Raw genomic sequence first — 106,318 nt, 5'->3', positions numbered from 1 at the left:
AAAATAAGGTAAAAATAATACTTTGCTTTGGCAAAATAATAATAATAATAATTATTATTATTATCAAATTGACTATTATGAATACTCCCATCGTTTCATAAAGGTAGTTATTATCGAATTTGGCCGATTATCGTTAACAAACTAGCCAGGCCGTCATTTTTCCAATAAAGAGAGTATCGACATGGAAAATAATAGATTATCCAAGACAGCTATCCTGTACCTTTCCCTGCACCTAAATTGTCGTCCCCCCCCCCCCCCCACCAAAATCCTCCACTTGAGAGTGGTGAGGGGATGAACCGGAATTGGGTACTATATCCGGATTGGTTTTTCGTGCGGAATTCTAGAAATTACTTAAAAATTATGTGACATAAGTTGAACCAAAAGTTACGTTATTCTGCGTTAACAAAATCTTTTCGAAAGATGGCGCTAGTAGTAGTCGAGGGTTACGTTGAGAAGAGGTGTTTTGGAGAGACATGAACCAAGAATCTGAGGGGACTCACTGTTTAGACTTTAAAAAGCACGCGTGAATATTGGGAATAGGAAAATCACGGCCAATTTTTGGTCAATGTGGACAAACTCGGCGTCGCTGATGTCGATTTCCAACGAAGTTTCATAGATAACATTTTTGATAAACTGGTCCCGTTGTGGTCGGTTAAATGATTAGGCTTGGCAAGGTTTTGCTCATTTGTTTTTAAATTGGGCCATTTAAAAGTTTAAGTAATGGCAGGGTTGCCACAAAATTTTCAGATTAAAATTCTCTGACCATTACCTGTTTTCCCTGACCATTTTAAGAGATTTTCCCTGGCTTTTTAAGGTCAAAATATTTATTTTATATTTCACTTTTATCAGAAATCAATAAATTTAAATGGACTTATATTTCAGTAAAATTGTTATTGCAATGTTGAAAATATCAGCCAAACTTTCAACCTCTTGGAAATAGATGATAATCAAAGAATTTTTCATATATCTAAAGTAAAATTAACTTTCAAAAAGTGTCAAGAGAAAATCTAATTCCCTGACCTTTCCCTGACTTTTTGGGGCCATTTTTTAATTCCCTGTTTTCCCTAACGCGTGGCAACTCTGACTGGTAATAAACCATTGTGGTAAGTAAAAATAACCAGTAAGCCGCGTTTGGCGGAGAGTTTTTAATCAAATTTATTGGAAGCCATTTCATTTCTTAACTTAAAAAATTTAATGATCTAAGCCTAACCTAACTTTCTCGCACGTCCTGTAACCTAAACCTCGACTAAGCCTCTCGTGGTGATAGTTGAACAGAATTCTTCACAATTTGCGATTACGCAATAACTCCGCGACCGCCTATCATTAAAGATGATTAAACCGAAACCATTCACTGCCATACTTATTTGTATTATGTTACTTTTGATAATAAATAGCTATCTAACGCGAGTAAGCTATCCTGGGTTCGTTTCGGAAAATAGGTCTTCCGTTACGGAGATGTAACGAACGTCTAACTCGAAGTCGGGGGCAAGTGGATTTCGCCTTACGAACAGTTAAACCGAAAAATAAAAAAGAATTCTTCGCCGAAGCGCATTGGTCAAGAGGGGGAGGGTCCCGGGGTCTCGCCCTCGATAGTGGACACCGCCAAATTAGTGAAAAGCGAGAAAACGCCCATGTCCAGTCGTATGATGACCGTCTTCTCCACCCCCCCTTGAGTTTTATCTAGGTCCTTTTAATAGGAAAATAATAAAAAGTAATAAGAAAAGTTTCGGGGGGAAACAACGACGCGAAATCGTCAACTGAATTACAATAAAACGCGTGGGCTCAATTTTTGCCCTCCAAAAACGGACTTATTCGTCACCGGTTCCACACCACTCCCTTCTCAGTTACTGCGACAAAAATGGTCCCCTCCACCGCCTTTATTATTCTAATTATCCAGGTATTAATATGTACAGAGTATTTCAGACTGTTACCAAAAATTTCACTTCACAGTCAAACGTCCTATTACGCCTCGGCTACACAGATGAAACACTTTACTTCAGCTACTGAAGACAAGCTACTGGATTATTTATCTTTGTTGACAGAATTACTGACAAGTTACTTTGGGGGCGATAAATACCATTGAAAACGCGTTTTTTTTGTCTCAGATTTCGATATAAGTATTTTCAGAAACGAAAAGGGTTTAGATAATATTCAATCTTATGTTCCCATTCAATAATAAGTTGTCATTAATTCGACGAAGTAGGCGTTAGTTTTTATTATGAGGCCTTTTAGTTATCATTAGAGGTCGGCGTTTGAATAAGAAATTATCCAATTATTTATTTTTATTCATAACCGCAAAATATCCAAAAAATATACGAAATAACCGATTATTTTTGCATGTTAAATCGTTGTTTAATCGTATAAAATGTTAATAAAAAACAATTAACCCAACTTTTTATGGTTAATCGAAATTTTGCCTGTTAATTTATTCGTTCCGCCGACCTCTAGTTATCATTAGGGCCGGGAGTAGTGGCTCACTCCTGTAATCCCAGGCGTCCGGGAGGCAGAATTTGTGGAAGGCCGTGTGAGGACGACCACCAATCCCCCAACGGGTGGTTGTCATACTTCCGCCACGGGTGTCCCAACCCTATCCCCAAGTATCCCCCCGTTGGCCAGTGGCCGTAACACATATCTCGCACCTGATTAATCAAATGGACGAGCGGACTGTATTGTCCCACCCGTCACAATAATAAAAAAAAAAGTTATCATTAGGCCTTGGTCTCACGAAAAAAAATTCTCGTCAAGGGACACAAGGAGATTCCTTGCCTTCGTTATCTCATGGACCAAGAATCTAAGGGGACTCATTGTTCCTGATATTTTGACACGGTAGGCGGGGCCTAAATCGGAAGGCTTACTGAGGTACATCAGCCGCTTTGAAGCGCCTCAAGAATTATGTTTAACTATCACTACGAGAGGCTTAGTCGGGGCTTAGGCGACAGTACGTGCGAGAAAGTTAAGTTAGGCTTAGTTCATTAAATTTTTTAAGGGACTTCGAACAATGTTTTCTCTCATCTCCGGTAGGGGGACTAAGCGACCTTACCACACGTTGAAGTTACCTGAAAAATAATTTCCGGTGGATTAGTTTCTATGATTAGCGCTTTGCTTCCGAAGAAGTAATCAGCAGCTGCGTATGTTCAACCGGAAGAATTCAATTTTCCCGGTTTCGCGAATCGGCGCGTTCCATGGGGATGTTATAGAGTACGAGCGATTGACGCGCAGCGCCTCTAGGGGCGCTTGCGCGTAACTTGGTTAAAAATAAACAACAATGGACGCTTCAATAAAAGATACCCTGTTTTTACTCCCCTCTCCAAATTCATCTGGGAAGGAGCTATTTCCGGTCGGTCGGTTAAGCGGTTAGAATGGCTAGCCAAAAAGTCATATTTAAGCCAATTGGAGACGCGTTTTTGCCCTCATGAGAATTTTGCGTCAGATAAGAAACGCGTCGGCTCACGTTATAAGGAACATACTAATGTTTATTTTCGATAATATATTTTAAGTTAACATATATAATGTTTTTAAAACTAAGTATAAGGAGATAATAATATTATTATTATCATCCTCTTATGGTATAAATAATTAAAATTATATGTAATATTTTTATAATACAAGGCAATTTTAAAGCTTCTCATGGAGGCAGAGTTAATTCATTTCTAATAAAATTATCTTTGGGAAAAAGATGAAAACTCGTTCCTTTAGAACTAAACATATTACTTTTGCAGTACGGTATGCAACAAGTGTTTCCTTTTAACCAGGTTTTTTTTGGCATGTTAAGGCTTAGCAAAAAACTGATGTTACGTTCGAGAAAGTTTCCAGCTTTCTAATCATTCACCAAGCACTATATAAATAATAACTTATGAGTCCTGGCTGTCGGAAATATTACTTCTTGGCAATTTCTGGGAAGATGTTTTATTTAAGCGCCTATTCCCGTTGACGCTAATGTAAATCTAGGAGCAACAAACACAAGGAGAACGCAGCTAGCCTTTAAACACGCTAACGAAGGGTTGTGTACGCATTTCATTGGACGAGCGTCACGAGCCTTTACGCTGAACGTTTTACGGGCGGGGGGAAGACAATTTCCGAATTTTTCCCTTCCGACGGCAGCAGAATATTAGAATAGAATTTATTGAACTGGAATATATACAAGCGTGGACGCTTATTGGGCCAGCATCAGCGACAAAGAAATACATTTAAAGCAATGGTTACAATGAGGTACAATGAAAGAAGTACACCGTTAAGTTCAATCCCAACCCATATGTTTGTCTAATTTGCTTTTGAAAGCACCGACGGAGGAACGCGTTTTAACCAAAGTAGGGAGGGAATTCCAGTGGTTAACTATCCGCTGAGTGAAGAAATTTCGCCGAATTGTGGAAGCACATCGAGTCTTGAAAATTTTCGGAGCATTTCGGCCACTCCAAGTTGTACGAAAAAAAATGTCCGGGTTGATAGAGTAAAGGCCATGTACAAGTTTGAATGTCTCCACTAGATCCGCCCGTAGACGGTGCGATTGCAGTGACAGCGTGCCTAGGTTCCTCAAGCGATCTTCATATGAAAACCCGCGAAGACGTGAAACCATTTTTGTGGCTTTCCGTTGAACTCGTACTATAGCATCAGAGTCTTTTATTTAGGTATAGATTCCAACTACTTGAACAATATTCGAGGTGCGGCCTGACGTATGTCTCGAAGAGTATTTTAACCGATTTTTCGTCCAGGCGAGAGAAAGAGCGTTTAAGCAAAAATAGTAAACGCGTTGCCCTGGCGACCGCAGCTCGTACGTGGACGGTTGGACCTAAGAGACGTGATACTTGTATCCCCAAATCACGAACTTGAGCACTGGAGCTCAAAGGTTGCCCCATTGAGAAATAGGCGAACTGTGGGTTCGTTTTGCCGAGGTGCAAGATAGTGGATCTGAGAAGAAGCCGCGAGCATCGAGGTGAGAGACGAGAGCATCCCGCACTGGAACTTCCAAGGTTTTGCACGGAATACAGGTCAAGCTGATGGGCCGGAATTCTTCCACTCGTCGACTATTTGTTTTTTTTTAGGGGAATGACATCGGCTTGTTTCCAGATGGAAGGCAAGACACCCGTGGACAGCGACTGTTCATATATACAGAGTAGTGGACCGGCCAATATACAGGGTCTTTTTTTTTGCTCGGAAAAGTGTTTTTTTTCAAAAACTATTTATAGTACCGATTTCAAATTTGGAAGGTCAATTCTCTATACCGGGGGACATCAGTTTGAGAAATTTGAGCGTTTTCGGTAATGTTTTTCACCAATTTTGAAAAATTATTTTTCGACCACTAGGTGCGAGATAAAAAATTTATATTATAAAGTTGTAGGCCGTCATCGAAAACCCTTAAAAATTGTTCACTCGACGAAAAACAATTTATTTATCAGTGAAAATTCGAGCTTGAAAGATTTACAAGTTGGTGAAGCCAAATTACGATTGTTTGAAACGATAATTGAAACCGAATTACCTAATCCAGTTGAAACTTTGGTTAAAACAACGACCGGATTTAAAAAACACGAGGCTATAGGTCAATCCTAAACATGCATTGGGTATTTAAAGGAAAACTTTGGGAGATTATTATCAGTGTTTGATAATATTTCGAACAATGCCTCGTTATTCAGTAGCTGAGCGTACCGAGATAGTTGCCATTTACTTTGGAGAAGCAGCGCAAAACCTTAGAAGAGTGACTGAAATCTTCGCAGAAAGACATCCAAATGGAGCACCATCTGTAAATACAGTAAGACGAGCAATTCACGATTTCAATCAATTTGGTAACTTGCAACCTAGGTTTCGCGGATTGGGTCAACCGGATTTAGACTTCGAGAACAATGTACTCGCGTACTTTGTGGCATATCCTCGTCACAGTTGCGCTAACGCCGCTGCTGATTTGGGTTGTTCTGCAAATCGTGTGTGGAAAATTCTTCGTAAGAATCGCTATCACCCATACAGAGCTACGCTCCACCAAGGACTAATTGACGGAGACCATCAAAGACGTTATGAATTTAGCAACTGGTTACTAAATGCTGTCCAAGAAGATAGACAATTTTTGCGCCATGTTTTGTTCTCCGACGAAGCGTCATTTTCTAGAGATGGGCCCTTTAATCATCAAAACAGCCATCTTTGGTCTGACATCAACCCACATTGGGGTTTTGAATATCATCACCAGGTTCAATTTGAACGGGTCAATGTTTGGGTTGGACTTGTTGGAAACCGTTTGATTGGTCCCTTTTTCCTGCCGACGAACCTCAACGGCCAAAGGTATTTACATTTTCTACAGAACGAACTGAGTGACGCAATCGACGACCTTCCATTGGCTGAAAGACGTCAGTTGTGGTTTCAGCAAGATGGCGCCCCTCCGCATTTTTCCCGGCAAGTAACTGAGCACCTCAACAACGAGTTTCCTGAAAGGTGGATAGGGAGAAATGGTCCAGTGCATTGGCCAGCAAGGTCACCTGACCTAACACCGCTGGATTATTTTATCTGGGGATTCGTTAAAGCAAAGGTATACGCCACGCCCATTGAAACTAGGGAGGAACTCATTAGACGAATAATCAGTGCTTGCCGAGACGTCACACCAGAAATGGTAGAGAAAGCGTTTGAGAACTTAATTGTCCGCGCACAAACCTGTGTTGCAGCCAATGGTGATATTATTGAAAATGTTTTGTAAAAATTTATGTGAATAAAATATCTGCATTTAAAAACCAAACGTGTACATTTTTTCAAGTGTGAAAACTCTACTACGTTTGTATTAGACTTGTTCCCTTTTCAATTATCGTTTCAAACAATCGTAATTTGGCTTCACCAACTTGTAAATTTTTCAAGCTCGAATTTTCACTGATAAATAAATTGTTATTCGTCGAGTGAACAATTTTTAAGGGTTTTCGATGACGGCCTACAACTTTATAATAGAAATTTTTTATCTTGCACCTAGTGGTCGAAAAATAATTTTTCAAAATTGGTGAAAAACATTACCGAAAACGCTCAAATTTCTCAAACTGATGTCCCCCGGTATAGAGAATTGACCTTCCAAATTTGAAATCGGTACTATAAATAGTTTTTGAAAAAAAACACTTTTCCGAGCAAAAAAAAAGACCCTGTAGAAGTACCCTCCTTTAAAAGGCGAGCATGAATGTCATCCGGCCCGGGGGACTTGTCAACCTTGATGCGTGATAGGGATCGTTTGACTACTCCGTAAGTCAAGAGCAGTGGGTTGGCATCCGTGGAATCGTTAGCAAAGCCCGCGAAATCCCCCAAGAAAGCAACCTCTGGATGGGCCTCCCGTTGGAAAACTGATTGGAAAAAATCGCTCATAGCACCGCTGATAATATCCGGGTCAGCACTAACTTGACCATTAGAAAGTTCTAGAACTGCAGGAGGTGCTCGAAGTTTGGTAATGCGCCCAACATAGGAGAAAAGTGCCTTCGGGTTTGAACCAACTCGGTCAACTAAACGAGTTTCATAGCGAAATTTTGCTCGACGAATATGAGAAACTAAAGCGTTGCGATGAACTGAGTACAAATGCCGTGTGTATGATGTACGGTGGGAAATATATCTATGAAAAGCTCGACGTTTAGCCAAAATAAGACCTTGGGTTTCGCTGGACCACCATGGCTCGCGGCGAAGTTTATCCTGCTGGTTGGGCGCAGAGGTAGTGGTAGGTATGGATTCTGCTCGTGCGGTGAGAATGAAATGGGTAAAGAGCATATAATTTACTTCAATGAAAAACGTACGCAAGAAAATCCACGACTTTTCACGGGTTGCGTTCTCCTTGTGTGGGGTGTTGTGTTTGTTGCTCCTAGATGTAAATGTAGCTTTGATTTAAAGTAAATTAACAAATCGTTTTTCGAAAAATATTTGATTAACGTTTTTCCGTTATAAATGAATTTAAAAGAAACCCAAAAAAAGCCTTAAGATATATTTTATCGTTTTATTTTTGAAATAGGCGGGCTCAAAGTTCACGCGTATGTCTAGATAAACATCTAGGGTGAGAGCGGCGATTCCCGGTGAATTTGAATACTTCTATCTTGTACAACCTAGAGTAATATATTATAGAAATCATATGACAATTAAAATTAAATTACTTACATTAATTGTTATATCGTAGACTTTTTTAGTCACTGACGTCTCTCGTACGCATTACCCTTGAACTACTGAGCTGTCTTCGTTCACTGTTTCCCGAACGTTCAATATACGATTGCCTACCAAAAGAGCCTGACCTTTTCTATACGTAGATTCCCTAAAATATTTTTAACGACAAAAATCCCTCGTATTTCGTTATTTGATTCGTATTTCAATTAGCGTTCGCCATCATGTAACGATAGTAATGGTGTTTTCCGTTTCAAAATACGCGGTACATTAAACCGAGGCTTAAGACTGCGCAAGATTCACCACGTTACAATTTTCACCTACTTTAAAGATACATTGTGAACGAACCAATGGATGAAAAGTTATGAAACTACCTTTTAAATAAACCTGGAAACTTATTTCAAGTCATATTTATAATTCACTGATGACAAAATTCGCGAAAAGTATTAATATCGTTTCGAATTGACGGCTTTTAAAATTCATTTTGCGCGTGAAAATACCTCTACATGTTATGGTCAAAAAAGCACGCAAAGAAGGCTGTGTGCCCAAGACATGTACCTGTAGTGTCGCGCTAAAACGTCATTTCAAAATCCGTCAATTACAACCTACTTTCTAAAATCTTATTTTGCTTTCTAAAACGCGCGTTGACAACGCAAACTTTACCTAGACGAGCAGCTGTTCGATTATCTACATGACGCGTTAAAAATATTATTTTTGAATGTTATAAAGCGATAAACGATTTTTCAAGACGATTTTATACTACATTTAAGTTCATATAAACGGGAAAAATTGCCAGTGGAATATTTCTTATATCATTTGGTAGGTTAATTAACGTTTAATTATCGCCAACTTTACATTAATTTCAATGGGCCAGGGAAAAAACTTTTAACCAAGTTACGCACGAGCTCGCTACGAGAGGCGCTGCGTGTCATTTTCGTTTGAAACCGACAAAGCCTATTCAGAGCCTTTAACAAGTGACAAGTTTCTGGAAACAACGCTGTCTTTTGTGTTTTTGCGTCGTGTAAAGTGGTAATTTTGAAATTAGGAACACATTTATGCCATAATTACACCTTAAAGTGCCACCGAACATGGATTAAATAACCTTACCGAATCACTTGAGTAATTAAACCCGAATTTTAGGTAGATCCCACTAACAAGGAGACGACCCGAGGTGATTTTCACTGATTCTGTTTATATTCGGGGCATAAGTAGACCTTTATGTTACTTGAAAAGATTCGACGGGCTTTAGTTTTTGATAACTTCAAACCTACTTTTCCCTATGGAAATTAACATGGAGAAATCGCTGATTTTAATGGTCCCCTTGGAAAAATTTTAAAATATTAAAAAAAAATAATATTAAACAAATTGTATATTGGGTAATTTCAGGTTAATTTAGGTAAATGCGTGTACATTTGGGGGGAAATAAGCAAATTTGGGTTAAGCTTATATTATTTAAAATTTTGCCAATTTAATGGCATTTCCTAAATTTAGCCACTTTACTTGAGTTTACCCAAATTTGTCCAATTTAATGGAATTGACCAATTTTACTTACATAACCAAAATTTACCCATTTTACTAATATTTACCAAAATGTACATGCGATTTATCCATGTTAATTTCTATAGGTTTAAGAAGATTTTAAGTAATCAAAAACATTTTTGGTTGCCATGGCAAAACTAAAGCCCGTCGAAACTTTTCCTTTTGGGAAATTTCAAACAAAATCGGTGAAAATTATCTCGGGTCGTCTCCTTGTAAGTATTATGAGGAGTCAACAAGATTTCTTCGGAACTTGGCCATGCTATCATTGAATCTAATGAATGTCAAACTTCTTATTATGAAGCAGAAGTGATATGGCGCAATGTCTACCAATTTAGCGTGTATCGTAAACTGTGGGATCATTTTCTAACAGTTTTTCAAATTGAACAGTACAAAGCTATGGGTAAAAGGTATCCTGTGTGAAGAGTAAGTTTTATGAGGTTTCGTTTTAAACTTTTAATACACTATATACAGTAGACTAGTTTTGATTAAAATTATTTTTCAAAAAGACACTAGTTGCATCCAATAATGAATTAATGGAGTGTAATAGGGATTTGTCAGAATAAGTATTTTGTACCTTTTTCAAGGCATTTTTTATACGTGATTTTGATGGTTTAGCTGACAATTATTGAGGTGATTTGACGGATTTCCTGAAAGATTTCGAATTGTTTTATGAATGTGCTTGGTATGCTGACCAACTGTCACTACCATTCGCTAATGAAAAAGATTATATGTTAATTCATATAAGTGTAAAAATTTTAATGCACTAAATGACGTAATACTGATGTCACTTTGGGTGGTTTTGCAACTTCTTGTCTGTGATTTGACATTTTTACTACATTGCATGAAAACATTTCCATCGAGCATTTCCTTGTTAAAGTTTTTTGAATTTTTAGAGCACCGTGTACTTTGACTAGTTTTAAATTTAGTTGAATCGAATGACATAGCCGTTTCAGATAACGAGGCTGTGGAATTTGAATGATCAGAAAAATAAGGGATGTGGGCATAGGTATAATCTTCATTTATCCTGTTATGGCAGATAGCTTCGATACCATTAAGAGAATGAAAGTTTATGTTAGATGTACACTTATCATTATCACTTTGAACTGAATTCGAATTATTGTCTAACGCAACAGGTTTGGTTTTCTCTTCAGTCACTAAATTGTTTAACCCCAAAATATCAAGGTCGTCCAAGTCCAAAGTTGCAGAGGTGTTAAAAGGTCTCAATCCATTTAATAACTCATCAAGATCAATGTCAAGGGGAGAAATATTAGTTGAACAGGTTTCAGATTTGATTTTACACTTTTTGAATCAGGATTTTCTTTCAAATTCTGACTGATATGGCTTACATTTATCAACTAATACCATTCAATTTGTAAGTCGTTACACTAAAGCAGGAAAAAAATTATTGTCAAAAAGGACATTCCACAAGTATCCAATGATAAACTTATTTTAAAAGAGTAGACCAGCTTATAACAATAGCAAAGCTTTGTGAAATGAATGGAATTGTGAGTTAGATTTCATACAAGATATTAAAATTTTTAAATATCGATAGGAAAACCGAAAAATGAAATATAGCCGTTTGTCTCAACACTGACTACTATGTGACCAATAAGAGTTACTAGTCAACTATACTCTTAATGACAAGCAATGCAAGCAGCAAATTTGTTGTAAGGTTTTATTACACTGTCCCACCACCTTAACGAATGAAATTAAATAAGAATCCAAAATAGACCAGTAGTCATAAAAGCAACTTAAGTCAATTAGATTGGCTTACCTAATAATCACTGCATAAGATCGCAGCTTCTTCGTAATTGATCATAAAAGGTATCCTTTTGCTTTTCATGCCTTTGCTAATCCAAAATTTACAGTAGGCATCCATTTTACGCTATATGAAAAACTCATTATAGTTTTATCTCAAGTGGCGACATTATTTTCATGAATTAATTTAACATCATCATTATTGAAACGATTAAGTTAATAGCAAAGTTACCGGTTCGCCAAGGCTCAAAACTCAAGGAAACTTAAAAACCTAAATACCACAGTTGTGACAGTTGGGTCAAATTTAAAACTTAACACCCTTTAAAAATGAGTAAAAATCAAATTTAAAGTAAAATAGATTCCTTTCCTTTACTAAAATTTTCATTACTAAAATCAAAAGTAAATAGACATTGAATATTCAGCCACCACAACGTGCTTTTGAGTCAAACGCGGAAAATGGCGGGTACTAAGAATTCTACTTCAAGGGCAACGCAAGTGGCCATGGGGAGGAGGGGGGGGGGGGGGGGGCTCGATTTGGAACTATGTTTTCTTCTACAAGCCGTAAGTTGGTTTTCCAAGACGAGTTTTATATCGCGCGAAAACCATATTCCACTTGGTGTAGTCTAGTGGTACAATTTCGCTCTCATTCGCGTATTTTTCGATTTTCGTAGCTCACCACCAACGAACCCAGGAATTTAGGCTTAGCTCAATTTATTTATTATGGAGAAAAGAACTGATTTAGTTTCCGAGAGATTGACGTTGATATTTTCGATTTAAAAATGTTTTGGAAAAAATTATTTGCCAATTGAATATTTTCATTAGGCCTTGGACGCGGTATATCTCTGCCGCTATCTTGGCCCTATTTCCAGTCTCCCTTAACATAAGTATATGTATTTGTACCCCGCTGCTCCGCCTTAAGCACTACAGCGGCCACCTAAAACAACCAGCCCTGGACAAAAGTGCGCTTTGCGAAACAACGTTCGGCCAGTGAGACAGCCATTTTGACCGCCTCCCTTAACAGACAGAATATTGATCTTTGTTTTATTAATTTATTTTATATAAAGGATTCGATTGGTCGGTAACCTCGAAAACTTCACTTTCAACGGCCATTTACGCTAATAAAGAATGCGTGGATTTTGCTATAGCGTAAAAACCGCGAGAGGCGCATTTATACCAAATAAAATCGGCAAATATGTTCTGCTTTTTTACTGACGGAAAGGCTATGGCAGATAGCTCATGCGCAGTCGTTCTTTTTATCTATAAGATAATATACCCCCCTGCATGGCCACTTGCGTTGCCCTTAAATACTGTCTGTAAACCAAAATTATTGAAGAAGTCAGTTTTGGCGCGTTATTCCTTTGTGAATGCTCAACCACAGAAACTATAGTTTGAAGTTTGGTACCGCTCTTTCGAATACTGTGCATACAATCCCCACGATGTGTTAAGTACACAGATTATTAATGTTAAATATAAATAATTGTTTCAATCATTCTCTCCATTAAAAATCGCAGCCTAAGATTTACAATCACTACAATTAAAACATTCATTGAAACGCGTATTAACCAAACTATTCATTATAAATCTTGTAATGTAACTTACGATAGGATTTTTGTTAGGTCATTTTTGATACTACCATATTACTTGCAAATTTTATATAATAGTTGCCCAGTATGCCTGCAGATTAAATTAAGAAAAGACACGGATGTTAAAATCGATCACAATCGTATGCTTATAGATAACTTAGATTTTAAAATAATAATTTAGTGATTAAAGGTCTTCAGGACAGTGATCTAGAAGATAGAACTACACTAGTAACCAAGGTTAACGATGTATTTTCAAATTCTTTCTCTCTACATAATGTTGTTAAACCTAGTCAAGTCTATAGAAGAGGCCAATTTCAAATTCATAAGAATAGAGTTGTTATCTACAAAGCCGAATCATACGACATTAAAATAGACATACTGAAAAATAATGTGAAATTAAAACGGACAAACATCTATATTGAACATGATTATACGCAGATTCAATCTTTAGCCCGGTATAATCTAAGAGTATTCGCGAAAACTAAGTTACCATCTAGATGTAAATGGCTAAACACAAAATCGATTCAAATAGATAATTCAGAATATAAATACGATTTTCAACAAGCTAAAATTGTGAAATGTTAAAATAGTTTACAATAAGTTGGTTCTAACTAATTTTTTATGATTAATGTAATTTCACATAATATAAGAAGCTGTAATGCTAGTTTCTCTAACCTTAACGCTCACTGTTTAACTCACCTAAATAAAGAGATACAAATATTCGCTTTAGTTGAAACCTGGTTTGCGGACACTCATTATGATAATTTAAATGGTTACAATTTCTACGGTCAAGGGCGTATTACCCGAAGTGGTGGTGGTGTTGGATTTTACGTCAAAGACACATTTAATGTAACAGTTATAGATAAAGCGTGTTTTAATAATGACGCCTTACAAATTTTTGCTATAAAAATTAAAGATTTATATTTCTGTATAGTGTATAGACCACCGGACTCTTCAGTAAACGAATTTCAATTGCTGAACTTGGAAATGTAAATAGTCAAAAAATAATTTTGGGAGATATTAATTTTAATTTTTTAAAGGATGATAATTAAAAAAAACTTGTTGATTTAACAAAGTCCTATAATCTAGATCAATATGTTACCCTCCCAACATGGAAATCCGGCTCACTTGTTGATGTTTGTTTCTCAAATTTAACTAATTTTAGAAATGTACAGGTTGTTGATGATTGGGACATAACTGATCACTCGATAATATTTTTTGATATAAATCTTGAAACTCCAAAATTTAAAACTCAAACTCAAATTAGAAACTTGTCAGTTAAAAATATTGAATTCTTTGATAGTGAATTAAAAAAACTTGACTGGCATAATGTATACTGTGAAAAAGATATTGACGCAGCTTTTAATCAATTTTTTGGAAAAATTAATGAATTATACAAAAAATGTTTTCCTATTATTAATGTCTATCAAAAAGATTCGCACTGTTGGATGAATGGAGAGTTAAAAAAATCTATTAAACTTAAAAGTAAATATTATAAAAAATATAAGAAAAATCCATCACTAGAAAATGAAATACAATATAAAACTCACAGAAATAAGTTAAACAATGATATAAAAAATGCTAGAATAAAATATTTTAGGAAAAAAATATCAGATGCAAATAATCCTAAGGTACTGTGGAAGGAAATTAATAAACTATTAAACAGAACTAAAACTACTAAGATAAATACCACCATTTCACCGGATTGCTTCAACAACTTCTTTAGTGCTCCCAAAAGTTCTATGTTTCTACTAGGTTTAAATGAAACTGAATTACATCTCCTAAAATAATAAAAAAAATTGCGAATACTATTTTAAAACCACTACTTTATCTAGTTAATTTGTCGTTTGAAACGGGAAAATATCCCTTTATTCTTAAAAATGCAATAATAATTCCGCTTCACAAAAAAGGAGATATAAACGAACCTACAAATGATAGGTTAAGTTAGAAGAAACCACCTATGGACTGTGAGAAGGATGATAAAATACGCGAAAAAGTAGATTAGTCCATAATTAAAAGGGATAATATAGCTAAATCCTAAACAAATTTGAAGAAATTAAAAAACTTACTACTAACTCGTACCCAATAGGTCTTCGAGCAAAAAACGCGAAACTCGGATCAAATAGATCTTCGAGTAATAAACTAAATTAAAATTAAATAAAATAGCCAGAAATTCCAACGGTAGACCGGTTTCGTTCTATTTGGAACTCATCAGTACCGTGCGGGAAATCTGGCTGGCGACTGTCAAATCTAAAGGAGAAACTAAGCCTAAACATTTAAAATTTCAAAACGCGTTGCATATAGCAACGGAAAGCCGAAAAGGGGGGAGTGTGGTGGAGAATAGAATATACGATAAGTTAAGTTAGAAGAAACCACCTATGGACTGTGAGAAGGATGATAAAATACGCGAAAAAGTAGATTAGTCCATAATTAAAAGGGATAATATAGCTAAATCCTAAACAAATTTGAAGAAATTAAAAAACTTACTACTAACTCGTACCCAATAGGTCTTCGAGCAAAAAACGCGAAACTCGGATCAAATAGATCTTCGAGTAATAAACTAAATTTTATCGTATATTCTATTCTCCACCACACTCCCCCCTTTTCGGCTTGCCGTTGCTATATGCAACGCGTTTTGAAATTTTAAATGTTTAGGCTTAGTTTCTCCTTTAGATTTGACAGTCGCCAGCCAGATTTCCCGCACGGTACTGATGAGTTCCAAATAGAACGAAACCGGTCTACCGTTGGAATTTCTGGCTATTTTATTTAATTTTAATTTAGTTTATTACTCGAAGATCTATTTGATCCGAGTTTCGCGTTTTTTGCTCGAAGACCTATTGGGTACGAGTTAGTAGTAAGTTTTTTAATTTCTTCAAATTTGTTTAGGATTTAGCTATATTATCCCTTTTAATTATTAAAATGATAGGCCGATTTCGCTTTTATCTATCTTCGCTAAAATGTTTGAAAAAAGTTTTTTAATTCGGTTGGATAACTACGTAAAAAAATATAATCTAATATCTAATAAACAATTTGGATTCCGGGATACCTCTAGTGTAGACTTTGCGCTGGCCAAAGTGTGTAAAGAAGTTGTTGAGGCGATAGAGGACAAAAAATTCATTTTGGAGATTTTTATTGATCTTAGGAAAGCCTTTGATTACGTGGATCATAATATTTTAATTTATAAATTAAATATAATGGGAATACGAGGTATAGCTCTTAGTTGGATTAAGACCTATTTAAGCAAAAGGACAACGCAAACCAGAATTAATAATGAAACCTCATCCCAAAGCCACGTAACTAGCGGTGTTCCACAGGGGTCAATATTGTCCCCAATACTGTTTAATCTGTTTATTAATGACCTAGCCTACTTAGACAAAGAAAATAACTTAACGTTTTACGCCGATGATACTTTACACTTAGAAACAAATTTAAATGTTATAGATTTATTTGAAAACGCTAATAACAAAATTATGCTCTTAAATAATTGGTTTAAAGCTAATTTACTAGAAATCAATAAAGAAAAAACAGTTTTTATGATTATTAAAACAAGAAATAAACAGGTTATAGATAATTCTTTTAATATAATAATAGATGGTATAAACTTAAAAAGGGTTATAGAAGTCAAATACCTTGGTTTGTGGATAGATGAGTACCTTACTTGGAACTCGCATGTAAACTCTGTTGTTAAAAAAATATGTTATAGTACATATTTATTACAACGATACCGCGAAATATTAAACTTTAAAATAATGCGACAATTGTATTTCTCTTTTATATATTCCCATATATCTTATTGTATTTTTATTTGGGGAAATACTTCAATGTACAATATCAATAGACTACTCATAATGCAAAAAAGAGCAATTCGAATTATGGATAACGCCCCCTATCTTGCTCATACTGAACCTTTGTATAAAAAGTTTAATTTACTTAAAGTTGATCAAATATGTTACTACAGCATGTTGCTATTTATATATAAGTCTTTAGTAAATCCGTTATTAAGTATATTTCAATATCAACCCCAACCTAAATATAATGTACGTATGCAAAAAAATTTATATGTAAGTCCATCAACTAAAATTTTATTCTATCTTTCACAACGGTGTAAGAAAATTTAACTCTCTTGAATTGTGTAAACTACCAAATTTAGGTATATATAAACAAGTTGGCAAGCTTGCCAAAATATACCTCTCCTCGAAAGAATTGTCCCTAGTGGTATTAATTTCTCGAGATGACCATTAAAGATATATTTCCGCATTTCAGAGTTATTTACTAAAAACGTAATCCTGGTACTATATCCCTCTTGGTAGAAAATTGTAATTATGATTAAAATAATTGAGACGAAACAACTGATTTTAATTTATTCAGAATATTATAAATTAAGTAGTTACAACAGTGAGTTAGACGTACTAAAACAATGCACAATTGAATTTAACCCCTTTTTACAGTACAAGTTTATCAGTTGAATATAATACGAAGCAAATTTTAATGAAATAAATATCTACAGATGGTATTTGTATTTTTCTCGCTTACGAAATACTTGCCGCATCTTTAACGCTCATTTTATTTCAACACTCTTAGACTTCCAGTTGACGTTGTGACACATACCGCATGAAAAACACCAATACCATCCAATTTCCAATATCATATAATGACTCGCGCACCCAGGAAATCATTGACTGCGTTAGAAATCGTAGCTATCCAAATATCCACACCAAATATATTTACAAGAAGCAAAAACCTTACCATCAACAAAGCACAGAGAGGCACTTGACTAACCGACAGCTCTTAAAGCAATAAACGTTAAATTATTGGCTTTGCATTAACACAACTATATATAGGTCGATAATAAAACCCGTAAATAAATAACAAAAAACTAACAAAGTGGACCACCCACAGGGTCTACCCTTTAACCACGGACTGTAAATTTTAGAGGACCGGTATTCCCGAGTTATTTTACGCCCCGTTCACCGATCAGGCTGACGGAAGTCGCTCAAGGTCATAAACTAAAGCCCTTGTATTTCGGTCGGCCAGATTTCCAGATAACATGCGTGAGGGGGGGGGACTAGCTCTATGCCTGGTACAAATGACCTTGACGGACTCTCTCTCTCTATTTCGAAGTGATTGATGCACGGGGAAACCAAAATTCTACAGGGGAAGGCAACGCTTTACTCGTCCTCTAAAATTTACAGTCCGTGCTTTAACCCTCTTATCTCGGCTGACTGCGCTAAAACAAGATTTGACCTTTAAAATTGCATACGTCAAAAATGTAGACTTAAAAAACCATTAATATACTCTTCCGCTAAGCTGAGTTTATAATTTTCAAAGAATCGTAACAACTATCGGTGGTTCTGTGGTAGAACATTCGCCTGTCATGCAGAAGGGCTCGGGTTCGAAACCTGGGCGCCGCAATCGTTTTTAATCAACAGAGAATACGCTACATTAGAATTACTTCGATGCAATAATTTAAATGGAACACGAAAGATTAAATAAACATAACTTCATTCGTAAAAAAAACCAGATTAGGCCTTCATAAATTCATTCATAAAAAAATTCAAGACTTTATTACCTATTTTGCTTACGATGAGTGTCTTATTTTCAAGAAGCTAAGCAGCTATCAGTGGTTCTGTGGTAGAGCGCTTGACTGCCAAGCCGAATGGACTGGGTTCGAAACCTGGGTGGCGCGTTTGTTTTGAATCAATAGAGAAAACGCTAAATTAGTATTTCTTCGATGCAATAACTTCAATTTCAATTCTATTTCAATTAATCCAAAATTTCGTACTCTATTAAATACGCTTCCGATAAAGCTGAAGGTCTAATTTTCAACGAAGCGTAATGAGTGTCGGTGGTTCTGTGGTAGAACGTCCGCCTGTCAAGCAGGCCGTCTCGGGTTCGAAAACCGCCCGATGCGATCGCAAATTGATACTAAGACGAATACCGTGAACAATTGGTGGAAACCCTGAAATTGGACGTTGAGAGGTTGCCATAACACTCAGCAATCGGTCCCTCCCAAAAGTCAATAAGAAGGGGTTGGAGAATACGCACCCATAACAAACGTAGCGACGGTGGGCGTTAACGAAAAAAAAACTCAACGCAATTGCAAATTTATCCGTTAACGCTTACCGTTACACGGTGGTTTTGCCAACCTTTAAACTGCTAAAACGGTTGTTCGACTGCGTAAGCAGTGATTACCCTTTGCCCCGAAAATGCGAACGCGATCGCAGGCCACCCACAGACGGACACGCTGGTTGTCCCCTCGGAGAGGTAAAAATTGACGTCAATAACTTTATAACAGCGTAAAGGACTATCGCTTAGCTGTTTTTGAAAAACACCGAAGCTTAACAAGCGTCGGTGGCTGAGGTGTTAGAGTAAATCTCTCCACGCAGCAGACCCGGGTTCGATTCCCGGCCGGCGCCAATAAATCGAAAATAGACACTAAGACGAATACCGTGAACAATTGGTGGAAACCCTGCCATTGGAAGTTGAGAGGTTGTTAAACACTCAGCATTCGGTCCGTCCCAAAAGTCAACAAGAAAACGTTGGAGAGAAAATGCACGTACACACAACCAACACAAACATAACCAACACTAACATAACACCCACAACCGTCATAACACCAACTAAACATTCACACCATACACATAAACATTAAAATAACGTAATATCCAATCAAACTGCATCCACACTGTCGCGACGGTGAGCGTAAAACCATCAAGACCAAACCCAACCGCATTGTAATCCGTTAAAGCTCACCGTCAAACGGTGGTTTTGCCATCCGTTAGACTTCGCTCCCTAATTCCTAGCAACTGCGAACGCGGTGATTTCAACACAAAGCGTACGCAGTGATTACAGCCTGCCAAATGCGTACGCGTTCGCAGGACACACACACCCACACACACACCCACCCACAGACACGGTGATTGTATAACCCCTCCAGGGACAAAGTACCCTCGGAGAGGTAAAAAATTGTTCGAGAATCAATCTTAAAATAATATCAGTTCCAAACTAAATATAATGCACGTATGCAAAAAACTTTATATGTAAGCTCATCCGGCACTCAACTAAAATTTATTTATATTTTTCACAATGGTGTAAGAAAAAAAAGGAGAAAATATCTTCAAACTTAGGTATATATTAAAAATTGTTCGAGAATTAATCTTGAAATAATATATTTGTAAATACAAAAAAAAAGTAAACAAAATTTCTGTGCTGGGGCTTAAAAGTCATACCATGACTTAGCCCTTCACTCTTGTTGTAACTAATCAAATTATGCAAATAAAAAACTATTATTAAAATTATTATTATTATGTCACGGCTTTCAGAGATTCGTGAGCTTGTACGAGACAGAGAGGAGAAAACTAGCCTTGTTTTTTGATAGTCTATATCCAGTATATGGGTGGTTGGCAAAGGTGGGAACTGTACAGATTACCTATGCAGGTCTACTGATAACTGCAACCTGCACACGTCAGTTCAGATCGGATCACGATAGAATTTTTGTTTTAGCAGATTACAGGTTGGTCAGGTGAAAAGAGTCTCAGATACAGGTTGGGTAGATCATATTATTGCAGGTTTACTTGCAAATCTGCAATATATCGGAAAGATCCGCTTTACCGTAACATAAAAGAATTGAGATAACGAGTTTGTATACTATGCTTTGACGGACTGGTGTCTGTCCTCGCCAAAATAACCGTGGGGGAGAATGGAAATGTGTAGCTTCTCGCGAATCGTTTTGCTTAACTCTCTCCACTCCAGCAGTCTCCAACTCTCTCCACGCGGTGGCGTGCCTCGACTTAATTTTGAAAACCGTTTTTGTTTTAGTTTAGTTTTCGACACTCGATGGCCATAGCGGTAAAATCATAGACATATGAAATAAAATAGACCACCGGCGAATAGGCTAAGCCCAACAATAAACATGCAAGCAAGAACTAGCAGTCGTGAGGTAAATTCAGAAAAAAGCGCCATCTGAAATAACAATTCGAAATTATCAAAACTTATTTCGCGACATATCTACTGATGGCTAAAAACAACATACAAAAAGAACAATCAATACTTGTACCCACGGAATTCGACATGGTTCAAGGTCACGCAAATTTCCATTGTCAAGTTACCCCCTGCACGTTCTAAGTTTCCTGAAAATTTCTAATTCCTAGCTAAAACACATTTGAATTATTAGCACTGGATAGTTTTGTGGTTTACACTCATATAAGAGATTTTTCTAGGAACCTTGGTTTACACCCTGTATATGGCAGTAAACGCATTTCTCTTGTATAATTTTTTTTAAAATTACCAAAATTAACGTTTTCTAGCGTTACTTTTTCGTTTGTGGTATAGTAGGATACACGAAATTTTCCGTTTGTGGAATATTGGGTGGCGACAAATTATATTCTATTTTTTCTTGGTAAGATGTCCTTTAGGTCGCGATGCTAGACGGTCCACCGTGATTAGCACCGTGTGCCCCCAGCACGAGAGCCGTTAGGCGCCAACACTTACAAGGAGACTACCCGAGGTGTAACACACCGATTTGGTTCAAACTCGGGGGTTAAGTAGGCCTTAATGAATCATGAAAATTCCCAAAAGGAAAAGTTTCAATGGGCATTAGTTTTGCCATGGAAACCGAAAATGTTTTTGACAACACAAAATGGAAAATTCCTTACCGAAAAAAACATGTTAAAAGCTTCGGAATTTAATAAGAGAAAGTGGATCTATTTCGATATTTTTGATGGCCCTGTGAAGACAGGAAAAATTTACTAGTCAATTTCGCGTAAACATTATAATATTACAACGTCAGCTGAAATGGTTATCTACGATTTATTTCAAACTGCAGTACCCTTTACAGGGTCTTTCAAATTGATCGATACAAGCTTTTTTCTCAAAAAATATTTTCGGGGTGTACGTATGATCTAGGGAACATTGTAATTTCTATCTTTCAGAAAATATATTTTGTTGACCGGAAGGTAATAGACAGAAAATATAAATTAAATAAAAAGTCTTACTTACGCGTATTTTATTTATTTTTGCTATTCTATGAGCCTAAGGCGTTTCAACGATGTTTAGTCGTGAAAACCATCTATGAAAATGTTGTAGAGCATACTTACAAACGTACAAAAAATTATTTTTCATAAAGATGAGAGGTCATGAAAAATAACAAGTTGGTCATAGGAGGCAATAGCTCAAAAACAATTTTATTTACCATTCCAGTCATCGAAATGCCAAACGTAAATAGAATCCATTGTTGTAAAACTTGTCTAAACAAAACTAAAGTTTATTACAGTGGCGTAGGAAAAGGGGGTACAATGAACCCCTCATCGAAAGGAATGTGGAGCTAAAAGCTTATTTTTTATTTCGTTCCAGGGGGGCGCCAAATTCAATATTCAAACTGTACCCCTGTTAATCCAAAACATTTCGGATTAAGGGGGTATACAATAATCATTTTTTCGACTGATTGACAGGGGGTTACATTGTACCCCTGTTCCAACGCCACTACCTGAGGTAATATGACGTATTTGTCAGGAAAAATCATTTTCTCGTTTAATAAAAATCTTTTTTAGCTTAACCAAATCTTCCGGTGTGTCTTTGAGAAATTTAATAATAGTGTTGTAAGAATATGACCGAGGCCTTTTTTCCGTATTTTTCCGACAAAAATTAAAAAAAGTTTTCATTCCATGATTAGTCTAAAATATTGTTTGCAAATTTAAATAAAGTGGTATTTTCGCCTCATTTTTTCGAATCTAAGGCTTTCCAAATAACAACCACAACTCTTAAGCCCAGGGCTTCCACATTTGATATCTAAAATTTCCCTCTTGCAATAATTTCATCAAATGAAAAATCCCTTTTTCTCCCTTTTTGACATGGAAATTCCCATTTTTTATCCGTCGCTATATTTAGAAGCTTTTAATACTAATTTATATAGATATTCAGTTTAATTCTGAAAATAATTCCAAATATAAGGTTTTATTTAATACAAATTACTTACATTGGAATCATTTAGCAAAAATATAAACTCAAAAGTCGCAATTGGATATTTATATTATGAAAATATTTTTTTACATCTGTGACTCATAACATATCCATGGACTAAAAATATAATTAGAGTAGACTAGAACAGGCAATGTTATCAGAAAAGCTAAAAAATTCCTTTCTTTTCGTGCAAAGAACACTTTTCCCTCATTTAACCCCGCGAAAGGCCGTTTTCCCTCGCTTTTCCCGTTTTCCCTCTTGAATGGAATTATTCCCTTTTAGCGTTTAGGAAGGTTGAAAAATTCCCCGCATGTGGAATTAAGCCATAGATATAAGAAATGTATAAGGTCTAGATAAATTTCGGGGCGTCTAAGCCTAACATAAAATACGGAATTGACACCTAGCCGCTCGCACCTAGCAGACACCGAGGAAGGCACGTGACCAAGAGCGCGAGCTCTCTTAGCATTTTAGTACTAAGCATAGAGATATAAAGAAATAGAGGGAAGATTACCGCGTTAAGGCACCGCTGTTTTTGACCGGGAAAATTCATCCCCCCCAACGCATGTATGAAAGCGCAGATGGGCAGAATTTGCGAGGGGCTAACCACTCTCAGAAAATCTGTACACCGGATTACGCTTAGATTACCACTGCCAAAGGCAGGGACTTCAAAGATTACGCGTAGTCCCATTAGTACAGTCAAAGGTACGGCTCTGTACACCGATTACGAGGAGTGATCAGCCCCTCGAGAATTTGCAACGCCATCTATCCTTCCTCTGTTTACATCAAAAGACAGTTGATTTTCCAAAAGGCATAATGTATTTCATTTCACCGCGCGTCGATGGCGCCACGTAATCTGCCCATCTCATGGCTTCCTACATTGGCGAAAAGGGGGTCGGCACTAGCGGTCAACTTCGCCAGATACAGAGGTGGGCAAAAATAGTGAGCACTCGTTTTTGAAAATCCTGCAGTAATGAGCGAGCGCTTCAAATTCGAATTCCAGCTGCTCTTGTTCAGCGAGAGGGCTAAATTGAGCAGCCTCTGGGCGAGCGCCGAATAGTTCGTTCCGGCGTTGATGGCTGACGGCGCGCTGAGGGAGATTCCCCCCTCGACGGGTTAGTTCCCTCACTTTTAAGCGCTCACCGCGCGCTGAGCGAGATCTCCCGATCTTCGGAATAGCCCCCTCACTTTTAAGCGACGCGTTAGTACCCTCAGTAGAAAGCGCTGACGCAGCGTTGAGGGAAAATTACCGAGAGAAGGAATAGTTCGCTCAGATTTGTGCGCTAGCTACGCGCGGATTTTGATCACGGTGAGCGACGGTAAAGTTCGTTTACGCAAATCGCTCACAGCGCGGCGAGCAAAAATTTCAAAAATCAAACATTAAACTATTACTCGGCTATGGGTTTCTTATATACTTTTTTTATTAATAAAATGAAGGGTACTCTAAACGTCGGGAGTTAATGATATCTTCGATTGAATAAAATTCAAAGGTTCTTCCTAATTTATCCAACGATAAACTAGACCGCAAATATTCCGTTTAGTGTTAAAAGAGCTTTATTAAATATTAAAAGCCACAAATTATAACAATAGGCGCTAGTATACAATCTTTTGGTCTTGACAAACTTGGCAGGTGAAATGGGCTGCGCGGTACGCGTTTCTTCATTTTTAGGGGATTGTGGCTCGCGCTACTTTAATGGAAAATATTAATTAATGATCGGTACCATAAAAACAAGTGGACATTTACTAACCCCTAATCGAACTCATTTGTAAATCTCCAGAATTTAATAGACAGTTTTAGCAACTACCTACAGGGGCGGTGCCAGAAGATTCTTAGGTGTAGGCTAATAATGTTTATCATTTGTGGGCCCCCTGTTCCTCAATATTGGGCCCCTCTATGTATTGACTTAAAATTCAATTTTGCAAATTCAGGTAATTTATTTATTATTTGATATTAGTGCGGTTTTTAAAATTTTACAGTATTAACTATCATCACATATTTTATTTGAATTTAAAAATCGACTTGATGTGGCCCCGACAGATCGATTTGTGGGCCCCTATTTGAACACAAAAGTAGGTTATAGCTCTAGTTGCCTACCCCTATAACGCCGCTCCTGACTACCTACACCAGGATTTTAATCAGAGTGAACGACGACAGAGTTCGTTTACGGTAAATCGCGAAGAGCAAACATTTCAAAAATTAAACTTCACATTTGACGGTATGAATAAGTTAATAATAAGATTATTTTTAATGTATATGTAAAATATAATACAATATCTGTGCATATAACCATCTTCGATTTTGTCCATTGTTTATGACATCGACAAAAATAACCATATCATCAAATGATCAAGCTAATTGCGAAGACTCACGGTTTTTAAATAATAATTTTTTTCAGGAAAAAAGGGAGGGGTTGGAATTAATATAATGGCCAGCCTGTGCCAATATTAAAACTGTTTTAGTTCCAAATTGAGGTAACTCGATTTACGCGAATTTTCTTTTTTGCCGTTTTTCAAACTTCTTTTACACTAAAAATATAAATATTACAAATAGCGGCCAATGTATAGTTACAAAGTTATCGATTATTTTCCATTTTTAAAAAGAATTACGTTATAAATTTTTATCAAATTTAAATAATATTTTTAGATACCTGGTTTTGAAACTAATAGCGTTCTTTTCGTTTTTATTTCACACCGAATTTTAGTAATAATAAAATTGTTTGAATAATTCTAATGTCTAGTTTGTGCGTGTAACAAAAATCAACAGTGAAGAAGCTGTCAACGATCACCGTCAAGCTCAGCATGTGGGGAGTGGGGACCCGCTGGCTGCCGGTGAGTATGAACAAGGAGGGAGGGGTGGCATTACCAAGGTAACCTATTTAAAGTTACTATAGACAATAGGCTATAATCACTATGCTGTAAACATCTGTGTCGCGCGAAAGCGATCCAAATGTAACGACTGACGATTACGATAAAAATTACATCATTCTTCCGAACTTCAAAAGGGCGTTATTTTATTTCTGGGGGGGGGGGGGGGGGATTTCTATTTGAACTTGTAATAACTTACACACAAATATTTTCTTTACATTTTTCTGTTTTTATTGCTTACGATGTTACATTTTATATACAATATCGGAAATATTTCAATAATTATTTAAATCTTCGCTCTTGCTTGATACCTACAAAGATTCTCAAAAACATTGTGTGGAGCGTGTCATTTTCGCCTAATTTGGTTTGACAACAATGAAACGAAACCGAAATTAGTTACCGCCATACGCCAAACGAGGAGGCAATGAACACCGCTAATGCCCCACAATGGAACATTTTGAAAAAAAGGATCCGCCGTGGAACTTCGGATGTCATTAGAAAGTGTTCATCTTGTAAAATACGGAAGCGAACTTAAAGCCTGAAACTGAATAAAAAAACTCAAGCCACAGTCGAAGTACTATAACTCCAAAACTATGGACTCGAAAAAATTAAACTTCGGAGGCGAGAAAAATTATGAACAGCTAAAGCAAAAAACACGAAAAAATTAAACTAAGGAAGGACCGAAATACGAATCGAAAGACGCAGACTTGAGAAAAGTCGACAAGAAACTGTAACGAAATGAGAAAGGAACCTACTATTTATACTATTATTGTAGAAAGGATTACGAAGCGAGGTATAAGTATAGGAAACTTCGAAATTGCCCTAGCATTGGCTATCTTAAACGGCTAAGACCCAAGGGAGGGGCGACTCATTGGCGTCAGTTCGGAATTCTGGCGTTGACCCCGTCATATGACGTTAAGAAGTACACGCTATTGTTGAAATTGAAAACTGCGAGAATGAAGAAAATGGGTTCGATGCTAAATAGAAAAAAACCTCCATCGACTGTCCCCCTATTTTAATATTTTTGTCAGGTGCAGTAACGAGTAAGTGGCGCCCTTGCTGTCTGGAATGGGCAGTGTTGAAAAAAAAAGCCCAAAGTGGGAAAAAAGGTTTGCAGAGCCAAATAGGATTTTATGAATCGGGCCAAGCCGCCAATTCAATGCTTTTGAATTAACTAATATTATTCTAATGTCTGAATATGTCGGCTATAGATTCCAAGGTTCAATAATATCTAATCGGCCCGATTAGTCGCAACTTAGTAAATAGTAACACAGAATAAATAAACATTGTAAATAAATGTAGTAAAAATAGCTAATAATACCATTAGTTAATAATATTGTTACATAAGTATGACACGTCTTATTCTTTATATGCAAAACGTTTACTGATAACTAGCCACAAGAGACACTCTATATAGAGGGCTTCTCGTGTATGACGTGCCCTTTATCAGCATCTCGCTAGGGGTGATTTTTTACCGTGATGACGTCACTCTGTAAATAGGTTTTAGTGAATTATTTCCATTAAATTATGGATTTATGATATTACGTAGTATTTTTATTTTTATTGATTAACGTTTTCATGTTAGTCTATCCGTAGTCCAGAAAAATATACTTTGGAGCTAACGTTCCGTAGACGCGGCCCGAATATACATGGTTTTCTCCGTTTTAATATATGGTATTTTATTATAGAATACTTATTTCGGTTTCAGAAGGGCTAGTTTTGATCTAGTCTATGAAGCTATACGACTCATTTTTAGGGGGAGTTCAGTTTAGCGAAAAGTATATTTATATATGTATATTATAAGTCAAGCCTAAATTAGCGAGTGAATGCCTATTTCGGGGAAATATTTGGTTAGTAATGTCCCGCTGCGACGAAGAGACGTTTCCTATGAGTGGTCAACCTTTCCCTTTTCGTTAAGATGCCGAAAGAGACGCCTTCGTGTCTGGACTCCACCTGCGGGTCCCAAAATTGAAACGATTGGGATAGTTTGGAAAGGGGTTGAGGTTCCACCCCCCCCCCCCCCCTCTTTTCAAGCTTCAAGTTGAAAGCCGATCGCTAAAACGTAAATACAGCAAATTAGTTTTACCTATAGTTATTATTATTGTTACTAATTATTGATAATTTTTGTTTTTTTATTTCTTAGGACGATTTACAGAAAAATATTTTGATATTTTCTGTAACGAACAAGAACTCGACCAAAGGCCAGATGAGCTGATGAATGCCAAGTTAAAGAACGGGGCAATGGAATTTGAACTCCAGTTGTATAAGGAGCAGTTGGACAATGCCAACAAAGCCCCCGAAGTGGCTGTAGCTGGTTGTTCTTGCGTAAAGGTCTCAAAAATTCAAAAACCAGAAGAAGCCAAATAATTGGCTAAAACCAAAACGGTCCTTTTCAGGACCACCTTCATTTGGTCTAAAGGCCATTAGGCTGTGTGATTCTAAAATGCTGAACTATTGAAACTAAAATATATTCGCTGTTTTAATTGTTCCGTATTTTACAAGATGAACACTTTCTAATGACATCCGAAGTTCCACGGTGGATCCTTTTTTTCAAAATGTTCCATTGTGGGGCATTAGCGGTGTTCATTGCCTCCTCGTTTGGCGTATGGCGGTAACTAATTTTGGTTTCGTTTCATTGTTGTCAAACCAAATTAGGCGAAAATGACACGCTCCACACAATGTTTTTGAGAATCTTTGTAGGTATCAAGCAAGAGCGAAGATTTAAATAATTATTGAAATATTTCCGATATTGTATATAAAATGTAACATCGTAAGCAATAAAAACAGAAAAATGTAAAGAAAATATTTGTGTGTAAGTTATTACAAGTTCAAATAGAAATCCCCCCCCCAGAAATAAAATAACGCCCTTTTGAAGTTCGGAAGAATGATGTAATTTTTATCGTAATCGTCAGTCGTTACATTTGGATCGCTTTCGCGCGACACAGATGTTTACAGCATAGTGATTATAGCCTATTGTCTATAGTAACTTTAAATAGGTTACCTTGGTAATGCCACCCCCTCCCTCCTTGTTCATACTCACCGGCAGCCAGCGGGTCCCCACTCCCCACATGCTGAGCTTGACGGTGATCGTTGACAGCTTCTTCACTGTTGATTTTTGTTACATTGATTTTTTAAACATTATTAGCCTACACCTAAGAATCTTCTGGCACCGCCCCTGTAGGTAGTTGCTAAAACTGTCTATTAAATTCTGGAGATTTACAAATGAGTTGGATTAGGGGTTAGTAAATGTCCACTTGTTTTTATGGTACCGATCATTAATTAATATTTTCCATTAAAGTAGCGCGAGCCACAATCCCCTAAAAATGAAGAAACGCGTACCGCGCAGCCCATTTCACCTGCCAAGTTTGTCAAGACCAAAAGATTGTATACTAGCGCCTATTGTTATAATTTGTGGCTTTTAATATTTAATAAAGCTCTTTTAACACTAAACGGAATATTTGCGGTCTAGTTTATCGTTGGATAAATTAGGAAGAACCTTTGAATTTTATTCAATCGAAGATATCATTAACTCCCGACGTTTAGAGTACCCTTCATTTTATTAATAAAAAAAGTATATAAGAAACCCATAGCCGAGTAATAGTTTAATGTTTGATTTTTGAAATTTTTGCTCGCCGCGCTGTGAGCGATTTGCGTAAACGAACTTTACCGTCGCTCACCGTGATCAAAATCCGCGCGTAGCTAGCGCACAAATCTGAGCGAACTATTCCTTCTCTCGGTAATTTTCCCTCAACGCTGCGTCAGCGCTTTCTACTGAGGGTACTAACGCGTCGCTTAAAAGTGAGGGGGCTATTCCGAAGATCGGGAGATCTCGCTCAGCGCGCGGTGAGCGCTTAAAAGTGAGGGAACTAACCCGTCGAGGGGGGAATCTCCCTCAGCGCGCCGTCAGCCATCAACGCCGGAACGAACTATTCGGCGCTCGCCCAGAGGCTTCTCAATTAGAGATAGAGAAAATAAACTCGTTTGCCTTGAGTACTCGCTCACTTGAGCAAGCCGTGTTTAAAACTCTATATGCTCATTTTTCCGAACGCTCGCAATTTTTTGCCCACCTCTGGCCAGATACAATAGTGCCTCTATTTCTTTTCTATCTCTATGGTAGGCCGTAGTCTTTAGACACCATCTGTTGGTGACTTTTAGTATAATTTTTAAGCAGGCTCTAGCGACGAAAGCACGAGCTTTCTTACCGATAGATAGCGCCTTATAAGGATAGCCTGCAAAAATTACGCGTTTCTGCTAGCTGTCACCTCCGTATTCACTCCCTTGGAAATATTTTATCTAGACCTTTATATACGTTTCCTATATCTATGAATTAAGCACTGCTTAAGCCTACTACAGTAAATCTAGGATTAATAAAAAGGTTAAAATCTAACATAGTCCACCTTTTTAATGGTCTGTGGTGAAACAAACCGTTAGTGAAGATTTTTGAATGGAATAAAGGTACATCAGACTCTAGTATTTATATACCCCGTGCACCGCCTAAGCATTACAGGGGTTTTTCATCATTTGTCGAATTGTCCCGGCCGAGCCGTCGACCTGTATACAAATTAGGAAATGCTTCCTAAACGACGTACACAAAACAAATATACACCCGTATATTTGTATCACCTACTCACGACTCACTCGTGAGTTCGTCCAAGTTCACAACGATATAACGCATTACGCGTTCAAGATCGTTGATCGTTTCGTTATCCAGATTTTGAAGACCATCCACATGGAGTGTCTTCTTATCAAATGATTCGTTTTGGGACAATTACGAGCATAGTGCTCTGAGTCTGCTTCCAGAGCACCGCATATGCATTTGGGTGATGCAATATGCCCTAAGTTGAACAGGTAGAGTGGGAACTTACCGTGTCCACTTAGGATTTGCGTCAAATAGTAGTTCGTATTGAAGATACTTTTGACATGAGGAAAGGAATAAAGGTACAGTGGCATACTTATGAGTAATTATGTTACATATGCTACTAGTCTACTAGCAAGGACGTTAATACACTACTCAGTTCGGGGGTGCGAATGTCAGTGTCGAAAAAGGTTTGGAAAGAAAGTTGGCGTTAAAACCATAGGAAGTGTCATACCATATGTCTATAATATATACTATAAGTTTGTCACTTTGGGGAATGTTTTATTGAGAGCTAGTAACGGAGTGACGTCATCACAAGAAGAAAATCTCTCCTAGCGAGGCGCTGTCAAAGGCTACGTGTGACGCGTTAGCAAGCGGACGCAAAACGGCGATGAAGCCCGTAACGCAGTCTGCCTTGTGAATAGCTCTCAGTAAAACTTTTGCATGTGAAGAATATTAAGTGTCACACTTATGTAACAATATTCTACACTTACGGTCATACTTATGCTTCTTTACGCGTATTCTTCCGCGGAAGGAAAAGCTGTAAAATTCGGGAAAATGACACAGATGCCCACACTCCCATTGTTTACTCCTGGTGTTAATCATCCTTTGCAAGATACGGGTTTAAAGGGACTTTCAAGGGAGGTGTGAGCAGGGTGGGACATAAATATATTTTTTTAAGTAGTCAGCCTGACTAGTGAGCCTCCTATCTTAATTTGTTTAGTAGTCACTGACTAGTGGGGGTATAAAAACAAGAAGGACAGCCAACATTTTGCTTTACCCGTCAGAATTAAAATAGGAGATTATTATCAATTGAGTTACATGACTTTGGCCGATCACAATTTTTTCACGACTATTCATTTTGATTCGGATACTTTTGTCTAGATGGTCTAATGTAAGCCTTGATCGAGTAGAGCTCTTATTTATTTTTTTGAAATGCTAAAACCTCTTTCAGCTTCCGCTAACGATGGAGTGACTAAAGTTGGAATTTCAAGAATGGTAGATATCATAGGAAAACGTGGTAAATTTTTCACTAGTAAAATTGACTAGTGAGCCCCAGGTTTCGTTAATTTTAGTAGTCAGAGCAATTATTTTAGTAGTCGAATGCCGCGACTAGTGCTTTATGTCCAACCCTTGGTGTGAGGGGTCGGAAGTCGATTCAAAACACGTCACTGAAACGTCATCAGAGTGTAACTTTATAAATGCGACGAACGGTGATCGAATGACGTATTTTCAATGGATTTCAACCCCCCACAGCGCTCCCTTGAAAGTCCGTTTAATACTCGAAACCTAATAAATAGACCATTCTATAAAATACTACTTATTTACTTATTTACTTTTGTGTATAGAGAGGCAGAAGACTTGGCCCGATTTTTCATGAACCAGGGCGGCTCAAACAAGGATTTTCTGGCAAACCTGCCAACCTAGTTGTGTGGATAATATAATTGAATAATTAATTTAGTATGTCTCATTTTCTTTCTCAAATAATGAAAATTAAATAAATCATTGCGAATATTGATAAAGTAGAACGCAGTGAGGAGATAACATTTCACGAGGTGTAAGCATCTGGATAGCCTGAATTCGTGCGCTGCCCCTAATCCTAGAATGTGTTGTGTGAAAAAAGTTTAGTTAACATCTAAAAATATAAGAATGAACAGTGCCGGATTTACCATTAGGCACTTTAGGCACAGTGGCTAGGGCCTACGAGGCTACGAACGAGATTTTAGGGCCTTCGAAAGAGCTGAAAGAGTACTTTAAGAGCTTACGTTAGCGAATCTAGAGCTAAGTTCCTAGGGCCTACGAACACCTAAATCCGGCACTGAGAATGAAGCGCGTTTTTAGTCATTTGGGGTGTATTACTAATATTTATTTATTATCACATGTTGCGCCCACAAAGCCGAAATAGGCTTATATGCAGGCTTCCAATCTTTTACAGTTGAATTGGCACAAAACACAATGGGGCAAGGACAGTAACAATTACAAAATCAGAACAAGACGTAAAATAAGATAAGATAAGGGAGATAAAGATTAAATATCCAAATAAAAAAAATTTCTACTAGAGTTTTAAATTTAGAATAGTTTTTTTCAGTAACGATTTGAGTTGGGAGAGAGTTCCAATGATTAATTACACTATGGGAAAAATATTTATGTCTACATGCAGTTTTTGCTCTTGGTTTAATTAACTTAAGGGAATTAGCACGCGTCGTGGACCCCACATTTAAGGAAAAGAAATCATTTAAGGTACTATCAAGGCCGTTATAGAAAAATTTGTGGAGTAGACATAAATTATTAATTTTGTGCCGAATATGGATGGGCTGTATAGAAAGGGATTTTAAACGAGAAGGGGCAGTGAGCTTTTGGAATTGAGTGACGAGTTTGGAAAATTGGTTTTGCGCTTTTTGCAGAGTTACGAGATCAGTTGATAAATGTGGGGTCCAGATGAGGGAACAATAATCAATGATGGGAAGGGCAAGTGAATTATACACTTGTTTTACAAGATTGGGAGAACGATAATTAAAGGAAAAGTCCAGGTTGGGTAAAACTTGGATTTATTTGAAAGATCATGTTTAAATATACTCAAAAATATCAGTCGTAAAATTGTATCTTTTTTTAATAACGAGAAATTAATTTTTAAACGAGCCAAATTTACCCGCCAAGTGATCTGCCATTTTGTTTCGTGGTGACGTTTTAGGACTTTAATCACGCGCTGTTCGCGCTATAACAGCACTCTGTTCCCTGCGCGCGCTTGCTCCGCGTGCAGTCTGCGGAGGGAAGGCGAAAGAAAATGGCAGCTCGCTTGGCGGGTAAATTTCGCTCGTTTAAAAATTAATTTCTCGTCATTAAAAAAAGATACAATTTTACGACTGATATTTTTGAGTATATTTAAACATGATCTTTCAAATAGACCCAAGTTTTACCCAACCTGGACTTTTCCTTTAAGGTTGCGGTGAAGTAATCCAGCCACGGAACGGGCACGTTTGGCGACTTTATTACTGTGAGCAGAGAACTTAAGGCTGGGGTCTACAATAACTCCAAGGTCGCGCTCGGAGAGAGTGGATGCGAGTGGAGTGCCTTTAATGGTATCATAAGCCTATAACCTCTAAGTTTGAAACGCGCATAGCGCCCTTTGTACCACCACTGGACGGGCGAAAAAGAAGAAATCAGCGATAGTATCGGCACCTGGTAGAGATAAATTGAAGCTTCTTCCTTCTCCCTTTCTCTCTCTACGCACCTCTCTCTTACCAAAGCAGCTGGCATCATGCATTGCGGGACGCGTTACGTTTCTCTTTTCCGCCACCGGGTGGATTTAGCGCTGTACTTTCGACAGTCGTTTGCTTGAGCCAACACTGCCTTTCGATTCAAACTTAGGGTTGATAGGCTTATGATGGTATAAATAAAATTATTGTTGTGACGGCCTAAATGCGATACAGAACATTTACTGGTGTTGAAGGCCAACCCATGGGAATCCGCCCAGAGAACCACAGCATTCAAGTCAGCCTGAAGCGCGAGGTTGTCAGAGTGAACTTTAATTTTATAAAATAGTTTAGAATCGTCCGCAAATAGCAAAATCAGAGCAGTAAGAACAACGGTTGGCAGGGAATTAATAAAAATATTGAAAAGGAGGGGCCCCAAGACAGATCCCTGGAGGACCCCCTTATCTACGTTACTCCAGGCAGAAGCGTGGCCCTGAAAGACCACAATTTGCTGGCGGTCCTTTAAGTAACTCTCGAGCCACCGTAGCGCTTCCCCAGCAATACCGGCGCAGCGGAGAGACTCAAGGACAAGAGAATGTGGGATGTAATCGAAGGCCTTGGAAAAGTCCAAAAAAATTACATCCACATTGTAGCCCTCATCGAGCCACTTAGACCAAGCGTTCGTAGCCTGGAGCAAGTTAGTAAGACACGAACGTTTGGAAAAAAAACCATGCTGAGAAGGAGAAAAAAAAAATTGTGCTATGTAAGAAGGCCGTAATTTGGTCGTTGGCAATGATTTCGCTTACAAGGAGACTACCCGAGGTGGTTATAACCGATTTTGTTGAAAGTCGGGGGTTAGGTAGACCTTATGGTAGTATGAAAATTGCCAAAGGGAAAAGTTGCAATGGACTTTAGTTTTCCCATGGCAATCGAAAATGTTTTTGATCACTCAAAACAAAAAAATCTCCATTTAAGAAAGCATTGGATTTTCTCGGTTTCACAGGGTACTTACTTACATAAATTTTTTTTTAAATAAAATTTTCAAAACTTACCCAAAAAGATGAATTTTACCTATTTTGGGTAAAATTGATCAATTTTGGTAAAATTTTAACAGAATTTGGGTAACTGAAAAAATCCCATGCTTTTTTAAATGGAGAGGTCAAAAACATTTTCGGTTGCCATGGGAAAACTAAAGCCCATTGCAACATTTCCCTTTGCGAATTTCCATACTACCATAAGGTCTAAATAACCCCCGAGTTTCAACAAAATCGGTGATAACCACCTCGGGTAGTCTCCTTGTTAGTTTAGGGGCCTGATTTAAATTACTAATCGGTCGGTAGGTTGATGGGTCGCTCCGAGGACCTTTTTTTGTGAATGGGGGTAATATGAGCCTTCTTCCAGGAAGGGGGGAGCTCACAGAGAATAAAAGAACGAGAAATAAGGATATACAGTGGGAAGCAGTGATGGGCACTCTCCTCTCACCGTGAGATCAGTGAGAGCAATTGAGAGGAGGTGAGATGCTCTCAGCTTCCAATGGAGATTAGCGTGAGATGAGTTTCCAAGCTATGAATTTAAGCGAGAGGAGAGTGAGTGGAAATAAGATTTTTCAAAGAAAATGTTTGGAATGTGAGCGAGGTTAATTTAATTAGTGATATGTGATGAGAAGAGATCAGTTAAAAAGTTAGTTTGTGGTGGGGAGAGGAAGTGAGTTTGAGTTTAGATGTAAGAAAACCAAAACAAAGGAAATTTAAAAACATGACCTTCTTGGAAATAATTATGTAACTTTGGCCAATAACAAAGCCCAAACGCACAATAACATAATATGCTGACGTTAGAAGGCTATAAAGAAGTTAAAGACAGTAATTCTAATGTCGTTGTTCTACCCCTGTAAGAACAGTGTGAGAATCTGAGAGTAGGTAAGATGCGCAATATTTCAAAAGGAGAGGAGCGTGAGAGGAGTTTCAGAGAGAGGAGATTGAAAGGAGATATTTTTTGACTTCCACAAACGGAAAAGAGCGTGAGATGAGATCTGATTTTTCAACAAAACTAGCGAAATTCGATGAGAGGAGATGGGATAAAAAGTTAGTTTACGGTGGTTAGAGGAGATGAGTTTGAGTTTAAAAATTTAGAAACGGGAATGAGGTGGAGTGATAGTTATCACAATTTTTTTTTAAAATGCCCATCACTGGTGGGAAGGATAGGGCATTTGCTAGAGATTTAAGTAAATGAGGGTGAATACCGTCGGTACCAGGGGATTTAGAAGCTTTTAATTTACCCAATAAGATGACAATATCAGCAGGTTCACACGAGAATTTAGAAAGAGTAGGAGATTGCGCATTAACATTAGCACAATGAGCTAGCGGCGGAGCTAAAGGGCCACTAGTTCTAACAGTGGAGGCAAAAAAATCATTAAGCACTGAAGCTGCTTCAGATAAAGTAGTAGTTATAGAACCATCTGGCTTCTTAAGCTCGGAGATGGAATCTAGCATAATAACAATGATAATCTAAAAATTAAAATTGATAAAAATAGAGTGAAAAATATATATTGAAATTTTTTTACTGAGTCACCTTAATTTAAAAACACTCAAGGATTCTTATTTTGAATTTCTTTCAATAGTCACGTATCTCGACTTACTTGACTTTTGCTCTCAGGTAGCGAGGAACTCGTCCAAAAATTATCCCTGAAGTTCGTATATTAATGACAGTTGTAATAGGCGCTTGAATAAATCATCCTACCAGGAAATCGCCAAGAAGTAATATTTCCGAGAGCCAGGATCCGCAAGGTATTGTTTATATAGTTCTTGTGGGAATAATGGAAACTTTTCACCTGTAAACGGAACATCGTGTTTTTGCCAAGCCTTAATATGTCAAAAAAGCTACCTGGTTAAAAGGGAACGCTTGTTGCTGCCGTAAAGGTTAAAAATTTCCATTATTTTAAAAAGCACTATATAAACAGTGACTTGCGGGTCCTGGCTCTCGGAAATATTACTTCTTGGCGATGATTTATTGAAGCGTCTATTAAGTTAACAGCCCCTAAATTTGAAGAGATACCTGCTAAATGTAGAGAAAAATGCTTAAATCAACGGATAATTTTAAATCTGTTTAATAGGGAATAAACTATCCATCCTGTTCCTGCCCCTATTTCTATTATAGTAGAACTTACTAGGAGACATCCCGGGGTGTTTATCCCCAATTTTTTCTCGAACTCGGGGGTTGTGTAGACCTTTGTGTACCTTGAAAGCTCCTAAAGGGAAAAGTTTCAATTGCCATTCGTTTTGTCATGGCAACCAAAAATGTTTTTCACAACTCAAATTTCAACTTTCTACGTAAAATATCATAGGAAAATCACTGTTTGTATTTATTGTTTTTACCCAATTTTATCGATTTTATCCAATTTTATCGATTTTATCCAATTTTATCATTTTTTTCCAATTTTATCGATTTTATCCAATTTTATCGATTTTATCCAATTTTATCGGTTTTTTCCAATTTTATCGATTTTATCCAATTTTATCGATTTTATACAATTTTATCGATTTTATACAATTTTATCGATTTTATCCAATTTTATCGATTTTATCCAATTTTATCGATTTTATCCAATTTTATCGATTTTATCCAATTTTATCGATTTTATACAATTTTATCGATTTTATACAATTTTATCGATTTTATACAATTTTGTCGATTTTACCCAATTGTTTTGAAAATGGTGAGCGATAATGTTTTGGATTATTATTTAAAAGGGGGAAGGCTTTATTTGCTGCTCCTAATGTTAGAGGAACTAACCAGTTTCCAAAGCTTCAGGCTCCCCGCCAGCAATAGGCACAAGTAGGCACGTGCCTACGTTGAAAAAGTGTAGGCCTACTTGGGGCCCTCCAAATTTTTAAAAAGGTGCCTATGATTGGGCCTCCAAAATCGAAATAAACTTTCAATTCGTAAGATTTTTACATTTGGGCCTTCTAAAAATGCTTATTTAGAAAGCAGGTTTCTTTGCCAATTTCAAGAGGGTTAGAATGAATGACCGCGATTCCAGATTTTTCCCTTAAAAACTTGATCTTTTGAATCGACTGAAATACTACATGCTAGGCAGAAAGGTGCGCCTGACACCTGTTTGCCGTGGTGTCAGTGAGAAGCTACAACACACTGTGTTACACCGATAAGCAACAAACACAGCACCCCACAAAAGGATAACGCAACCCGTCAAAAGTCGCGCATTTCCTTTTTCAAGACTACTAAGCTATTACAAACAGTCTTTTTCAAGACACATTGGATTTTGAGGTGTTGAAGGATAAACCGGAATTTTTTGCCAAGATTCACTTTAGAGAGATCCTGTTGTAACTCGGCGTTAGATGTGTTTGTACTAAGAATTTTGATAAGTTTTGTGTCATCTGCAAAGAGACTGGGGAAAGAATGGTCGACAGCTGAAGGTAAACTATTGATGTATATTGCAAATAAGAATGGTTAACATTAGGAGCGCACAGCTATGATATTAGATATAAGAAAGGTATAAATCATTCTAACGCCGATGGACTAAGTCGTTTACCTTTATTATCAAAACCAATAACACCACCAATACCATCCGAGTATGTCTTCGCAATTAGCCAACTCAATCAAGGACCTCTCGACTCGATACAAGTAGCTGAAGAAACAGCAAAAGACCATATTTTGAAGCAAATCTACAAATTTGTTCAACAAGGGTGGCCAAACAAATTAGAAGAACATTTCAAGCCATACTGGAAGAGAAGATATGACTTGACTATTCATGAAGGAGTCTTATTAGCTACCGATCGGGTGTCATACCGTAAACTTGCCAAGAAGTTTTTCTGGATGAACTGCATAGTTCACACCAGGGAATGGTGCAAACAAAGCGATTAGCCAGGAGCAAAGTTTGGTGGCCAGATATGAACACCAACATTGAGGACAGAATTAGAGCACGTTCAAGTTGTCAGCAAAATGCAACCATGCCAAAGGCTGAATACTTGAAGTGGCCCGAGGAGATCCAACCGTGGACTCGTGTCCATATAGACTTTGCCGGACCGGTAAATGGGAAATATTTATTAATATTAGTGGACTCTACCTCGAAATGGATGGAAATCGGAGTCACTTCAACAACCAGTTCAGCTGTAGTCATCACATTCTTACGACAAAATTTGGCACGTTATGGAATTATGAAGACCCTGGTGAGTGATAATGCCACTTGTTTCACAAGTAACGAGTTCCAAATCTTCACGCAGAATAACGGCTTCAAGCATTTGACCATTGCACCGTATCACCCTGCTTCAAATGGGCAGGCTGAAAGGGTGGTGCGTACCGTGAAGACATCATTAAAAAAAATAGATGGTACTTGTAACTCTGCCATTGATATCATTGACGAAGGTTTAAAAAAATTCTCAAATGGATCTCTCGACGTAAGACTAGCAAGATTTCTCATAAACTATCGCCGCACTCCGCAAATTAGTGGTAAATCTCCAGCGGAAATCATGTTTGGAAGAGAAATCCGCACCAAACTTGACATGGTCCATCCAACGAACTTTAAAGAGGAGAGAGGTAATGAGAATATCAACATCGATAAACCTATAATTGAAATGCTAGAAGTAAATAATAGCGATAAAACCATTAGTAAAAATTAGTGATGTTATCTATAAGTTTCATCCAAAATCAAAAAGTCTTTGTAAAAAACTATGGTAAGGGAGAAAATTGGATAGAGGGAACTGTAAAAAATCTATCGGAAATATGATGTATGGGATTGATATTGGGAGAGGTATTATTAGAAAACAACAGAACCAATTGAGACTAAGGAGTGAGATTTATTAAAACCAACCGTGTCTGAGACATCAACAACTGGAGCCAGTAAAATGAATCCAAATCCAGATGCAGGGTACAGATCAGTATTACAACCACTGATCCAGAGTCATCAACAACCACCGATCCAGAATCATCAACAACCACCGATCCAGAGTCATCAGCAACCACCAATCCTGAGTCCTGACAATGAATCTCCAAGCTGGAGTAGCAAATCATCACCAAGTCGATCACCGAGTCACAATCCTATCTTATTACCACGACAAGACTCGAGACCAGAGCAACAAGCATCTCTATTCCTAGTGTAGCCACATCATCAGAAGGAGCCCGATCAAGGATACTTATTAGACAAGATTTTGACAAAGAGCCTCAGTCGAGTAGACACAGACCACACGTACGAAGATCCAGTCGAAGACGTAAATCAATTAAAAGACTTAATTTATGAACTGAAATGTTTAATCGTTAATGTAGTTAAAATACACTATAATCAGTCTATTTAAAAAAGAGGTGATGTTATGAACTATAATAGCCAGGGGGCGCCACTGGGTGGGGAAGCTGAGTGAGCTCTAGTTTTATGACCACCTAAACAGTGGTCTACCGGCTGCCGACATGTTCGGTACTCTTACTTAAAACTTCATATGTAAAAATCATCATCATCATGGAAATAAATCTTATAGCTTCAATAGAGAGTGTTTAATTAACAAGAACAAACACATCAGATTGATTAAATCTAGATTAGATTTTTTAATCTTGATTACCCTGATTTAATCACGATTACCCTGATTTAATCATTTTACTATGATTAAGACGCAGCCAAAATGGAAGTGACCTGCCCCTCGGAAAAATCTAATCGACGAATGTCATTCCTGGATTAAAATGCCTTTAAAAAAATCCATTGCAGGGGAAACTTTTAGAAATCATGTCAAAATTTAAAAACAATCGTTAAAAGTCAGGAAATTTTTGAAATAAACATTATAGATGGGGCCTCTAAATCAGGCTGGGTCTATGTGCAGAAAATTCTTGGCGGGGCTACTGCAAAGCTTCCTATTATAATTATGATAAAAGCATGGGATGCGACAAACACGTTATAAATTTGTTAATTTTCTATTAATGAACCTGGTTGTCCTAACTCAACACGAGTTAGGATTCTTAGGCATTATTTCAACTATATACACAGTAACTTGCAGGTCCTGGCTCTCGGAAATATTACTTATAGGTGATTTCCTTGAAGATGTTTTATTTAAGCGTCCATTGAAAGGTTAGAATACGAAAGACCAGGGCTGCGTCAAAATTCGAAGAATTCTTCCGTTGAGCTAGTGATGTCACCTCTTCTCACGAGTTTTCTTGAGAAGAGTGAGAATGCCTCTCACTCAGTGGCGTAGACAAGGGGGGGGTTCCGTGTCCTAACCCCCCCTTTGGTCTACCTTTGACTGTACTAAATTTCCACCCCCTTCTCGACCCCCTCTTAACATTCACATACTTCGACTCCCCCTTGAGGAATTTCTGGCTACGCCACTGCCTCTCACTTGGTCAAAAAGGGGTGGTAATTATAAATCAAAATGGCAGCTATTATTTTAGTCAGTTTACTTGATGCTGAAGAAAATAAACAGTATGATATTTTTGTGGATGAAAATGAATTTCCGAGAATATAGAATGGTAAGTTAATTTCCGATGAAATCTTCCTTTTAAATTATAAATAAAATGTTTTCTTCCTTCATATATTGTCGTGAAATTGTGTAAAAATAATATTTATTGTCAAAGGCTTAATTTACAATGTTCGTGGCATTCTTGTAAGCCGCCATCTTCAGAAGAGCTTTTTTCATTTGACGCTTTTAAGTGAGTTCTCACGGAGAGAAAAATTCTGATGAAGAACTTACTCTTCTCAAGTGAAGAATTCCTTCTTAGAATTTTGACGCACCCCAGACGTTGACTGTACACAGAGAGCCATGGAGCGACCAACGCGAGAAACTCATTAACTGCTGTACTTTCTGCTTAGCAGACGTTTTGTGTCTTATAATAAATATTAATTTATCGCATTTGTGGCTCTAAATAAACTGAATAGTCTAATTGGATAAATAAGTATTTATTTGGGACTTATTAATAAAGAGTCGTTTTGAGGCCACAAAACAGCGATTGCGAAGGTATTACAATGATCAGCCATATTTAAAAATCTGTAGACGCAAAAATACGGAATTTGAGATTTTTTATACATGACCCTCTTTCAGTTTCAGCAAAGATAATTTAAACTCGTACCCTAGATTCGAAATCACTCTCTCGCGCGTTGCCGATAGCGTTTACCCACTTCCCGCCGGAACTCAGAAAAAATTCGCTCCATGGTTTGCGCCTTACCGCAACCACGGCCAACTTCGATCACGCGCTGCCGCGCTAGCCCATGATCGAAGTTGGCCGTGCCGCAACCGATGGAGCCCGATTTTTCTGAGGTCACGTGCCGGAAAAGGGTAAACGCTTCATAACAAAACCGTCAATGGGAAAGCTCTCAGTATTCGAATCTAGGGTACGAGTTTAAATTATCTTTGGTTTCAGCCTCTTGGAGAAGCTAGCGCAGCTACGCTACCTAGACTATTTCCCGCCATAAAAACTTGTGCTAGCAACCAAATGATGGGGACTTCTGAGACTTAATATATATATAAATGACTTATACCGTTTCCATTTGACTGCTCTCGAACGCTCTGATCAACATTTTATGTTCCATTTGCGTGCTCGGATCTGTTCCGAAGTTTCATGTGCTCCATTTCCCGCTTTCGGCTGCTCCGAGATCGCCCAAAACCAAGCTGCCGATTTCATCAGATCAACGGTTCGAGATCGTGATCGGAGCAAATTTTTGCGTGTCACTTTTAGATTTTTTGGCAAAATGGCAGACAAAGACCCGAAAATTCAAATTACCAGCAGACGAAAAACCACAAAGCGCGGGAATATGTTAATGGAATGTTCCGTTTGCGGTTTTCCAGAAATCCTGCGCTTATAGAGATATGAAACTTCCAATACCCCAGGTGGTGCCCCTCGACGTCTGGGAGCGGTGGCACTGATGGTTGAATTTATCTTGACGCGTTTTCGTGAGCTTCATATCTCTATAAGCGCAGCTATTAGCGCAGAGATCTTTGACGTCAGAGACAGATTCCGAGCGAATCTCGAGCAATCAAATGGAAAAATCTATTAATGAAGTTGACTGCAAAAATTCAGCCTGGAACTTTTTAAATTTCAATTTAGTTCCTACTCCCTTTAATATTTCTTCGCATCTTTTAACACATTTTCAAATAGACTGTGTAACTTAAAACATAGTTTATTACGCCAAGTTTAATATACACAAAAAAGTAGTGGAACTAATATTTTGTTGTTTAATAATTAAACTACATTAAAACATTTTTTATCGTCATAATTTAATAATAGCATAGAAATTATAAATTTAAACACTAATAAAAGTTACACTCTTTCATGTTTCATAATGTAAATATTGTTGGCTAAATGTTTCTAATTCACTGCTTAGGTAGCCAGCCTTATTTCTAAGGAAATTTAAAAAAGATTAGTTAACAATGTTTGTGAATTATGTAAATAATTATTCAATACCTGAAAATTTTGGCAGTATTAGCCGAAATTTCTAACTTTTCAACTTCTTGATCCAAATTTTTAATATCCACTTGCATTTCTCCAATAACATCATCGACCAAATGGCACAAACGAGCATAGGTACTTGAAAGCTCCCTGTAGAACAAATTAAAATAATTAACCTTAAAAAATTACCATACCTAACCATTTCCAAAAATAAATTGTTTCTATATCCTTTCTTCAGAGCTATAACCAAAAATATTAAAATAGGGCCATATGGGTAACAACTTTGCTAACGACACTTCTAGGAATGTTTGTTTTAAACTTTTTACAATTGAGGGCAACGTTTAGTAAAACTTTAAATACTTTCAAAATTAACAATGAATTGATTAAAAAAAAACATTCATTTTTCCCTATATGTAAGTTTCCAACATCTACCTACATTTTCCAATTTCAATTTGTACGACCATAAGTGGATAATAAACATAAGTATGACACTTCCTATTCACCTAATGCTAATTTTATTATGATAGTCTGTTTTGCCAATGACAACGTAAACCATTACGTACTGACAACTCTCCGCGAACTGCTCCTAATATTTGTAGGATGCTGCTAAAATCACAGACAGACCAGCCAAGGCCTATTGAAAATTTAAATGCTTTCAAAAGTGTAAATAACCCTTACTTTTGGAAAATGATGGATTATTGAATTTGAAGATAAAAATAACTATTATAAACATTGGCTCCATTTCAGAAGTTAGTTATTTTCAATTTTCAAATCTAAACCCGTTTACCTTCGTATTTCTCAGCATCAAACTAACCAACTATTTTGCCAATGGAAAGAGTAGGAAGGGACGAGTTTCCAGTTCGGAAACTTCCTATCATTAACCTAATTCGTTATGTGCCATATTTATGTTTATTATCCACTTATGGTATGACCAATACAAAAAACCCACAAAGACTACTAAATCTCCGGATTATGCTTAACCTTCTTATAATTTGTCAGTAACCAAAAGAAAATCACGGTCAAGGCTACAAGTGTCATACTTATGGTAATTTTTACTCATTTTTAGTTACTTACTGTTGTACTTGATGGCTGCAATTTGCACTAGTCAAATCAACAATCAGTCTTAATTTACGAGTCGAATGATCAACGTATTGTTTCTTGAAAGCTCTTTCTTTTGCCTTGTTTGTCCAAGTTAGTCTCTCATAAACGTATAACAAACCGTAAAGACCAAATGTAATGGCTATAACTCTCCAACCAACTGTTCTCACCAACTATAAATTAAAAACCATTAGATTACGTTAAACGTAATACCCACAGCAACGTACAAATCCTCCTATAGCTAAACATCCAACTGCCGTTTGAGAAGATGGCGAAATCATTGACATTTTTTGTACAATAGCTAGATAATCGGCGGGTGGAAGAGAAATGGGTGCCATTTCATTGCTCGGTGTTTGCGGTGCGCTTTGCATGGGCCTTGGTACCTAGTAATCAACACCAATTAGCAATTACCAATAGATAAACTACACGTAAAAACTTACAGAATCAACTCCATTTCCAAGAATCATTTTAGAGCCTTTAGGTCCCAAAAACCTTTTTACGAGGGACATTAAGCCCAAAGAAAACCTAAATTCCAAATCTTCCTGAAAATCCGAACACAGAGATTCACATTGTAGTCGATAGAGAACTTCAAAATTGTGACGTGGAAGGATGTTTATCATATGTTGCGTATATTCGGCTGGTAGTAATGCCGACATACGTTCTGAAATTATTAAAACTACATCAAAGTATGTCTATGTAGTGATCATACAGGTGACATTTGAGTCGGGGTCAGGGAGAGAAAAAACCCGGAAAAACCGGGTTTTTTGGAAATTTTATTTTTAAGTGTTTTCTAACTACAAAAGTGACAAAAACCATTCAAAAATAGACTAGAGTAGTCGCTTCAACGGCCGACTATTTAAAAGTAAAAGTAAAACCAAAAACGAAATCAAAACAACCAACCAGAGTTGGGTCAGGGTTGAAAACCCGGGGATCCCGGACTTAACAGGTTGGGGCTATGTATACGCCTATAATTGGTGCGTATCTCGAAAACCATACGTACCTACCATATCCTTTTGAGCTCGTTCAACAGTTAAGGCTAGTGTACTGGATAATTTCATTCTTAAATTAGAACCTAAGCCTTGTTCAACGTGTGAATGTAGCTCCTAAAATTTTTATAAACATTATTTTTTAATGACTAATAGCATTTTATAACATGTATTACTTTCTTATAGACGCTCAAAACCAAGCTGTCAGGATGAAAAGGTCTTTCGAAATCATTGACTAAGGAGGCCAACCGACGAATCTCTTCACTAAGAGCCGAGGCTACTCTTGTCTCGACTTGCTCAACCAACTGCCCAATTTTTAATTTAACTTCTTCAGTAAGTAATTCTAATTGTTGTTGAGTGAATTCCTCTCTGTGCGACTGTTCTTTTCGTTGGTTTACTTTGTCTTGTCTAAAATAAGGTTTAATATTAGTGGGAAACAAAGAAAATAAGGAAAAAATTTACATGTTTAGTGTTTACCTTAAAGTAGACGCCGTGTTAAAAATGGAATTCATAAGAGTCCTTATATCGTTGATAATAGTTTTACCCCGTTGAGCGTGCTGCTCAAATTTAGTCTTGACTGCGGATTTTGATAGGCATTCCTCAAATTTGCGTTCAAAGTCTTGAAATTCAAAGTATCGGTTTTGAAAGCCCTCCGCTAAGGCTCCAGCTAGTTTAAAATAAGATTAATTATACAATATTCGCAACTTGAATTAGATCAATTTATAATTACAATGGGGAGGAAGCCCTTGTTGTTGTTTCAGTCGGGCTTGTAAAACTTCTTTTGCTGATACGAAAAACACCCTATCTTCCGCTTGCTGCCTCGAACAAACTTTCAATTCATCAGCTAAAAAGGCAATATTGCGGTCCATATGTTGTTTACGGACACCTTCTAGGTATTCCGGCTCAGAGGCTGAAGCGTCCCATCTGTTATTCAATATGAATATGTTGGGTTTGGATAATCTTTCATTGACTTTATGAAAAAAGTTCTTTTCCTAAAAAAAAAAGATGCAAACAATTCAACCACATTGGAAAATTACACGATTTGAAACAATTTTCAAATCTAAACATTGAGAGAATTAGTGAAAATATTTCATAAATTCATTTAAATTTGGATCCTTAAATTATGCTGTTATTTCATATTTTATCATAAACAGGATTGCCACAGTTTTTTCACAATCAAATTCCCCGACTTTTCCAGGTTTTCTCTAACCATCTCATGAGATTTTCCGACTTTTTTTGCGCCAAGATTTTGAATTTTTTAAATATATATTAGTAAATTTTTTTTTATTTTCAACCAAAATTAAATTCACTGACATTTTCCTGATTTTTAAAATTCCCTGATTTTTAGACTAATTTTTAAAATTCCCTGATTTTTAGACTAATTTTTAAATCTCCCAACTTTTCTCTAATTTTTATACCCATATTCAACTTCCCTGACTTTTCCAGGTACCATGGCAACCCTGATAAAGATAATTTATCATTTTTGGTTCTCATGGCTAAACTCAGTGTAGCATTTCCCTTTAGGAATTTTCCAAGGTATACAAACAGTACAGTAACAGGCGATAATTAGACCAAAAACACTCTTACTGTCTGCATAAGCGTTGATTCCGCATTTGCAACCAAGACAAATACGTCAGCGTCTAAACAATAACTATCAATCCATTCGTCCAAGTTGGGCGAGACATCAATTCCGGGGCTACAATTAAGAACATTTGTCAATTCCATAAAAGCAAAATTGGGACCAAGGGTGGGGTCAGTTTGATTAATTGGGTCACCCCCTCTTAAAAAGTAGGGCTGCAAAACAAGACAATACCATTATCACTTTCATTAATGAGTTTCAACAACTCAGGTCATCATTTTACAAACAACCCTCAAAACTAGACAACGTCATTAAGTTGAAACACGTAGGGTATAATGTGACTTACCTGTCAACTAGAACTACGTCGTCTCTTAGTAAAGAACATTTCTCTTTTGGCCACATTATTCTGACTAATTCACTCTCTCCCAAACTTTCTGCATTTAAGGCATGAGCTAATTGCGAGACGCTCTAAATAAAAAACATTGAAAACAACTTCATCTTAATTGTTTATAGAGGAATTGGGTTAATTAGTTTTGTTTAAAACCCTGACCTTAACATTTTTAGGTTCTTTTGAATCGCCTGTTAATAAATACGCTTCATTGGTATCAGAGCCTTCCACTTGCAAAAAACAGTTCGTTGTGTGACCCAAACCACTAGGAAGTATTTTGTCTTTCAGCAAGGCATTGACAACAGAGCTTTTGCCATTACTTGTTCTAAAATTAAATAATTTAATGGTTTGGTTAAATCTTCAACAAAATTGAAAATAATCAAGATTTCTTAAAACTGACCGGCCAAAGAATGCACATTTCATATGATCTCGCTTGAGAACTTCTTCAATACCGGCTATTTTCTTGGTATATTTTCTAAGAGCTTGTACTTGCTCTTCCGTCGCCACTTCATTTTCTTGGCCCAAATCTATAAGAATGCAATTAACTTGACTTTACTTAGCTAGGTATCTTATAAATTAGGCCTATCCCATCCACCCTACAATTTATTGATCCATTTGTGGGCTTGCTACTCTATTGGGTGACTGTCTACTTGTATGCAACTGCTTGTAGACATTAGAATGTAAATATAGTTCCAAAATTTCTCTTACCTTCCAAAAATTTATAGCTGTCACTGACATATTCCTTTATATCAAAGAATATGTCGTTGATTTTCTTCTTAGCTAGGACGAAAATCTTGAGGGGAGAAACGGATAAATCGGGAATACGGGACGAGTTATTTGTTTTCACGTACGCGGGCATAGAAGGCGGTGAGCCAGGAGCGACGCCTGGCGGGATTGAGCTGACGACCGCGTCTACTGGACTTAAACTAACGGAACGACTTAAAGAACCCGACATTATTAAAATTAAATTTAAATAATGTCGATGAGCCTGAAAATAAAATTAAAGCTATCTTAATCCAATGCATTCTTTCAATCAAACTTTAAGCCTCTAAAAACAAAATGGCCCCGACCGGAGAACGATACCCTAAGCCTAGGTCAATTTATCGAAAATATATCAAAAACAATTTATATGCGGTTCAATCACATTAATTACTTTAAAATTTTAAGTTAGAAAATGTTATTGACTAATTGAAAGCGTTGTTAAGGCGTTATTTCAGCTGTACATATATTTACTCACTCCTTATACAATCCCGATCTTTACGCAGTCTTTTGGGAACATAGAAATCGATTCATTGCGTCATTTAAGAAAGAACGTAAGAGACTGACATCTATGTTCGCTGCTTAAAACGTTTAGTAACAAAATCTAGAAAGATAGATGTCACTACCATTTCCGTATCGACATTTTTCAATTATTACGTAATAACTACATTATTATATTCCATGTTTATAATACTGGTAGTAGATGGCGTTACCTTTCCGCTGACTTGAAAAAAATCGAATGGTTTTTTTGTGCTTCCGGGGAAATTTTTCTTTTATATTCCAAAAAAATTATGGATAGATAAAAAAACAATGAATATTTATTTTAAAAATATAAACCGTTGAAACAACGATAACCAAATAATCTTTTCAGTTGTAAAAAAAAAGTAAAATGCCGCTTTGTTAAGCCATATCAAATACATGTAGGTTTAATTTTAAAGTTCCCCGAGATAAAATTTAGGAAATTTAGCCAAGTCACAAAGGGTAATTTCTTTTAATTCGAACACGCAGGATGTAAATTGGCAAAGGTCGAAAGATAAGTTGGAGAAAATGAAGACGCGGCACAGGCGCTGTCTCCCTCCCATCTATTTTTGGAGGAGTGTTGAGGTCGAGCCCCCTCCTGCGCGAATAAAATGTCATTCGACCTTGCTGGAAAGGGAGGCAGCTGCTTTGACGTCACCAGGTTGAGAAGCTTTGCAGCGAAGTTTCGCTTCACGGAGTTACGCTCAACCACGAATAGAACCTATCTGGAAACTCTAGAATACCTAAAAGCCGCGAACTCTGAGCGACACCGATAACGAGAGTCGACCAATCGCGACTCTTTACGTTTACGACGCACCTTCGTGACGTCACCGCCGTTAGACCCGAGGGAAAAGTACACCGAAGCGAATTAACCCCGCCCTAAACCACGGCCAACGCCGTTGGAAAATTAGTAAGGGTTAAAGCCATTAGCCTACTATTTTCGGTCGTCGGAAAAAAAGGGCGCGTTTTGTATTTTGTCGAAATACCGGCTTCAACGGCGAAAGGACGCAAAAATAGCGCTCGATTGATCGAAGTCGCCCCGCCAGCGGAGTTTGCGCGTTTTCGTCCTACTGCGCTTACGCTATTTTTTCGCCCAAAGTTTCTACAATATACTCTTCGGAAGACGAGTATCACACGCGTTTCGCTCTTCTAGTCAACTCCTCTCTGCGAGGCGCGTGCGCCACTATTTTGGACTTTCTTCAAAGTGATCTCTGGCAGCCCACCACCAAATCCTCCTCCTAGAATAAAAGGTATTACGGCATCAGTTTTAAAGGACGAGAATAGCGAGCTAGACCATCCTCGCTCCGGCGTTTACAAATAAACACTGTAGAAAATCCTTGCCTCCGGGTCTGATTCGTCTCAGATTAGAGCGTTGGGTTGGAAGCGTGTAGCTTTCATCCGCATCTCGACACAGTCACCATTGAGCTCAATTTGTCCAAAATCATCGGCGGCGGCGGTAAGAGAAAGGCCAGTAATATGGACAGGATGGAAGACTCTTTCCGGATGAGCGAAATGACTTACTTAAACGTCCCCGATCGGGACCGGGACAAGAGCCCCTCGCCCGCCGATTCCTTGGCGTCTTCCGCCACCGATATCTCGACTCTTCCCATTCACAGGAGGACTCACAAAAACGAGGAATACGTAAGTTTTATAACGATTCTGTAGTTCTTTTTATTTCCCGTTCTGATGTGTTTACAATAAGCGGTATAAACGCACGTGTGTGCGGTTAATGGGTAACCTAGTAGCGGTGTAATGACCTTGACTCTGTTAAGTTCAGTTTTACCGTCGATCAACTCTTGGGAATTGACGGACTATGTAATTTTTAAATTTTTTCCGTCTTATTTAATGGATTTAAATTGATTTATGCCGGTTTAGGTTTAAATTTGTTTAGACTGCCGGGACCAAGTCCAACTTTTAAAGAATTTGAATGGCATTTATATAAAGTTTTGTCCAATTTACATTTATATTAAAATCTAGTTAAATTCGGAAAATCAAAAGCCATCTGATATAAAAGTTTCAGATGATACGATTATAAAATATATTATAAAATTTCCTATTAAAAGGACTTAATAATAATCCTTGTCTTCAGTAAAAAAATCTGGTAAATTTAAAATATTTATTTAAAAAAAAACATTTTTTTCCAATATTAAATTTTGGTTGACTTAAATAACAGATATGAAATTTGGCACGAGTTGGGGATTAAAAATAACAGACCGCCGTGGGTCACAATGGCATTAGCACCGGGAAATGTTTAGATTTCCTTCAACGATAAAAATCTGATTTATTTTTTTAAATTTGAAAATATTTCCTAAACGTCAAAAAAGGGGGTAACAATAGGTTTATTTCCGCCCCCAAAAAAATGAAGGTACAAAGAATGGACCCAATATCGTAAACAATACAAATTTTCAAACGTTTTGTTTACCAAGATTACCACGATTATTGTAACGAACATGCGTTCGAGACACACCTTCTAGACGTAGCAATGCACAGGTATATTTAGTTTCGTTTTTTGAACAGCCGTGCGTGGTTACAACCGCTACCCGAAGCCCCACCCACGCCAATTCGTACCGGTGATTTCGATTAGGCGAAAAATTCGCGGTAGACGTAGAATTCTGGCAAATATAAAAATAAATTTAAATGGCTGGGAATTTCGCTGACTTAATTTATCATTCTTGCAATGAGTCTCTTATTTTTTGATACAACTTACAGAAGTCATTGCAAATGACCGTGACTTTGTTTAGGTAGCCGTATTTTTAACACGCGTGACTACGCTATTCAGTGGGTTAATCGACTTTACCCCGAGAAGGGGGAAGTCAAAATACGTGTTACAAATTTCTTTATTTGTGTTTTATACAATGTTTTGGGTCAAAATTTAATTTCTATATTTTTATTATTGACACTCTCGCCATTTTGTACGCCGATGTATATTTATAAACAATTCTACTTGGTTTTATTTATTGTACGCGTGGATACCACAATATAGTCAGGTTTCGCGTTACGTCATAGTGATATGCCTTTGAACCGCGGCCGCCATTTTGACTAAATTTATAGTAAAGATACGGATACGTAAATTATTTTAGTTTCGGAAAGAAAAAACTAGAATTATTGACCGTGGACGTCAATTTAAAATTGTCATATTTAAATCGTGATGGATTGTGAAAATGATTTAAATTTGACGTTTACTGTTTTACTAGAAAAAATCTTCCACGGTCACATTTTTTATTTAGATATTTATTGATATTGATCGCGGTAAAAAGATATTCTGTAACATATTTCATTGGCTATTTTTCTACATTATTCGTTAAAAAATATAAAATTTAATACAAATAAATATTACACTCAATTAATATCGCAACTTTTTCGGCAATAAAATAAACTTGTAACTAACCACACCCCTTAAACACATTATAATTCAAAATAACCCATTTTCTAATCCCATTAACCTAATATAATCGTAACCAACCTTTTAAAGCAATCGTTGAAGAATTTTCCTCGATAATTTGTTAAAAAAATTTGTATCCTTGACCTGTATGCTGCGCGTTCTCAGTAATTTAGTGAAAACTATTTGCCTACCCTAAGCCGTCCGGAGCTACACCAATACCAACATTTTACATTCAGTTCCAACGAAAGTGTAGCTTGAAATTGGCCATAGGGGCAGGCTAAACGTAGTTTCCTATTTTATGAATATATAAATGACGGGAATACATCGACCTTTTCATGGTCAAGCGAGGAACACGATTCCTTCACGTGGGTCGTCCAGCCGACGGTTCCCATTGTGTGGTCATTAAAAGCGTCAATGTTAGCTTTCTGCGCTCTGCAGGTGATACATTTTTAACAAGCCGACGAATCTATAAGTTGCTGAAATAGAAACTAGTTTCTTTTTATAACATTTTCCGCACCTTTTTAAGTTTGACATGACCCGAGACTGTAGTGTTGGAAAAATCTCTTTAGTTCCGTTGATTTAATAGCGTACGTATTTTACCATAAGAGTTATGATTAGATCCAGATTTTTACGGTGCGTTAGAAATATGTGGGCAGTTAGGTATGGAAATCTTGATCACGAAATACCTATGGTAAGAACATTTTATTTTGAAGTAATTTCGTTTTTTCCCAAGTTATTCAAAAGATATGTGGAAAGACTTAGCCCCCCTGGCTATTTTTTGATCTAATTTCGTAATTTTTGTATTTAAAAATGCTTGATTTGGTTCATATTCTACGAGGTTATTGAAAAGAGACTAAAAATGTACATTTCCCCTGGAAGAAACTGGAACGTATAGCATAGATGTGGGGCGTGTGGAATATCTTTACAGGCGGAAATAGATAAAAAATAGGTCAGATTGATCCCGATTGAAAATGATTGGGAGAGGCTGAGCCCCTGGTGGGGGACTATTACGTACGGCGTTTGTGTAAAGCGTGTGGAGCACTTTTACAGGCGGAAGTAGGTCAAAAATAGACCAAATAATTTTATTGATCTTATTAATACGGACTGGAATTTTAATTTTAATTAAATTAAATTTAATTATATTATTTATAATTCATTGACTTTTTCGGAAAAAGATTAACGTTTTTTATTTTTTAGTTTATTACCCTATTCCGATATTAGTGTGCTGAAATTATAGCCCATATTTTTTAAATTTTTTTTTTTTATTAAATTATTTAACTGACTCGCAAGTTTTAAAAAATCTGAAAACTCTGTTGGGGCGTTTTTAGTTAAGCTTAAGCAAACAGATGTTTAGCCCTTTGAAAAATCCATAATGGTAGGAGCTTCTTTAACGTAATTATCGATCCGAAGAGCTTTGTTAAGGGCTCTTCGCTAAAAGTACTTTGTATCAGATTTCTATTTTCATTCCACATAAACTCTTTTCTCTCCATTACCAGAGTGTATATCGTTAGTTTTGGTCTGATAATAACCATATTACTGAAGCTATATTATCAAATTTATATTTAAATTCGTAATCATATACTAAAATAATAAATTTTAATGGTAATGTACTTATTGTTAAATTTATAATATATAACTATTTTGGTCTGGTGATTTTTTTTAACTTAGATTAATAGTTCTATATTTAAATTCGTAATGATGATATTATTAAAGAATTTAATACTAATTACAATGTATTTATTATAGTTAAGAATATTTTTAATTATCGCCAGACTTAAAGAATTATATATATTTCTATACCTACTTTAATTTAAATTCGAAATGATGATAAATAAATCCATTAATTAATTAATATTAATTACAATTCTAGTGTACGAATATGAAATTCCGCGGGTCTGATGATTTCTTAACCTATATTAATTTTATATTTAAATTCAAAATTATAATATTGATAAATATTAATAAATATTAATGATTATTTAGTTATCGTTGTGATTTAATTTTAGTGGTATCTTTTTTAAAAACAGTTTAAACGAACAAAAAATTCTATCTAGCTCTGCTTTTAATCCTAAATTTAAATAAGTGCGAACAAGGCCAATTTTAATGATGACGTCATAGCGTCACGGGACTTGGCACCACCCTCGATTCAGTCAGCATCAGATGCGAATTCTTTTCTAAAAATAAAAGGGCCATCACATCTGAGAGTGCGAGAATTAGTAATGAGTGTTCGTTGGAACGGAACAAAGGCGGGTCTTATTCGCATTCCGAACTTTCTTTCTGTCGATTAAATTCGGAAGCCGCTTTGATTCTTTTATAATAATTATTAAAATGTCACCGCCGCGTGATCTTCCTAATTGTGGAGAAGCTCCAAGAAAGTTCTTTTTTTGTCACTTAATTATATAAAATTAATTTGTAGGGAGAGCCAAAATATTTGCAAACGTCATTTTTATTGAAGAACTGATATTTTGTTTCAAGCTTTAACAACATTTTTAGATTTATCTTTGAAAACTAAAAAAAAACTAATAATAAGTGACTTTTAAAGCCATTAATTCAGGTGGCCGGGTTACAACGCGTAAGAGGGTGGGGGCAAGCCTTTCATGCCACGCGATCTAACAGCTCCCTACACTAACTATTACCGTTAACCTCAACGAGTTTTTTTTGGAAGGGGAAACCGAAGAGCTCGTGGGAAAACCCCTTAAACCAGTACGTATTTTAGTTTTTAGAACTTATTTTATCTTATGGTTTTGTATTAAATAATCAATTAATGAAAAAAAGTAAATTTTGTTGTAATAAAAATATTATATAACAGTTTGATAATTATTGAATAACATTTAAAATTATTGGACTAACATAACTCCAATAATTATGTATATTCAAATCTTATTATATTTATAATTCTCATAATTTGGTACATTCAAATCTTATTATATTTATAATTCTCATAATTTGGTACATTCAAATCTTATTATATTTATAATTCTCATAATTTATTACATTCAAATCTTATTATTATATATATTTAATCTCTTATAATTTTGCACATTCAAATATTATATAATTAAAATAATTTGCACATTCAAATATTATTACATAATTCCAATAATTTTGTACATTCAAATAGGATTATTACATAATTCCAATAATTTTGCACATTCAAATAGGATTAATATATAATTATAAATGATGGTACGTACTTCTCTGTAATGTTCCGTATATTTAAAATTTCTTTGAATACAATAGTTGACTAATTTTTAAAATAAACTTGCTATTTACGTTTAGCAATGGAAACGTACAATGGCGGGCCTTTAGCCAAATATTTACAAGTTTTAGACAAAACCATCAGGAAAGGCGTACAATTGAAACCATTAACATTCAGTTCAGTCAAAGCTAACACATAGGGTAAGACATTACCCGCCTTTAACAGGAACAATCGAGCGAACCGCCGTTGTAGTATAGGCTGGCTTCCACACGATACCTTCGCCCTTATTAGAACAGTGCCAAAAAAATCTTATAGCGGGGGTGCGGTTAACTTGTAACCTTTTCTTGACAAAATTGATTTTTTTCACTCGTTCAACCGCCCCTAGATGACGACATAGTCGCGGCGATTTACATTAAACCAGGGCTACTCAACTTTAGAAGGTGTGAATACGGGAATTTTCGGATAACGCCTGTAAGTCAGCCTTGTTTTCCCCGAAAATAACCTTTAATCGTTATTGCAATTGAGTGCCATGATTGCCATCTAGGTAACTTTGTTAATTACAGTTGGTAAAGATAGCCATAATTAAAATAAATCTTGAAAATATTTAGTATATGAAGTAAATAAATTGTATTAAATTGTTTTCGTAATGACTTCACCCCACCATCGATTTTAATTATAGGTAATCAATTTATTAACTATTAATTATGAAAGTGAATACATTTTATAAAATTATTTTATTAATTAATCGACCCTACCAGTTTCTTATTTTTTTCACGAGCTTCTGTTTATCTGCAATAGATGGTGCTGTTGGTAAATCAATAGAAAATCCCCCTCTTTCCATCAGGTAGGGGAGACGAAAGTCTGACTTATTGTGTATAAAGTCGTAATCCAACCTCCTAATAAATGAATAACCACGGAAAAACGCTAGAACTTTACTTCGAAGATGAATATTAAGACTATTTTTGATAAGTACCCGCCTCGCGTAGAAGTTCAAGGCCCAATTCATTTAGACGACCGCTTTGATACTTTTAGGCCTGGCGCCTCGGATACTATCATCGAATGAAAAATAAAAATATATTCAATCAATATTAGTGCAGGGCCGAAAACAGTCTTGTTCGTATTATACATTCCTACGTTGACGTACGCGTCAGTCGCAACTTAGAACAACCTTTCATGGAAGTTTAATTTGAAGCGATATTAAAGTAAAGTTTAAATTCAGTTGATGACGTATGTAGGCGTGAACCAATGGTGTTCCTTATCTCCGTGGGCGGTCTGGGGGTCTGGGGGTGGGAGGATTATCATACTCGCGTAGAAGGTGGTATCTAAAAATAATTCCCTTTATATTCCTTGCCCCCCCGTCAGCTTTCGCTTTATTTCCGAAATTGTATTTGTTCCCTCTCCGGATGGTTTCAACCTTGCACGTCTTTTAAGTGAAAAAAATGCTCCCTGTTGTCATTCCAAAGGATCCCCGCTGCAGAAAGTTTGGGGCGCTTGGCTCCTGGCCAAACTAACTACCGCTTCAGCCACGCTGTTCTGTTCTCCATTTTTTCCCGTTCTTATTACTTTTCTAGGTTACTAATATCGCGCCATCCAACGGTTCTAGCCCGAAGCTTTGTACCCTTATTTAATAAAAAATAAGTCTCCGATTGCCCCTTTTGATCATTTTTCTTTTATTCTTTTGACCAGGGTTGGGTTTGGGGTTTTTGGTTAAATTTAATGTTATCGGAGATGGGCTGGAGTTCGTGTGAAACTTCGATACAGTGGCTTGATAGTGTGGAACGTTGATCTTCATGGGGCTAAAGGGACAGACGGGTCTTTCGAGGGACGCTTGCCAAAGGGGTGGTAACTGGTCTTTCGAGGGACGCTTGCCAAAGGGGTGGTAACTGGTCTTTCGAGGGACGCTTGCCAAAGGGGTGGTAACTGGTCTTTCGAGGGACGCTTGCCAAAGGGGTGGTAACTGGTCTTGCGAGGGACGCTTGCCAAAGGGGTGGTAACTGGTCTTTCGAGGGACGCTTGCCAAAGGGGTGGTAACTGGTCTTTCGAGGGACGCTTGCCAAAGGGGTGGTAACTGGTCTTTCGAGGGACGCTTGCCAAAGGGGTGGTAACTGGTCTTTCGAGGGACGCTTGCCAAAGGGGTGGTAACTGGTCTTTCGAGGGACGCTTGCCAAAGGGGTGGTAACTGGTCTTTCGAGGGACGCTTGCCAAAGGGGTGGTAACTGGTCTTGCGAGGGACGCTTGCCAAAGGGGTGGTAACTGGTCTTGCGAGGGACGCTTGCCAAAGGGGTGGTAACTGGTCTTTCGAGGGACGCTTGCCAAAGGGGTGGTAACTGGTCTTGCGAGGGACGCTTGCCAAAGGGGTGGTAACTGGTCTTGCGAGGGACGCTTGCCAAAGGGGTGGTAACTGGTCTTTCGAGGGACGCTTGCCAAAGGGGTGGTAACTGGTCTTGCGAGGGACGCTTGCCAAAGGGGTGGTAACTGGTCTTGCGAGGGACGCTTGCCAAAGGGGTGGTAACTGGTCTTGCGAGGGACGCTTGCCAAAGGGGTGGTAACTGGTCTTGCGAGGGACGCTTGCCAAAGGGGGGGAACTGGTCTTGCGAGGGACACTTGCCGAAGGGGGGAAACTGGTCTTGCGAGGGACACTTGCCGAAGGGGGGGGGGAACTGGTCTTGCGAGGGACACTTGCCGAAGGGGGGGGAACTGGTCTTGCGAGGGACACTTGCCGAAGGGGGGGGGAACTGGGTCTTGCGAGGGACGCTTGCCCAAGGGGGGGGAACTGGATCTTTCTTGCCCAAGGGGGGGAAACTGGATCTTTCTTGCCCAAGGGGGGGGGGAAACTGGGTCTTTCGAGGGACACTTGCCCAAGGGGGGGGAAACTGGGTCTTTCGAGGGACACTTTCCCAAGGGGGGGAAACTGGATCTTTCGAGGGACACTTTCCCAAGGGGGGGAAACTGGATCTTTCGAGGGACACTTGCCCAAGGGGGGGGAAACTGGATCTTTCGAGGGACACTTGCCCAAGGGGGGGAAACTGGGTCTTTCGAGGGACACTTGCCCAAGGGGGGGGGAACTGGGTCTTTCGAGGGACATTTGCTAAAGGGGAGGAAACTGGGTCTTTCGAGGGACACTTGCTAAAGGGGAGGAAACTGGTCTTGCGAGGGACACTTGCTGCTATACTGGGTAGTATGTAATTTACCAGTTAATACTGGATTAAATTCATTAAATTGTAATTATTCGTCATTTCACGACTAAATCCTTGTAAATAAATGACGTAATTAAATCGATTTCTTTTGTAAATGGCCGTTGGTAGTGTCCGACTCGCGCTATCGGCGTCCAGTGACTTAACGCCATCGTCCAATGATGGGTCAGATCGGTGACGTCAACGCGTGCCGCCTTAACAACGGACACGTTTTAATTAAAACTTAAGGCCACAAAGAAGCCATCACGAGTATCCGGTTTAAATCCACTTTATTCCTCGCGACGTCGAGCAGACCCTGGAACTCCACCTCCTCATTTCGCTCTGGTCACCAGAGACGCACCCTCGCCATTTGTTCGAGAAATACCCGCAACGTAGCAATTTAAATATTACTCCGGAATGTGTTTTTAGAAAAATGATTGAGATTAGAAAGTGAAGATATATTTTCGGGTTATGGAATCCTTTTAAGATACTGATTAAAGCTAACAGTTGTTTGTTACTCAAATCATCGAAAAAGTGGAAATTTTTCAACAACATATGGCTCCTTATCGAGTCTGTCGTTCTGCGTGTTAACACTCAGTCGCGCCGCGGTTCATAAAGTCAAGTTTTCGATGTTCGCTGATTGCGACTAACCAAACTCTATTATTAACGGAAAAGTTTCTACTCTCGTTTTGGAGTATTATTTGGTCGGATTCGGTACTTGTCCGCTATGGTTGTCATCGAGAAGAGTGCTATGGCGGTGTCGGCCGCCGCGTCTTTCGTCCTGCACCGATCCACCTCCAAGGTCCTTCTGTCCATACGCAGGGAGGAAGCCATAGCCAATAAGAAGCGCTCTTGGCTGAGGTGTTGGCTTCTCATCAGGGAAGCCCTCAAGTGTCCCAGCCATTGGACCCATTTCACTAACTATCTGAGTCATAACCAGGTAAAGATGGCTCTAGTGTCCGGTTTGTCCCGAAACAAATCTACATTTTCACTCGTCAATTGTTTTTGTAAAATTTTTAGGAGCTTTAAAATAAATGTTTGGGGGACTAAAATTTGAAACAAATATTTGGTGGGCTTAGAAATGCATATAAATTCGTGTCATGGAAATTTGAAATAGCTATAAACTCGTGTCATGGAAATTTGAAATTTCTATATTATCTTGTCATGGAAATTTGAAATTTCTATATTATCTTGTCATGGAAATTTGAAATTTCTATATTATCTTGTCATGGAAATTTGAAATTTCTATATTATCTTGTCATGGAAATTTGAAATTTCTATATTATCTTGTCATGGAAATTTGAAATTTCTATATTATCTTGTCATGGAAATTTGAAATTTCTATATTATCTTGTCATGGAAATTTGAAATTTCTATATTATCTTGTCATGGAAATTTGAAATGGCTATAAACTCGTGTCATGGAAATTTGAAATTTCTATATTATCTTGTAATGGAAATTTGAAATGGCTATAAACTCGTGTCATGGAAATTTGAAATGGCTATATTATCGTGTAATGGAAATTTGAAATGGCTATATTATCGTGTAATGGAAATTTGAAATGGCTATATTATCGTGTCATGGAAATTTGAAATTTCTATATTATCGTGTCATGGAAATTTGAAATTTCTATATTATCGTGTCATGGAAATTTGAAATTTCTATATTATCGTGTCATGGAAATTTGAAATTTCTATATTATCTTGTCATGGAAATTTGAAATGGCTATAAACTCGTGTCATGGAAATTTGAAATGGCTATAAACTCGTGTCATGGAAATTTGAAATTTCTATATTATCTTGTCATGGAAATTTGAAATTTCTATATTGTCTTGTCATGGAAATTTGAAATGGCTATAAACTCGTGTCATGGAAATTTGAAATGGCTATATTATCGTGTCATGGAAATTTGAAATTTCTATAATATCGTATCATGGAAATTTGAAATGCCTATAAACTCGTGTCATGGAAATTTGAAATGCCTATAAACTCGTGTCATGGAAATTTGAAATGCCTATAAACTCGTGTCATGGAAATTTGAAATGCCTATAAACTCGTGTCATGGAAATTTGAAATGCCTATAAACTCGTGTCATGGAAATTTGAAATGCCTATAAACTCGTGTCATGGAAATTTGAAATGCCTATAAACTCGTGTCATGGAAATTTGAAATGCCTATAAACTCGTGCGTATTAATTATTGTAACCGTAACCTTTGATAAATTTGCATAATGGTTTCGGCCCAGATCGTGCTCTCTGTAGCTTCTAATCGCGAGTTACTCAAACGACACTGAACCGTTCTGATAACACACTTAACAAAACAAGAGAGGGCTATCCCTTCGTATGTAGCCGGTGATAATCTTGGGAAATATTTGCGGTACTAGGTGATAATCTAATTGGATTATTTCAAAATGTTTATGCTGTGTTAAAAGCGGCCGTACACTTTAACTAATCGTTAACTAATCTCGACTGGAGTGGTCTATATTTTGTTACGTAAGGGAAAACCTGAAGAGCGCATCCAGATTTATCCAGTTTTTCGAAATGAAAGTGGATTAAAGAGTCTAGGACTGAAGATAATGTCCTAAGCGATTTAAAGTTATAGATAGACCCAATTTTTCATCTTTGATTTATGACTATCTGGTGATGGGAATCGCTCGTAATTCTAAACCGATTTCATCTCCTTTGCCGCTCCTCGCCACTTCGAGACTTAATTCTCAATTATATTTATCAATGCCTCGGCGTTCGTTTCGAAGTTTCATTTGACAAAGTCGCTTGCAATTTTAGTTGCAAAGAGGGGAAAAATTCCAGGGGGTATATTTATCTTGTTTGTTAGAAATTTCGGTTCATTTTTTTTTTCTTTCTCAGATTGGGGTCTAAGTTTTGAGAATGGCACCCCAATTTGATTTATTATTAGCACGTCAATACGTAATAGCGATTATGGATTTAAGGGTAACGAAGAATATATAGACGCAACTTCCATAGCATGGCGCTGTAAACCGGCCAAAATTCGTCTATCTGTTACAGACTAAGATACATCGTCACCTCTCTAGCTGTCTCGTACTTGAAACAAAATGTAAAATTACGATGTTAAGCTAGCGCGCCGAAATTTTACGATGTTAAGCTAGCGCGCCGAAATTTTACGATGTTAAGCTAGCGCGTCGCAATTTTACGATGTTAAGCTAGCGCGTCGCAATTTTACGATGTTAAGCTAGCGCGTCGCAATTTTACGATGTTAAGCTAGCGCGTCGCAATTTTACGATGTTAAGCTAGCGCGTCGCAATTTTACGATGTTAAGCTAGCGCGTCGCAATTTTACGATGTTAAGCTAGCGCGTCGCAATTTTACGATGTTAAGCTAGCGCGTCGCAATTTTACGATGTTAAGCTAGCGCGTCGCAATTTTACGATGTTAAGCTAGCGCGTCGCAATTTTACGATGTTAAGCTAGCGCGTCGCAATTTTACGATGTTAAGCTAGCGCGCCGCAATTTTACGATGTTAAGCTAGCGCGCCGCAATTTTACGATGTTAAGCTAGCGCGCCGCAATTTTACGATGTTAAGCTAGCGCGCCGCAATTTTACGATGTTAAGCTAGCGCGTCGCAATTTTACGATGTTAAGCTAGCGCGTCGCAATTTTACGATGTTAAGCTAGCGCGTCGCAATTTTACGATGTTAAGCTAGCGCGCCGCAATTTTACGATGTTAAGCTAGCGCGTCGCAATTTTACGATGTTAAGCTAGCGCGTCGCAATTTTACGATGTTAAGCTAGCGCGTCGCAATTTTACGATGTTAAGCTAGCGCGTCGCAATTTTACGATGTTAAGCTAGCGCGTCGCAATTTTACGATGTTAAGCTAGCGCGTCGCAATTTTACGATGTTAAGCTAGCGCGCCGCAATTTTACGATGTTAAGCTAGCGCGTCGCAATTTTACGATGTTAAGCTAGCGCGCCGCAATTTTACGATGTTAAGCTAGCGCGCCGCAATTTTACCATGTTAAGCTAGCGCGCCGCAATTTTACCATGTTAAGCTAGCGCGCCGCAATTTTACCATGTTAAGCTAGCGCGCCGCAATTTTACGATGTTAAGCTAGCGCGCCGCAATTTTACGATGTTAAGCTAGCGCGTCGCAATTTTACGATGTTAAGCTAGCGCGTCGCAATTTTACGATGTTAAGCTAGCGCGTCGCAATTTTACGATGTTAAGCTAGCGCGCCGCAATTTTACGATGTTAAGCTAGCGCGCCGCAATTTTACGATGTTAAGCTAGCGCGCCGCAATTTTACGATGTTAAGCTAGCGCGCCGCAATTTTACGATGTTAAGCTAGCGCGCCGCAATTTTACGATGTTAAGCTAGCGCGCCGCAATTTTACGATGTTAAGCTAGCGCGCCGCAATTTTACGATGTTAAGCTAGCGCGCCGCAATTTTACGATGTTAAGCTAGCGCGCCGCAATTTTACGATGTTAAGCTAGCGCGCCGCAATTTTACGATGTTAAGCTAGCGCGCCGCAATTTTACGATGTTAAGCTAGCGCGCCGCAATTTTACGATGTTAAGCTAGCGCGTCGCAATTTTACGATGTTAAGCTAGCGCGCCGCAATTTTACGATGTTAAGCTAGCGCGCCGCAATTTTACGATGTTAAGCTAGCGCGTCGCAATTTTACGATGTTAAGCTAGCGCGTCGCAATTTTACGATGTTAAGCTAGCGCGTCGCAATTTTACGATGTTAAGCTAGCGCGTCGCAATTTTACGATGTTAAGCTAGCGCGTCGCAATTTTACGATGTTAAGCTAGCGCGTCGCAATTTTACGATGTTAAGCTAGCGCGTCGCAATTTTACGATGTTAAGCTAGCGCGTCGCAATTTTACGATGTTAAGCTAGCGCGTCGCAATTTTACGATGTTAAGCTAGCGCGTCGCAATTTTACGATGTTAAGCTAGCGCGTCGCAATTTTACGATGTTAAGCTAGCGCGTCGCAATTTTACGATGTTAAGCTAGCGCGTCGCAATTTTACGATGTTAAGCTAGCGCGTCGCAATTTTACGATGTTAAGCTAGCGCGTCGCAATTTTACGATGTTAAGCTAGCGCGCCGCAATTTTACGATGTTAAGCTAGCGCGCCGCAATTTTACGATGTTAAGCTAGCGCGCCGCAATTTTACGATGTTAAGCTAGCGCGCCGCAATTTTACGATGTTAAGCTAGCGCGTCGCAATTTTACGATGTTAAGCTAGCGCGTCGCAATTTTACGATGTTAAGTTAGCGCGTCGCAATTTTACGATGTTAAGCTAGCGCGCCGCAATTTTACGATGTTAAGCTAGCGCGCCGCAATTTTACGATGTTAAGCTAGCGCGCCGCAATTTTACGATGTTAAGCTAGCGCGTCGCAATTTTACGATGTTAAGCTAGCGCGTCGCAATTTTACGATGTTAAGCTAGCGCGTCGCAATTTTACGATGTTAAGCTAGCGCGTCGCAATTTTACGATGTTAAGCTAGCGCGTCGCAATTTTACGATGTTAAGCTAGCGCGTCGCAATTTTACGATGTTAAGCTAGCGCGTCGCAATTTTACGATGTTAAGCTAGCGCGTCGCAATTTTACGATGTTAAGCTAGCGCGTCGCAATTTTACGATGTTAAGCTAGCGCGCCCAAAGACTATGTAAGCTATCTGCCCTTCCTCGCTCTCTGGGGTATCGAAGAAAACTCCGCGTTACCATGAAAAAGAGGGGGGCCGATGGCCAATATCCGTTGCAGGTGTGCAAAACGATATTGCGGTGGAAATTCTGGTGATGCACTTGGAGTTTTCTGGGTTTTATCCAGAGAGCGTGGAAGGTTTTCAAACACAATACAATAAAATAAAAATACAATAATACAAGGGTTTTTACAAATGTTGGGAATATTATTAAGGGTTACAATTGTTTAGAATTATTAGTTTTAGTGTTTCATATTTTAAATTTAAGGTTCAATTTATATTTAAGATTAATTTTTAGGTTCGATTTATATTTAAGATTAATTTTTAGGTTCGATTTATATTTAAGATAAGTTTAAGTAATTAATGAGTGCGATTTTAATATTTAACACCGTATGCTCTGACAGATTGGACAATTGCAGAGTATACGATTCTAAGCCAAAAAAAAAGATAAAAACCCACGGAGAATGCAAAATTTATATAAACAAAGAAAAGCAAATATATTTAGTTGGCGATATCTTGAGTTAAAAGATTTCGATATTTTGTAAATACGAGTTACACCTAATTGGGCTATCCGAAATACCTCAGACGACGAAGTACTTTCAAATAACATGTTGTATCTTCAGCAAACGATATTAATTTTCCTTCAATGACTGTATTGCGTAGGTCGTTAATATAGACTAAATATATAATGTAATTACACGGCACAATTTGATTATCAGTGTCGCGTTAAATGTATTTCAAACGAGGTGTCGGACACTTGCTATTATTTTGTACGGGAGTTCGGGATTTCGTAGAGATTTGGGCGATTTTATCATTACGTTTTGAAGTGTTTTTGGGATTTAAATGTTAATTTACCATAGAGAGTTAAAAGATTTTGCGATTTTAGACAAAGTGTACGGTGTTTTGGTAAATGTCCGACCCCTCGATTCCAAATTGGGCCATTTTTAATTGATAGGACTATGGTTAGTAACATCAGTGTTATGACTTTTTACTCAACCTAAAATTAATTTGAAAAATGTATAATTCTTATTTGTTTTATCAGTAAGACGACTTGGTCATTTTAATTTATTATTTCTTGGATTTATAACGTACTTTTGGTTTAAATCCAAAAAAACGTGTTTTCCCGAGTCGTTTTTATTCGTTGGAAATTTAAGATACTCTACACGTGTTCGATTCTTTATCAAACTCGCTATCTTCAAATTAACCACGTAGAAGCGAAGCGGAAAGATTTGATTTGTGGTTACAAATCGTCTGCTTTGCGAATTGAATTGCTCTAGAGTACCTCGGTTACCTTTTGGGTTTCCATACATTCTTCTTAAATAGTTTTAGTTCAAAACTCCTGGATTTAAAATCCACCCATTATTAAAAGGTGTATCAAATTTGGTTGCAAAATTACAACCCCAAAATTATATTTGATCCAATTACCATATTTGTAAATTCAACTTCATTTGACCAAAATAATTTTGAAACAAAATTGGATTTAAACTGGATCCCTTTTGGATAAAAATTTTGGAAATTGCATCAAATCATTTTACATACGTAAATAAAATGTAATATATTCATATAGCTCAAAAAGTAGATCTTCAATAACAACTAACTAGCTTGCACTTTATCTTTGAAAGATTTGTTTTAGGGCGTCGATAAAGGAGATTTCTCAGTATGGATATCGAATTCAAAACGATTTAGTCTACCGCGTGAGGGGGGATTGTACACTTTTTGTCCCTCCAATCGCGAAAGAAGTGATGGGAGGGCGGCGGGGAAAATCTTAAGACGAAGGTTATAAAAGAGACTCCCCAACTTCTGCTAAATACTTAACGAAGTGAGATCAATTTAAAGCATACTTCCCAGTTGAAGTTTTCTCCTTGCAGTTAATTCTATTTGCTTTAAGAATACCATTTTGTACGGACCAAAATATATTTATAGATAAAAAATTGGTATTACGCTTAAGTCGTGTCGATTGAAATGGGTAAAGTCGTAAATCTTGATACTGGAATTTTCAAAGTAAGTTAAAGTTTCTCTTTGAAATATTTTAAATTTGGATGAGGGCTAGGAAATTTATGTTAGGTTTTGGTGAGGGCTAGGAAATATTTTCCATTTTTGGTGAGGGCTAGGAAATATTTTCCATTTTTGGTGAGGGCTAGGAAATATTTTCCATTTTTGGTGAGGGCTAGGAAATATTTTCCATTTTTGGTGAGGGCTAGGAAATATTTTCCATTTTTGGTGAGGGCTAGGAAATATTTTCCATTTTTGGTGAGGGCTAGGAAATATTTTCCATTTTTGGTGAGGGCTAGGAAATATTTTCCATTTTTGGTGAGGGCTAGGAAATATTTTCCATTTTTGGTGAGGGCTAGGAAATATTTTCCATTTTTGGTGAGGGCTAGGAAATATTTTCCATTTTTGGTGAGGGCTAGGAAATATTTTCCATTTTTGGTGAGGGCTAGGAAATATTTTCCATTTTTGGTGAGGGCTAGGAAATATTTTCCATTTTTGGTGAGGGCTAGGAAATATTTTCCATTTTTGGTGAGGGCTAGGAAATATTTTCCATTTTTGGTGAGGGCTAGGAAATATTTTCCATTTTTGGTGAGGGCTAGGAAATATTTTCCATTTTTGGTGAGGGCTAGGAAATATTTTCCATTTTTGGTGAGGGCTAGGAAATATTTTCCATTTTTGGTGAGGGCTAGGAAATATTTTCCATTTTTGGTGAGGGCTAGGAAATATTTTCCATTTTTGGTGAGGGCTAGGAAATATTTTCCATTTTTGGTGAGGGCTAGGAAATATTTTCCATTTTTGGTGAGGGCTAGGAAATATTTTCCATTTTTGGTGAGGGCTAGGAAATATTTTCCATTTTTGGTGAGGGCTAGGAAATATTTTCCATTTTTGGTGAGGGCTAGGAAATATTTCACTATATGAAAAGTTTGTAACTATAACTATAAATCCTTTTTTCTAAGGCATGTTTGGACTAAGTTTTAAGGTAATTTTTAGAACAATACAAAATTTCCAGAAAAAAGACCAAACAAATTAGTGTGGAATTAAATGTAAACTTAAATTTAGTTTTGAGTGATACTTGCTTTAAAAGTGGATCACAAAGATTACATTAACACTACTAAAATTAAAATGAAAGTGTTAAGTTTCTATTAGATTAAGCTGATAAAAATGAAATATAATTGTTATTTATATGGCCCTGTTAATAAAATAAAAAATTTATTGCGGTGACCAAAACATAATGTTACCAAAAACCATGTAATATTCATGAATAAAATATTTATAAACGCCTAACAATCCCTTATAAGTCGCAACCCAAATATCCATTGCTTAGATCGACAAAAAGCATTTGAATACAAATTTATTCAGTTTGCTAAAAATACTAGAAATAATTCGAAGGTAATCACTTTTTCACTCGCAATTTCTGGCGAAAAATGATTAAAAACGCTTAATTATTCCCCAAAATTACCATTTACTGTTAAACAGCACGAAATGCTTCAAAAATATCAACCCTCTCTTTACTAAAAAATACAGCTGAGTGCGAAGATTTTAATCTTGCGCTGATATTTCGTCACACGACGTTTCAACAATTAAACCATCTCCACAATCTGCTTCTTTACAGAAGAATCTCGGTACACTCTCATCCAATTCCGAATTTAACGGTATAACTCTTCTTAATTGTCATTGATATACCTTATCGTGAATATACATATAGGTTCAACATTTACTGGTCTTTAATTTTACATCTAGGAATTTATCTCGCGTTCCAAAGCAATTTTTAGCAACCTTGATTTTTATATTGTATAATTAAGTGTCCCTGAAGAAATTTTGCGTGTTTTTTTTTGTAAAAGAATCCGGTTATACATTTTCATAACCGTACTCGCGAAAAACGTAAATAATTCATTACGATGCGCGCGAGACTCGCGTGGCTTTTACGACCAATTCGGGAGCCAATGTTTTCGTCAGCTTACACCTGGCTTTTTACCGCGCTGGTTCAGCTCCTGAGAATTATTAGTTTAAGAATAAATTTTTTTGCTTCCGTGTTCGTTGTTACGTCAATTTCGTACTTAATTACGCAATAATTATAAGCCGTAACTTCTAAAATAAAGTTTAGAGAAATTCGACGAAGTGTTCTAATATCTTCAATATGAAATAAATGAAAACGGTATTTATTTTTAATTAGGGAGAATTATCATGTTGAAACGATACGCTGTCATCATTGTTGAATTAACCACTTGCACGAGAGGGGTAATGAAAACGCCACAAGTGTCCGTTTCAATCGCGTTGGAACACGTTACTTTTAGTTGGCCAATGACATACGTGGCTGATATGGTAACAATTAACGCTTAAAATGGTCTCAACATAAACATTATCCCCAAGTTGAAATAAATACATAATTGATAAGCTGCCTGTGTTGAAATTAGTGTTGTAAATCAGAAATGACCGAGGCTTTTTTTTTCGGAAAATTTTCAGTATTTTTCCGAAAAAAAATAAAAACCAAGTTTTAATTCCATGATTAGTCTAATATATTGTTTGCAAATTTAAATGAAACTGCATTTTCGCCTAATTTTTCGAATCTCAAAGTAAAACTAAACCTCTAGACTAGTTTAAACTGGTTAACAATGTAACACTATTAATGTTTTTAGTATTTTTATTGATATTAGACATTTTATATCGATATAAAGTTAAAAACATTAAAAACCCTGAAAAAGTAATTTGTTTCAATTTTTTATTTTTCCGATTTGAAATTTTTCCGCATTTTATTTTTCCGGAAAATTAACAACACTAGGTGAAATAAAGTAAAATGTGCGAAACTCACAATTTGGCAGTTACGATAAAGTAAAGATAGGATGTTTTAAAATTCGTGAAACAAATTTTTCGGGTTGAATCGCGTTTATTCATAAAGGTCATATTTAATTGCTTAATAATGGCAAGCACTTTTTCCAACGTTTAATTAGTAAATGTCCTAGGCGCCGGTGTAGATATTTGGCAGATGATACGGTCTGTATGATAATCGTTTCTAATTATTCGTATTACTGCCCATGATGTGCCCGGATCGAGGGGTCGGACATTTACCAAAATCCCGTACACTTTGTCTAAAAAAAGCAAAATCTTTAAACTCTCGCTATGGTAAATTAACATTGAAATCCCAAAATCACTTCAAAATGTAATGATAAAATCGCCAAAATCTCTAGGAAATCCTGAAATCCCGTACAAAATAATGGCAAGTGTCCGAAGGGGCGTAGGAACGTTCTAGAAGTTGGAGGGGGCAAAGAGAAACGAAAATTGGTCTGGAGAATGGTTTTGAATTTTTAATGGGGTGTAGCTTCTCCGAATGCATGTGTACTGTTTACTACTATGTAAATTGGCGGGAAAAGAAATTTAAACACAGTTGAGGTTCTATAAACTGTATATGTTTTTAAAATGATAATTTGAGCCTTTGGTGGAAAATTTCAACTGACCAAAATGTTGGAGGGGGCAATAACATTAGTTGCCCCTCCCAGAAAAATTCTAGGGAGGGGCATTGCCCCCCCCCTGCCCCCCCCCCGTGGTTCCTACGCCCCTGATTATCCGACCCCTCGGTCCGGATGCGTCCCATGTATGGCGTTTTAATTGGATGTAGACTGTTACCACAAACATTATTTCGTGTAGAATTTCCCGTGAGCTAAATCCCACGAAAAATTAATCTTTGGAAATTGAGATAGCTATTAAATAGGTTTTTGATTCTTTTTATATAATCTGTGGACTAAATTCCGTGTGGATTGAAAATGTCGTCAACGACGATATTGAGAGTGAATTTTATTTCACGCTTCCAAACGCAGATTTTCTCGCGTGTTAGTACGTCTATCAATTCGTACGATAAGCGAATCCAACCGTCACTAAATATCATTTTCTCCAATATTAGGTTTCCATGCAAATCTCTATCTCTAGTCTGTGAACGTGACACTAAATACAAATCTGGGACGATTAGAAAACAAAATTATTTTATCTGGTGTTGTAGAGGGAGTAGTTTTTGCATTAGCGCGTTTTCAGAAACGATTTCTCAAGCGATATTGTTGTCCACTTAAAATCGTCCGCGAGGGTATCTCTTATATCTGAAGAGTAGTTGATTCGATTAGTCAATAGGCTGCTCTCGAATTACGTACTGTCTTAAGTAGCTTTGCTTTCAATTGGAGCATCTTCACTTTTGATAATTGACCTGTTTTTCGGCATGCGACCTTTATCTGGAAATAGTATCTCGCCCTAAAGCCCCAATTGGGACAAATAGAATATAGAAACCCTTTCTTTAGTCTTGGTTTTGCAGTGTTGTTCAAGATGCATTTTGGATACGCAAAATGCAAAATTTTGAGTTAGGAAAATTATTTTGCATTTTGAGTTTCCAGGAAACTATTTTACATTTTTGCATTTTGCATTTTGAGTTTCTAGGAAACTTTTCTGCATTTTCCATATTGCATTTTGAGTCTCTAGGAAACTACTTTGCATTTTACATTTTGCATTTCTAGGAAACTACTTGGCATTTTACATTTTGCATTTTAAGTTTCTAGGAAACTATTTTGCATTTTTCATTTTGAGTTTCTAGGAAACTATTTTGCATTTTGCATTTTGAGTTTCTAGGAAACTATTTTGCATTTTCCATATTGCATTTGGAGTCTCTAGGAAACTACTTTGCATTTTACATTTTGCATTTTGAGTTTCTAGGAAACTACTTTACATTTTGCATTTTGAGTTTCTAGGAAACTTTTTTGCATTTTCCATATTGCATTTTGAGTCTCTAGGAAACTACTTTGCATTTTACATTTTGCATTTTGAGTTTCTAGGAAACTATTTTGCATTTTGCATATTGCATTTTGCATTTTGAGTTATGGAGGAAAGTATTTTGCATTTTGAGTTATGGAGAAAGTATTTTGCATTTTGAGTTATGGAGAAAGTGTGGTTTTGTATACGCAATGATTACGACGTAAGCATTCTTGCAGTGTCATTTAATTTGCCAACTGCGCGCAAACTTATTCTTATTGGGTTTATGGTATTATAGGCGATACAATGGTCACCAAGTGTTTTTTGTTTAAATAGGCCTGTCTTAGAAACGTAGGGTGATCTGGTCAGGATACAGAAATTAAAGATCATTTTTAAATACGTGAAGTCTTACTGGACTTACCAGAACGTATGAAACTAAATTACCTAACCATGGTGAATTTAACTAATTTTTTAAAAAACGTTTTTTTAAATAGTTTGTACAAAATGTATTTATTCCATTCTCAAATTGTTTTTTAATTTGGTGCCATCTACTATTAATAAAAAGCATAAAAATCGAACTCCTAAGTACGTCCCTAATGTTTATTTGCCTGTATGCAATTTTCGAATCTATTTACAACTATTTGGGTGTTATTTTGAGTACCATAGAATTTAAAATGTTAACCACCTTAATTTTTCGCTTATTTGAAATTATTTAGAACCCCTATGATATGGAAAATTAAAATTAAAAATTTTTCATTATGACGCCGCCACTGTTCGCCGTGTTTCACTTTGACATTTGAACCCAATTATCACCCGATGATACCCGCTTTACCGAAATAACTCTAACCAAAGTAACATAATAACAATAAGTATGACACTTCCTATTGCTTTAATGCTAATTTTCTAACCGAACCTTTTTTCTTCACTGATACTCTCTTCAAGCTGGGATTTGGACTCGCGACTTACCGTTTTGGATGACCACTTTTTGATAAAAAAATTAAGCCTAATATCGGAGAGCACGTTCTGGAGTCGCGAGGGGCTTTGGCTTTGTTTCGAAGCCCCCGTGCGAATCATGCGTGATAAAAAACATGAGCTCGTGGCGCCGGGAAATCGTTTTTAATTTTTTTAATTTTAGCCTAATATTCCGCCTATCTATCGGAAACCAGATATTTCGGCTTAGCGGAAGTCTCGCATATTTTAGACCCTAGAGGGCTCTGTGCTGAGAAAACATCTTGATTACGCAATAACTATGAAAATCAGTTTGGTTGTAAATCTCGTTAATTGTCATACTTTTTGTTATTATGTTACTTATGCTCTAACGTTACGTAACAATCTTCTTCCATTTTAAAGAACTTTCAAAATTTGAAGACGGCCCAAAACTTGGAATCAGATTTGGCTCGTGGCTGAGCTCGTAGTGGAATCTCCTTTTTTTGATCCGACCAGCTGCGAGTATCTTTTCCTGCCATCGATTTGTCTTAAAAATATAACCCAATCCCGGGCCTCCGTGATGCGGGCTGAGCCCCGGCCTTCGGGCCCCGGGATTTCGCCAGGCTGGACCGCTCCCCCCAAAACCGACCAATTGTAGCGCGACACACCCCCGCGACTCAAAAGTCGATTTGGCCTGTTTCTAGGTCACACCACGCCGTCCGAACCCCTTTACTATCCTCGCGACACCGGGACCAACTTTAAAGAGCGCTTCTACGTTGCAACATTTGTTGCGGATAGCATAGTTAAAGATGTTCATTGGAAAACAATTAGATAGGTTGGGTTATAAGTTGAATTTGTTATACGCTTAACGATTTTCGAGCTGACCCCTGACTAGAGCATGGCGCCGATTTGATTTGGCTCGGCGGTGGCGTTGAATTTTTTTTGGCGGTGGCGGTGCGAACGGGAAGAAGTTTTTCACCCCCTTTTGCAAATTTGGAAAAAAAATTCTAAAATGTTTTTGAAGGAAAATAAAACAAATTTACATCTCAAAAACAATTCGGCGGCAGGATAAAAATTTATCGGTGGTGGCGTCAGCGGCGCGCTGAAAAGTAAATGGTTCGGCGCCAGAGGAAATATCGGCGGTGGGATCAAAATTTACCGGCGGCGGCATCGGTGGCGCGCTGAAAAGTAAATGGTTAGGCGACAGAGGAAATATCGGCGGCGCTAGGCTCTCCCCGGTCACCTCCGCGTAGCAATGGAAAATGAATAGATGCTCCAACACCCATATCGATTTGTTTCCAGTCGATAGATTATATACGTAACCGGCTTGTATTAATTCTACAAGACATTTCTCTTCCCCCTTTCTCCCCCCCCGCACTCTCTTTGGGTAAACGTAACTGCGCCATTAGATTTTGGCTCCATCTGGGCTGGCGCCTGAGACCAGGTGAAGGTCGTTTAGTGGAGATGATAAAGGATCTTTCTTAAATTTCCCATCGTCCAATCTCCGCAATCGATCATCGAAACCTTTTGATCGAACCCCATTTTTTAGTCAATGTTTCAATTTCACACAATCTATATTCAGGAGTTTTTATAATCAATTGATTCAATCTGAATTTATAAACGTTCTCGTATGCGTGTTAAGTTTCCCGCGCTTTCGAAAGGTAGTAGAAGTATTTGCATTTTTGAAATGACAACTACCAATTACAATAGCGTCATTAGAAGTTGGCGGGTTGGTCGGCAGATGGCGGCACGTCCTCCGTGGAGAGTATTTGGCGATCCCAGTCACGTCGAAGGGGGCGCGTCCAATTCGAAGCGTAGCCTGCCGACGTTATCTCTCGAGTATTTCTGCAGCTGGATTTCGTGATGACATTAACGTCAAACGGTGTCGTTTAGAATTCTTAAAATACTATTTTTACTCGCGTGGTCAAAACGCTATTTCTAATTCCTTTCTTAATGGTGTGTTTTAAAGGTAACATACTTGGCTAGGAGCCAAAAAAATGAATATTAGTCTTGAGGTTGCAATCATAATTAGTACCGACTGGGAGGTAATTTGTCGCTCTTCGGAGACACTGACTGTCAGAAGTAAATAGTATACGTTTTACAGAGAGAAGTATCCATTTAGGAAATCAAAATGAAAAATGTTTAATTGGGTGCAGGATTGTAACATTTTAGACAGATTTAATTAGGACAATTAATTTAAATCGTAGTTTACATTGACAGTGCACATCAATTACAATTACTAATTATATGTAATTAAGATAATTATTTGAAATTTGTACCAGTGGGCATGCATCAGATTTATAGCCCGGTGTACCGGTAAGATTGAAACCACCAGTGGGCATAAATTATGAATAAATAATAATAGTAAGTGTAGGGAGCTAACGATTATCTCGCTTGCCGCCACCCTCCTACGCATTATAACCCGGCCACCTGTTACTTGATCAGGTACAAGCAACATTGCTTATGTGGTCGAAGGTGGTGCCTTGGGGATTAGCTCTATTAAAAAAATTATTAATTAATTAATTAATTAATTAATAATTAATGACTTATAATAATCAATAACAAAAAATGCTTTTTAAATCAAATGTATTTTATTTAAAAAAATCAAAGAAGATCAACAACTTCTGATACAACTCTATTTGAATGTTGAAATGTATCAGTGGAGTAGCCAAGATTTTGTTTCGGGGGGGGGGCACGCCATTGAAAAAAAGTAAAAAAAAAAATATTTGTACGTGTGCCCCCCCTGGCTACGCCACTGAAATGTATGGGGTTACGTTGCCTATACGGACTCTGCAATCCAAGCCTAACTTGGCGTCATCCTTTGGCGAGTGTTGACACACCCTCGAAAATCAAATAACGCTTTTTCTCCTTATCTGTGTGTATTACGCGACACCTCCTAGAAATTAAACTAGTTTGGCATTTCAGTAAATAAGCTCCCATCTGTTTCCTTTCCAAATCACTCTGTGCTAATTATCTTATTTTTCCGAATTATATTTACTTCTATAGTGTCAGTACCGTGCTTTCATTTTTCTATTTACACTCTTAAATTAATTTTCACTGATAATCCTGTAGTTCATAGACTTTCAGAATTCAATTGGTATGTAGCTGTATTTTCTGAAAGCTAGATGGTGTTGGTAGTTATAAAATTTGAAATTGTACAATTTTATTGAATTTATTGATTTTTAAACAAATTGTGGCGAATTTATTATTTATTACTGCCCTTGGTTTTATATCCTAAAAATAATCTTAAATAATTGAATAGAAATTAGATTTAATTAAGTTTTGTACTTATTTTTAATCAATTTAATCAAATTTATTTTTGTTCAATTTTTGATTAATTAAATCTTATTTTATTTTAGATTTTAATAAATTAAATCTTATTTTTATTTTAGATTTTAATAAATTAAATCTTATTTTTATTTTAATTTTTAATAAATTAAATCTTATTTTAATTTTAATTTTTAATAAATTAAATCTTATTTTAATTTTATTACAGTTTTAAATTAATAATTTACGGCTATACGGTATATGATCTATAATTAAATCTCAATTAAATTTAATTAGTAAATAATTTCTATTTGAATTTTTAGAGCTATTTTTAAAATTTATAATTCCTCCATTTAAATACATTGCGATTTAAATCAATGTTTTAAATAATCAGTTGATATAATCAAATTGATTAAACTTTGCCACCTTTGCCCTTTAGCCTTGAACGAGTACGTGACATTATATAATATAATTAACTAATCTTATAAAAACAACCCGGAATTATGTGAACCGGAGATAGTTTTGATCTTAAAAAAGTTACAAACGTGGTTCTGTAGGGAGTACACCAAATCAGTTTCTCGAACGTATAATGCGATATAGAACCTTAAATTTCCCTGGACTCCTTGTAAACGACATCGCGCCATTTGGCACATGTCAAATATTATCTTAATCTATTCCACCTTGGAGTGTTTGGGTTCGAGTATGGTCATAAAGCCACCCCAATTCGAAGCTACTGTTGATTTTATCGGCTAGCCCGGAGTGGGCCCATCCCTTTGTATTCGAAATGCCATCGCCATGGCAACGGAAACCATCCCATCCCAGCCTTAAGTTTGGCGTAGGCGCGTGCCGCTTATAGCCCGTCGATACAGAGTACGTGTAGTAAGTGTGAAAAGACTAATGCTTTCGTAAAAGTCCCCCCCCCCCCGATTTCATCACCTTTTGACTAATTGCAAAAACTTGTTATCCACTTTGCGAAGATGATAAATAATGAGTGTATTTTTGTTGATAGATTGATGGAATTATTACGGGTGTGAATGGGAATATACAATTTTTAGAAGTCAATTAGTTGGGCCATTTATTCGTAAAAATCCCGTACACTCGAGAGATAAATTATTTAAGAAATCTCAGGATCAACTTGAAAATTAATGGCAAAATCTCTAAATCAGTCTATAAAACCAGTAATCGAATCGAAAATCGTGTTCTGCAAATTACAAAATATGTTTCTGAATTCTAAAATCACTTCGAAATTCAAAATTTTAAAATGTCAAACAGCAAATGTTTGTATAATTTTTGGGTGGACCAACAAGCAACTGTTTTCGAATAATCAACCAATTAAATTTAGATATCCCGTTACGTCATTGACGCGTTAACTTTGAAAGGTTTTAGCCGTAATCTGTTTACTATCTTATATTACTATTAATGAAATAGCGGACATAATTTTGACAGGCGAAACCTAATTTTCTAAATTTCATACAGGAAACCGTATAATAGACTATAACTTAAAATACGAATTAGAACCTCGCGCGAACAACTGTAGTACTTTGAACAAAATATTTCAATCGAATAATTTTAATACCAATCGTTTACACTTGATAAAATTAAGTTGTATTAAATAGTTCTGGTAATAATAATATTACCTTTTAAGAGATAAGTGTCCATCAAAGATGTAACAATGAAACGTGTACTTTCTCAGGCTTCAGGCACATCACTGCCTAAAATTTACCACGTGTATTATTCCTCCTTAACAATGTTATATGTAAAATGTATTTAAAGGGGAATTGCCACCACCCTAAAATTGGTTAAAAACCATTTAAATGGATAGAGGACGTCCGAAAATGGTTATACAAAAAATTTCATGTTAATATTTCGAGTATTTGATTTATTATTAGCAACCATATTTCGTGTTTTAATCCAAGAACCATTTTTTTAACCTACCTGCAGCGCCATCTCGTGAACGAAATATTTTCCCCGGTTTTATCGTTTTTCGGTCGGAACTGTCGTCTGCTACGACATTTTCCTAGGCTTTTCAACCGAGTTATACTCGTAGATTGTAGTTTATCGTGTTTTTAAAATGCCTTACACGCCGCACTTTCTAAAATTTTTGGCGCTTCATTCTTTTGGCGCTGCACGTAGGTTCAACCGCGATTTCTGAAATTTTTGGAGCCGTTTGATGTAGGTTGCGGAAAAAGTAGCGTAACTTTTTAAATACTTTTTCAATAACTATAAAAATTCAGGAACATAATCATTAAAATATTTTCTATCACTCAGAAAAAAAACCTCGTAAATTTTAGTTTTGGTGACAATTCCCCTTTAACTATTATTAAACTATTATTTCGATGTAATGGTTCTAGAAAGTCAATTTGGCGTATTTAAAAAATATTTAAAAAACAGTAAGTTTTAAAAGAATAGCATTAGCAGTATAGTAAGACGAATACTTATTCCTCATGCGTATTTTATACTTCTGATATTACAAATCTTTATTTATGTTTATAAACAAATTGTTTATTTCCGTACAGCAACCGTTTCGTGAACAGTTGAAAGGAAGCCAAAAAAGTTCAACTATAAATGTGATTGTTGGCCCCAAGTCTGGTAGTTCGTTTCACCCCGGAAAATTTGTAAAGAGGCTAATAGTTAAAATAGATCTCCACTATTTTTTTGATTATTTGGCATTCTTAGAATCCAACTTGTTTCCTGGTAGACCGCTTTTCACTGGACAACAGTGCTCCGCGGGTGCAACACTTCTACAGGAGTTTGTAGGTCAATTTTAGACCAGATTTTACGATGTTTATTTTCGAAGAATGGCTGTTAAAAGGCTTAGCTAAATAAATGAAAGCGATGACCTAAGGGGGATTCTAAGGCCTTAAACTTGAGACGAATTCTTTTTCGCTCTAATCCAGCGAGAGCAACGTTTGACGTGTTTATATTTAGAAAAGTTTTAGCGTGAGGCCCACTTTTCCGCGCGTACATTCAGGTATGAGTCGTTTTGCTTTCGCTTTTTCAACCAACCGCCGATCTTTTATTTTTTTTACCGGCGCCTGTCTGTAGCTACGTCTGCTATTTTAACTTCTAATACCTCCTCCCGACGGTAGGGGGCGTCTGTAGTCGCGCTGATTATTTTTTACCCCCAAGGTTGTAGAACTTCGATCCGTCTAGTTCGAAACGATACATCGCCATCCAACGGGACTTTTACGCACTAACGAATCACCTTTAATCAATTTATAGAAATTATTAAGAACGTAGGGTATATTTTCTATTGTAAGAAGAAATTTTATCCGTAAATAAAAACAAAACTTGAAGAAATGTATGCCAAATATGCGGGCGTGGTTAAGATTCCACGTGACTTATTTTAAAAATAGTCATAACGAAAACCGTCGAGTCATTGTTACGCTTTCGTGAACCCCTCGAGAAAATGGAGAATTTAGTTCCCTTCGTGTTCTTTTTTGGTTGGTTTTTTAGGACAGTGCACTCAATAGTGTTCAGTTAGCTTAGAAAAACGCCTGACGCTAGCGCCGTTGTTGGCGTTTCGCGGAAACTTCGTCTATTCAAACAAGAAATTTGATAGTTCCTCCCTCTTTTACATAACTTATTAAATGAAATATAATATAATATTTTTTAATTAATCTTATATTACAAAGGTTTTAATTATCTGGTTAAATTTACAGAATTAGACATTACCAATTTCATTAACACGTTTAAGTGGCCACATGAGGGCGATAGCGACGCTTTGGAAACGCGGATGGAACATTGAGTCATGTACAAGAATCTAAGGGGACTCACTGTTCCCGATATTTTGACACGGTAGGCGTGGCTTAAATTGGAAGGCTTACTGGGCTACACCAGCCGCTTTGAATCGCCTTAAGAATTCTGTTCAACTATCACTACGACAATCTTAGTCGGGGCTTAAGCGACAGTACGTGCGAAGAAGTTAGATTAGACTTAGTTCATAAAAATTTTGAAGTTTAGAAATGTATTCCAGTGAATTTGGCCAAGAAAACCTCACCCATATGCAGCTTACTGGTTATTTTTACTTACCACAATGGTTAATTATCATTACTTAAACTTTTAAAGAACCAATAGGCGCTAGCATAAATTATTCATGTCTTATTCAACTTGTTAAAATGTTCCACGCGCTCTTTAATATTTTAGCTCGGGCGTTTTTTTATATTTCAGGGAGCACGCGCAAAATCGCTCGAGCCCGTTTACGCTAAAATATGAAGACGCGCGTGGAACTTTTTAACAAGTTGAATAAGACATAAATATAATTTATGCTAGCGTCAAAAATAAAAGGTCTAAAACTTACTATACTCAGTTGCAGGTTAAGAAATACCAAATATCTATAACATTTGGCGGAAAGATACTAGCAGGAATTTCCGGTAAATCGGCGGCGGCAATTTCAAATTTCGCCTACAAAGTGATTAATAAATATTTCATGAAGATTATTATTTTTAAGCCTCATATAGCGTATTTTTAGTATTATTCTCCTAAACAATCATCAAATGTACGACAACGTGGTAATGTCGGCATTACCTGTTCCATACTTACCCTGGACTGGCTAAACGGATTTTTTAGCTATGCCACACTTGTAGTACTAAAAATAAATTAACTGTTTTTAAATCTTATTTATGTTAGTTATAGAGATCGGCGTTTCAATAAGAAATTATCCAATTATTTATTTTTATTCATAACCGACAATTATCCAAAAAATATCCGGAAAAACCCATTATTTTTGCATGTTAAATCGTTGTTTATTCGTGTAAAATGTTCATAAATAAACAGTTAACCAAAATTTTTATGATTAATCGAAATTTTGCCGGTTAATTTTTTCGTTCCGCCGATATCTAGTTAGTTATCACTTCGAAATATAACGCGATAGACGGTATTTTCCAAATTATATAACGCGCGCAGTTTGTCAGTAAGCGCAGGAATACTTAGAAATTCAACCGTAAACAGGCCAAATTCTAAATTCCTGCCGCTGGTTTACCGGAAATTTCAAATTCGCGCTAGTATCTATCCGGCAAATGTACTAGATATTATAGTGCAGTACGCATCGCACATTTACGAACCTTGCTAGATATTTTGCCTTTTTTACCTGCAATTGAGTATAGCCTAATCATTTAACCGACAACAACGGCGCCATTTTGTCAAAATTGAACGTGAACGCTCCAGCTTCTCTACGAAACTACGTCGGAAATCTACTTGAGCGACGCCAAGTTTGTCCACATTGAACTAAAATCAGCCGCGATTTTCCACCACCCTCCTACTTATTATAACCCGGCCACCTGAATTAAAGGCTTCAAAAGTCGCTTGATGACTTAGGCCTAAGGTGGTGCCTTGGGTATTAGCCTAGCAGTATTAAACGCGCGCTTTTTAAAGCCCGAACTGTGAGTCCCCTTAGATTCTCGCTCCATGATTGAGTGTACGGTCTTTAATTTATTTGAAATTATTTATATTCAGGAGGACTAGTATCCACGGTCATTATGCATTATGGGCAATCGCTTCGCAGATACCGGGTGTATTTTAAATGGATTTAAATTGTTTTACGGAGATACGCGGAGGGAGGGGGGGGGGAGTTGACTCGTCCCGGCTGGCGATGTACGTGCGCGTTCTAGCTTTTTCGATACGTTAATGGAGAATGGGAGTTGCCATGGAAACCGCGGCGTACGTGCGGCACGGCACATCCTCCGCTCTCCCGCCGAATCTTCTCCATTTGGCGTCGGGCCAACGCCGGATAGACGAGTCTGCCGTTTCCGCCTACAGGCGCAACTTCCTAACGCCTCCCATCCGCCTAGCGACAATTGAAACTGAACGCGTTCGAACGGCGACTACGGATTTACACCGCGAGAAAGACTGATTGGCGAATATCGACAGTTTAACTTGAAATAACGTTTGGCTGCCATGTTCCAAGTGGAAGGAACGGGGGTTATCGCGTAGTTAATTTGTCCTTCATTTTCATTTGATTGAGATATCCTTATAGCAATAAAACTGAGGCTCGTAAAAATACGCTTGAACTGGGTTCTATCGTACCACATGGGATCAAATTTTATTATCAAATATTATTTAAAAATCCATTGATATGTTTTAAGCGTTGTATTGTTCGAAATCGCGGGGGGAAAAATTAATTCGATGGGTCGAACATTTACCAATGTTCATCCCGTACACTTTGTCTAAAATCGCAAAATATTTTAACTCTCTCTATGCAGGGCCGTTTTAACCTTTCCGTAGGCATTAGGCAAAAATCTGGTAAATTAACATTGAAATCCCAAAATAACTTAAAAAAGTAATGATATAATCGCCAAAATCTCTACGAACTCCCGAAATCCCGTACAAAATAATGGCTAGTGTCCGACCCCTCGAATTAATTAGCAGGTATTAGTTTTGTAATCTAATAAATTTTATTGGGCAGGTATTCATTTTTCGTTTCGTTATCTAATAGAATGTATTGGACTATGAAATTTGACTGGTACTAAATAAATAATACAAATTAAAATAAGTTGTTTTAAAGTCTATCGATTTTTGAAAAAATATAAACGCAATCATAGTGGACTATGGAATGACGCGAATTAAACACAATTAAGTTTATTTTACGTAAAAGCTTTTAAAGAATTTTGTTTTAAAACCAAAGTTTATTTTAAAATCGACCGATTCTTCTGTTGCAAAAACTTCCGTACAGATGTCGATACCTTCGCGGTATCTTTGAATCATCTCAGTCTCAAGCTAGAAAACGCGTAGAGGAACCGTTAAGGTAAGCAGTTTGCGCGGAATAAAAGCTATATCTAAAACTCTTACACGTTCTTTCTACGCGTTTTCTAGCGCGGGTTTAACCCGTCTACCATAAATAACACTTGTACAAACTTAACCCCATTTTCGCGAGATCGATAAATTGGAACGTTTATTCATGGGCAAACTACTAGGATGTAGTTTGCCCATGGTTTATTATTAATCTAAGGTCTAAATTTATCAAAGTCTTAAAAGGGATTTCACCAACTTTAAAGGAAACTTGGCGTTGTAGCAGACGAATTTTTGATTTAGAATATAAGCCATTCTAAAGGGAGTATAAATTAAAAATTGTCTAAATAGGTTTAAGGACTATCTTGTACATATTATAACTATATAAAGAACAGAGAACCACGGATGTACAATAAAATATATAAAGTTTTATTGTACATCAGTGGTTCTCTGTTCTTTATATAGGTAAAGATTGTCTGCTAAATTTGAAATTCATGCATCTCCCATAAATATGGAAGTTCATATTCCCTTTAAGGCAAATTTCACTAATATTGCTATATTAGAATTTCACCCATAATTATACGAAAATGCGACTAATTGAAAACATAATGAATTCAGGTACTATCGATAAATTCCGATTTTAACTATTCTAAATCTTTGAAGTTACAATAAAAGCGAACTATAATAATTAAACCATTCAGATCGCTTTAAATATACCAATCGATAAATTCATATTGAACTATTCTAAATCTTTGAAGTTAGAATGTTTTAACTATTATTTTATTTCGATTTCTAAAAGTGAACAATAAATTGTAATTCCAAAGTGGGTCATTATTATGCATAAATTTGAACTTCTTTAATTCAAAAAGGAACTTCTGTAGCTTAACCTAATTTTCTATATTATAATCTGATTTTGAGGTTTTCACGAAAGTGTCGGGTTTTAGCTACGCCTTTTTTGCGAAAAAATAAGCGACTAGATTGAAAAGTCAAAATCCACCCCTCCTGTTTCGTATCGTGATAAAAAAATATCGGAATTTGAGATGATAATCTCGTTAAATCTTAATCCGGAAAAAATCGGTTAAAACTGGTTTGATTTACCCCGGTAACATTTACCCCTTTTTGAACGAAATCTGTTCCCAAAAATTATCCAAAAGAAGTCTTGTTTCCTAAAAGCGAATGGAAGAAGAATTTTTAACAAAAACCAAATGGGTGTCAAAACACGTTTTCGTTTGAGAAATTTCGTTTCTTTATATGGTGTCTTGGAATCTCATTCAAGAATTAAAAGAATTTTTTTGCGATGAGTATTTTAACTTAAGCTTGTTCAAGGTGACGCGATACATCTCTGCTGACTGTACCCTGTCCCCTTCTTTGAGGGCGTTATTGGGTATACAGTGTCGCTACTGTATCAATCCCCCCCCCCCCCAACTGATTTACGTAAGGTGATGTGATGTTATTGAAGACGTCTGCAAACCAGTTTTCATTATTTTCAATTTTTTCCTTATCTGTAAAATTCCATACAAGTTTTGCAACTTATTTAATAGCCGATAGTGTTTTTCTAATTAAATATCGATTATATCGATGCTTATTCGATATAATCGATGCTTAAGAATTCCGAAACTGCCTTTTTGTTAATAAAATTATTAATAAACTTAAAATTTAAATTAGTAATTAAATAATTTCAGATAACATTTTCTATGAATTATATTTTTAGCGCACTGTCAAACTATATTCCAGTCACTTTTTTTTAAGAAATTGTTTTTAGCGCAGTGTCAAACTATATTTAACAATACTAATCACATTTAATAATTTTTAATTAAGATCATAAATAGCTTAACATCAGGGTTTTAACATAGCTCGCTTATGCAATTTCCCAATTAATATAATAATAATAATAATAATAATAATAATCAGCTAGGCTAATACCCAAGGCACCACCTTAGACCAATTATGCCCACCAATTAGGAGCTGTTTTCTGTAAGCACACGGCAACATAAGTTAGCCCAACTAAACTCTGTTTTTGCAGAACTTCTTTTAATAAACGCTTAAGTTGAAATCCCTCACTAAGACTAATCCGATTTGCTAAACTTTCCTAAATACTTGATCCTTCAATGGAATACTTGAAAAATCGTGTATGTTAGCGAGCCGCCCATGCCTGCGGGGATTTTGGCAAAAAGGGTGGGTTACAATAATATACCTTTCGAGGATTTCATTTTTATTTACATAAAATGTTAATTATGTTTCGGCTGATCGCGCGCCCGTCTCCAAGGCGCCAAAAAATTGTCCCCCCCTCCCCCTCCCAAAATTTTAATCTGGTTTTCGACGAATTTTTTCTAAAACTTTTCTCTCGTGTATGATAGTTTTTGGCACGTTTACACTCTACAGCCACTTAAATTACCGTTAAATATCTTAAGTGATATATTTTTTGAGCAGTTTTTATATATTTTCTTTGTTCGGTAAAAGTTATTGAAAATATACTTCAATTGAACATCACGCGACTTTTGGGAATTTCTGTTAAATTAATACGAATTGAATCCAATTTTAAACTCTGTTCTCGGTGACAGTTTTTTGATCGAAGTCGCGACACGATAGTTCGTCTACGTACTTTTTGGTAGCAGGTGCGGGGGCGTGTTAGATACAGTTACGTAACTCCGACGTAACCTGATATTAAAAAAGAGAACGACGCTAGTGTCGGTACTTGAAACCTTACTATCAGCTAACTGCAATGTAATATCTAAGCAATACCGAGCGTTTATTGCGTTTAGTTGGAATTGCGAAATTTGCCCCCTATCTTTAGTTTTTAAAGCGAATAATATTTTCTCCCGGGTTTTCATATTTATAAATTTAAAGGGTCGATTTTGATTTGTGGGCTCGTCCTGACGTAACGGCCCAGCCTCCGCCTCGACCAATGAGAGACGCTCTAGTCGCTCGCGCCAAAACGCACCTCTTCCTCGGCTACTACTAGAAAAGCTCTCAGTTGTAACGCAGACGATCGTGTACCTAGTTCACTCTACAGTCGCTCGGATATATATATTATATATATAATCTACAGTTGCGATTTCCTCTTTAAAATCAGATTACGAGCTACGTCTAGTCAGATTTCAATCGGAATATTAAGATATTATAGTGATAGGGAAATTGCGAAAATAACTTTTTAAGCAAAGTTTAATATTTAAGGTTTAAAATACAACACGAGCATTTTCGTATTATACAAATTTGGCCGGTTTTTGTATAAAACTAAGTTTTGCGCGGGAATCTAGACTGTGATATTTGTAAAGGTCTTAGTTTTCTACAAGCGGTTTTTTAAATAAGAGACAATTATTTCATCATGCCTCACGTCATTATTAAAAAGATTAAGGTAAGCATTTATTTTTAATTTTAACATCGCGCGCTCGAAATGGCAGACATTTTTATATACGGGAAATTTGAGTTTCCTTTGATTGCTCTCTTCCAAATTTATTTTTAGCAAATTACCTAAACTTTGGACCTTAGACTTTTTTCCAATTTTTATCTTCGCGTGGCTCTTAGACTCAAAAACGCTTCTGAAATGAAATCCAGATTTTCTAATTTGACTTTGATCTTCGCCGGCTTTTTTACCCACTCAGTGGCGCTGTTTAATTTTTAACGTGATTTTGTTTGGATTACGTGGATTGGTAAGTTAGGCCTTTGCACGCGGATCCCTTTCAAGTATAGTGGTATTTTATTTGATGCAGAAGTAAGCTTTTTTTTATAGCGGATCGTTGGAACCAGTTGGCTTTCAATGGAATATTTTCCCCTGAAATCTATTTTACCGTATAAGGACAAAATATGGAATTGCTGATATATTTAAGAGATAATTGTCATTGGATTATTAGATGATAATTTTTATTAATTTAAAAAACTACAGTTTTTAGATATTCACTCAACGAAATATTTGGTTTTGCAATAAATAATTTTAACAAATATAATAAATTGTAGAAAAAAAGGTGTAGAAGTATATAGTTTTTGGCCGAAAAAGGTGAAGTATATAGTTTTTGGCCGAAAAAGGTGAAGTACATGTATATAGTTTTTGGCCGAAAAAGGTGAAGTATATAGTTTTTGGCCGAAAAAGGTGAAGTATATAGTTTTTGGCCGAAAAAGGTGAAGTATATAGTTTTTGGCCGAAAAAGGTGAAGTATATAGTTTTTGGCCGAAAAAGGTGAAGTATATAGTTTTTGGCCGAAAAAGGTGAAGTATATAGTTTTTGGCCGAAAAAGGTGAAGTATATAGTTTTTGGCCGAAAAAGGTGAAGTATATAGTTTTTGGCTGAAAAATATGTATAAGTATATAGTTTTTGGCTGAAAAATATGTATAAGTATATAGTTTTTGGCTGAAAAATATGTATAAGTATATAGTTTTTGGCTGAAATAGGTGTAGAAGTATATAGTTTTTGGCTGAAATAGGTGTAGAAGTATATAGTTTTTGGCTGAAAAAGGTGTAGAAGTATATAGTTTTTGGCTGAAAAAGGTGTAGAAGTATATAGTTTTTGGCTGAAAAAGGTGTAGAAGTATATAGTTTTTGGCTGAAAAAGGTGTAGAAGTATATAGTTTTGGGCTGAAAAAGGTGTAGAAGTATATCGTTAAATTATTTTACATGAAAAAACAGGAAAAAATAGATTAAAACGTATATTAATTTATCTATCGAATTTTATTAATGGCAATATTTATCCGTGTTAAAGATATCCGCATGATCTATACAATGTATCTGGAATTTATAGATTTTTTTGTAATTTTTTTCCTGGATTCGCTGTGATGATAACAGATCATTAAGGACAGGGACTTAGTTTGGGGGGGGGGTCTAATGTTGTAACCTCGGAGGGCATTGTAGCTTTGACGTAATCGCTTTTCAGTTACCTCGACGAATGGCGCCATCCGAGACGCGCCTTCCCATTCACTGTCGAGAAACATTGTCAGCCCGCCATAACGAGAAGACGTTCGCGAACGGGATAGATGACAGTTCACTCGAAAGCGGAAAGGGGGTATAGTCCGCGATGGGTAACGTTGAGTGGGGTGTCTGCTGGGACGTGGTAGCTAGGATGTCTTAAAATGGGAAGAGCGATATTTTTACCCGGTTGAGGGGTCCATCGATCCGGTGACGTCACGCGCACACCCGTCTACTTCGCGCTCTCCGATTGGTCGAGAGGGGCTCGCCCTGCGGTGGGGCTACGACGCGTTGGCCCCTTTTCGGCTCGTGTTTGGTCTATTTTGGTTGTGAACTCGGCGTGGGTCTCGCTCGATATAAATACACGTTGTAAATTCTTATATATTGATTCGCTCAATACGGTCTCTAAGATTTGGCTCTTTGTAAATTCTGTTGGTTTAATAATAATAAGGTTTTTAATTCGGGTTAAAAAAGCTGTACACTTATTGGGCCCTGATACGCGATACAAAAGATACTATAACGCTCGAAACAAAAGAAACTATTTACATTAATATTAATTGATACAATGATAGTGCCCGAAAAACGAAAATAAAACAATTTCACAAAATAAAAGATACATATGAAGCGACAGTAATAAAATTTAAAAAAAGGCTAACTGTAAGTAATGCTGAAATGAACAACATTCTGTAAACGGTGAAATTTGTAGTTTTATGCACGGAATTTCGGGATTGGTTTGGGGTGTAGAAAATGGTTCAGTACTCCTTGGAAAATCCACAGAAACAGTTGCCATATTTAATGCGGAATGAAAAATCGTTGATTTAAATAGTCTATTATTCTCCAATGTATAGAGTAGTAGCACTCCGTAGCTTTGGCTAAGGCCGCGATTTTGGTCGCAAATTTTTTATCTTTAGGAAAGAGCATGGGTGACGTACTAGGACGTCACAATGCCAATAATCTATTTATGAAAATGTGCAAAAGTAGGTTATCTAGAAAATGTTAATTCAGACCAAAATAAATTACTAGTAGTTAAATTTAATTATTAATATAAGTTTATTGTTCTAACCTTACGCTAATAATATAAACTAAAACATAGATACGATAATTATTGCATACGTAAAATTTTAGTTTCTAGTTAAATTTAATTTATATTAATTTAAATTTTAGTTTACAATAATAATTTGGGCAAGATAAAATGAATAAAATGCACAAAATGTTAAAAATCAATAAATAATAAATCTTTTCAAATAATGAAACAAACGTGCGGAGGAATAAGGTCTGAGACTGAAGTTAATGCAGCTTTGTATTAATATTATTAATATTAATATAAATAATATTAATGAAAAAACGATTAAGCATTGCGCCACTTTCACTGGCATTTATCGTGGTATGTTCGTTTCAAAATGTAAGAATTTTGGGGCTGATTTAAAGTGGGCTAATTATATTTAACAATTCGTTAAAATAAAGCGATTGGCGCTACACCGACTTAAATACCTTCCCAAGGATTACTTTCTAATTTCCGAAATATAGCTGAAGGAACTCCACGACTGATTTTATTTCACAATTTAATTCGTCTTTCCAACCGCTTTTCATAAATTGATCAAATATGGGAAAAAGGGAACGCTTGTAGAATTGATAAAAAATAGATCCTTTTTTATATCAATGCGTAGTCCTACTTCGAAGTAGTGCCAAAGGCCGAGAGAAGGTTAAACCTCTCCCGTAGACGTACCCTTGTTTCGGCCTTTAATAACGCTTTCAAGTCATGCCCAACCCGAAAGGTTTTGTTTTGAAATAAAGCCAAATAGAAGAAAAGCTTGTATTATTTTCTTATTTAAAAAATCTTCAACAAATGGTGTTTTATCGTTTACAATCGGAGCGAATCGGCTTACTTTTTAACCCCCAGTACTGAATGTATTTCAGATGTATTAAATTTCGGAGTATATCGGGTAGTTTTATTGAGTTAGCTCCACTTAACTGATCTAGAATTAAGATGTTTTTTGGTGAGTTCGGTCGTATAAACAATTCCAAGCCGAAACTGAATCTTGGTATCTCTTTGGTTTCGACTTGCGCACTCCGTTGGTTTCGCTCTTCTCCGGGAATAACTTTCTAATAAATGTCCAACTTGATCGACCTCAATTTCTGGGTGCAATAAAATCTAGCGAGAAAAGCAGCTCCCCTTCGCTTCGATCTAGCTGGATTTCGGGTGTTTGCGGGAAAAGAAATATTTTGCCAAATAATCCCAGATCCCTTAGTTAGCTAGTGACTGTTTTATATTTAGGCCAAAAGCCTAGTTCTAACGCGTAGCCACTCCTGCGAGCTTGAAACTTTTACAGGCGCGTGATATAGTTCAGGGTATAAAATATAGTTCAAATTGATCATATGAATCTGAAACCAAGGGATTTCTAATCTTTTTGAGCTTTTCAAATAGTTCGGAAATGAATGGCTTTAAAAGTTGCATGATGACTTAGGCCTAAGGTCATGCCTTGGGTATTATCCTAGCTGATTATTATTATTATGCCAACAATGTTTTGTTGATTTAAATTTAAAATGTTGGGTAATTCATCCTATACTTTTGAAATTGCCGATGATTTTTTCAATTAATGGTTCAAACACTTTTGAACTGCGTATATAGATTAAAATGTTTGAACAAGTAATTTAAATCACCCAAGTTCATTTACAAGGGCTTATATATTATTTAATATAATATATTATTTAATATAATATATTATTTAATATAATATATATTATTTAATATAATATATATTATTTAATATAATATATATTTAATATAATATATATTATTTAATATAATATATATTATTTAATATAATATATATTATTTAATATAATATATATTATTTAATATAATATATATTATTTAATATAATATATATTATTTAATATAATATATATTATTTAATATAATATATATTATTTAATATAATATATATTATTTAATATAATATATAAGCGCTAATTAATTACGTAGGTAGTGATATAAATGAACTCGGTGATTTTTCTAATTCCTTGTTCACTTTCGAAATTTATGTATAGTTTAAAAATGTCTTATACAAGTACTTGTAAGTATTTATAATATTATATATAAGCCCCTGTACGTCTCTTCACTTCCGTCAAATATATTCCTCGTTACAATCTAATGTAATGGTAAAACGTATCAAAATTATAGCTCATCCGTTTGAGAAAGGCACCAAAGACGGAATTCCCCTGAAAACTTTCACTTTCTTATCAACCTTAGTTCCGAAAACGAAAACTCAAAAGCAATCAGTTCCGCCATCGCAGGCGTGGTTCATTTGTTCGGAGTTATTTCAAAATTTCATCATAATCCATCCGTAGACTTCGGACTGTACGCTTAAATTAATTCTTTCGCCAAGATTCATAGACGTTGGTACGAGTCATTAAGATGACGTAAAGGTGAATCGTACCCGTGACTAACGTGTTAAGTTCTAGGTTCTTCGCCGTACAAACTTCACCCCCAACCCCGTTCTTCATTTTGCAGACTAGTCAGCCATTAAAGACTGTATACATTTCGCTATTTACGGCAGGACCGTTTTAACCAAATTTGGGCCCCAATGCCGACTTGTGGTGTGGGCCACGGTGGGCCCTCCCTACCCGAGTTGCAGACTTTATTCGTTGAAATGGTAAAATGCACACTCAATCCTGGATCTAGTAGTTTTGAAAACCATTTTTTTTTTTAAGTTTGTGGTGCGGGCCCTCGCCTGTGCCTTAAACGGCATTGATTTACGGTAATATTGAGAACGTTTTTCGCAGTATTAACCGCTATCTTTGGGGAAGACCAAACGTTTCATATTTTACTACGTTAACTCAATTATATTCTTGATAATAGTAAATAAACTTTGATTTCGGTACATTGATTTCGAGGTGAAAGCCTTCGGTTTCCCTTCGAAACTCCACCCTTATTTTTTAGGGATATTATTTGTAGGTTAATCGCTATAAAGGTAGACTTTCTTTAGTCGATTGAGCACCTGGTTTTTGAGCGGTTTCCGAGTGAGCTGTCAATCGCGTATTGTCCCTTCGGTCGGCGTCGAAACAATTTGCACTTGTCGGTGTGTTAGTGAAAACGTGGCGTCATATTTATCTTTGTTTGTTCAAAGTCAATGCCAAGGTATTATTATCGTCGCACCAACAAAGCTGCACTCTACTTGATTCAATTCTACGTTAGGTTTGCACTTGAATTTGCTTTTTGACTCTACAACGTTTTCAAGGTTTAATTAAAGTAAAGGTTGATAATTACCGTAATTGGTTTGTTTATCTGTGCCTAACGAATACGCGAAGTTTTCGTTCTAATTTAAATCTGAACCCATTACTATCCCGTTATTTTTTTCTAGACAAGGGTGTTTATCATCTCCGAACTTTTAGAACCTGGCCAATTCTTTATTTTAGTCTTTTTGCTCCGATATTATACGCGTACCTAGTCTTTTTGCTCCGATATTATACGCGTACCTAGTCTTTTTGCTCCGATATTATACGCGTACCTAGTCTTTTTGCTCCGATATTATACGCGTACCTAGTCTTTTTGCTCCGATATTATACGCGTACCTAGTCTTTTTGCTCCGATATTATACGCGTACCTAGTCTTTTTGCTCCGATATTATACGCGTACCTAGTCTTTTTGCTCCGATATTATACGCGTACCTAGTCTTTTTGCTCCGATATTATACGCGTACCTAGTCTTTTTGCTCCGATATTATACGCGTACCTAGTCTTTTTGCTCCGATATTATACGCGTACCTAGTCTTTTTGCTCCGATATTTTAGACGCATAATGTTTGGGTAATTTAGACTGCAATTCAGAAATATTTATACCAATAAGATTACTTTTGCAATCGCAATAGTTGTTACGTAAGTAGACTGAAAAGTTTACATCTATTTCTTTAAAACCTTATCTGAAACATGCAGATTGAAAGTATTAATGGTAACACAGGTACCATAAATTGAGCATTCCTTTGGGAGAAAACTAGAGCGATTATAAATTCCATGTATTAGTAGAAGGTGAGTCGTATTACCCGCTATAGGCTATATCACCTGATTGTGGTTGACCTTGCCCGGAGGATTTGAAGTGAAAAAAACCACTTAAGCTAAATGCAGTTAACCCGCCTGTCAAACCGCAAAATGTCTGAATAAAGTATATGTATTTTGTTACCGGTTTTTGACACACTACGTACACGTTAGTAGAAAAAAAATCCAGACGTCAACTATAATTTACCAGCATTAGAAAAACGCTCTGTCATTGGTGTCAAAATAACGTACCTAGTTCAAGGCTATCATCACCTGAAAGTGGGGGAAACGTTTTATTAAATATTTACACAAACTTTTCAACTTGACAAATTTATTTCGTAATAATAGATTGTAATTTTTAATATTCTATATTAATATTATTATAATAATATTAAACGCTTTGAAATAACGATACTGACAAGTCAAGGTTTCTAGACGCGTTGACAAATGATTTTTAATTTTACAAGCCACGTTATGACAATGTTTTCGAATCTATTAGCCTTTAAGTCGTCTTAATGACTCCTGACAACGTCTATGAAACTTGCGAAATATTTAATTTAAGCGTACAGTCCGAAGTATTATTTTGGGTGTTGATAAAATTAATATTTAAATATAAAATGATAAAATACGCGAAAAAGTAGATTAAGTCCATAATTAGTTTATTACTCGAAGATCTATTTGATCCGAGTTTCGCGTTTTTTGTTTGCTCGAAGACCTATCGGTACGAGCTATTAGTAAGTTTTTAAATTTCTTCAAATTTAATTAGGATTTAACTATATTATCCCTTTTTATTATGGACTAATCTACTTTTTCGCGTATTTTATCATCCTTCTCACAGTCCATAGGTGGTTTCTTCTAACTTAACTTATCAAATATAAAATGACGTAACCGTGATTAAAGGCTTAATGCTATAAGGGTCACAATTAGACAACTTTAATTCCCACAGTAACGCATTCTCAAAAGAAATCTTTCGATAGAAACAACGGACAAAGGAAGTCTGGTTCTCCGAAAGAAAAAGTTAACGATAAAATAGGCCGTTATTTGTTACGATTTCTATTCAAAGAATGGAAAATCTTATTCAAAAAAGCCGTACGTTAATTATCTTCGTGAGTGCTTTGATAGACGTGTATTTAAAACCGTCAATCAAACCTCCGCCCCGATTATCTAATCGACGAGATGTTTTCTTGGCAAGAGGCGAATGAAAATTTGGGGTCAATGGGTCGTCCTGGGGAAAAGACATTTTGGAGAGAGTATATTTTGGCGTTGAAAACACCGAATGTTGGGATTCGAGGTCTCTATTAATAACAATTAGGTCAGATTTTTAAACAGTGTTTTTTGAAGGACTGCGAAAAAATGAGAGAGGGCTTGGTTGATTTTTAGCATTTTCAATGTCTGTTTTCAAATAGATTTGAAGACGTTGTTTACGCCTGGAGGTTGGATTAACCGCCTTCCGATGGATTAAAGGGGAGATATTGGGGTCGTGTAGTCTAGGGTTTCCTTCTGGGCATGAATGAACTCGATTAGGCTTGGATATTTGTCTTTTTTGATTTACGCTATTTGTAGGTGTAATTTTTAGGTTGACTAGAGTGGCAGTGTACGAGGCTATGCGCCACATGTTGATCCAGTTACGATTATAATAAGCGTAAAGACCCGTATAGACCGAGGATTCTAAAAATATAGTATCCTTACGTAGACCTTAAGACGAGGGGTCGGACACTTGCCATTATTTTGTACGGGATTTCGGGATTTCGTAGAGATTTTGGCGATTTTCTCATTATTTTTGAAGTGATTTTGGGATTTCAATGTTAATTTACCATAGAGAGAGTTAAATGATTTTGCGATTTTAGACAGAGTGTACGGTATTTTGGTAAATGTCCGACCCCTCACCTTAAGTACTCGCGAGAGGAGGCCAATAATAGGCGCTTAAATAAACTATCTTAAAAAAATCGCCAAGAACTAATATTTCCGAGAACCAGGATCCGCAAGTTACTGTTTAGCGGATTATTTAAAGAACACACGACTAAATACGGTTAATAAGAAACGAAAGTTTTAATCAAGAAAAAGGTTAACTATAAAACGATTTAGGGCCATGCGATGGCAATGGGGCTCGACAACCGAAAGCCGCCACTCTCACCCACAATCGAAACTTCTAGAGAGTTCCCAGAAATACCGCGGGCGGGTCAAAGTTACAAAACCAAAATAGGGGACGTTTGATACAGGATAGAAATCTGAATTGTTACACTATGTGTATATAGTGCTTGTTGAAATAAGGGAAACTTTAACCAGGTAGCATATTAAGGCTTAACAAAAATACGACGTTCTTATTAGAGGGACTGATCACAATCCGTAATCGTTGTACAGACCCGTAGCTTTGACTGTACTAAAGTGATTAAGTAATCGATTACAGATTTTGCACTACCAAAGGCTGTACTCGCTGTACTCACAGGGTGGCCAGACTTCCTATATTTTCCTATATTTTTAAAGCCTTACTATAAATTCCTTTATTTTCACCCATTTTCCTAAATTTACCTATAATTTCACAGTCTTTTGAAAATGAAAGAACTTTTTTGTACGTGTCATAGAATATCTAGTGCCACTTTCGAACAAAATCTTGAAATGTACGAGCTTTGTAAATGTCCTTAGTAATCCAAGAAAGCAGTGTACAAAAAAAATATCAACATTTAGGTGATTAATCAGCTAATCAGCTAGGCTAATACCCAAGGCACCACCTTAGGCCTAAGTCATCAAGCGACTTTTGAAGCCATTAATTCAGGTGGCCGGGTTACAATGCGTAGGAGGGTGGTGGCAAGCCCTGCATGCCACGAGATCGAGCCAACAGCTCCCTACACTAACTATTACAGTTAACCTCGACAAGTTTTTATGGAAGGGGAAACCGAAGAACTCGGGAAAAAACCCCTTAACCCAGTGGGGAGAGAACTTGCAAACTCAAGTCAAAGTATACAGATATGCAATAACTACCTTATTATTTTTGCCTATATTTTCCTATTTAGTGTCCTATATTTTCCTATATTTCGCCTATTTAGTTTCCTTTATTTTCCTATAATTCAACTCTAAAATTTGTATTTTTCCTATAAAATTTCAAAGCTTTTCCCTGGTCACCCTGTACTCGCTGTAATAGGTGTACAGAATTTGAGGAAGTGGTTAGCCCCTCTGTTTTATTTCAACAAGCACTATATAACAATAACTGGTGGGTCCTGGCTCACGGAAATAGTACTTCTTGGCGATTTATTCGACTATTCTCCATCGAACTTAGCTTTAACGTAAATGGCGGAAATGTGAAATTAGGTAATCTATTGTAAATACAGAATTTAATACTTCCTATTAAGATAAGAGGTAATTTGAATACGAGTGTCATATGTCAAGAGTGTTTGAACTAACTCGACACTTCTATGAAATTTGTTTTGCAGGGGTTGACTGGTCACTTGGTGTTTGCGATATTGGCCGGAGCTCTTGGTTCGTCTTTCCAGCACGGTTATAACACGGGAGTCGTCAACGCGCCTCAAGACGTAAGTACTTTTAGTTCTTGACCTACAATAACCCCTTCGTGACGTCCGGTATACCTAGATCCTATTTCAGCGCTGTTCGGAAATTATGGAACATTGCAAATAGCGACAATACGTCGCCACTAAAAACGCGCGTCTCTTAAATAATGCGTAGGCTTTATAAATAGAAGTCTAATGTTCCCCAAGAACCGGTTAAATTGACAGATTTCAAAATGAAGTTTTGGCACGCAACAATACCTTTACATTGTGAGGTATAGCCGCTTTTATACCCTAACATGGCGGCGTATTTTTCTTCTATTTTAAGATCCACCAATTGCCGGTTGTCACGTCAAATACGCGTTTGTCGAAAACCGGTGGCATTTCTCAAGATGAACGCGGCATTGTTTCCAAACTCGCGTAATGGGCGCCGGCCGGGGTATTGATTTAACGAGATCCCGTTGTATATAAATAAAGCGGTTAGGCCTTTGCCCAATCGTAGGAGGACGACGCGAAAAGAGTATCGACCCGGTGATGTCACGGACACACCCGCGATTCTCCGGAATGGGATCGGACGAGGCTTATCCGACTATTGTCAGTCGGAACGCGAAGACGCCGACTGTACCTTGACGTCACCCTTGACCAGGCTGTTACTTAACTTCGTCAATGGAATGGCGACGTTTGGGAGGCGGGACCTCGCTACCGGACAGAGCCAGACATTGAAGAATTTTCCCCTTTTGGCGAGATCTCGCGTCTGCGTGCTTTTCATTTCGCGTTTGGAAATTGAGATAATGTAACACGAGTTCTTATTGATTGGGGCTGAGCGCTAGGATTTGTGGGTAGGAAAGTACCGAGTGCCTTCGTGGCGATCTCGCTGATAGAAGCTACTTTTCTCTTTCGAAAGGTTAAGGTCAAACCATAGCTTCCGTTTTTATTGATTTCAACAAAATCCTGAACTTCATTAGAGTCGTAGTACCGGAATTCCGATGACTCGGTGAAGATTTATCCGATGGGAAAGTGAACGTGACTAAGGAGACTACGCGGCATCCAAGCCAGATCGAATTAAAAGAATATAAGGATGATTGGGGATTTTTTTTCTTCTATTGGCTTGGCCCATTGTGCCACTTCAAACGTCTCAGAATGGTTCGTTGGGGGGCGATGACTCCCGAGTCTTACGCAATACGTTAAGAATCTCTCACTAGTATAAATCAAATTGGCGAGATTGTCTGGGCTATTTTTTGTCGTTTCTCCAAGTAGGAGCCACGGGGTATTTTGGAAAATGAAACGCCGAAATTCGATTCCCTTCATTGACAAAGCGTGGGGCTGAATAGTCGTTACGACATTTACTGTCTTGCCACTTTTGCGATACGCGTCTGTGCACTCGCTGTTAGTCATTTTTTATAACACGGTAGAGGCCCTACAGAGAGACTTATTGAACAACATTAATTTAAACCCAAATTTTCCATTGAAGTATTTTTACAGGGTGTTTCAAAAGGCTATGCAAAAAATTTAAGGAATTGTAGGGGCTGAGTTCGCAATTTTGCCTGTTCTTTTTCCCATTTTGAGTTAAAAGAGCGCCAGAGAGCTTCAAAGTGTGGCTGACTAGCTCCTGGAAGTAGGCTGCAACAAGCTCAAAACCAAGCAGCGGGGAAATGCGAACACTAAGGATTGGGTTCATGCAAAGAATATAAAGCCCCAGGAATGGAAGGATTGATATTATTGGTCGCGTGTTTTGGCTGCGCTAGAAACTTCCGGAAAAGCAAATCAGAGTAACCGGTTACGGCTTTATATTCTTTGGTTCGTGTGATAGGTAAAAAATGACTCTGTAAACAAATCGACGTAACCACAGTATTTAAAGTCCCTGCTGCTTGGTTTTGCGCTTGTTGCAGACTACTACCAGGGGAAAAACAGGCATACCTCTCAACTCACCCCCTACAACTCCTTAAAATTTTTGTATAACCTTTTGAAACACCCTGTAGACGGTGGTTTAAATTGCAACGCCTACCCGCGCTCCTACCGGATCTCGAACCATTTCCACCCAAATACGAAGCGCGTGCGTAAAAACTTAAAAATGACCAGCTAAAGTTTATAATTCACACGTGTTTAATATTTGAGTGGAAGTCATTCCAATATTGAACACTGGCGCTACAAGCGGCGCTGTTCTAAAAGAAGCAATCGCAATCTATATTCGGGACCAGTAGTTTATTGGACCGAGGTCTAAGCTGTAATTTGGCTACCTAGAATATATTCCACCTTGAAAATTGGCCTAATTTTAGCACGGGGCTGAGCGTTCCCGGACGTCAATACAGCGCGAGAGTACCTTTGGTATATCTGGAAGGATTCCAGTATTGGTTTTTCTTTTAGAAAACCAATGACGCGAACGAAGGTAAATAGTCCTTATAAAAGCGTATGTAGGCTTGATATCGGCCGTATTTGCCGTTCAAATATGGCCAACTGTCAAAAAGTAGGTATTACTAAAATTAGCCGCGACCAGGAAGGAATCTTTGTCTTTTCGGTGGCGTGATCGTCTCTTTGTCGCGGGATGTAAATGACGTCAATGGCTCTTTTCAGAGATAGAAGTGTGGGAAAACTGTAGCGACCCCAAATAAACGCGATTCTTCACGTAGACTCGACCAACGTCGCTTGACGCTTTCGAGCGTGTAAATTTGGTTCGCTGTCTCCCTTTGAGCCCGCTGTCTCCGGACCCCGGCGAAGTGTTGGCGCCGTAGAAACTACGCTAGTACCGCGAATAAAAATAAAAGTATCTCCTAGTGAGAACGGAAGCGGAAAGTCTTTGGCATTTTTATACCTACCGACATACCTTTCCCACTAGTTTCGCGATTGCTATTTTTACACTCGTTACCTAATGGGTAATTATTTGATTACATTGTAAATAATGTTAACTCGAAAAACACGTGGATTTACTTAACATTTCCAAGTCTGAAATACCAAGGGGTAAGACAGTCTCAGATAATCTGTACACCCGAGTTCGTGGATTTAGCACTGTTAAAGGTACATATTTTCAACAGTTCGCGAGTTCCATTTAGCACTGTCAAAGGTACGGCAGTGTACACAAAGTTCACAGAGTGTCTTGCCCCTCGTGAAATACTGCCAACAGGATCGGAAGAATTTCTTATATTTGTTTGTTTACAAGATTTCGTTGTCGTTTCTAGCTGGTCACTGAATTTATCAATGAGACTTACACGGAGAGGTTCGATGAGCCGCCGGGAGAACAGACTGTCACGATCATCTTCTCCATCATGGTGTCCATCTTCTGCGTGGGTGGAATGGTGGGCGCCTTGGGTACCGCCTACATCGCCGAGAGATTCGGTCGCAAAGGAGGTCTTCTGTACAACAACTTTTTAGTCTTCATCGGCGCCGCTATGATGGGTTTCTGCAAGATGGCCCGTTCCTACGAACTCCTGATTATCGGACGATTCTTAATTGGCATGAATGCTGGTTAGTTTCGAGTTAAATTTTCACTTGGCTTTAGACCCTGGTTAACAAATTGACTTTTTTCGCTTCCAGGTCTGAACGCTGGCTTGGCGCCCATGTATTTAAACGAAATCTCTCCCACGCACTTAAGAGGAGCCGTGGGTACAATTTACCAACTGGTAATTGTCATTTCGATTCTCGTCTCTAACGTTCTTGGACTTCCTCAAGTCTTGGGTACTTACGATCACTGGCCCTACGTTTTCGGTAAATATCGACTCGCGCGCCGTCTTCGGCGTAAGGTCCCATTGGGAAATGATACTAAACTATACGGGTTTCTCTTTCCAGCCATGACATGTATCCCGTGTTTCTTCATGTTGGCCACTCTGCCGCTGTGTCCCGAATCGCCGAAATTCCTGCTGATCACCCAAGGACGCGAAGTCGCTGCCCAGAAGGCTCTGACCTGGTTGCGAGGTACCATCGAGGTTCACGACGAGATGGATGACATGAGAGCCGAATACGAATCCATGAAGTTAGTCCCCAAGGTCACCTTACACGAAATGTGGCACAACCCGATTCTGAAGCAACCACTGATCATCGCCGTCGTTATCATGTTGTCTCAACAACTTTCCGGTATCAACGCTGTAAGTAAAGTCTTATTCCCGGCTTTGTGATAATTAATTACCAGGTAGAAGAGATCTAAAGCTATGGTATATTTCGCTTTAGGCTATCTTCTTCTCGACCAGTATCTTTGAAAGTGCCGGTTTAACAAAAGAGGTTGCCCTGTACGCCACCTTGGGAATGGGTGTCATCAATGTCATGATGACCTTAATCTCTTTGGTCCTCGTCGAAAGGTCCGGCCGTCGTACTCTCCACTTAACCGGCCTGATGGGAATGGCTGTCCTGACCGTTTTACTGACCATTTGTTTGGCTCTTAAGGTAAGTCGGCATAAACAGCTTCACCTTGGCGTGGCTTTTGCTAAATTTTTGGTTTTATAACAGAACTCGATTACATGGTTATCATACGTCAGTATCGTTTGCGTCATTGGTTTTGTCGTGATGTTTGCTACCGGACCAGGTAATTACCATTTTATCAACTCCACTATATATGGACAAAAAAAGGTTGGTTAATAATGATCATTCGCAACAGGTTCCATTCCGTGGTTTTTGGTAACGGAGCTGTTTGGTCAGGGCTCCAGACCCATTGCTACCAGTATCGCCGTAGCTATTAACTGGAGTGCCAATTTTGCAGTCGGTCTTGCGTTCTTACCATTGACAGTAAGCTCATTTACTTTGAAAATCCTATCTTATCGGGGCCTCTTTTTTGAACGGGATTTGGAATCTTGGATTTTTAAAGGCGCATTTGTCGTGTAAAGTCTATGGGAGGGAAATTCTTAGATTTTAAAAATGTCCGAGCCCACGGCCTATTTTAGCGGGCAGTTCTGGAATAGTTGGGTAGTTCTAAAACAAGAGTACTACCCAAAAAGCTCTGCCTGAAAGTAATTTGGGATAGTGGTATAAGACTGGTTTTAACAACAACAATTTTTGTAAAAGTGGCATAACCAAAATTGGGATAAGATTGATAATTTAGGTTTAATGTAGAGTGCTATTAATCAAAGGTGTTTCTAATTGAACCGTGTTATTTCCTTCGCAGATTGTATTTAAAGAATACACGTTCCTAATTTTCACTGTTTTACTGGTGGGATTCTGGTTCTTCACGTACAAACGTGTACCGGAAACGAAAGGCAAAACGGTTGATGAGATTGCGGCCATCTTCAGACAACAAGCGTACGCATAATAGATTCTGATTTCTCTCAATTATCACGCTCATTTGACAAAAATCTAAACTATCTCGGGAACTGAATGGAAAAAAAACACTCGAAAACATTCTTTTATAGAAAGTGAACGATTGAAATGAGCGCGCACGGTCGGCCATCTTTAATTAGACTAGCGGAACATTTTGGATTTATGTTTTAGAAGAAGAAAAAAAAAGTAGAACTTTTTTTAGGCCAAGGGTTAGTTGTTTTAAACAAAGTGGTAAAAATGGCGTTCGACGAATAATTCAAAGATGGCCGTCTACGCTCTGTTCCGTAGGACAGAAATAAGCGGGAATTGACTTTTTTCCGGCTGGATCCGCCTATAAAACAAACCCCAAACCCTCACATCTCTCTAAATGGAATAAAATGAACAAATAGCAATAGAGTCACGGAATCGGAAAAAATAAACTACTTTTTCCCGCCAAAAAAAGACAAAGGAAAACAAAATGGCGCACAGTCAGATGTCAAGATGCGACAGAACACGCGGGTGTCTCCATCTATCGAATAGTTTATCAGATAAATCGGCGCGTAGACCGCGTTGGATAATATATAACATTGATTTCTTAGCGTCGACAGAAAAAATAGATAACGCAATAAATACAAAACTTGTGTCTTCGCTATCAACCAAAAGTAGGCGGGAAACCCTTTCATTTCTATAATTCACGTTTAGAGTTTATTTCGGTTTACTTTTTCGCCAAACTCGAACCGTATATATTTTATTTATGCGGTTTTAACTAGATAAGAATTATTTTTAATTATAAATCTTCGTTTATTTAGTTCTTAAGAATTCACTTTTTACATACTTTATTTTTTAGGTTTATTGTGCTAATTTCAAAAAAAAAGTTTTTTCCAATGATTTTCTATCCTTTACTTGAAAAAAAAACTCCTAATTATCGCAGCTATTTCTCTAATTTTAATAATCGTAGAGCCCTTTTAATTTAAGAGAAACTAAACTAATCTTAAATTAAGGTTAGTTTATTTTGAATATATGAGAAATATAGAAATTCCCCTTTCCCCTGTTGAAGAAACTTATATACACAGTCATCGAGTTATGTAAATTATTTGTGACTATTTTCTTAATAAAAAAAATTAAATTGTAAATAATATAGTATGATTATTCAAAAAAAGTACTACAAATTAAGCCCTTGTGTGTGTGTATAAAAGATATATATATTATAATGAAAAGTATACGATAAAATAGCGCAAATTATGAGAATAATAACATTAGGGCTGTAATATTTTTAAATATCATTCCATAGCATTTATTTTAGTCCATATATATTTTTTTGGAGGAAACATTTTCATTGTTTGAAGAAAAATTATTAATTTCTTTCAATTTCGTTTTGTTTTCTACTTAGGCTTAGCCCCTTTTAGTCGCATCCAACTAGCAAACCAATGAGATTAAAGGGAAAATAATTATATATAGTACAAAATATCAGTTGAGTTAGTTATTTTCGCCTTGTATTTATAGTTTACACTTTAAAAATAACTTTTATTTAAGCCCGAAAAGTAGCGTCTTCCAATATCATTTTTGGAAGAAAATAAAACGTTTTTAGAAAAGAATCATTGCGCTAAAACTATTTCAATTGGACATATCAAAAAGCCTGTAACGTAGAAAAGCGTGCTACATGTATTTATATCTCTAGCTGTAAAAACCATGTTTTTTTTCGCCATAATTCTTTGTCTTCTCAGATTTGTTGAGTTGAAAGTTTTTGAAAACTTGGTTACTAAAAATAGTTTAAATGTTGTATTGTTTTAGGTTTTTTTTTTGAAACTTTTCGTATATTTTCTTTATTTTTTGAAAGAAATGTACAGCAAGAACTACTAGATATCATTGTACAGTTGTAAATTAATAAAACATGTTTTGTTTTGAATATTTGGTTTGAAAAATTTAATTGTTTCAGTTGACATGATGAGGTTATTGTTAATGAAATTCATTAACACTCGTAAATGTTCAAATAAATAGCCTTAATTATCTGCTTTGTTGCCCATGTAGAGATATTTCATTGCCCCATAGGTCGAAACAGCAATTGTCTCACGTTTCACACAGAACACGCGATAAGTTGAAATGGAAAATAAGTGATGTTCGTCGTGCTATTGAAAAGGTTACCATGGAAACGAAATCTTGTTATCGCGAGGCACTAGCTAAACTACATAGATTGTCAAAGCCTAAAATGGGCTAAGAATCCAGAGTATTTTGAAAATGCGCTTAACTAATTCAAATTTCGTTACGGAGTTGGAAGTGACGTAATTTACGCCTATCGCGTGCGATCCCGTGAACAAGGTTTACTTAAAGAAGATTATTTTATGTCATACTTATGAGTTATTATATCATACTTATGAGTTATTATATCATACTTATGATTATGTTATACTTATGAGTGATTATGTTATACTTATGAGTGATTATGTTATACTTATGAGTTATGTTATACTTATGAGTTATGTTATACTTATGAGTGATTATGTCATACTTATGAGTGATTATATCATACTTATGAGTGATTATATCATACTTATGAGTTATTATGTCATACTTATGAGTTATGTTATACTTATGAGTTATGTTATACTTATGAGTTATGTTATACTTATGAGTGTTTATGTCATACTTATGAGTGATTATATCATACTTATGAGTGATTATATCATACTTATGAGTGATTATATCATACTTATGAGTGATGATGTCATACTTATTATTGATTATGTCATACTTATGATTATGTCATACTCTTGAGTGATTATGTCATACTTATGAGTGATCATGTCATACTCTTGAGTGATGTCATACTCTTGAGTGATGTCATACTCTTGAGTGATGTCATACTCTTGAGTGATGTCATACCCTTGAGTGATTATGTCATTCTTATGAGTTATTATGGCATACTTATGAGTTATTATGGCATACTTATGAGTGATTATATCATACTTATGAGTGATTATATCATACTTATGAGTGATGATGTCATACTTATGATTGATTATGTCATACTTATGATTATGTCATACTCTTGAGTGATTATGTCATACTTATGAGTGATCATGTCATACTCTTGAGTGATCATGTCATTCTTATGAGTTATTATGGCATACTTATGAGTTATTATGGCATACTTATGAGTTATTATGGCATACTTATGAGTTATTATGGCATACTTATGAGTTATTATGGCATACTTATGAGTTATTATGGCATACTTATGAGTTATTATGGCATACTTATGAGTTATTATGGAATACTTATGAGTTATTATGGAATACTTATGAGTTCTTATGGAATACTTATGAGTTCTTATGGAATACTTATGAGTTATTATGGAATACTTATGAGTTATTATGGAATACTTATGAGTTATTATGGAATACTTATGAGTTATTATGGAATACTTATGAGTTATTATGGAATACTTATGAGTTATTATGGAATACTTATGAGTTATTATGGAATACTTATGAGTTATTATGGAATACTTATGAGTTATTATGGAATACTTATGAGTTATTATGGAATACTTATGAGTTATTATGGAATACTTATGAGTTATTATGGCATACTTATGAGTTATTACATGGAATACTTATGAGTTATTACGTGGAATACTTATGAGTTATTACGTGGAATACTTATGAGTTATTACGCGGAATACTTATGAGTTATTACGTGGAATACTTATGAGTTATTACGCGGAATACTTATGAGTTATTACACGGAATACTTGAGAGTTATTATATCATACTTATGAGTTATTATATCATACTTATGATTATGTTATACTTATGAGTGATTATGTTATACTTATGAGTGATTATGTTATACTTATGAGTTATGTTATACTTATGAGTTATGTTATACTTATGAGTGATTATGTCATACTTATGAGTGATTATATCATACTTATGAGTGATTATATCATACTTATGAGTTATTATGTCATACTTATGAGTTATGTTATACTTATGAGTTATGTTATACTTATGAGTTATGTTATACTTATGAGTGATTATGTCATACTTATGAGTGATTATATCATACTTATGAGTGATTATATCATACTTATGAGTGATGATGTCATACTTATTATTGATTATGTCATACTTATGATTATGTCATACTCTTGAGTGATTATGTCATACTTATGAGTGATCATGTCATACTCTTGAGTGATGTCATACTCTTGAGTGATGTCATACTCTTGAGTTATGTCATACTCTTGAGTGATGTCATACCCTTGAGTGATTATGTCATTCTTATGAGTTATTATGGCATACTTATGAGTTATTATGGCATACTTATGAGTGATTATATCATACTTATGAGTGATTATATCATACTTATGAGTGATGATGTCATACTTATGATTGATTATGTCATACTTATGATTATGTCATACTCTTGAGTGATTATGTCATACTTATGAGTGATCATGTCATACTCTTGAGTGATCATGTCATTCTTATGAGTTATTATGGCATACTTATGAGTTATTATGGCATACTTATGAGTTATTATGGCATACTTATGAGTTATTATGGCATACTTATGAGTTATTATGGCATACTTATGAGTTATTATGGCATACTTATGAGTTATTATGGCATACTTATGAGTTATTATGGCATACTTATGAGTTATTATGGAATACTTATGAGTTATTATGGAATACTTATGAGTTCTTATGGAATACTTATGAGTTCTTATGGAATACTTATGAGTTATTATGGAATACTTATGAGTTATTATGGAATACTTATGAGTTATTATGGAATACTTATGAGTTATTATGGAATACTTATGAGTTATTATGGAATACTTATGAGTTATTATGGAATACTTATGAGTTATTATGGAATACTTATGAGTTATTATGGAATACTTATGAGTTATTATGGAATACTTATGAGTTATTATGGAATACTTATGAGTTATTATGGAATACTTATGAGTTATTATGGCATACTTATGAGTTATTACATGGAATACTTATGAGTTATTACGTGGAATACTTATGAGTTATTACGTGGAATACTTATGAGTTATTACGCGGAATACTTATGAGTTATTACGTGGAATACTTATGAGTTATTACGCGGAATACTTATGAGTTATTACACGGAATACTTGAGAGTGATTATGGCAAACAATGCTGAAAAAAGTTTTTTAAATATGCAGGATATGTTTTCAATAGTTGTTTTTATAAAATAAAATTAAATGAATTAAAAGAAAAAATAAAACTTTTAGTAAATTTATCTGGCGACTGAAGCGCGTGCCACATTTAAACAATAATGCCACGTTACTTTATAAAAGAAGTTTTCTAATTAAACCTTAAATGGAATTTTTTTACGTTACGTTCGTGACATTTAAAAATTAATTTAAAAAATGAATAAATTTTATGGAACCAGGAATCTAAGAAAATTTATCAAAACTCTATACCGATATAACAATGTTTGAAAAACACCGTGATATACTTTCAAACTCTTCCTAAAACGTCGTAACATTGGCCTTCTTGTTTTGATGTTGCTGCTGCGTCACGGGTGACGTATCGATGACGTTTTACTACGAAAAGCACTGGAAATAAATAGTAAATTCGACGAGGCACCCTGTTTTTAAGCATAAACTGAACTTCTACGTATTTCGTGAAGAATAAGCTACATATAAACAAGTTCCGCAAGCTTAGCTTATTTTATAGAAATATTAGCTGAGGTAACTGGTATTTCCCGGGGAAATAAGCCTATTTGTATAACCAAGGAAAAAGCCCCAGTGACGAAAAAAGAACGCCGCAAAAACTGTCTCCACGCATGGCACCGTTACCAATATAATAATGACAATATTATTAATATTAATTAATATTATTAATATTATTTATATTAATATTAATTAATATTATTATTAATATTATTATTATTAATAATACTTACTTACACGAACTTTCTTAAAAATAAACCGTACGATTATGCATATCTCCTGAACTACCTGGGCCTAGAGACAATTCAATTATTTTTAGACAAACGTCAAATCATTTTTATTTGGAAACAAATCA

General features: G+C 36.6%; 2 protein-coding genes across 5 annotated transcripts; one reads left to right on the top strand and one right to left on the bottom strand.

Moving 5' to 3' along the window:
- Positions 1-42,929: 42,929 nt before the first annotated feature.
- Positions 42,930-48,755, bottom strand: Marf (Mitochondrial assembly regulatory factor). 2 transcript variants are annotated; one of them, XM_090160423.1, is made up of 16 exons: positions 48,738-48,755; positions 48,503-48,628; positions 47,974-48,253; positions 47,666-47,792; positions 47,428-47,590; positions 47,224-47,345; positions 46,886-46,994; positions 46,029-46,290; positions 45,776-45,965; positions 45,475-45,706; positions 45,313-45,415; positions 44,753-44,973; positions 44,540-44,695; positions 44,289-44,485; positions 43,230-43,364; positions 42,930-43,165 (listed from the first exon to the last, which is right to left on the bottom strand). In XM_090160423.1, exons 3-16 carry the CDS (start codon positions 48,218-48,220, stop codon positions 43,096-43,098), a joined length of 2,334 nt encoding a protein of 777 aa, XP_090016549.1. In that variant the 5' UTR covers positions 48,221-48,253; positions 48,503-48,628; positions 48,738-48,755; the 3' UTR covers positions 42,930-43,095. The 2 variants fall into 2 exon arrangements, with proteins under 2 accessions (XP_090016549.1, XP_090016550.1); XM_090160424.1 differs by lacking the exon at positions 48,738-48,755 and having other exon boundaries at positions 48,503-48,644.
- A 494-nt stretch (positions 48,756-49,249) lies between these two features.
- Positions 49,250-102,151, top strand: LOC149923540 (solute carrier family 2, facilitated glucose transporter member 1-like). Of its 3 annotated transcripts, none has more exons than XM_090159750.1 (9): positions 49,250-50,184; positions 94,957-95,055; positions 98,202-98,487; positions 98,557-98,727; positions 98,809-99,104; positions 99,187-99,399; positions 99,463-99,538; positions 99,611-99,738; positions 100,115-102,151. In XM_090159750.1, exons 1-9 carry the CDS (start codon positions 50,020-50,022, stop codon positions 100,256-100,258), a joined length of 1,578 nt encoding a protein of 525 aa, XP_090015876.1. In that variant the 5' UTR covers positions 49,250-50,019; the 3' UTR covers positions 100,259-102,151. The 3 variants fall into 3 exon arrangements, with proteins under 3 accessions (XP_090015876.1, XP_090015877.1, XP_090015878.1); XM_090159751.1 differs by lacking the exon at positions 49,250-50,184 and adding an exon at positions 65,774-65,963; XM_090159752.1 differs by lacking the exon at positions 49,250-50,184 and adding an exon at positions 84,785-84,954.
- Positions 102,152-106,318: the final 4,167 nt, after the last annotated feature.

Source organism: Leiobunum rupestre, chromosome 10, assembly GCF_980474605.1.
Source record: "Leiobunum rupestre chromosome 10, qqLeiRupe1.1.hap1, whole genome shotgun sequence".
Classification (NCBI taxonomy): domain Eukaryota; kingdom Metazoa; phylum Arthropoda; class Arachnida; order Opiliones; family Sclerosomatidae; genus Leiobunum; species Leiobunum rupestre.
Note: the sequence above shows the minus strand (reverse complement) of the source record. Positions and strands in the feature narration are given on the sequence as shown.

Bases quoted from the DNA above. Each gene is read 5' to 3' on its own strand.
- Marf (XM_090160423.1), bottom strand. From the start codon at position 48,220: ATGTCGGGTTCTTTAAGTCGTTCCGTTAGTTTAAGTCCAGTAGACGCG. The intron at 45,707-45,775 runs GTAAACACTAAA...ACCTTATTTTAG, and splicing joins AACACGGCGTCTACTTTAAG to ACAAGACAAAGTAAACCAAC. The intron at 44,486-44,539 runs GTACGTTGCTGT...TTTAATTTATAG, and splicing joins GTTTAGCTATAGGAGGATTT to TTGGTGAGAACAGTTGGTTG.
- LOC149923540 (XM_090159750.1), top strand. From the start codon at position 50,020: ATGGACAGGATGGAAGACTCTTTCCGGATGAGCGAAATGACTTACTTA. The intron at 98,488-98,556 runs GTTAGTTTCGAG...TTTCGCTTCCAG, and splicing joins CTTAATTGGCATGAATGCTG to GTCTGAACGCTGGCTTGGCG. The intron at 99,539-99,610 runs GTAATTACCATT...CATTCGCAACAG, and splicing joins GATGTTTGCTACCGGACCAG to GTTCCATTCCGTGGTTTTTG.